Source organism: Tachyglossus aculeatus, chromosome 1, assembly GCF_015852505.1.
Source record: "Tachyglossus aculeatus isolate mTacAcu1 chromosome 1, mTacAcu1.pri, whole genome shotgun sequence".
NCBI lineage: Eukaryota > Metazoa > Chordata > Mammalia > Monotremata > Tachyglossidae > Tachyglossus > Tachyglossus aculeatus.
This window is the reverse complement of record NC_052066.1, coordinates 67651487-67773146: the sequence shown is the minus strand read 5'-3', so window position 1 is coordinate 67773146 and position 121660 is coordinate 67651487. Positions and strand designations below refer to the sequence as shown.

Genomic DNA, 121660 nt, shown 5'->3' with positions numbered 1-121660 from the left:
AACACATGCGTTCGGAACGCAGGGAACAGGAGGGCGCATGCGCGGAGAACGGGGAACGCAGGGAGCAGGAGAGCGCATGCGCGCAGACGGGCCCACGTGCTTGGCCCCCAGTCGACGGCAGGGACAGGAGCGACGGAGGGCTTCGCTCAGGGTCACAGCCGGACACCGTCTGCTGTTTACACGGAGAGCCCCATTCCCGATTAACACGGTGACCTCTGCAAGCGCCCGATAAACTCCATCCATTGAGGGTCAGAGGCCCGGTCTGATTCCCACCCGTGTATTTCCCACTGTTGGACAAGTCCCTGGAGGAACAGTGCCCGCCCGCTGACGGTCCTGGGGCCCGAGATAATAATAATAATAATAATAATAATAATAATGGCGTTTGTTAAGCACTTACTATGTGCGAAGCACTGTTCTAAGCGCTGAGGGGTGGACAAGGTGATCAGGTTGTCCCACGTGGGGCTCGCAGTCTTAATCCCCATTTTACAGTGGCCCAGAGAAGTTAAGTGACTTGCCCAAAGTCACACAGCTGACAATTGGCAGAGTCGGTATTAAAACCCACGACCTCTGAGTCCCAAGCCCAGGCTCTTGCCACTAAGCCATGAATAACAAAAATAACGATAATAATGTTAATAATGATGGCATTTATTAAGCACTTACTATGTGCAAAGCACTGTTCTAGGCGCTGGGGAGGTTACAAGGTGATCAGGTTGTCCCACGGGGGGCTCACAGTCTTCATCCCCATTTTACAGATGAGGTAACTGAGGCCCAGAGAAGTTGCTCCCTCTAGGCTGTGAGCCCACTGTTGGGAAGGGACCGTCTATGTTGCCAACTTGTACTTCCCAAGCGCTTAGTACAGTGCTCTGCACACAGTAAGTGCCCAATAAATACGATTGATTGATTGATTAAGTGACTTGCCCAAAGTCACACAGCTAAGTGGCGGAGCCAGGATTTGAACCCATGACCTCTGCCTCCAAGCCCGAGCTCTTTCCACTGAGCCATGCTGCTTCTCTATGGCATCAGAGAAGCAGAGTGGCTCAGTGGAAAGAGCCCGGGCTTGGGGGTCATAGGTCGTGGGTTCCAATCCTGACTCCGCCACTTGTCTGCTGATGTGACCTTGGGCAAGTCACTTAACTTCTCTATGCCTCAGTTACCTCATCTGTTAAGTGGGGATTAAAACTGTGAGCCCCATGTGGGACAACCTGATTACCCTGTGTCTCCCCCAGTGCTTAGAACAGTGCTTGGCATGTACTAAGCACTTAGCAAATACCACCATTATTATTAAATGCTTACTTTGTGCCAAGCACTGGGGGAGATACAAGTTAATCAGGTTGTCCCACATGGGGCTCACAGTCCTAAACCCCATTTTATAGACGAGGTAACTGAGCCCCAGAGTAGTGAATTGGCATGCCCAAGGTCCCACAGCAGATAATAATAATAATAATGATGGCATTTATTAAGCGCTATATGCCAAGCACTGTTCTAAGCACTGAGGTGGGTACAAGTAGAGAAGCAGCGTGGCTCAGTGAAAAGAGCGCAGGCTTGGGAGTCAGAGGTCATGGGTTTGAATCCCGGCCCCTCCACTTGTCAGATGTGTGGCTTTGGGCAAGTCACTTCTCTGGGCCTCAGTTCCCTCATCTATAAAATGGGGATTACGACCGTGAGCCCGTTGTTGGGTAGGGACCGTCTCAATATGTTGTCAACTTGTACTTCCCAAGCGCTTAGTACAGTGCTCTGCACACAGTAAGCGCTCAATAAATACGATTGAATGAATGAAAGACTGTGGGCCCACTCTACCCCAACGCTTAGAACAGTGCTTGGCACATAGTAAGCACTTAACAAATGCCATCATTATCATTACAAGGCCATCAAGTTGTCTCCCATGGGGCTCAGCGTCTTCATCCCCATTTTACAGATGAGGGAACTGAGACGTGAAGTCCCACAGCAGACGAGTGTCGGGGGTTGGGATTAGAACCCACGTCCTCTGAGTCCCAGGCCCGGGCTCTTGCCCCTTCCATTGCTACATCGTAGTCTCCCAAGCGTCCAGTACGGTGCTGGGCACCGGGGGGAATTGGAAGGGGGGCCTGGGTCCGGGGCGGAAGTTTCTGCGGGGGGCCTGGGTCCGGGGCGGAAGTTTCTGCGGGGGGCCTGGGCCCGGGGCGGAAGTTTCTGCGGGGGGCCTGGCTCCGGGTCGGAAGTTTCTGCGGGGGGCCTGGCTCCGGGTCGGAAGTTTCTGCGGGGGCGCCGGAGCGGGGCCGGAAGTTGCACGTGCTTGTGTTGCGCGCGCGCGCCGGCGGGAAAGCGGGAAGGAGCTGGGGTCGCGCCGGCCCCGCCCACGTGACTCACGCACGGCCCCGCTCGCGTGACGCCGGCTCAGCTCACGTGACACTCGCACGGCCCCGCCACGTGACCCCAGGCCACGCCCACTCGGCACCGCCCATACGACCCCGGCCCCGCCCCCAGGGCGGTGCTAATTATTCATTCATTCATTCAATCAATCAATCAATCGTATTTATTGAGCGCTTACTATGTGCAGAGCACTGTACTAAGCGCTTGGGAAGTACAAATTGGCATCACATAGAGACAGTCCCTACCCAACAGTGGGCTCACAGTCTCAAAGGGGGAGACAGAGAACAGAACCAAACATACCAACAAAATAAAATAAGTAGGATAGAAATGTACAAGTAAAATAAATAAATAAATAGATAAATAGAGTAATAGAGTAATAGAGTAATAGAGTAATAAATATGTACAACCATATATACATATATACAGGATATACATATATTCGTATTTATTGAGCGCTTACTGTGCGCAGAGCACTGTACTAAGCGCTTGGGAAGGACAAGTTGGCAACATCTAGAGACGGTCCCTACGCAACAGCGGGCTCTTAGTCTAGAAGGGGGAGACAGACAACAAAACAAAACATATTAACAAAATAAAATAAAATAAATATGTACAAATAAAATAAATTAATAAATAGAGTAATAAATACGTACAAACATATATTCATTCAATTATTCAATCGTATTTATTGAGCGCTTACTGTGTGCAGAGCACTGGACTAAGCGCTTGGGAAGTCCAAGTTGGCAACATATGGAAACAGTCCCTACCCAACAACGGGATCACAGTCTAGAAGGGGGAGACAGACAACAAAACAAAACATATTATCAAAACAGAATAAATATGTACAAATAAAATAGAGTAATAAATACATACAAACATATATTCATTCAATCATTCAGTCGTATTGAGCGCTTACTGTGTGAAGAGCACTGTACTAAGCACTTGGGAAGTACAAGTCGGCAACATCTAGAGACGGTCCCTACCCAACAACGGGATCACAGTCTAGAAGGGGGAGACAGACAACAAAACAAAACATATTAATAAAATAAAGAGAATAAATATGTACAAATAAAATAAATAAATAAATAGAGTAATAAATGCGTACAAATATATATACATATTCATTCATTCAGTCGCATTTATTAATAATAACAATAATAATGATGGCATTTATTAAGCGCTTACTATGTGCAAAGCACTGTTCTAAGCGCTGGGGAGGTTACAAGGAGATAATAATAATAATAATAATGGCATTTGTTAAGTGCTTACTATGTGCAAAGCACTGTTCTAAGCGCTGGGGGGGATACAAAGTGATCAGGTTGTCCCACGTGGGGCTCACAGTCTTAATCCCCATTTTACAGATGAGGTAACTGAGGCTCAGAGAAGTTAAGTGACTTGCCCAAGGTCACACAGCAAACATGTGGCAGAGCTAGGATTCGAACCCATGACCTCTGACTCCAAAGCCCTGCTCTTTCCACTGAGCCACGCTGATCAGGTTGTCCCACTGGGGGCTCACAGTTATCATCCCCATGTTACAGATGAGGTCACCGAGGCCCAGAGAAGTGAAGTGACTTGCCCAAAGTCACACAGCTGGCAATTGGCAGAGCTGGGATTCGAACCCATGATCTCTGACTCTACAGGCCAGGCTCTTTCCACTGGGCCACGTGAGCGCTCACCATGTGCAGAGCACTGTACTAAGCGCTTGGGAGAGTAGAATTCAGCAACAGAGAGAGACAGGCCCTACCCAACAACGGGCTCACAGTCTAGGTACTAATTGAGGTATTTGTTAAGCGCTTACTACGTGCTAGGTGCTGTACTAAGTGCTGGGGTAGATACAAGCAAATTGGGTTGGAAATCAATAATAATAATAATAACAATAATAATAATGATAATAATGGCATTTGTTAAGCACTTACTATGTGCCAAGCACTGTTCTAAGCACTGGGAGGATGCAAGGGGATCAAGTTGTCCCTCCTGGGGCTCACAGTCTTCATCCCCGTTTTATAATAATAGTAATAATGATGGCATTTATTAAGCGCTTGCTATGTGCAAAGCACTGTTCTAAGCGCTGGGGAGGTTACAAGGTGATCAAGTTGTCCCACGGGGGGCTCACAGTCTTCATCCCCATTTTACAGCTGAGGTCACTGAGGCACAGAGAAGTTAAGTGACTTGCCCAAAGTCACACAGCTGACGATTGGCGGAGCAAGGATTTAAACCCATGACCTCTGACTCCAAAGCCCGGGCTCTTTCCACTGAGCCACGCTGTTTTACAGATGAGGGAGCTGAGGCACAGAGAAGTTAAGTGATTTGCTCAAAGTCACACAGCTGACAAATGGCGGAGCGGGATTAGAACCCATGACTTCTGACTCCCAAGCCCGGGCTCTTTCCACTGAGCCACGCTGCTTCTCTATTCAGGTAATCAGTTTGTCCCACGTGGGGCTCACAGTCTTCACCCCCAATTTACAGATGAGGAAACTGAGGCCCAGAGAATAATAATAATAATCATAATAATAATGGCATTTATTAAGCGCTTACTATGTGCAAGGCACTGTTCTAAGTGCTGGGGGTATACAAGGTGATCAGGTTGTCCCACAGGGGGCTTGTAGTCTTCATCCCCATTTTCCAGATGAGGTAACTGAGGCCCAGGGAAGTTAAGCGACTTGCCCAAAGTCACACAGCTGACAAGTGGCAGAGCCAGGATTCGAACCCATGACCTCTGAGTGAAGTGACTCGTCCAAAGTCACCTAGCTGAAAATTGGCGGAGCCGAGATTTGAACCCATGACCTCTGACTCCAAACCCCAGGCTCTTTCCACTGAGCCACGCTGCTTCTCTAACGGTATAACAGACATTCACTTGCCCACCACGAGCTTACAGTCTCGAGGGGGAGACAGACATTAATCCAGATAAATAAATTACAGATGTGTACATAGTTGAGAAGCAGCATGGTGTAGTGGTTAGAGCCCTGCCTGGGAGTCAATCAATCAATCAATCGTATTTATTGAGCGCTTACTGTGTGCAGAGCACTGTACTAAGCGCTTGGGAAGTCCAAGTTGGCAACATATAGAAACGGTTCCTACCCAACAGTGGGCTCACAGTCTAAAAGGGGAAGACAGAGAACAAAACCAAACATACTAACAGAATAAAATAAATAGAATAGATAGGTACAGGTAAAATAAATAAATCAATAAATAGAATAATAAATATGTACGAACATATATACATATATACAGGTGCTGTGGGGAAGGGAAGGAGGTAAGATGGGGGGGACGGAGAGGGGGATGAGGGGGAGAGGAAGGAAGGGGCTCAGTCTGGGAAGGCCTCCTGGAGGAGGCAGAAAGTCATACGTTTAAATCCCGGCTCCGCCACGTGTCTGCTGTGTAGCCTTGGGCAACTCACTGTACTTCTCTGAGCCTCTGTTCCCTCATCTGTAAAATGGGGATGAAGACTGTGAGCCCCAAGTGGGACGGCCTGGTGACCTTGTATCTACCCCAGCGCTTAGAACAGTGCTTGGCACATAGTAAGTGCTTAACAAATACCAACACTATTATTATTATTATTATTATTCTCTGGGCCTCAGTTCCCTCATCTGTAAAATGGGGATTGAGACTTAGAACAGTGGTTGGCACATAGTAAGTGCTTAACCAATACCAACATTATTATTATTATTATTATTATTATTATTATTATTATTATTATTATTATTCTCTGGGCCTCAGTTCCCTCATTTGTCAAATGGGGATTGAGACTGTGAGCCCCACATAGATCTTGCTTGTATCCAACCCAGCGCTTAGTATAGTGTCTGGCACATAGTAAGCGCTTAACAAATACCAACATTATTATTATTATTATTCTCTGGGCCTCAGTTCCCTCATCTGTAAAATGGGGATTGAGACTGTGAGCCCCATGTAGATCAGGGACTGTGTCCAGCCTGATTTGCTTATATACAACCCAGTACTTAGTATAGTGTCTGGCACATAGTAAGCACTTAACAAATACCAACACTATTATTATTATTATTATTATTATTATTATTATTATTATTATTGTTGTTATTATTATCTGGGCCTCAGTTCCCTCATCTGTAAAATGGGGATTGAGACTATGAGCCCCACGTAGATCAGGGACTGTGTCCAGCTTGATTTGCTTGTATCCAACCCAGTGCTTAGTATAGTGTCTGGCACATAGTAAGCGCTTAACAAATACCATTATTATTATTAGGAGAAGCAGCATGGCTCAGTGGAAAGAGCACGGGCTTTGGAGTCAGAGGTCATGGGTTCAAATCCCGGCTCCTCCAATTGGCAGCTGTGTGACCTTGGGCAAGTCACTTCACTTCTCTGGGCTTCAGTTACCTGATCTGGAAAATGGGGAGTAAGACTGTGAGCCCCCCTGTGGTACAACCTGATCACCTTGTAACCTCTCCAGCGCTTAGAACAGTGCTTTGCACATAGTAAGTGCTCAATAAATGCCATTATTATTATTATTATTATTTGGAGTCACAGGTCATGGGTTCAAATCCCAGGTCTCCCAGTTGTAAACTGTGTGACTTTGGGCAAGTCACTTCACTTCTCTGGGCCTCAGTTACCTCAACTGTAAAATGAGGATTAAGACTGTGAGCCCCTGTGGGACAACCTGATCACCTTGTAACTGCCCCAGCGCTTAGAACAGTGCTTTGCACATAGTAAGCGCTTAATAAATGCCATTATTATTATTATTATTATCAGTGCAGTGGGACAGTGAGGGGGCATGAATTAAGGGAGCAAGTCAGGGAGGGTGTTCTAGACTGTGAGCCCGTTGTTGGGTAGGGACTGTCTCTATAATAATAATAATAATGATAATGGTATTTGTTAAGCACTTACTATGTGCAAAGCACTGTTCTAAGCGCGTGGGGGGGGGGGTTACAAGGTGACCAGGTTGTCCCACGGGGGGCTCACAGTCTTAATCCCCATTTTACAGATGAGGGAACTGAGGCCCAGAGAAGTGAAGTGACTTGCTCAAAGTCACACAGCTGACAATCGGCGGAGCTGGGATTCGAATCCATGACCTCTGACTCCCAAGCCCGGGCTCTTTCCACTAGGCCACACTGCTTCTGGAAGATCTAGGATATAGGAAGATCCTAGAACCTTGTTTCCAGGTAAGCTGGAGGAGGATTCAGGGAGGAAGGAACAGCAGTTGAGGGTATTTTGGGGATTCTTGCCCACCATCATCATCGTAATAATCATAATAATTATGTTGGTGTTTGTTAAGCGCTTACTATGTGCCAAGCACTGTTCTAAGCGCTGGGGGAGATACAAGGTAATCAGATTGTCCCACGTGGGCCTCACAGTCTTCATCCCCATTTTACAGATGAGGTAACTGAGGCCCAGAGAAGTGAAGCAGCGTGGCTCAGTGGAAAGAGCCCGGGCTTTGGAGTCAGAGATCATGGGTTCGAATCCCAACTCTGCCAACTGTCAGCTGTGTGACTTTGGGCAAGTCACTTAACTTCTCTGTGCCTCAGTTCCCTCATCTGTAAAATGGGGATTAAAACTGTGAGCCCCCCCCGGGACAACCTGATCACCTTGTAACCTCCCCAGCGCTTAGAACAGTGCTTTGCACATAGTAAACGCTGAACAAATACCATAAAAAAAATAAGTGAAGAGTCTTACCCAAAGTCACATGGCTGACAAGTGGCAGAGCTGGGATTAGAACCCACGACCTCTGACTATAATCACGGGCTTGGGAGTCAGAGGTCATGGGTTCTAATTCCGGCTCTGCCACCTGCCAGCTGTGTGACTTTGAACGAGTCACTTCACTTCTCCGTGTCTCAGTTCCCCCATCTGTAAAATAGGGATTAAGACTGTGAGCCCCACGGGGGACAACCTGATCACCTCTTATCTACCCCAGTGCTTAGAACAGTGCTTGGCACATAGTAAGCGCTTAACAAATACTGTTATTATTATTGTTGTGGTATTTGTTAAATGCTTACTATTCATTCATTCATTCAATCTTATTTATTGAGCGCTTACTGCGTGCAGAGCACTGTACTAAGCGCTTGGGAAGTTCAAGTTGGCAACTATGGCCCAAGCCCTGTGCTGGTTAGGTACAAGACAATCAGGTGAGACACGGTCCCTTTCCCACATGGGGCTCGTGGTCGAAGTAGGAGAAAGAACAGGTGTTGAATCGCATGGCTTAGTATTCGCCTCTCCCACCCACTCCAGATTCTTGTAGCCGTCATCTACACCCCCCCCCCCCCGGCCCCACCTCCAACTTCTTTAACGATTTTGACCCCTTCCTCACCTTCCTTCTCTCCTTCTCCATGCCCACTCTGATCCTTCAACATCCACATGGATATCCCTGATGACTCCTCTGCCGCCCACCTTCTATCTCTCCTCGTCGCTGCCAACCTCTTGATCCATCCCACCTCACCCACTCACCAACTTGGTCTTAGCCTCGACCTCATCATCTCCTACCGCTGCACTGTGTCCAACCTCACCAACTCTGAAATCCCTCTCTCTGATCACAATCTTCTCACCTGCCTCCTCACTCACACTCCTTTCCCCTGTAAATCCGTATTACTGCCTCACAGAGATCTCTGCTCTCTGGACCCCACCGATCTTTCGGAGCGCCTCACACCCCACCTCGCCGCCCTCTACTCTCTACCCAGTCCTGATGATCAGATTACTGCTCTCAACTCTACCCTTTCTACTCAGCTAGACTCATTCTCTCCCTTTTCCCTTCGCCGCTCTTGTACCACTAACCCACAGCCCTGGATCACTGCCACTGTCCGCCTCCTTCGCTCTTATGCTCGAGCTGCCGAACGCTGCTGGTGAAAGTCTAAACACCATGCCAATCTCATTCACTTCAAGTTTATCCTTTCCTGCCTTAACTCAGCCCTCTCCTCTGCCAGACAAAACTATTTCTCCTCCCTTACTGCCCATCATCCCCGCCAGCTCTTCCATACATTCAACTCCCTTCTCAGGCCCCCGGTTCCTCCCCCTCCTCCTTCCCTCACCCCCAAAGATCTGGCCTCCTACTTCATTAACAAAATTAAATCCATCAGGTCCGACCTCCCCAAAGTCACTCCCCTCCTTTCTCCAACCCCCCAGCTCTCAACACTCTCTGCTACTCTCCCATCCTTCCCGGCAGTATCCTCAGAGGAGCTCTCCTCCCTCCTCTCAAGTGCTACTCCGGCCACCTGTGCTTCTGACCCCATTCCCTCTCATCTTGTGAAATCTCTCGCTCCATCCCTTCTCCCCTCCTTAACTTCCATCTTCAACCGCTCACTCTCCACTGGTTCCTTCCCCTCTGCCTTCAAACATGCCCATGTCTCTCCCATCCTAAAAAAACCCTCTCTTGACCCCACCTCACCTTCTAGTTATCGCCCCATCTCCCTCCTACCATTCCTTTCCAAACTCCTTGAATCAGTCGTCTGCACGCACTGCCTCGAATTCCTCAACACCAACTCTCTCCTCAACCCCCTCCAGTCTGGCTTCCATCCCCTACATTCCACGGAAACTGCCCTCCCAAAGGTCACCGATGACCTCCTGCTTTCCAAATCCAACGGCTCCTACTCTATCCTAATCCTCCTCGACCTCTCAGCTGCCTTCGACACTGTGGACCACCCCCTTCACCTCAACACGCTATCCGACCTTGGCTTCACAGACGCCGTCCTCTCCTGGTTCTCCTCTTATCTCTTCGGTCGTTCATTCTCAGTTTCTTTTGCAGGCTTCTCCTCCCCCTCCCATCCCCTTACTGTGGGGGTTCCCCAAGGTTCAGTGCTTGGTCCCCTTCTGTTCTCGATCTACACTCACTCCCTTGGTGACCTCATTCGCTCCCACGGCTTCAACTCTCATCTCTACTCTGATGACACCCAGATCTACATCTCCGCCCCTGCTCTCTCCCGCTCTCTCCAGGCTCACACCTCCTCCTGCCTTCAGGACATCTCCATCTGGATGTCTGCCCGCAACCTCAAACTCAACATGTCCAAGACTGAACTCCTTGTCTTCCCTCCCCAAACCTGCCCTCTCCCTGACTTTCCCATCTCTGTTGACGGCACTACCATCCTTCCCATCTCACAAGCCCGCAACCTTGGTGTCATCCTCGACTCCGCTCTCTCATTCAGCCCTCACATCCAAGCCATCACCAAAACCTGCCAGTCTCAGCTCCGCAACATTGCCAAGATCCGCCCTTTCCTCTCCATCCCAACCGCTACCCTGCTCATTCAAGCTCTCATCCTATCCCGTCTGGACTACTGCACTAGCCTTCTCTCTGATCTCCCATCCTCGTGTCTCTCCCCACTTCAATCCATACTTCATGCTGCTGCCCGGATTGTCTTTGTCCAGAAACGCTCTGGGCATGTTACTCCCCTCCTCAAAAATCTCCAGCGGCTACCAATCAATCTGCGCATCAGGCAGAAACTCCTCACCCTGGGCTTCGAGGCTGTCCATCCCCTCGCCCCCTCCTACCTCACGTCCCTTCTCTCCTTCTCCAGCCCAGCCCACACCCTCCGCTCCTCTGCCACCACTAACCTCCTCACCGTACCTCGTTCTCGCCTGTCCTGCCGTCGACCCCCGGCCCACATCCTCCCCCTGGCCTGGAATACCCTCCCTCTGCCCATCCGCCCAGCTAGCTCTCTTCCTCCCTTCAAGGCCCTACTGAGAGCTTACCTCCTCCAGGAGGCCTTCCCAGATGGAGCCCCCTCCTTCCTCTCCCCCTCCCCCCCTCCACCCCCCCACTTTACCTCCTTCCCTTCCCCACAGCACCTGTATATATGTATATATGTTTGTACGTATTTATTATTCTATTTATTTATTTTACTTGTACATATCTATTCTATTTATTTTATTTTGTTAGTATGTTTGGTTTTGTTCTCTGTCTCCCCCTTTTAGACTGTGAGCCCACTGTTGGGTAGGGACTGTCTCTATATGTTGCCAACTTGTACTTCCCAAGCACTTAGTACAGTGCTCTGCACACAGGAAGTGCTCAATAAATATGATTGATTGATTGATTGGATAGATAATAACAATAATAATAATAATAATAATGGCACTTATTAAGCACTCACTATATACAAAGCACCGTTCTAAGCGCTGGGGAGGATACAAGGGGATCAGGTTGTCCCACGGGGGGAGCTCACAGTCTTCATCCCCATTTTACAGTTGAGGGAACTGAGGCCCAGAGAAGTTAAGTGAGTTGCCCAAAGTCACACAGTTGACAAGTGGAGAAGCCGGGATTTGAACCCATGACCTCGGACTCCAAAGCCCGGGCTCTTTCCACTGAGCCACGCTGCTTCTCGATCACAGGCCTGGGAGTCAGAAGGTCGTGGGTTCTCATCCTGACTCCACCACTTGTCTTTTGGTTGACCTTGGGCAAGTCACTTTTCTTCTCAGAGACCGGGCTTTGGAGTCAGAGGGCATGGGTTCGAATCTGAGCTCCACCAATTGTCGGCTGTGTGACTTTGAGCAAGTCACTTAACTTCTCTGTGCCTCAGTTACCTCGTCTGTAAAATGGGGATTAAGACTGTGAGCCCCCCATGGCACAACCTGATCACCTTGTAGCCTTCCCAGTGCTTAGAACAGTGCTTTGCACATAGTAAGCGCTTAATAAATGCCATCAGTATTATTATTATTATTATTATTATTCTCTTTGAGAAGTAGCGTGGCTCAGTGGAAAGAGCATGGGCTTGGAAATCAGAGGTCATGGGTTCTAATCCTGGCTCTGCCGTTTGTCAGCTGGGTGACCTTGGGCAAGTCACTTCACTTCTCTGTGCCTCAGTTCCCTCATCTGGAAAATGGGGATGAAGACTGTGAGCAGCACGGGGGATGACCTGATGACCTTGTATCTACCCCAGCGCCTAGAACAGTGCTTGGCACCTAGTAAGCGCATAACAAATACCAACATTTTTTTTTCCTCTGGGCCTCAGTGACCTCATCTGGAAAATGGGGAGTGAGACCGTGAGCCCCATACCGTGGCTCAGTGGAAAAGAGCCCGGGCTTTGGAGTCAGAGGTCATGGGTTCAAATCCCGGCTCTGCCAATTGTCAGCACTGTGACTTTGGGCAAATCACTTCACTTCTCTGGGCCTCAGTGACCTCATCTGTAAAATGGGGATGAAGACTGTGAGCCCCCCATGGGACAGCCTGATCACCTTGTAACGTCCCCAGCGCTTAGAACAGTGCTTTACACATAGTAAGCACTTAATAAATGCCATCATTATTATTATTATTATGAGGGACAGGGACTGTGTCCAACCCAATTTGCTTATATCCACCCCAGCGCTTAATACAGTGGCTGGCACAGAGTAAGTGTGTGACAAATGCTATCATTATTCATTCATTCATTCAATCATATTTATTGAGCGCTTACTGTGTGCAGAGCACTGTCCTAAGCGCTTGGGAAGTACAAGTTGATTATCACGGTGATTATTATTATTATCATCCCTGTTTTCCAGATGAGGACACCGAGGCACAGAGGAGTTAAGTGACTTGCCCAGCGTCACCCAGCAGGGAGAGGGAGCAGTTCCTCTGGCCTTGGAGCCCGTGGTCACTCTCTGCGCTCGGCCCTACGGCTCCATCGGACGGCTCCGGCTTCCCGGAGCCGAGCGTGGAGGGCTCAAGAGTATCAGACAGCTTTGGGAGGCCAATCAATCCCCTGATCCCCTTACCTCATCTGGAAAATGGGGATTGAGACCATGAGCCACTTAGCGTGGCTCAGTGGAAAAGAGCCCGGGCTTTGGAGTCAGAGGTCATGGGTTCCAATCCCTGCGGTGATTAAATGGAGCCTAAGCCTTCTGGCCTGGGAATAACCCTAAAAAGGCAAGTGCAGGAAGGAAAAAGGATTGGAAAAACTTAATGATAATAGGGCATTTATTAAGCACTCACTATGTGCAAAGCACTGTTCTAAGCGCTGGGGAGGTTACACGGTGATCAGGTTGTCATCATCATCATCATCAATCATATTTATTGAGTGCTTACTATGTGCAGAGCACTGTACTAAGCGCTTGGGAAGTACAAATTTGGCAACATATAGAGACAGTCCCTACCCAACAGTGGGCTCACAGTCTTCCCACGGGGGGCTCACAGTCTTCATCCCCATTCTACAGATGAGGCAACTGAGGCCCGGAGACGTGAAGTGACTTACCCAGAGTCACCCAGACGAAAATTACCTGTATATGTGTATTCATTCAATCGTATTTATTGAGCGCTTACTATGTGCAAAGCACTGTTCTAAGCGCAGGGGGGGATACAAGGGGATCAGGTTGTCCCACGTGGGGATCACAGTCTTAATCCCCATTTTACAGATGAGGTAACTGAGGCCCAGAGAAGTGAAGTGACTTGCCCAAAGTCACACGGCTGACTATTGGCAGAGCTGGGATTCGAACCCATGACCTCTGACTCCAAATCCCGTGCTTTTCCCACTGAGCCACGCCGCTTCTCTGTATATATGTTTGCATTTATTACTCTATTTATTTATTTCATTTGTACATATTTATTCTATTTATTTTATTTTGTTAATCTGTTTTGTTTTGTTCTCTGTCTCCCCCTTCTAGACTGTGAGCCCACTGTTGGGTAGGGACCATCTCTATATGTTGCCAACTTGTACTTCCCAAGCGCTTAGTCCAGTGCTCTGCACACAGTAAGCGCTCAATAAATACGATGGAATGAATGAATGAATGACAATTGGCAGAGCAGAGATTTGAACCCATGACCTCTGACTCCAAAGCCCGGGCTCTTTCCACTGAGCCACGCTGCTTCAGCATCTTCGCTGGATAAGGGGCCCAGGCTTGAAGCTGGGACTGTGGTGAAGCTTAAAATACTCAATCGTACTTTTTGAGCGCTTACTCTGTGTGGAGCACTGTACCGGAGGTGGGAGCAAGTGGCCCGTGATTAGGAGGTCCCTCTGGCTGAGTGGCAGGTGTCACTCCCCAACGAGGAATCAATCAATCAATCAATCAATCAATCAATCGTATTTATTGAGCACTTACTGTGTGCAGAGCACTGTACTAAGGGGAACTGGGCAAGGGGCTGGGGCCATCCCCTCCTTCCCCCTGACTGTTTTTTTTTGTGATGTTTGTTAATAATAATAATGATGGCATTTATTAAGCACTTACTATGTGCAGAGCACTGTTCTAAGCACTGGGGAGGTTACAAGGTGACCAGGTTGTCCCACGGGGGGCTCACGGCCTTCATCCCCATTTTCCAGGTGAGGTCACTGAGGCCCAGAGAAGTGAAGTGACTTGCCCAAAGTCACACAGCTGACAAGTGGCGGAGCCGGGATTTGAACCCATGACCTCGGACTCCAAAGCCCGGGCTCTTTCCACTGAGCCATGCTGCTTCAGCATCTTAGCTGGATAAGGGGCCCAGGCCTTTGGTCTTGAAGCTGGGACTGTGGGGAAGCTTATTCATTCAATCGTATTTATTGAGCGCTTACTCTGTGCAGAGCACTGTACTGGAGATGGGAGCAAGTGGCTCCGTCTAGACTGTGAGCCCGTTGTTGGGTAGGAACCGTCTGTATATGTTGCCAACTTGTACTTCCCAAGCGCTTAGTACAGTGCTCTGCACACAGTAAGCGCTCAATAAATATGATTGAATGAATGAATGAATGAATGAGTGGCTGAGTGGCAGGTGTCTCCTCCAGGAGGCCTTCCCAGAATGAGCCTTACCTTCCTCTTCCCATCTCCATCCCTCCCCACCTTACCTCCTTCCCCTCCCCACAGCACCTGTATATATGTATATATGTTTGTATGTATTTATTACTCTATTTATTTATTTATTTTATTTGTACATATTAATTCTATTTATTTTATTTTGTTAATATGGGTTTTTTTTGTTCTCTGTCTCCCCCTTCTAGACTGTGAGCCCACTGTTGGGTAGGGACCGTCTCTATACGTTGCCAACTTGTACCTCCGAAGAGCTTAGTCCAGTGCTCTGCAGACAGTAAGCGCTCAATAAATACGATTGAATGAATGAATGAAAGGTGTCACTCCCTGACGGGGAACTGGGCAAAAGGCTGGGGCCATTCCCCCCTTCCCCCTGACCTTTTATTTTGTGATGTTTGTTAAGTGCTTGTGCCATGTGCCAGGCACTGTACTAAGCGCCGGAGTAGATACAAGCTAATACAGTACTCCTTATCTTCCCACCCAAACCTTGGCCTCCTCCCTGACTTTCCCATCACTGTAGACGGCACCACCGTCCTTCCCGTCTCACACGCCCGTAACCTTGGCATTATCCTTGACTCCTCTCTCTCATTCCACCCCTTGGCATTATCCTTGACTCCTCTCTCTCATTCCACCCACACATTCGGTCCCACCTTCACAAATCACAAAAATCCACCCTTCCCTCTCCATCCGACCTTAATTGAAGCACTCATCCTATCCCCCTTTTAGACTGTGAGCCCACTGTTGGGTAGGGACTGTCTCTATATGTTGCCAATTTGTACTTCCCAAGCGCTTAGTACAGTGCTCTGCACATAGTAAGTGCTCAATAAATACGATTGATGATGATTGATGATCCCCCCTGGATTACTGCATCAGCCTCCTTGCTGACCTCCCAGCCTCCTGTCTCTCCCCACTCCAGTCCATATTTCACTCTGCTGCCCACATCATTTTTTTTACAAAAACATTCAGCACCTGTCACCCGGCTCCTCAAAAAACTCCAGTGGTTGCCCATCCACCTCCGCATCAAACAAAAACTCCTCACCATTGGCTTTAAAGCAGTCAACCACCTTGCCCCCTCCTAACTCACCTTGCTAAGCTGCTCCTTCCTCAACAGTAAAATGAAGATGCAATACATGTTCTCCTGCCTACTAAGAAGCAGCATGGCTCAGTGGAAAGAGCCCGGGCTTTGGAGTCAGAGGTCATGGGTTCAAATCCCGGCTCCTCCACTTAATAATAATAATAATGATAGCATTTATTAAGCGTTTGCTATGTGAAAAGCACTGTTCTAAGTGCTGGGGAGGTTACAAGGTGGTCAGGTTGTCCCACGGTGGGCTCACAGTCTTAATCCCCATTTTCCAGATGAGGTAATTGAGGCACAGAGAAGTTAAGTGACTTGCCAAAAGTCACACAGCTGACAAGCTTCGGAGTCGGGATTTGAACCCATGACCTCTGACTCCAAAGCCCGGGTTCTTTCCACTGAGCCATGCTGCTTCTCCATGCTGCTTGTCAGCTGTGTGACTTTGGGGAGGTCACTTCACTTCTCTGGGCCTCAGTTCCCTCATCTGTCAAATGGGGATTAAGACCGTGAGCCCCCCGTGGGACAACCTGATCACCTTGTAACCTCCCCAGTGCTTTGCACATAGTAAGTGCTTAATAAATGCCATCATCATTATTATTATTACTAAGACTGTAAGCCCCAAGTGTCACATGGACTGGGTCCGAACCGATGATCTTGTGTCTACCCCAGTGCTTAGAGCAGTGCTTTACACATAGTCAGCGCTTAACAAATACAGTAATTATAATAACAGTAGTAACCTCAACCAACTACTCAAGCGCTTAGTACAGTGCTCTGTTCTCATTAAGTGCTCAATAAATGCCATTGAATGAATTCCCCCATTCTCTCCCTCTCCCCCTCCTCACTCCTCCCTTCCAGAACTCCCATCCGTCAGTCAGTCAGTCAGCCGTATTTATTGGACACTTAGTATGAGCAGAGCACTGTACTAAGCGCTTGGGAGGGTACAGTGTATAACAGACACATTCCCTGCCCACAGCGAGCTTTCAGTCCAGAGAGGGAGACAGACATCAATGCAAATAAATAAATAAATTACCCATCTGGACATCAGTGTTGGGGCTGCCCCTGATTCCAACCCCATCTTTCAAGTTTGTTCATTCATTCATTCATTCATTCAATCGTATTTATTGAGCGCTTACTGTGTGCAGAGCACTGTATTAAGCGCTTGGGAAGTACAAGTCGACAACATATACAGATGGTCCCTACCCAACAACGGGCTCACAGTCTAGAAGGGGGAGATGGACAACAAAACAAAACATGTAGACAGGTGTCAAAACCGTCAGAATAAATAGAATTATAGGTACATGCACATCATTAACAAAATAGAGTAGTAAATATCTACGAGTAAAATAGAGTAATAAATCTGAACAAATATATATAAGTGCTGTGGGGTGGGGAGGGAGGTAGTGTGGGGGAGGATGGGGAGGGGGAGAGGAAGGAGGGGGCTGAGTGTGGGAAGGCCTCCTGGAGGAGGTGAGCTCTCAGTAGGGCTTTGAAGGGAGGAAAAGAGCTAGCTTGGCGACATGTGCAGAGGGAGGCCATTCCAGACCAGGGGGAGGACGTGGGCTGGGGATTGACGGTGGGACAGGTGAGAACGAGGTCCAGCGAGGAGGTTTGCGGCAGCAGAGGAGCGGAGGGTGCGGGTTGGGCTGGAGAAGGACAGAAGGGAGGGGAGGGAGGAGGGGGTGAGGGGATGGACAGCCTCGAAGCCCAGGGTGAGGAGTTTTTGCTTGATGTGAAGGTTGACAGGCAGCCACTGGAGATTTTTGAGGAGGGGAGTGACATGCCCAGAGCGTTTCTGCACAAAAACAGAGTGAAGTATAGACTGAAGCAGGGAGAAACAGGAGGATGGGAGATTAGAGAGGAGGCCGATGCAGTAATCCAGTCGGGATAGGATGAGAGATCGAACCAGCAACGTAGTGGTTTGGATGGAGAGGAAAGAGTGGATCTCGGACATGTTATGGAGGATGTTATGTTACGGCGATGTTCGTTCGGAAGAAAGCGATTGGACAGAGCAATTGCTTCCTCCCCTATTGACTAATATGACATTTATTACGTGCATACTATTTCATTCATTCAATCGTATTTATTGAGCGCTTACTGTGTGCAGAGCACTGTACTAAGCGCTTGGGAAGTACAAGTTGCAAGATGATCAGATTGGATACAGTGATGGCATTTATTAAGTGCTTACTATGTGCAAAGCACTGTTCTAAGCACTGGGGAGGTTCCTTCTATAGCCCAGCCCACACCCTCCGCTCCTCTGCCGCTAACCTCCTCACTGGGCCTCGTTCTCGCCTGTCCCACCATCGACCCCTGGCCCACGTCCTCCCCCGGGCCTGGAATGGCCTCCCTCTGCCCATCCGCCAAGCTAGCTCTCTTCCTCCCTTCAAGGACCTACTGAGAGCTCACCTCCTCCAGGAGGGCTTCCCACACTGAGCCCCCTCCTTCCTCTCCCACTCCTTCCCCTCTCCATCCCCCCCGCCTCACCTCCTTCCCTTCCCCACAGCACCTGTATATATGTATATATGTTTGTACGGATTTATTACTCTATTTATTTATTTATTTTACTTGTATATATCTATTCTATTTATTTTATTTTGTTAATATGTTTTGTTTTGTTCTCTGTCTCCCCCTTCTAGACTGTGAGCCCACTGTTGGTTAGGGTCCGTCTCTGTATGTTGCCAACTTGTACTTCCCAAGCGCTTAGTACAGTGCTCTGCACACAGTAAGTGCTCAATAAATACTATTGATTGATTGATTGATTGATTACAAGGTGATCAGGTTGTCCCACGTGGGGCTCACAATCTTAATCCCCATTTTACAGATGAGGTAATTGAGGCCCAGAGAAGTTAAGTGACTTGCCCCAAGTCACACAGCTAACAAGTGGCGGAGTGGAATTTGAACCCATGACCTCCTCTGACTCCAAAGCCTGTGCTCTTTCCACTGAGCCACGCTGCGCTGGACATAGTTCCTCTCCCCCCTTGGGATAATAATAATAATAATCGTGGTACTTGTTAAGTGTTTACTGTATGCTGGGGTAAATTCAAGATAATTGAGTTGGTTACAGTCTTTGTCCCATGTGGGGCTCACAGTCCTAATCCCCATTTTACAGATGAGGGAACTGAGGCCCAGAGAAGTGAAGTGACTTACCCAAGGTCACACAGCAGACAAGTGGCAAAGCGGGATTAGAACCCGTGATCTTCTGACTCACGCTCTATCCATTACACCATGCTGCTTCTCAGGAGCAGGGGAGGGGAGGAAATGGGCCCAGAGAGGTTAAGAGAACAGTCTGAGGTCACCCAGCAGGCCAGTGGCAGGGCTGAAATTAGAATCCAGGTTTCCTAACTCTGAGGTCCCGAGCCCTTGCGGTTCTTGTGTCTCCTCCTTGGCCTCCCCAAGTCCACAGTGGAGATGAAGCCAAGGGCTCATTAGGTACTCCTTTATCTGGGGTGATAATTGTAATCTTAGTGGCATTTGTTAAGCGCTTACTATGTGCCAATCAAGGTACTGTGCACTGGCGTGGAGACAAGATAATCGTCACATATTTACTATATTTTCATTCATTCATTCATTCAGTCGTATTTACTGAGTGCTTACCATGTGCAGAGCACTGGACAAAGCGCTTGGGAAGTACAAGTTGGCAACATATAGAGACGGTCCCTACCCAACAACGGGCTCACAGCCTAGAAGGGGGAGACAGACAACAAAACAAAACAGGTAGACAGGTGTCAAAGTCATCAGAACAAATAGAATTAGAACAATAGAATTTAGACTGTGAGCCCACTGTTGGGTAGGGACTGTCTCTATATGTTGCCAACTTGTACTTCCCAAGCGCTTAGTACAGTGCTCTGCACACAGTAAGCGCTCAATAAATGCGATTGATTGATTGATTGATTGATTGAATTATAGCTAGATGCACATCCTTAACAAAATAAATAGAATAGTAAATATGGACAAGTAAAATAGAGTAATAAATCTGTACAAACATATATACAGGTGCTGTGGGGAGGGGAAGGAGGTAGGGTGGGGGGGATGGGGAGGAGGAAAGGAAAAAGGGGGCTCAGCCTGGGAAAGCCTCCTGGAGGAGGTGAGCTCTCAGTAGGGCTTTGAAGGGAAGAAGGGAGCTAGCTTGGCGGATGTGTGGAGGGAGGGCATTCCAGGCTGGGGGAAGGACGTGGGCCGGGGGTCGACGGCGGGACGGGTGAGAAGGAGGTACAGTGACGAGGTTAGCGGTGGCAGGGGAGTGGAGGGTGTGGGCTGGGCTGGAGAAGGACAGAAGGGAGGTGAGGTAGGAGGGGGCGAGGGGATGGACAGCCTTGAAGCCCAGGGTGAGGAGTTTTTGCTTAATGCGTAGGTTGACAGGCAGCCACTGGAGATTTTTGAGGAGGGGAGTAACATGCCCAGAGCGTTTCTGCACAAAGATGATCCGGGCGGCAGCATGAAGTACAGACTGAAGTGGGGAGAGACAGAAGGATGGGAGATCAGAGAGGAGGCTGATGCAGTCATCCAGTCTGGATAGGATGAGAGATTGAACCAGCAAGGTAGCGGTTTGGATGGAGAGGAAAGGGCGGATCTCTGCAATGTTGTGGAGGTGAGACCGGCAGGTTTTAGTGACGGATTGGATGTGAGGAGTGAACGAGAGAGCGGAGTCGAGGATGACACCAAGGTTGTGGGCTGTGAGACGGGAAGGATGGTAGTGACATCTACAGTGACGGGAAAGTCAGGGAGAGGACAGGGTTTGGGAAGGAAGATCAGGAGTTCAGTCTTGGACATGTTGAGTTTTAGGTGGTGGGCAGACATCCAGATAGAGATATCCTGAAGGCAGGAGGAGACCCGAGCCTGGAGGGAGGGAGGGAGAGCAGGGGCAGAGATGTAGATTTGGGTGTCATCAGCGTAGAGATGATAGTTGAAGCCGTGGGAGCGAATGAGGTCACTGAGGGAGTGAGTGTAGATAGAGAACAGAAGGGGACCCAGAACTGACCCTTGAGTAAGGGGATGGGACAGGGAGGAGGAGCCCGCAAAGGAGACTGAGAATGAATAGCCGGAGAGATAAGAGGCGAACCGGGAGAGGACGGAGTCTGTGAAGCCAAGGTTGGATAGCGTGTTGAGGAGAAGGGGGTGGGCCACAGTGTCGAAGGCAGCTGAGAGGTCAAGGAGGATTAGGACAGAGTAGGAGCCCTTGGATTTGGCAAGGAGGGGGTCATCGGTGACATTTGAGAGGGCAGTTTCGGTGGAGTGTAGGGGACGGAAGCCAGATTGGAGGGGGTCGAGGAGAGAGTTGGCATTGAGGAATTCGAGGCAGTGGGTGTAGACGACTCGTTCAAGGAGTTTGGAAAGGAAGGGTAGGAGGGAGATGGGGCAATAACTAGAAGGGGAGGTGGGGTCAAGAGAGGGTTTTTTTTTTAGGATGGGGAGACATGGGCATGTTTAAAGGCAGAGGGGAAGGAAGCAGTGGAGAGTGAGCTGTTGAAGATGGAAGTTCAGGAGGGGAGGAGGGAAGGGGCAAGAGATAACCTGATAAGCTTGTTTCGATTCCAGCACTTTAGTACAGTACCTGGCACATAGTAAGCGCTTTACAGATATCCTAAAAGGGAATGACAAAAAAAAAATCAGTTTTTGAATCCCCATTTTACAGTTGAGGAAACTGACATACAGGGAAGTGAAAAAAACTGATAAGCTTGTTTCGATTCCAGTGCTTTACTACAGTACCTGGTACATAGTAAGCACTTGACAGATATCCTAAAAGGAAATGACAAAAAAAATCAGTTTTTGACTCCCCATTTTACAGTTGAGGAAACTGACGTACAGGGAAGTGAAAAAACCTGATAAGCTTGTTTCGATTCCAGCACTTTAGTACAGTACCTGGCACATAGTAAGCGCTTTACAGATATCCTAAAAGGAAATGACAAAAGAATCAGTTTTTGAATCCCCATTTTACAGTTGAGGAAACTGACGTACAGGGAAGTGAAAAAACCTGATAAGCTTGTTTCGATTCCAGCACTTTACTACAGTACCTGGCACATAGTAAGCACTTTACAGATATCCTAAAAGGAAATGACAAAAGAATCAGTTTTTGAATCCCCATTTTACAGTTGAGGAAACTGACGTACAGGGAAGTGAAAAAACCTGATAAGCTTGTTTCGATTCCAGCACTTTACTACAGTACCTGGCACATAGTAAGCACTCTACAGATATCCTAAAAGGAAATGACCAAAAAAAAATCAGTTTTTGAATCCCCATTTTACAGTTAAGGAAACTAACGCACAGGAAAGTGAAAAGACTTGCCCAGGTCCCACGGCAGTTAAGTGAGGAGGTGAACCCTCCCACTTCCAGCCTGGGAGCTCGTTGTTGGGCAGGAAATGTGTCTGTTCTATTGTATTCTCCCAAGTGCTTAGTACAGTGCTCTGCACACAGTAAGCGCTCGATAAATACGACTGGATGGATGGATGGATGAAGGAACCCAGATCCTCTGACTCCCAAGTTTGTGCTCTTTCCATAGAGCCATTGTGCTTCCCTTTAGGGTCAGGGAAGGAGGTGTGGGGCTCCAGATGAGATGAGTAACCCCGAGGGAGAGGGCTACTTGATTCTGATCAGATGCCTGTCCAGAGGGAGATAATTATCACCCAAAGGAAAAGAGACCAACCTGTCAGGAAGTAGTCCGGAGGACGAAGGACAGCAGTTGTTTGGATCGAAATTTTGACCCACAGAAGCCTGACAGCTCAATCAATCAGTACATCAACCAAAGGCATCGATTGAGCGCTTACTGTGTGCAGAACGCTGTGCCAAGCTCTTGGGAGAGTACAGTACGATAGAATGGGTAATAATAATCGTAATTATGGTACTTGTTAACACTTACTAGGTGCCAAGCACTGTTCTAAGCGCTGGTGTTGACACGAGTTCATCAGGTTGGATACAGTCCCTGCCCCATGGGCTCACACTCTTAAACCCCGTTTTACGGATGAGGTAACTGAGACCCAGAGAAGTGAGGTGACTTGCCCAAGGTCCACCCAGCAGACATACAGAATCGCTGCCCTCAAGGAGCTTACAAGATAATGGGGGAAACAGACATTAAAATAAATGAGATAAGGGAAGCGGCCCAGCATAATAATAGTAATAACGATGGTATTTGTTAAGCGCTTACTACGTGTCAAGCACTGTTCTAAGCGCTGGGGGGATACAAGGTGATCAGGTTGTCCCACTTGGGGCTCACAGTCTTAATCCCCATTTTACAGATGAGGGAACTGAGTCACAGAGAAGCACCCAAAGTCACACAGCTGACAAGTGGCGGTGTTGGGATTAGAACTCATGCCCTCTGATTCCCAAGCCCGGGCTCTTTCCACTGAGCCACGCTGCATCATCATCATCATCAATCGTATTTATTGAGCACTTACTATGTGCAGAGCACTGTACTAAGCGCTTGGGAAGTACAAATTGGCAACATATAGAGACAGTCCCTACCCAACAGTGGGCTCACAGTCTAAAAGGGGGAGACAGAGAACAAAACCAAACATACTAACAAAATAAAATAAATAGAATAGATATGTACAAGTAAAATAAATAAATAAATAGAGTAATAAATATGTACAAACATATATACATATATACAGGCGCTGTGGGGAAGGGAAGGAGGTAAGATGGGGGGGATGGAGAGGGGGACGAGGGGGAGAGGAAGGAAGGGGCTGAGTGTGGGAAGGCCTCCTGGAGGAGGTGAGCTCTCAGTAGGGTCTTGAAGGGAGGAAGAGAGCTAGCTTGGCGGATGGGCAGAGGGAGGGCATTCCAGGCCCGGGGGATGACGTGGGCCGGGGGTCGATGGAGGGACAGGCGAGAGCGAGGTACGGTGAGGAGGTTAGCGTTGGCAGAGGAGCGGAGGGTGCGGGCTGGGCTGGAGAAGGAGAGAAGGGAGGGGAGGTAGGAGGGGGCGAGGGGATGGACAGCCTTGAAGCTGAGAGTGAGGAGTTTTTGCTTCATGCGAAGGTTGATAGGCAATCACTGGAGATTTCTGAGGAGGGGAGTAACATGCCCAGAGTGTTTCTGGACAAAGACAATCCGGGCAGCAGCGTGAAGTATGGATTGAAGTGGAGAGAGAAACGAGGATGGGAGATCAGAGAGAAGGCTGATGCAGTAGTCCAGACGGGATAGGATGAGAGCTTGAATGAGCAGGGGAGCGGTTGGGATGGAGAGGAAAGGGCGGATCTTGGCAATGTTGCGGAGCTGAGACCGGCAGGTTTTGGTGACGGCTTGGATGTGAGGGGTGAGTGAGAGAGCGGAGTCGAGGATGACACCAAGGTTGCGGGCTTGTGAGACGGGAAGGATGGTAGTGCCGTCAACAGAGATGGGAAAGTCAGGGAGAGGGCAAGGTTTGGGAGGGAAGGCAAGGAGTTCAGTCTTCGACATGTTGAGCTTTAGGTGGCGGGCGGACATCCAGATGGAGATGTCCTGAAGGCAGGAGGAGATGCGAGCCTGGAGAAAGGGGGAGAGAGCAGGGGCAGAGATGGAGATCTGGGTGTCATCAGCGTAGAGATGATAGTTGAAGGATATGGACAGGAGATCTGTGGGGCTGAGGGTGGCACGGGCAACAGAGAGCTTATGGGGTTCAGACCGGAGGGCATAGACGCCGCCGAAGGGAGAGCGAAGGGGAAGAGAGAAGTTAGGCGGGGAAGGCTCCTTGTACGAGATAAATAATAATAAATAATGATAGCATTTATTCATTCATTCATTCAATCGTATTTATTGAGCGCTTACTGTGTGCAGAGCACTGTACTAAGCGCTTGGGAAGTCCAAGTTGGCAACATATAGAGACGGTCCCTACCCAACAGCAGGCTCACAGTCTAGAAGACTTTATTAAGCGCTTACTATGTACAAAGCACTGTTCTACGCGCTGGGGAGGTTCCAAGGTGATCCGGTTGTCCCACGGGGGGCTCACAGTCTTCACCCCCATTCTCCAGATGAGGGAACCGAGGCCCAGAGAAGCGAAGTGACTTGCCCGAAGTCACGCAGCTGACAATCGGCAGAGCCGGGTATTCGAGCCCATGACCCCTGACTCCCAAGCCCGGGCTCTCTCCACTGAGCCAGGCTGAGATGTGATTTTCGGAGGGCGTGGGCTGTGGACTGGGATTTCGCAGCCAGCGGATGAGTCACCGGCTTGTCAAAGTGTTGGGGCTGGCGGGGGTGTTTGGGTCTCACACACCACAACAAACACACACAGAGGCGCGCACACACACGGTGCTGCCACTCCCCTCCCTGCCAGAGCCGCAGGCCCCTGCGTTCCTCATTCCCCAGTCCCCCATCCCCTGGTGGCGAGGGATTGGCCCAGATGGTCCTCCGTCTGTTGCCATGGAAACCCATCCGAATTGCAGCGCGGTTGCCACGGTGATGGGAGATGCCCACAGGCCACTGTTCATTGGCCTAAAGGGGGAGGGGTGGGCCCTGGGGGGAAGCGGGGAAGAGAGGCCAGGGGCGGGCCGGGGGTGGATTTCTCTTCTGGAGGTGGGGGGTCCTGTCCGGGGGGGCCGCGACGGCGGACCTTTTCGGGAAGGCCGGCCCCGCGCCGCTGGCCCTCGTCTCTTGCCTCCCAATAATAATAATAATAATAATAATAATAATAATAATGATGATGATGGCACTTCTTAAGCGCTTACTATGTGCAAAGCACTGTTCTAAGCGCTGGGGAGGTTACAAGGTGATCAGGTTGCCCCGCGGCGGGGGGCTCACGGCCTTCATCCCCATTTGACAGACGAGGTCACTGAGGCCCAGAGAAATGAAGTGACTTGCCCAAAGTCAACCAGCTGACAAGTGGTGGAGCCGGGATTTGAACCCATGACCCCTGACTCCAAAGCCCGGGCTCTTTCCATTGAGCCACGTTGCTTCTCTACCAACTCCATTGGGTCTCCTGCCACCCCTTCTACTTTAGGGCCCACCCTGAGCCCCTCCTGAAACTTCTGAACTTCCAAGTTTCCCCAGCCGTCAGCTCAGGGCCCCCGTGTACCTGTCCCGTGTACCCGTCCCGGCCCTCGAGTTCCTCCGGCCGGCAACTCGGAGCCCCGTGTACCTGTCCTGACTCCCCAGTTCTTCCAGCTGTCAGCTCGGGGCCCCCATGTACCTATCCCGTGTACCCGTCCCAGCTCCCGAACTCTTTCAGCCAGCAGCTTGGAGCCCGTGTACCTGTTCTGACTCTCCAGTTCTTCCAGCCGGCAGCTCGGAGCTCCGTGTACCTGTCCCACGTACCCGTCCCAGCCCCCAGGCTCCTCCAGCCGTCAGCTCGGAGCCCCGTGTACCTGTCCCGGCCCTCGAGTTCCTCCGGCCGGCAGCTCAGAGGCCCGTGTACCTGTCCTGACTCCCCAGTTCTTCCAGCTGTCAGCTCGGGCCCCCCGTGTACCTATCCCGTGTACCCGTCCTGGCCCCCGAACTCTTCCAGCCGGCAGCTTGGAGGCCTGTGTACCTGTTCTGACTCTCCAGTTCTTCCAACCAGCAGCTCGGAGCCCCGTGTACCTGTCCCACGTACCCGTCCTGGCCCCCAGACTCCTCCAGCCGACTGCTCGGCTCCCCATGTACCTGTCCCGTGTACCTGTCCCGGCCCTCGAGTACCTCCAGCCAGCAGCTCAGAGGCCCGTGTACCTGTCCTGACTCTCCAGTTCTTCCAGCTGTCAGCTCGGGGCCCCCGTGTACCTTTCCCGTGTACCCGTCCCAGCCCCTGAACTCTTCCAGCCAGCAGCTCGGAGGCCCGTGTACCTGTCCCACGTACCCGTCCCGGCCCCCAGGCTCCTCCAGCCGACAGCTCAGAGCCCCGTGTACCCATCCCGTGTACCTGTCCCGGCCCTCGAGCTCCTCCGGCCGGCAGCTCAGAGGCCCGTGTACCTGTCCTGACTCCCCAGTTCTTCCAGCTATCAGCTCGGGGCCCCCGTGTACCTATCCCGTGTACCCGTCCCAGCCCCCGAACTCTTCCAGCCGGCAGCTCGGAGGCCCGTGTACCTGTTCTGACTCTCCAGTTCTTCCAGCCGGCAGCTCAGAGCTCCGTGTACCTGTCCCACGTACCCATCCCGGCCCCCAGGCTCCTCCAGCCGACAGCTCGGAGCCCCATGTACAAGTCCCGTGTACCTGTCCCGGCCTTCGAGCTCCTCCGGCCGGCAGCTCAGAGGCCCGTGTACCCATCCCGGCCCCCAAGCTCCTCCCAGCCGGCAGCTCGGAGCCCTGTGTACCCATCCCATGTACCTGTCCCGGCCCTCCAGCTCCCACGGCCGGCAGCTCGGAGCCCCGTGTACCCATCCCGGCACTTCCTTCACCCTGCCGGTCTCTTGAGTTGATTTGGCAAAAACAGAGACCACAGGCTGAAAGGTCCAAACACTGCCTGGGAGCCAGGGCTCCTGGGTTCTAGTCCCTCACTGGGCCTCTGTTCTCCCTTTTCCACCCTTGAGTACACGACTTCTGGATGTCCCAAGGAGGGGGAACCCTTCTTCCAAGCAGCGAGGATGCCAAAGAAGACTTGTCGGCACCCCTCTACACTGCAAGCTCACTATGGACAGGGAACGTGCCTGCTAATTTTGGTTTTTTTTTTAATGGCATTTATTAAGCGCTTACTACTACTACTACTACTACTACTACTACTACTACTAATGATGGCATTTATTAAGCTCTTACTATGTGCAAAGCACTGTTCTAAGCACTGGGGAGAGTACAAGGTGATCAGGTTGTCCCACGGGGGGCTGACAGTCTTCATTCCCATTTTACAGATGAGGGAACTGAGGCCTAGAGAAGTGAAGTGACTTGCCCAAAGTCACACAGCTGACAGTTGGCAGACCCGGGATTTGAACCCATGACCTCTGACTCCAAAGCCCAGACTCTTTCCACTGAGCCATGCTGCTTCTCTCAGCGCTTACTATGTGCAAAGCACTGTTCTAAGCGCTGGGGAGGTTCCAAGGTGATCAGGTTGTCCCACGGGGGGCTCACGGTCTTAATCCCCATTTTACAGATGAGGGAACTGAGGCCCAGAGAAGTGAAGTGACTTGCCCCAAGTCACACAGCTGACAGTTGGCGGAGCCAGGATTTGAACCCGTGACCTCTGACTCCAGAGCCTGGGCTCTTTTCATTGAGTCACGCTGCCTCTCTGTTGGATTGGACTCCACCGAGCGCTCAGTACAGTGCTCTGCGCATATTTAGCACTCGATAAATGCCACTGATCGATTGACTCTTCATAGTCCTGCATCGTAGGGAATGTGTCTGCTATCGAATTGGACTCTTCCAAGCGGTCAGTATAGTGCTCTGCACATAATAAGCGCTCAATAAATACAACTGAATGAATGAATAATAAGCACTCAATAAATACTACTGATTGATTGACTGGCAGTGGTCCCACGTAATAGGGACCGTGCCTGCTATTGAATTGTACTCTCCCAAGCGCTCAGTACAGTGCTCTGTGCATAATCAGTGCTCATTAAATACCACTGATTGGCTGGCTGTGGTTCCACGTCTTAGGGAATGTGCCTGCTGTTGGATTGGACTCTCCCAAGGGCTCAGTACAGTGCTCTGCACATAGTAAGCGCTCAATAAATGCTACTGATTGACTGGCTGTGGTCCCACATTTTAGGGAACATGCCTGTTACTGGATTGGACTCTCTCAAGGGCTCAGTACAGTGCTCTGCATATAATCAACGCTCAATAAATACCACTGGTTGACTGGCAGTGGTTCCACATTGTAGGGAACGTGCCTGCTATTGGATTGGATTTTCCCAAGGGTTCAGTACAGTGCTCTGCTCATAATCAGCACTCAATAAATACCACTGATTGACTGGCAGTGGTCCCATGTTGTAGGGAACGTGCCTGCTATTGGATCGGACTCTCCCAAGCGCTCAGTACAGTGCTCTGCACATAAGTGCTCCATAAATACCACCGACAGATTGACTGGCAGTGGTCCCATGTCTTAGGGAACGTGCCTGCTATTGGATTGGACTCTCCCAAGCGCTCAGTACAGTGCTCTGCACATAATAAGTGCTCAATAAATACCACCAGTAGATTTACTGGTGGGTGGTCCCACACTGTAGGGAACGTGCCTGCTACTGGATTGCACTATCCCACGTGCTCGGTACAGTGCTCTGCACCTAAGTGCTCAATAAATACCACCCATAGATTGACCAGCCATGGTCCCACATTGTAGGGAATGTGGCTGCTATTGGATCGGACTCTCCCAAGCGCTCAGTACAGTGCTCTGCACCTAATCAGCGCTCAATAAATACCACCGATAGATTGACCGGCAGTGGTCCCACGTTGTAGTGAACGTGCCTGCTATTGGATTGGACTATCCCATGTGCTCAGTACAGCGCTCTGCACCTAATAAGTGCTCAATAAATACCACCGATAGATGGACCAGCACTGTTCCCACATTGTAGGGAATGTGCCTGCTATTGGATTGGACTCTCCCAAGTGCTCAGTACAGTGCTCTGCACCTAATCAGCGCTCAGTAAGTACCACCGATAGATTGACGGCAGTGGTCCCATGTTGTGGGGAACGTGCTGCTATGGGATCGGACTCTCCCAAATGCTCGGTACAGTGCTCTGCACCTAATCAGCACTCAGTATGTACCACCGACTGTTTGACCAGCAGTGGTCTCACGTTGTAGGGAACGTGCCTGCTATTGGATCGGACTCTCCCAAGCGCTCAGTACAGTGCTCTGCACCTAATCAGCGCTCAATAAATACCACCGATAGATTGACCGGCAGTGGTCCCATGTTGTGGGGAACGTGCTGCTATGGGATCGGACTCTCCCAAGCGCTCGGTACAGTGCTCTGCACCTAATCAGCACTCAGTAAGTACCACCGACAGTTTGACCGGCAGTGGTCTCACGTTATAGGGAACGTGCCTGCTATTGGATCGGACTCTCCCAAGCGCTCAGTACAGTGCTCTGCACCTAATCAGCGCTCAACAGATACCACTGATCGATCGATCGACTGGTCGTGGCGGCATGTGTCATCCAATGGATCAGTCACGTGATCCCTTACCGCCCCCGACCCCTTCCCCCCGGTGACCCCGGCGACCTCTGAGCGTCTCGGAGGCAGTGGCACAGTCTACTTGTACATATCCTATTTATTTTATTTTGTGAATATGTTTTGTTTTGTTGTCTGTCTCCCCCTTCTAGACGGTGAGCCCGCTGCCGGGTAGGGACCGTCTCTTTGTATTGCAAACTTGTTCTTCCCAGGCGCTTAGTACAGTGCTCTGCACACAGTGAGCGCTCCGTAAATACGATTTGATTGATGGATCGATTGCCTTTATTGGCGCGCTCCTGCTACAGTGCGGACGGGCGTCGCGGACGGACCCGCGCTTTGGCAACAACATCCCGGGGGTGGGGGGTGAGGTTGGAGGGGAGAGGGCGGCCCAGGGGTCCGTCCGAAGCCCCCCGGGACCCCGGGGCCAGTGGCCCGGTCCCGCGCGGGTAGGCCTCAAGGGTCGGCCCACCGGGCGCGGACTCTCCGCGACGACGTTGCGGGGGTCGGGGGAGCCCCGAGGGGTGGGGGCCGGCGTTAACAAAGGGGGGGCGGCTATAAAAATACAAATGTGACGTGGAAGTCCCTTAGAAAGAGGCGGAAGATGGGTCTCCCCGGGTGATGGGGAAGGGGATGAGGGGAGGCCGGGCCAGAAGCTCATGCAGGGGGGCGGCCCAGAGACCCCAGCTGTGGGACCCCCGGTGGGGGGGCTGGCCGGGGGAGCCCAGATGGGGGGTGGGGAGGGGGGCTTCGTGCAGGGGGGGCCGGGGGGGGGGACCCGGGGGGCAGTCTGGGGCTCCCGGGGAGGCCTAGGCCCTGGCCTTCCCGTGTCCGTGTGCGAGGCCGCGGCCTAAAGTGCGTGAGTCGGGGGGCTTTTTGGGTGGGGGGCTTTGGGAGAGGGGAGAGGGGGGAGAGGGGGTGAAAGGGGGGGGGGTCCCCCAGCCTCCACGGTGCTGAAGCGGACAGCTCCAGGCCGGACACCAGGAAGGCGGGAAACCGACGAAGGGGACGCCGGCGGCCTCGACGCCGTCCAGCGGTCCGGGCCGGGGCTCGGGGGGGGGGCGTCCCCTACACTCCAGGCGGCGGCTTCTCCCCCATCCCCTTCAGGACGTCGTCTATCCGGTCATCCTCGATCACCACTGCGAGAGACGGGAGCGTCAGGGCCCGGCGTCGAGGCCTGGTGCCCGGGAGGCCCCGTCCCCCTCGGGGCTGGGACCTTAGTGGACGCCCCCCCCCCCCCCCCCCGCCCGGGCCTCGTACCTCTCTTGGCCCGTCCGATCTGGCCCAGCTTGGGCGGCCTCTTGGCCTGGTTGGCCGCGAAGAAGGCGTTGGGGTCCTGCAGGCGGCAACCGAAGGAGAGGTCGGGCCCTTCGGGGTCGGGCCCGAAGCGGCCCATCTTGTCCTCGCCGTAGGGCAGGATCTCGGACATGGTGAAGGGCCGGGGGGCTCCCCGGAGGAGGAGGAAGAGGAGGAGGAGGAGGAGGAGGAAGGGGAGGAGGAAGGGGAGGGAGGAGGGGGAAGAGGGGGTGCGAGGCCCAGGAGCTGGGGGACCCCTACGGCAGGAGGGGACCCGGCGGAAGGATGAAGTCATGCGGCATCCGGGACTGTGGAGATGCTCCCAGGCTGGGCCCTCCCCTCCAGCCCCCTCCCCTCCCGGACCGCCGCCGGAGGAGGAGGAGGAGGAGGAGGAGGAGGAGGAGGAGGGGACGGGGGGCGAGAGAGGAATGCCAATGAGAGGGAGACACTGCGGCACAGCCCCGAGGGGGGCACCGGGAGGGAGAGGGGCGCCGGGGGGCTGGGGAGAGGGAGGGAGGGGAGAGGGGAGAGGGCAGAGGACAGGAGGCCAAAGAGAGAAGAGGAGAGAGAAGGAGAGGGAGAGGAGTGGGACAGGAGGGGAGAGGGGAGGGGAGAGAAGGAGAGGGAGAGGTGAGAAAGATCAAAGGAGAGGGGAGGAGAGGGAGAGGAGAGAAGAGAAAGAGCAAAGAAGAGAGGAGAGGGAGAGGAGAGAGGGGAGGGGAGAGGAGAGAGAGGAGGAGGGGAGAGGAGAGGAGAGAGGGGAGGAGAGGAGAGAGGAGAGAGGGGAGGAGAGGAGAGGGAGGAAAGAGGAGAGAGAAGGAGAGGAAGAGAAGAGAAAGATCAAAGAAGAGGGGAGGAGAGGGAGAGAAGAGGAGAGAAGAGAAAGAGCAAAGAGAGGAGGGGGAGAAGAGGGAGAGGAGAGGAGAGAAGAGGGGGGAGGGGAGAGGAGAGGGAGAGGGGAGGAGAGGAGAGGAGAGAGGAAAGAGGAGAGAGAAGGAGAGGGAGAGAAGAGAAAGATCAAAGATGAGGGGAGAGAAGAGGAGAGAAGAGAAAGAGGAAAGAAGAGAGGAGAGAGAGAGGAGAGGGAAAGGAGAGGAGCGAGGGGAGGGGGAGGAGAGAGAAGGAGAGGGAGAGGAAAGGGACAGGAGAGGAGGGGGAGAGGAGAGGGAGAGGAGAGGAGAGGAAAGGAGAGAGGGGAGGAGAGGACAGGAGAGAGGAAAGAGGAGAGAGGGAGAGGGAGAGGAGAGAAAGATCAAAGAAGAGGGGAGGAGAGGGAGAGAAGAGGAGAGAAGAGAAAGAGCAAAGAAGAGAGGAGAGGGAGAGGAAAGGGAGAGGAGAGGAGAGAAAGGAAAGAGGAGAGAGAGAAGGAGAGGAGAGGGAGAGAAGAGGAGAGAAGAGAGAGAGGAGAGGGAGAGGAGAGAAAGATCAAAGAAGAGGGGAGGAGAGGGAGAGAAGAGGAGAGAAGAGAAAGAGCAAAGAAGAGAGGAGAGGGAGAGGAAAGGGAGAGGAGAGGAGAGAAAGGAAAGAGGAGAGAGAAGGAGAGGAGAGGGAGAGAAGAGGAGAGAAGAGAGAGGGGAGAGGGAGAGGAGAGGGAGAGGAGAGGAGAGAGGGGAGGAGAGGAGAGAGTGGAGGAGAGGAGAGAGTGGAGGAGAGGAGAGAGGAGGAGAGGAGAGAGAAGGAGAGGAGAGAGGGGAGGAGAGAAGAGAGCAGAGGAGAGGAGAGAGAGGAGGAGAGGAGAGAGAAGGAGAGGAGAGGGGGAGGAGAGGAGAGAGAAGGAGAGGAGAGAGGGGAGGAGAGAAGAGAGCAGAGGAGAGGAGAGAGGGGAGGAGAGGAGAGAGAAGGAGAGGAGAGAGGGGAGGAGAGGAGAGGAGAGGAGAAAGAGGAAAGAGGAGAGAGAAGGAGAGGGAGAGGAGAGGGAGAGAAGAGAAAGATCAAAGAAGGGGGAGGAGAGGGAGAGAAGAGTAGAGAACAGAAAGAGCAAAGAAGAGAGGAGAGAGGGGAGGAGAAGAGAGGAGAGAGGGGAGGGGAGAGGAGAGAGAACGAGAGGGGAGAGGAAAGAGGAGAGGAGAAGGGAGAGGAGAGGAAAGAGGAGAGAAGGAGAGGGAGAGAAGAGAAAGATCAAAGAAGAGGGGAGGAGAGGGAGAGAAGAGGAGAGAAGAGAAAGAGCAAAGAAGAGAGGAGGGGGGAGAGGAAAGGGAGAGGAGAGGAGAGGAGAGAGAGGAAAGAGGATAGAGAGAAGGAGAAGAGAGGGAGGGGAGAGAAGAGGAGAGAAGAGAAAGATCAAAGAAGGGGGAGGAGAGGGAGAGAAGAGGAGAGAAGAGAAAGAGCAAAGAAGAGAGGAGGGGGGAGAAGAGGGAGAGGAGAGGAGAGAGGGGAGGGGAGAGGAGAGAGAAGGAGAGAGAGGGGAAAGGGACAGGAGAGGAGAGGGGAGAGGGAGAGAAGAGGAGTGGGGGAGGAGAAGAGAGGAGTGGGGGAGGAGAAGAGAGGAGAGAGGAAAGAGAAGAGAAGGAGAGGGAGAGAAGAGAAAGATCAAAGAAGAGGGGAGGAGAGGGAGAAGGAGAAGAGAGGGAGAGGCGGGGAGAGGGAGAAGAGATGAGAAGGAGAGATGAGGAGAGGAAAGCAGAGAAGAGGAGAAGGGAGAGGAGAGGACAGGAGAGGGAGAAGAGGGAGAGGACAGAAGAAGGAGAGAGGGAGAGGACAGAAGAGGGGAGGAGGAGGAGAGGACAGGAGAGGGAGAAGAGAGGGAGAGGACAGGAGAGGGAGAAGAGAGGGAGAGGACAGGAGGGGGAGGACGAGGAGGGAGAAGAGAAGGAGAGAGAGGGGAAAGGGACAGGAGAGGAGAGGGGAGAGGGAGAGGAGAGGAGCGGGGGAGGAGAAGAGAGGAGAGAGGAAAGAGATGAGAAGGAGAGGGAGAGAAGAGAAAGATCAAAGAAGAGGGGAGGAGAAGGAGAAGGAGAAGAGAGGGAGAGGCGGGGAGAGGGAGAAGAGATGAGAGGGAGAGATGAGGAGAGGAAAGCAGAGAAGAGGAGAAGGGAGAGGAGAGGACAGGAGAGGGAGAAGAGGGAGAGGACAGAAGAAGAAAAGAGGGAGAGGACAGAAGAGGGGAGGAGGAGGAGAGGACAGGAGAGGGAGAAGAGAGGGAGAGGACAGGAGAGGGAGAAGAGAGGGAGAGGACAGGAGAGGGGAGGAGGAGGAGGGAGAAGAGAGGGAGAAGAGGGAGAGGAGAAGGAGAGGGAGAGGAGAAGGAGAGGGAGAGGAGAAGGAGAGGGAGAGGAGAAGGAGAGGGAGAGGAGAAGGAGAGGGAGAGGAGAAGGAGAGGGAGAGGAGAAGGAGAGGGAGAGGAGAGCGCCTGTGGGAAGCGGGGCCGTCCGGAGCAGGGGCCCCGGCAATTCGGGAGAGGGCAAGTCTAGGGAGAGCCGAGGCCCCGAAGGAGAAAGGGGAGGCGGCCGGGAGCCTGGGACCGGGCGGACAATTGGGGAAAGGATTTGTCCTCTCCCAAGCGCTTAGTACAGTGCTGTGCCTACAGTAAGCGCTCAAGAAATACTACTGACAATGACTGACTGACTGACTGAAAGCCAAGCCAGTTGGGAGGGGTGGGTGTGTTTGTGGGGGGAGAGGAGGGCTGTAGAGGTGGGGGCGTAGGGACCCCCTCCCTCCCCAGGGGCGGCCACACGGTGCTGAGGTGGGAGGAGACGGGCAGGGATCCGGGCCCAGCCGGCCCCGGCAGTCCTGATAATAATAATAATAGTAATAATGATGGCATTTATTAAGCGCTTACTACGTGCAAAGCACCGTTCTAAGCGCTGGGGAGGTTACAAGGTGATCAGGTTGTCTCACGGGGGGGCTCACCGTCTTCATCCCCATTTTCCAGATAAGGTGACTGAGGCCCAGAGAAGTGAAGTGAGCCCGTTGTTGGCTAGGAACCGTCTCTATATGTTGCCGACTTGTACTTCCCAAGCGCTTAGTCCAGTGCTCTGCACACAGTAAGCGCTCAATAAATACGATTGAGTGAATGAATGAAGTGAGTTGCCCGAAGTCACCCAGCTGACAAGTGGCGGAGGCGGGATTTGAACCCATGACCTTTGACTCCAAAGCCCGGGCTCTTTCCACTGAGCCACGCTGCTTCTCTAATGTGATCGGTAAGTGATCGATGGGCCGGGCCCCACCATCCATCGTCCAGCCCGCGGCCCCCCAGCCCCACAAACACATCATCACCCCCGGCTTCACTCTACCCACGGATGCCAGAGACAGAGACCCAACCACTCACACACACACACACACACACACACACACACACACACTGGTGTCTTCTAATAATAACAATGATGGCATTTATTAAGCGCTTACTATGTGCAAAGCACTGCTCTAAGCGCTGGGGAGCCACAGACCCAACCAGTGACACACGCGCACGCACACACACACACACACACACACACACACACACGTGTCTTCTAATAATAATAATGATGGCATTTATTAAGCACCTACTATGTGCAAAGCACTGCTCTAAGCGCTGGGGAGCCACAGACCCAACCAGTGACACACACACACACACACACACACACACGCACGCACACACACACTTGTGTCTTCTAATAATAATAATGATGGCATTTATTAAGCACCTACTATGTGCAAAGCACTGCTCTAAGCGCTGGGGAGCCACAGACCCAACCAGTGACACACACACACACACACACACACACACACACACGCACGCACACACACACGTGTGTCTTCTAATAATAATAATGATGGCATTTATTAAGCACCTACTATGTGCAAAGCACTGCTCTAAGCGCTGGGGAGCCACAGACCCAACCAGTCACACACACACACACACACACACACACACACTGGTGTCTTCTAATAATAAGAATGATGGCATTTATTAAGCACTTACTATGTACAAAGCACTGCTCTAAGCGCTGGGGAGGCACAGACCCAACCAGTGACACACACACACACACACACACACACACTGGTGTCTTCTAATAATAATGATAATGGCACTTACTTATTAAGCACTTACTATGTTCTAAGCGCTGGGAGGTTACAAGGTGATCAGGTTGTCCCACGGGGGGCTCCCAGTCTTCATCCCCATTTTCCAGATGAGGGAACTGAGGCCCAGAGAAATGAAACGACTTGCCCAGAGTCATCCAGCTGACAAGTGGCGGAGTCGGGATTTGAACCCATGATCTCTGACTCCAAAGCCCGGGCTCTTTCCACTGGGCCACGCTGCTTCTCTAGACTGTAAGCCCGCTGTTGGGTAGGGACCGTCTCTATCTGTTGCCAACTTGTACTTCCCAAGCGCTTAGTCCAGTGCTCTGCACACAGTAAGCGCTCAATAAATACGATTGAATGAACACACACAGTGTCGCGGGGACACGGGCTCACACTCTCCGGCCTCATAGCTTAGTGGGAAGAGCACAGGCTTGGGAGTCAAAAACCGTGATTCCAATCTTGGCTCTGCTACTTAATAATAATAGTGATGGCATTTGTTAAGCGCTTACTAAGTGCGAAGCACTGTTCTAAGCACTGGGGGGATACAAGGTGATGAGGTTGTCCCACTTGGGGCTCACAGTCTTCATCTCCATTTTACAGATGAGGGAACTGAGGCACAGAAGAGTTAAATGACTCGCCCAAGGTCACACAACAGACACGCAGCGGAGCCGGGATTCGAACCCACGACCTCTGACTCCCAACCCCGGGCTCTTTCCACTGAGCTGCACCGCTTCTGTCCGCTTTGGGCAAGTCGCTTCGCTTCTCTGGGCCTCAGTGACCTCATCTGGAAAATGGGGATGAAGACCATGAGCCCCACTGGGACAGCCTGAAAATCTTGTATCTGCCCCAGCGCTTAGAACAGTGCTTGGCACGTAGTAAGTGCTTAACAGATGCCATCATCATTATTATTATCAGAGAAGGGGAATCGTGGTGGGCGGCGCGGGACCGAACCCCACCGCCCACGAAGACGGGTACTCTCCCAGCCTCAAACACTCAGGGGAAAAGAGCCCGGCCAGGGAGAAGGAGGAAAGGACAAGGGCTAGAGGTAATGATAATAATAACAATAATTACTGCATGTTAAGCGCTCACTATGTGTCGAGCACTGTTTAAAGCGCTGGGGTAGATACAAGGTAATCAGGTTGTCCCACTTGGAGCTCACAGTCTTAATCCCCATTTTACAGATGAGGTGACTGAGGCCTGGGGAAGTGAAGTGGCTTGCCCCAGGTCACACAGCTGACAAGTGGAGGAGCCGGGATTAGCACCCGTGTCCTCTGACGTCCAAGCGCGTGCTCTTGCCAGTAGGCCATGCTGCAGTCTGGGGGTGGAGGGGGGTCTTGAATAATAATAATAATAATAATAATTGTGGTATTTTTAAGCACTTATTATATACCATTCATTCATTCATTCATTCATTCAATCGTATTTATTGAGCACTTACTGTGTGCAGAGCACTGTACTAAGCGCTTGGGAAGTACAAGTTGGCAACATATAGAGACGGTCCCTATCCAACAGCAGGCTCACAGTCTAGAAGGGGAAGACAGAGAACAAAACAAAACATATTAACAAAATAAAATAAATAGAATAGTAAATATGTACAAGTAAAATAAATAGAGTAATAAATATGTACCAGTCTCTTGTACCAAGCGCTGGGGTGGATTCATTCATTCATTCAATCGTATTTATTGAGCACTTACTATGTGCAGAGCACTGTGCTAAGCGCTTGGGAAGTACCAGCAAATTGCGTTGGACACAGTCCCTGTCCCATGTGGGGCTCACAGTCTCAATCCCCATTTTACAGGTGAGGTAACTGAGGCCCAGAGGAGTGACGTGACTTGCCCAAAGTTACACAACAGACAAGTGGCGGAGATGAGATTAGAACCCACAACACCCTCTGACACCCAAGCCTGGGCTCTTTTCACTAAACCACACTGCTTCTCTGCAAAGAATCAATCAATTAGTGGTCTTTATTGAGCACTTATTACGTGCAGAGCACTGTACCGAGGGCTTGGGAGAGTACAATCCAACAGAATTAGCAGGCATGTTCCTTGCCCACGTCTTTCCCTACACTCCCTTTTCTTGAGTCTACACGGAGCGCTTACCGTGTGCAGAGCGCTGTACTAAGCGCTTGGAAAGTGCAATTCGGCAACAGATAGAGACGGTCCCTACCCAGCAACGGGCTCACAGTCTAGAAGGGGGAGACAGACAACAAAACAAAACAAGTAGACAGGTGTCAATACCACCAACATAGATAAATAGAATTATAGATTATATACACATCATTAATAAAATAGAGTAATAAATATGTACAAATATACACAAGTGCTGTGGGGAGGGGAAGGGCAGAGGGAGGGAGTGGGGGCGGAGGGGAGGGGAGGAGGAGCAGAGGAAAAGGGGGCTGAGCCTGGGAAGGCCTCCTGGAGGAGGTGAGCTCTCAGTAGGGCTTTGAAGGGAGGAAGGGAACCAGATTGGCAGATGTGTGGAGGGAGGGCATTCCAGGCCAGGGGAAGGACGTGGGCCGGGGGTCGACAGCGGGACAGGCGAGAACGAGGCCCGGTGAGGAGGTAAGCGGCGGCAGAGGAGCGGAGGGTGCGAAGGGAGGGGAGGGAGGAGGGGGCGAGGGGATGGATGGAGAGCCTGGAAGCCCAGGGTGAGGTTGATAGGCAACCACTGGAGATTTCTGAGGAGGAGAGTGTCATACCCAGAGTGCTTCTGTAGAAAGATAATCCAGGCAGCAGAGTAAAGCGGGGAAAGGCAGGAGGATGGGAGATCAGAGAGGAGGCCGATGCAGTAATCCAGTCGGGATAGGATGAGAGATTGAACCAGCAAGGTGGCGGTTTGGATGGAGAGGAAAGGGCGGATCTCGGCGATATTGTGGAGTTGAGACCGGCAGGTTTTGGTGATGGATTGGATGTGTGGGGTGAACGAGAGAGCGGAGTCGAGGATGACACCAAGGTTGCGGGCTTGTGAGACGGGAAGGATGGTAGTGCCGTCAACGGTGATGGGAAAGTCAGGGAGAGGGCAGGGTTTGGGAGGGAGGATGAGGAGTTCAGTCTTAGACATATTGAGTTTTAGGTGGCGGGCAGACATCCAGATGGAGATGTCCTGAAGGTAGGAGGAGATAAGAGCCTCGAGGGAGGGAGAGAGAAGAGGGGCGGAGATGTAGATTGGGTGTCATCAGCATAGAGGTGATAGTCGAAGCCGTGGGACCGAATGAGTTCACCAAGGGAGTGAGTGTAGATATAGAACAGAAGAACTGACTCTTGAGGAACCCCTACAGTAAGGGGTTGGGAGGAGGAGGCGGAGCCCGCAAAGGAGACTGAGAATGATCGGCAGGAGAGATAAGAGGAGAACCAGGAGAGGACGGAGTCTGGGAAGCCAAGGTTGGAGAGCGTGTTGAGGAGAAGGGGGTGGTCCACAGTGTCGAAGGCAGCCGAGAGGTCGAGGAGGATTAGGATAGAGTAGGCCCACGTCATCCCCCGGGGCCTGGAATGCCCTCCCTCTGCCCCTCCGCCAAGCTAGCTCTCTTCCTCCCTTCAAGGCCCTGCTGAGAGCTCACCTCCTCCAGGAGGCCTTCCCAGACTGAGCCCCTTCCTTCCTCTCCCCCTCGTCCCCTTCTCCGTCCCCCCATCTTACCTCCTTCCCTTCCCCACAGCACCTGTATATATGTATATATGGTTGTACATATTTATTACTCTATTTATTTATTTATTTATCTTACTTGTACATTTCTATCCTATTTACTTTATTTTTTTGGTATGTTTGGTTCTGTTCTCTGTCTCCCCCTTTTAGACTGTGAGCCCACTGTTCGGTAGGGACTGTCTCTATGTGTTGCCAATTTGTACTTCCCAAGCGCTTAGTACAGTGCTCTGCACATAGTAAGCGCTCAATAAATACGATTGATTGATTGATTGATTGATTGATAGGAGCCATTCCCCTTCCCATCCCCGGAATCACCTCGGACCCAAAGGAGCAAAACTACAGCTCCCGGGATGTTGGCGATGCCCCCTATATCTCTTCTTGAATTAAGAATCCCAGATAGTCCTCTGGCCTGGTGGTCTGTATAGCCGTTGGAGTGACAACTAGGGGAGCCGTGGGGATCAGGGGAGAGTCATGGGAGGAATTGAGGGGCTTAGATGGGGGCTCGAGGTGGAAGAACCCACCAGAACCGAACTATCACATTTCTCAGGAAACAATCGCTCCCACAAGAGGACTCACAGTCTGAACCTGAATTTACTGGTGTTTTGTTTTAACCCTACTGAGAGCTCACCTCCTCCAGGAGGCCTTCCCAGACTGAGCCCCCTTTTTCCTCTCCTCCTCCCCATTCCCCCGCCCTACCTCCTTCCCCTCCCCACAGCACTTGTATATATTTGTACAGATTTATTCCTCTATTTAACTTGTACATATTTACTACTCTATTTATTTTATTAATGATGTGCGTATAGCTATAATTCTACTTATTTTGACGGTTTTGACACCCGTCTACATGTTTTGTTTTGTTGTCTGCCTCCCCCTTCTAGACTATGAGCCCGCTGTTGGGTAGGGACCGTCTCCAGATGTTGCCGACTTGTACTTAGCGTGGCTCAACGGAAAGAGCCTGGGCTTTGGAGTCAGAGGTCATGGGTTCAAACCCCAGCTCCCCCAATTGTCTGCTGTGTGACTTTGGGCAAGTCACTTCACTTCTCTGGGCCTCAGTCACCTCATCTGCAAAATGGGGATTAAGACTGTGAGCCCCCTGGGGGACAACCTGATAATAATAATAATAATAATGATGGCATTTATTAAGCGCTTACTATGTGCAAAGCACTGTACTAAGCGCTGGGGAGATTACAAGGAGATCAGGTTGTCCCACAGGGGGCTCACAGTTTTAATCCCCTTTTTACAGATGAGGGAACTGAGGCCCAGAGAAGTTAAGTGACTTGCCCAAAGTCACATACCTGACAATTGGCAGAGCTGGGATTAGAACCCATGACCCCTGACTCCAAAGCCCGGGCTCTTTCCACTGAGCCACGCTGCTTCTTCACGCTGCTTCACCTGATCACCTTGTAACATCCCCAGACCTTAGAACAGTGCTTTGCACATAGTAAGCGCTTAATAAATGCCATCATTATTATTATTATTGCTTCTCAAGTGCATAGTCCAGTGCTCTGCACACAGAAAATGCTCAATAAATACGATTGAATGAATGAATGTTTTATTTATTTGTTTTTAAAACCCTTCAAAACTTAGATTTTTGTCACCAATCGCTGCACAGATTCTCCTTGTGTGGAGTAGAACTTATGCTGTACGTGCACCTCCCAGATACCACCAGGATTTTGGTGGGATTCCCTTGCGTTGTCTCAGCGTGAGCGAGATCAGGGAGGTGAAAGGAAACTCAGTTTATGATCATCGTCATCCTCAATGCCTCCACTTACTGAGCACCTGCTGGATGCAGTACTTGGAGGATACAAAATAGAAAACACAATCTTCTAGGGCGAATATCTAGGGCGAGAAGCAGCGTGGCTCAGTGGAAAGAGCATGGGCTGGGGAGCCGGAGGTCATCAATCGTATTTATCAATCGTATTTATTGAGCGCTTACTGTGTGCAGAGCACTGTACTAAGCGCTTGGGAAGTACAAGTTGGCAACATATAGAGACGGCCCCTCCCCAACAGTGGGCTCACAGTCTAAAAGGGGGAGACAGAGAACAAAACCAAACATACTAACAAAATAAAATAAATAGAATAGATATGTACAAGTAAAATAAATAAATAAATAAATAGGGTAACAAATATGTAAAAACATATATACATATATACAGGTGCTGTGGGGAAGGGAAGGAGGTAAGATGGGGGGATGGAGAGAGGGGCGAGGGGGAGAGGAAGGAAGGGGCTCAGTCTGGGAAGGCCTCCTGGAGTAGGTGAGCTCTCACTAGGGCCTTGAAGGTCATGGGTTCTAATCCCGGCTCTGCCGCTTGTCAGCTGTGTGACCTTGGGCAAGTCACTTAACTTCTCTGGGCCTCAGTTCCTTCATCTGTAAAATGGGGATGAAGACTGTGAGTCCCATGTGGGACTACCTAGTTACCTTGCATCTACTCCAGTGCTTAGAACAGTGCTTCGCACATCATCATCATCATCATCGTCATCAATCGTATTTATTGAGCGCTTACTATGTGCAGAGCACTGTACTAAGCGCTTGGGAAGTACAAATTGGCAACATATAGAGACAGTCCCTACCCAACAGTGGGCTCACAGTCTAAAAGGGGGAGACAGAGATCAAACATACTAACAAAATAAAATAAATAGAATAGATATGTACAAATAAATTAAATAAATAAATAGAGTAAAAAAATATGTACAAACATATATACATATATACAGGTGCTGTGGGGAAGGGAGGGAGGTAAGATGGGGGGATGGAGAGGGGGACGAGGGGGAGAGGAAGGAAGGGGCTCAGTCTGGGAAGGCCTCCTGGAGGAGGTGAGCTCTCAGTAGGGCCTTGAAGGGAGGAAGAGAGCTAGCTTGGCGGATGGGCAGAGGGAGGCCATTCCAGGCCCGGGGGAGGACGTGGGCCGGGGGTCGATGGCGGGACAGGCGAGCGGCGGAGGAGCGGAGGGTGCGGGCTGGGCTGGAGAAGGAGAGAAGGGAGGGAAGGTAGGAGGGGGCGAGGGGATGGACAGCCTCGAAGCCCAGGGTGAGGAGTTTCTGCCTGATGTGCAGATTGATCGGTAGCCATTGGAGGTTTTTGAGGAGGGGAGTAATATGCCCAGAGCGTTTCTGGACAAAGATAATCCGGGCAGCAGCATGAAGTATGGATTGAAGTGGAGAGAGAAACGAGGATGGGAGATCAGAGAGAAGGCTGGTGCAGTAGTCCAGACGGGATAGGATGAGAGCTTGAATGAGCAGGGGAGCGGTTGGGATGGAGAGGAAAGGGTGGAGCTTGGCAATGTTGTGGAGCTGAGACCGGCAGGTTTTGGTGACGGCTTGGATGTGAGGGGTGAATGAGAGAGCGGAGTCGAGGATGACACCAAGGTTGCGGGCTTGTGAGACGGGAAGGACGGTAGTGCCATCAACAGAGATGGGAAAGTCAGGGAGAGGGCAAGGTTTGGGAGGGAAGACAAGGAGTTCAGTCTTCGACATGTTGAGCTTTAGGTGGTGGGCGGACATCCAGATGGAGAGGTCCTGAAGGCAGGAGGAGATGCGAGCCTGGAGAGAGGGGGAGAGAGCAGGGGCAGAGATGGAGATCTGGGTGTCATCAGCGTAGAGATGATAGTTGAAGCTGTGGGAGCGAATGAGGTCACCAAGGGAGTGCGTGTAGATCGAGCATAGTACGTGCTTAACAAATACCACCATTATTATTATTATATCAAGTTAGAAGACACACTGAGAAGCAGAGTGCGGGCCTCCCTCGGAGTTAGAAGGACTTGGGTTCGAATTCCATCTCTGCTGCTTGTCTACTGGGTGACTCTGGGCAAGTCCCTTCACTTCTTTGTGCCTCAGCTCCTCTTCGTAAAATGGGGATTAAGACTGTGAGCTCCATGTAGGACGTAGACTGTGTCTAATCTGATTAATTTGTATCTACTCCAGCACTTGGTATAGTGCCTGGTACATAGTAAGTGTTTAACAATACCATAAAAAAATTCTTGCCCTCAAGGAGTTTACAATCTAATGGGGAAGACAGTTATTTGAATGTTTCAGATAAATGCCCTCCCTCCTCACATCTGCCAAACAAGCACAGTTCCCCCCTTCAAAGCCCTACTGAAAGCTCACCTCCTCCAGGAGGCCTTCCCAAACTGATCCCCCTTTTCCTCTGCTCCTCCTCTCCTCCCCATCGTCCCTGCTTCTTCCCTCTGCTCTACCCCTCCCCCCGCCCCACAGCACATTATTTTATTATTTTATTTATTTTATTAATGATGTGTATATATATCTATAATTCTATTTATTTATATTGACACTATTGATACCTAATACCAAAGCATATTAATATGTTTTTTTTTTGTTCTCTGTCTCCCCCTTCTAGACTGTGAGCCCACTGTTGGGTAGGGACCATCTCTATATGTTGCCAACTTGTACTTCCCAAGCGCTTAGTACAGTGCTCTGCATACAGTAAGCACTCAATAAATATGATTGAATGAATGAATGAACACCTCTCTACTTGTTTTGGTTTGTTGTCTGTCTCCCCTCTTCTAGACTGTGAGCCCGTTGTTGGGTAGGGATTGTCTCTATCTGTGGCCAAATTGTCCTCTCCCAAGCGCTTAGTCCAGTGCTCCGCACACAGTAAGCACTCAATAAATATGATTGAATGAATGAATAATTTGCCCATAGGAGAATTCATAGAGTAATAGAGTATACAGAGTGGGACAGGGACTGTGTCCAACCCAGTTTGCTTGTATCCACCTCAGCGCTTAGTACAGTTCCAGGCACATAGTAAGCCCTTAACAATTTCCACAATTGTTATTTTTATTATGGTCTGATATTTTAGCTTTTCTTCCGACTATCTGAAAATTATATGTCAGTCTCTCCGTTAGCTTGTCCACGCCTTGTGGGCGGAGATCAGGTCTCCCATTGTATTCTACCGAGTGCGTAATAAATGCTCAAAAATTAATTAATTAATTAATTAAATCGTATTTACTGCATGCTTCATTCATTCAATCGTATTTATTGAGCACTTACTGTGTGCAGAGCATGCTTACTGTGTGCAGAGCGCTGTACTAAGCAATTGAAAAGTACAATTCAGCAACAAGTAGAGACAGTCTCTGCCCACAACGGGCTCAAAGTCTAGAAGGAGGGAGACAGACATCAAAACAAGTAAACAGGCATCAGTAGCATCAATGTAAATGAATAGGATTATAGATATAGACACGCCATTAATATAAATAAATAGAATTAAAGATATGTTCATATATACACAAGCGCTGGGGGGGGAATAGAGCAAAGGAAGTGAGTCGGGGTGATGGGGAGGGAAGGGGGAGCAGAGGAAAAGGGGGGCTTCATCTGGGAAGGCCTCCTGGAGGAGGTGAGCCTTCAGTAGGGCTTGGAAGAGGGGGAGGTATGGTTGTTTGGTTATATGAATGATCGTTTAAAAGAAAATAATTGAGAAAGTAAAAAGGAAGGGAAAGCGCAGGATTGGGAGGGCCAAAGTAGGGGAAGGATTGGAAGAGGAAAGGAGGATTTGATTGGGGAAGGGAAAAGCAAAGAACAAAGAGGACATAAAAAGGGGAGAAGGGAAAAGAACACGCAAGGAAAAGAAAAAGAGACAGAGGCGATATGGGGAAATGGGGAGAAGGATATGGGAAAGACATTTGAGGGAGAGATGAAAAAAGCAGCGTAGCCAGGAGGGAAGAGCATAGGGGTGGGAGTCGAGAGCTTCTAGACTGTGAGCCCACTGTTGGGTAGGGACTGTCTCTATATGCTGCTAATTTATACTTCCCAAGCGCTTAGTACAGTGCTCTGCACACAGTAAGCGCTCAATAAATACGATTGATTGATTGAGAGACGTGGTTTCTAATTTTAGCTCTGCAACCTGCCTGCTGTGTGACTTTGACAAGTCACTTAACCTCCCTGCCCGTTTCCTCATCTGTATAATGGAGATGAGTTGCCTCCCCCCTGGACTATGAGCCTCAGGTTCATTGTATCGATCTGATTGTATCGTATATCCACCCTAGTGCTTAGCACAGTCCTTGGCACCTAGTAACCGTTTCACAAATACCAATCACAGTTATTAACAAAGGGATGAAGTTGGGAAGTAGGGAAAGAGGGGCATAGAAAGGCATGATGGAGAAAGGTGAAGGTAAAGATGGGGAGGGGAAAAGGAGGTGATGGGGAATGAGAAAGGGTTGCAAAGGGAAAGGAGGAGAAAGAAAAAAATGGGAAAGAGGAAAAAATCAGAGATAAAGGAAAAGGTAAAGATGGGTGGCGAGAAGAGAGAAGATGGAGAGAGTAAAAGAGACAAAATAAGAGAATAGAAAGGAAGAGGGAAGAAGAGGAAACAGTTGAGAACAAATCAAAGAACCTTAGGAAGAAAAGAGGAAGGCGAGAATTAGATTTGACTTTTTTTTTTTTAGCTATGTAGCACATCGTCAAGTGCCGATGGGTGTCTTTAGATGATGAGGCAGGAGAGAAATGACCATGACCCTGAGAAACAGATTGTAAATGGCAGAAGATTAGCAAGTATTGAGGATTTATGTTTTCCCGAGAATGCTAAATTGTAAGCATTGAACTACTGCTTCAGTTCAGTGGGGGTCAAATTAGTCTGCTCTAACTTTTTTTAGCTTTGTGAGCCCACCACGGTGTGGGGGCCATGATTAAATCCCACCTGTTATTCTTTCCCAGAGTTTTCTACAGTGGTCTGCCCACAATAAGCGCTTAAGTGCAATCACTACTCTGTATTCAACAGTCTGCTCTCCTTCTGGATTATTACTATGCTTATTTGTTTTCAGGTGATGCACGGTTTCTTATATTTATAATTCTATTTTACAGATTTATGACATATTTTACATACATTACATATTTCACACATTTATTAATGTGCAAATAATAAATAAATATCAATTTTATTAATGATGTGCATCTATCAATCAATATCAATCGTATTTATTGAGCACTTACTGTGTGCAGAGCACTGTACTAAGCGCTTGGGAAGTACAAGTTGGCAACATATAGAGACAGTCCCTACCCAACAGTGGGCTCACAGTCTATAATTCTCTTTATATTGATGCTATGAATGCCTGTTGGCTCAGTGGAAAGAACACGAGCATGGGAGTCAGAGGTCATGGGTTCTAATCCCGGCTCCGCCACTTATCAGCTGTGTGACTTTGGGCAAGTCATTTAACTTCTCTGTGCCTCAGTTCCCTCATCTGGAAAATGGGGATTAAGACTGTGAGCCCCATGTGGGACAACCTGATTGCCTTGTATCTCCTTCAGCGCTTAGAACAGTGCTTGGCACATAGTAAGTGCTTGACAAATACCAAAATAATAATAATTATTATTTTGATGTCTGTCTCCTTTCTTCTAGACTGTGAACCTGTTGTGGACGGGGATTGTCTCTCTTTGTTGCTGAATTATATTTTCCAAGCACTTAGTCCAGTGCTCTGCACGCAGTAAGCACTCAATAAATGAGAGTGAATAAGTGAATGAATGAATATTTGGAGTTTGTACAGATTTATTAATCTATTTATTACTCTATTTTACCTGTACATATTTACTATTCTATTTATTTTGTTAATGATGTGCATCTAGCTTTATTTGTATTTATTCTGATGACTTGACACCTGTCCACATGTTTTGTTTTGTTGTCTGTCTCCCCCTTCTAGACTGTGAGCCCGCTGTTGGGTAGGGACCATCTCTATATGTTGCCAACTTGTACTTCCCAAGCGCTTAGTACAGTGCTCTGCACACAGTAAGTGCTCAATAAATACAATTGAATGAATGAATGAATGAGTTGCCACTCACTTTGGGTGCCCATTGTTCTCTTAAGGAAATTCATTACATGTGGGTACCTCTCGGTTCCTTTCCCATCTTCTGCCCTGAATTAGATTCAGCCTTTCAGTGGTTTGAGTATTTTCCCTAAGCCTCAGTCTCCTCATCTGCAAAATCAATCAATCAATCAGTGGTATTTATTGAGCTCTTACTGTATGCAGAGCACTGAACTGAGCGCTTGGGAAAATACAATAGAGCTGGTGGGCATGATCGCTGCCCACGAGGAGCTTACAATCTACAGCAGGAGACAGGCAGGAAAATAAATTACTGAAGGGGGAACTAGTAGAATATAAAGATGTATCCCTAAGTGCTGTGTATCCGCTAAGTGCTTTTAGACTGTGAGCCCACTGTTGGGTAGGGACTGTCTCTATATGTTGCCAATTTGTACTTCCCAAGCGCTTAGTACAGTGCTCTGCACACAGTAAGTGCTCAATAAATGCGATTGATGATGATGATGATGTGTGGCTGGGGTGGGTAGTAGAGTGCATATGAGATCTTGGGGATTTATTACATAGCCTCACTTCCTACTTAGACTGTGAGCCCAATGGGGGACTGGGACTGTGTCTAACCTGATTATCTTGGATTTACCTCAGTGATTAGCGCAGTGCTTGATGCACAGTAAGCCCGCTGTTGGGTAGGGACCGTCTCTATATGTTGCCAACTTGTACTTCCCAAGCGCTTAGTCCAGTGCTCTGCACACAGTAAGTGCTCAATAAATACGATTGAATGAATGAATGAATGCTTAACAAATATAATAATAATAATGATGGCAAGCCCGTTGTTGGGTAGGGACCCTTGTACTTCCCAAGTGCTTAGTACAGTGCTCTGCGCACAGTAAGCGCTCAATAAATACGATTGAATGAATGAATTTATTAAGCACTTACTATGTGCAAAGCACTGTTCTAAGCGCTGGGGAGGTGACAAGGTGATCAGGTTGTCCCATGGGGAGCTCACAGTCTTAATCCCCATTTTAATAATAATAATAATAACAATAATAACAATGACATTTATTAAGTGCTTACTATGTGCAAAGCACTGTTCTAAGCACTGACAGGTGAGGTAACTGAGGCCCAAAGAAGGGAAGTGACTTGCCCAAAGTCACCCAGTTGACAAGTTCTATTTATTTTATTTTGTTCATATGTTTGGTTTTGTTCTCTGTCTCCCCCTTCTAGACTGTGAACCCACTGTTGGGTGGGGACCGTCTTTATATGTTGCCAACTTGTACTTCCCAAGCGATTAGTACAGTGCTCTGCACACAGTAAGCACTCAATAAATACGATTGAATGAATGAATGAATGAATGAAAGAAAAGTGGCGGAGCCGGGATTAGAACCCATGACCTCTGACTCCAAAGCCCGGGCTCTTTCCACTGAGCCACGCTCGGACCTGGAAGGTCTTTCTTCTTCATGTCCAACAGACCATCACTCTACCCACCTTCCATACCTGATTATTAAAAATGCAGCAGCGTGGCTCAGTGGAGAAGAGCACAGGCTTTGAGTCAGAGGTCATGGGTTCGAATTCCGGCTCCGGCACATGTCTGCTGTGTGACCTTGGGCAAGTCACTTAACTTCTCTGAGCCTCAGTTACCTCATCTGTAAAATGGGGATTAAGACTGTGAGCCCCATGTGGGGCAACTTGATCACCTTGTATCCACCCCCAACGCTTAGAACAGTGCTTTGCACATAGTAAGCACTTAACAAATGCCATTATTATTATTATTATTATTATTATTATTATTATCTCCTCCGAGAGGCCTTCCCCAACTAAGCCCTCATTTCCTCTTCTCCCACTCCCTTCTGCGTCGCCCTTGCACTTGGATTTGCACACCTTTATTCACCCTTCCCTCAGCCCCACAGCACTTATGACTGGATCTCTAATTTATTTATTTCTATTAATGTCTGTCTCCCCCTCTAGACAGTGAGCTCATTGTGAGCAGGGAACTTGTCTAGCAACTTTGCCACCCTGTACTCCTTCAAGTGCTTAGGGGAGGGTTTAGCAGCGCTCTGCATACGGTCAGCGCTCAATAAAAATGACCGATTGACCATTATTGTTATTAATTGATATTAATAAACAATAATAATGAGAAGAACCTGAGCAAAATTGATACCTCAGAGAACTGTCAAGTAGATGAAACTTTCTGAAATACTATTAATACTATTTCTACCACTGCTATTATTACTGGCCTGGAATGCCCTCCCTCCGCACATCCACCAGGCTAGCTCTCTTCCTCCCTTCAAAGCCTTACTGAGCGCTCACCTCCTCCAAGAAGCCTTCCCAGACTGAGCCCCCTTTTTCCGCTCCTCCTCCCCATCCCCCCGCCCTACCTCCTTCTCCTCCCCACAGCACTTGTATATATATATTTGTACAGATTTATTACTCTATTTATTTTACTTGTACATATTTACTATCCTATTAATTTTGTTAATTTATTCATTCATTCATTCAATCGCATTTATTGAGAGCTGACTGTGTGCAGAGCACTGTACTAAGCACTTGATGAGTGCATAGCCATAATTCTATTTGTTCGGACTATTTTGACACCTGTCTACATGTTTTGTTTTGTTGTCTGTCTCCCCCTTCTAGACTGTGAGCCCGTTGTTGGGTAGGGACCGTCTCTATCTGTTGCCAACTTGTACTTCCCCAGCGCTTAGTCCGGTGCTCTGCACACAGTAAGCGCTCAATAAATACGATTGAATGAATGAATGAATTACTGCTGCTGTTACTGCAGTGCCCGGCACATAGTAAGCGCTTAACAAATACCATAATTGTTGTTGTCATTGATACTTCTGCTACTGCTTCTACTACTCTTTCTACTACAGATTTAAAAAAAAACAGTACACTTTCAGTACCCGTCTGGTCCCGAAAGTATTCCCTGACCCTTCCCTCCGGCTCACCTGGCTCTGAGAAAGCTTTCAATCAATCAATCAATCAATTTATTGAGCGCTTACTGTGTGCAGAGCACTGTACTAAGCGCTTGGGAAGTACAAGTTGGCAACATATAGAGACGGTCCCTACCCAACAGTGGGCTCACAGTCTAGAAGACTGCTTTCAGTCTGCTTTCAGGAGCAGGGGAAGCTGGCTGAACGGTTCAGGGCTCAGTTAGATGACTGAGAAAGCGGCCCAAGACGGAGGCGGTTGGGAAGGTGAGTAGAAGTGGGTGGGAGCAAGAAGTGGCCCAGGAGGAGAAGGGTCCTGTTGGGTGGGGATTTAAGAGAAATCACCTCTTCTTAATCATCTGTGCCCCCACTTCCTTTGGCAGAGGTGTTAGAGTCAAGGAGATTTGGGAGACTTTGGTTTACTAGAATGGACTTCGGTTTGCCCAAGAGATTTGAGAAACACATAAAATAATAATAATGATAGCATTTATTAAGCGCTTACTATGTGCAAAGCACTATTCTAAGAGCTGGGGGAGGTTTCAAGGTGATCAGGTTGTCCCACATGGGGGCTCACAGTCTTCATCCCCGTTTTCCAGCTGAGGGAACTGAGGCCCAGAGAAGTGACATGACTTGCCCAAAGTCACACACCTCCTTCCCTTCCCCACAGCACCTGTATATTTGTATATATGTTTGCACATATTTATTACTCTATTTATTTATTTATTTATTTTACTTGTACATATCTATTCTATTTATTTTATTTCGTTAGTAGGTTTGGTTTTGTTCTCTGTCTCCCCCTTTTAGACTGTGAGCCCACTGTTGGGTAGGGACTGTCTCTATATGTTGCCAATTTGTACTTCCCAAGTGCTTAGTACAGTGCTCTGCACACAGTAAGCTCTCAATAAATACGATGGATTGATTGATTGAATTGGTGGAGTCAGGATTAGAACCCATGACCTCTGACTCCAAAGCCCGGGTTCTTTCCACTGAGCCACGCTGCTTCTCTGACCCTGTCTTGCCAGGGGCTCGGGAGGTGAACCTCTAGCCCCGTTGAGGAATGCCGAAGGTTGGTCAAGAAAAATGTCTATTTGTTTGCAAGGGAAGCAACGCGTTGGCTTTTTCGGGTGTCCCAGTTTGGGAGGAATCTGTGAGCAGATGCATGCGGCAGAATGAGAGTTGATGTACAAGGGTGGAAGGCGGGGAGTGAAGCGAATTGTGTATTGCCCACAATTCGAAGCATTGTTGGGTCAATTCTCGTGTCTTGGCAAGGAAGGCTCTCAGGACTATTTAGGACAGCGGAATTCAGCCATAACAGCTCCATCAAGATAACAAAGACTCATCCAGAGTTAAATGCTTGTATGCTACTCTTCTGCCTTTAAATGAATTATTTTAAAAATAAAACCCCCTGGACCACCCCCCACTCCAAAAAAAAGTGTTTTTCCTTCTCTGTCTTCTCCAAAGTAGAAGTCTTTGTGCAGACATTTCTAAATCTCTGGACCCTTGCTTTATCAATCAATCAATCATATTTATTGAGCACTTACTGTGTGCAGAGCACTGTACTAAGCGCTTGGGAAGTACAAGTTGGCAACATATAGAGACGGTCCCTACCCAACAGTGGGCTCACAGTCTAGAAGGGGGAGACAGAGAACAAAACCAAACATACTAACAAAATAAAATAAATAGAATAGATATGTACAAGTAAAATAAATAAATAGAGTAACAAATATGTACAAACATATATACATATATACAGGTGCTGTGGGGAAGGGAAGGAGGTAAGATGGGGGGATGGAGAGGGGGACGAGGGGGAGAGGAAGGAAGGGGCTTGTATGCTACTCTTCTGCCTTTAAATGAATTATTTTAAAAATAAAACCCCCTGGACCCCCCCCCTCCAAAAAAAAGTGTTTTTCCTTCTCTGTCTTCTCCAAAGTAGAAGTCTTTGTGTAGACATTTCTAAATCTCTGGACCCTTGCTTTATCAATCAATCAATCAGTCAATCGTATTTATTGAGCACTTACTGTGTGCAGAACACTGTACTAAGTGCTTGGGAAGTACAAGTTGGCAACCTATAGAGACAGTCCCTACCCAACAGTGGGCTCACAGTCTAAAAGGGGGAGACAGAGAACAAAACCAAACATACTAACAAAATAAAATAAATAGAATAGATATGTACAAGTAAAATAAATAAATAGGGTAACAAATATGTACAAACATATATACATATATACAGGTGCTGTGGGGAAGGGAAGGAGGTAAGATGGGGGGATGGAGAGGGGGACGAGGGGGAGAGGAAGGAAGGGGCTTGTATGCTACTCTTCTGCCTTTAAATGAATTATTTTAAAAATAAAACCCCCTGGACCCCCCCCCAAAAACGTGTTTTTCCTTCTCTGTCTTCTCCAAAGTAGAAGTCTTTGTGCAGACATTTCTAAATCTCTGGACCCTTGCTTTATCAATCAATCAATCAATCGTATTTATTAAGCGCTTACTGTGTGCAGAGCACTGTACTAAGTGCTTGGGAAGTACAAGTTGGCAACATATAGAGACAGTCCCTACCCGACAGTGGGCTCACAGTCTAGAAGAGGGAGACAGAGAACAAAACCAAAACATACTAACAAAATAAAATAAATAGAATCGATATGGACAAGTAAAATAAATAAATAAATGGAGTAATAAATATGTACAAACATATATACATGTATATATATGTTTGTATGTATATGTATATACATGTATATGTATATATGTATTTATGAGAGAATGAGGACAGCTGGAAGGGGTTCTTTTTTCTTCCCCCCTCTTTCTTTTGCAAAGATGGAAAGCTTAGGTATATTTGGGTAGAGAAGCAGCGTGGCTAAGTGGAAAGAGCCCGGGCTTGGGAGTCGGAGGGCATGGGTTCAAATCCCAGCTCCGCCACTTTCATTCATTCAATCGTATTTATTGAGCGCTTACTGTGTGCAGAGCACTGTACTGCGCGCTTGGGAAGTTCAAGTTGGCAACATATAGAGACGGTCCCTACCCAGCAGTGGGCTCACAGTCTGTCAGCTGTGTGACTTTGGGCAAGTCACTTCACTTCTCTGCGCCTCAGTTCCCTCATCTGTAAAATGGGGATGAAGACTGTGAGGCCCCGTGGGACCACCTGATCACCCTTGCATCCTCCCCAGCGCTTAGAACAGTGCTTTGCACATAGTAAGCGCTTAACACATGCCATCATCATCATCATTATTATTATTATTAGAGAAATGCAGCAGGGTATTCGTGAGGGCATCCACCGGGTGTCTGGGTGTATTTGTGTGCCTGTCTGTGTGAGGGCATCCACCGGGTGTGTTTGTGTGTCTGTGTGAGCGTGTGTTTCAATCAATCAATCAATCAATAGTATTTATGGAGCAGAGAAGCAGCAGTTTACCTCATCTGTAAAATGGGGATGAAGACTGTGAGCCCAATGTGGGACAACCTGATCACCTTGTAACCTCCCCAGCGCTTAGAACAGTGCTTTGCACATAGTAAGCGCTTAATAAATGCCATCATCATCATCATTGAGCGCTTACTGTGTGCAGAGCACTGTACTAAGCGCTTGGGAAGTACAAGTTGGCAACATATAGAGACAGTCCCTACGCTCGGACAATGCTTGAGGTCTGAGTGCTGCAGGCGGTGTGAGTCCCGGGGCTTTATTTGTGGCTCTGTGGGGGGAGGTTTAGAGGGGGTGGGGGCGTCGATTTGGGTGGCAGGGTTGGTCAATCAATCAATCATATTTATTGAGCGCTTACTAGGTGCAGAGCACTGTACTAAGCGCTTGGGAAGTACAAATTGGCAACATATAGAGACAGTGGATGGGGCTGGGGGAGGGGCTCTTTAGGGGTAGGGTTCAGGGGGCTGGAGGAGGGGGCTTCCAGGGGGGCGGGATTTGTTTCTGGGAGAGCTGCAGGACGGGGATGGGGGCTCGAGGCCCGGAGGGGCCGGGGGGCGGTGGAGGCCTGGCGACCCCCCAGCTGCTGGTGCGTGGATTTTTTTTGGGGGGGGGGGAAGGAGGAGGATGCTGACAAGGGAGGGGGGGCTGCGCCTGCGGCCACTGGAGCCTTAGGGCGTCGCCCGCCCCAATTTCCACCATGAGCGTAGCGCTGCGGGAGCTGGGCAGAGGAGGAGGAGGAGGAGGAGGAGGAGGAGGAAGAGGAGGCGTGAGTGTCCGGATTGCGGTGCTGGGGGATGGACAGCTCAACAGGCAACGCCTGATCAATCCATCAATCAATTAATCGATCAATCCTCCAGTTGGGGGGGACTAAAGGGGGGAGTCGGGGCCTACATCACGTCTGGGGCAGAAGGAGGAAGGACAAGGAGGGTGGGCAGAAATAATAATAATAATAATAATAATAATAATAATAATAATGATGGCATTAATTAAGCGCTTGCTGTGGGCAAAGCACTGTTTTAAGCGCTGGGATGAGGGGGAGGACCAGGCAGGGGGTGGGCTGGGGAAGATGGGGCGGAGGGAGGGTCCCCAGGCGGTCAGTCCTGATGCCCTGCCCTAGCCTGTGTCTCTGCAGATGGCTGAGTACAAGAGGGCGACCCTGCAGGACGAGGAGAATCCAGAGCCCCCCGGGGATGGGAACGCCTCTCCGGATAGTGTGGAGGTAGGGGAGGGTCCCTGGGGGGGCTGCCCCCCATCCCTTAGTTTCCCCAGTGCCGCCCTGCGCCTCCGTCCAGGCTCCGGCCCACCCCTACATGCAGCCCCATGGCTCAGGCCAATGGTCCCCCAGCCCCGCTGCAGCCCGGAGGGGGAAGGGGAGGCAGGGGGACACCCAACCGAAGTCCCCCCATCACCCCCATCATCAGCTTTGCATCCAAAGTCAAGCCCTCTCCATCCCCGTGACCTTGAGGGCCGCCTCTCCGGCCAGCCGCAAGTCCTAACCGTCTCCTTGCCCTTCCCCAGGTGGGTTTCCGGAAGGGAGCGGGCCCTGTCCTCGGCCCCCGCACCCAGCTGGAACTGGCCCTGGGGGGGATCTCGCTGCTGCTGGCTGGGTTGCTGCTGGGGTGCCTCGTGGCGTTGGGCGTCCAGTACAGCCGTGGTAAGTGGGCCCGGCCTCCCCACACTGTCCCCCTTTGAGGGCGTTGGACTGGAGGAGTGATGTCGGCGGATGACCTCCCTCCTCCCTCGGAGACCGCTCTCCAGGTCTGGGAGGTGGGCAGGGGACCTGTCGACGCTGTTTTGTCATCCTCTCCCAAGTGCTTAGTGAATGATCAATGAATCCCAAGCGCTTAGTAATGATAATAATAATGATGGCATTTATTAAGCGCTTACTATGTGTAAATCAATCAATCAATTGTATTTATTGAGCGCTTACTGTGTGCAGAGCACTGTACTAAGCGCTTGGGAAGTACAAGTTGGCAACATCTAGAGACGGTCCCTACCCAACAGTGGGCTCACAGTCTAGAAGGGGGAGACAGAGAACAAAACCAAGCATACTAACAAAATAAAATAAATAGAATAGATATGTACAAGTAAAGTAAATAAATAAATAGAGTAATAAATATGTACAAACATATATACAGGTGCTGTGGGGGAAGGGAAGGAGGTAAGATGGGGGCATGGAGAGGGAGACGAGGGGGAGAGGAAGGAAGCACCGTTCTAAGCGCTGGGGAGGTTACAAGGTGATCGGGTTGTCCCACGGAAGGCTCACAGTCTTCATCCCCATTTTCCAGATGAGGGAACTGAGGCCCAGAGAAGCGAGGTGACTTGCCCAAAGTCACACAGCCGACAATTGGCGGAGCCGGGATTTGAACCCACGACCTCTGACTCCAAAGCCTGGGCTCTTTCCACTGAGCCACGTACGGTGCTTGAATGAGTGAATCCAAGTTCCTCCACCCCTAGCGGGGCCTCTCTCCCTCCCTGGCCACTCCTGACTGCCAAATCAGTCAATCAGCCAGTTAATCAATTGTACTTATTGAGCGTTTAGTGTACGGAGAGCACTGAACTAAGCACTTGGGAGAGTACGATACAACAGTAAACATGTTTTGTTTTGTTGTCTGTCTCCCCCCTCTAGACTGTGAGCCCGTTGTTGGGGAGGGACCGCCTCTATATGTTGCCGACTTGTACTTCCCAAGCTCTTAGTACAGTGCTGTGCACACAGTAAGCGCTCAATAAATACGATTGAATCAATGAATGAATGAATAAACAGACACATTCCCTGGCCACAGTGAGCATACAGTCTAGAGGGAGAGACAGGCATTAAAATAAATAAATACATTACAAGATACGTCCATAAGTGTTGTGGGGTTGGGAGAGGGGGATGAATAAAGGGAGCAAGTCAGGGGGATGCAGAAGGGTGTGGGAGAGGAGGAAGGGAGGGCTCAGTCAGGGAAGGCCTCTTGGAGGAGATGGGCCTTCGATAAAGTTTGAAGTGGGGGAGATTCAGTGTCTTTTAGATACGAAGAGGGAGGGCAATCCAGGCCAGAGGCAGGATGCGGCTGAGAAGTTGGGTGGGTGATAGATTCATTCATTCATTCATTCAATCGTATTTATTGAGCGCTTACTGCGTGCAGAGCACTGTACCAAGCACTTGGGAAGTCCAAGTCGGCAACACATAGAGACGGTCCCTGCCCAACAACGGGCTCACAGTCTAGAAGGGGGAGACAGACAACAAAACAAAACATGTACAACAAAACAAAACGTGTCTCATTTCACCCACGTAGTCAATCAAATTCAATCACATATTCACCAAAACCTGTCAGTTCCACCTTCATGACATTACTCAAATCTGCCCTTTCCTCTCCATCCCAAACTTTTACTGCCCTGAGACTGTGAGCCCACTGTTGGGTAGGGACTGTCTCTATATGTTGCCAACTTGGACTTGACAAGCGCTTTTAGTACAGTGCTCTGCACACAGTAAGCGCTCAATAAATACGATTGATTGATTGATTGATTGAAGCGCTTAACCTGTAGATCAATTGCTAGTATCAGGAGAAGCAGCGTGGCTCTGGGTGAGGGGCGGGGGGCTGGGGGCTGGGGGCCACGCTCTGCCCCGTGACCTCGGACAAGTCACTTCACTTCTCCCTGCCTCAGTTCCCTCATCTGGAAAGCGGGGATGAAAAGGGACCGTCTCTCTATGTTTCCAACTTGTACTTCCCAAGCGCTTAGTACAGTGCCCTGCACACAGTGAGCGCTCAGTAAATACGATTGAATGAATGACTCCCCACAGCACCTGTGTATCAATCTGTAATTTATTGTTTCATCTATTTGTATTAATGTCTGTCTCCCCCTCTAGACCGTGAGCTAGTTGTTGGGTAGGGACCGTCTCTATATGTTTCCAACTTGTACTTCCCAAGCGCTTAGTACAGTGCCCTGCACACAGTAAGTGCTCAATAAATACGATTGAATGAATGACTCCCCACAGCACCTAAGTATCAATCTGTAATTTATTGTTTTATCTATTTGTATTAATGTCTGTCTCCCCCTCTAGACCGTGAGCTCGTTGTTGGGTAGGGACCGTCTCTATATGTTTCCAACTTGTACTTCCCAAGCGCTTAGTACAGTGCCCAGCACACTGTAAGCGCTCAATAAATACGATTGAATGAATGAACACGGGCTCTGGAGTCAGAGGTCATGGGTTCAAATCTCGGCTCTGCTGATTGTCAGCTGTGTGACTTTGGGCAAGTCACTTCTCTGTGCCTCAGTTACCTCATCTGTAAAATGGGGATTAAGACTGTGAGCCTCCTGTGGGACAACCCGATCACCCTGTAACCTCCCAATAATAATAATAATAATGGTATTTCACCCTGTAAGCTCCCCAGTGCTTAGAACAGTGCTTGCACATAGTAATAATAATAATAATGATAATGGTATTTGTTACGCACTTACTATGTGCGAAGCACTGTTCTAAGCGCTGGGGGGTTACAAGGTGATCAGGTTGTCCCACGTGGGGCTTACAGTCTTCATCCCCGTTTTACAGATGAGGGAACTGAGGCACAGAGAAGTTAAATGACTTACCCAAAGTCACACAAAAATGCCATCATTATTGTAGTCTCAACAGAGCATCACATGAAGCGCTTGGGAACGTAGGCAGCAGCGGACGGGATCCGGGCCCTCAGGGAGCTTCCAGCTTAGCCCTTCTCATTCATTTATTCATTCAGTCGTATTTATTGAGCGCTTACTGTGTGCAGAGCACTGCACTAAGCGCTTGGGAAGTACAAGTTTGCAACATATAGAGACGGCCCCTACCCAACAGCGGGCTCACAGTCTAGAAGGGGGAGACAGACAACAAAACAAAACGTATAAACCAAATAAAATAAATAGAATAAATATGTACAAGTAAAATAGAGTAATAAATCTGTACAAACATATATACAGGTGCTGTGGGGAGGGGAAGGAGGTAAGGCGGGGGGGAGGGGGAGAGGAAGGAGGAATTATTATTCTCTGGGCCTCAGCGAGGGGGTTGAGACGTGGGACAGGGGACTGTGTCCAACCCAACTGGCTGGCACATAGTAAGCGCTTAATACCCTAATTATTAAGATTATTATTATCACCCTTGACTCCTTCTACCCTTCCCCCGGCCTTTGTCGTTGGCTCGAGTGGCCAAGAGCCGCTCCGGGCCTCGGGTCGCTCCCTACCTGAGGAGACGGGTGAACCAGCGGGCGGGCACGGCCCACAGGAGGTAGGGCAGCGTGTGGACGTGCCACATGTGGAACCGGTAACGCAGGGATCGGCTGAAGCAGCCGCCGATGAAGTTGGAGGTGAAGAGGACGGAGAGGGGCTTCTCCCAGGCCTTACCTCCCCACCTCCGTCCACTTCACTGACGAAGCCTCCCTTTTCCCCCCACAGACCCGGCTCACACGATCTGTCTGACGGAGGCCTGCGTCCGGGTGGCGGGGAAGATCCTGGAGTCCCTCGACCCCGGGGTGAGCCCCTGCGAGGACTTCTACCAGTTTTCCTGCGGGGGCTGGGTGCAGCGGAATCCGCTGCCGGACGGGCGATCCCGCTGGAATACCTTCAACAGCCTCTGGGACCAGAACCAGGCGGTGCTCAAGCATCTGCTAGGTGGGTTGGAGCCCTGACCACCCTAACCCTAACGCTCTCCGGCTCCGACGGACAGGGAAGGGCGGCTCTCGTTCGTTCAGTCGTTCAATCGGATTTATTGAGCACTTAAATAGAATAGTAAATACGTGCAAGTAAAATAAATAGAGTAATAAATAATAATAATAATAATAATGGCATTTATTAAGCGCTTACTATGTGCAAAGCACTGTTCTAAGCGCTGGGGAGGTTACAAGGTGATGAGGTTGTCCCACAGAGGGCTCACAGTCTTAATCCCCAGTTTACAGTTGAGGTAACTGAGGCCCAGAGAAGTTAAGTGACTTGCCCAAAGTCACACAGCTGACAGTTGGCACAGCCGGGATTTGAACCCAAGACCTCTGACTCCAAAGCCCGGGCTCTTTCCAGTGAGCCACGCTGCTTCCCAATCAATCAATCAATCAATCATATTTATTGAGCGCTTATCTGTACAAACATATATACAGGTACTGTGGGGAGGGGAAGGAGATTCATTCATTCATTCATTCATTCAGTCGTATTTATTGAGCGCTTACTGGGTACAGAGCTCTGGACTAGGGGCTTGGGAAGTACAAATCGGCAACATATTCACTAATTCATTCGTTCAATCGTATTTACTGAGCGCTTACTGGGTGCAGAGCACTGGACTAAGCGCTTGGGAAGTACAAGTCGGCAACATATAGAGATGGTCCCTACCCAACAGCGGGCTCACAGTCTAGAAGGGGGAAACAGACAACAAAACAAAACATGTAGACAGGTGTCAAAATCGTCAGAACAAACAGAATTAAAGCCATATGCACATCATTAACACAATAAATAGAATAGTAAATATGTACAAATAAATAGCGTAATAAATCTGTACAAATATATACAAGTGCTGTGGGGAGGGGAAGGAGGGAGGGTGGAGGGGGATGGGGAGGAGGGAACTGAGGCCCATTCATTCATTCATTCATTCATTCAATCATATTTATTGAGCCTACTGGGTGCAGAGCACTGGACTAAGCACTTGGGAAGTACAAGTCGGCAACATATAGAGACGGTCCCTACCCACCAGCGGGCTCACAGTCTAGAATGGGGAGACGGACAACAAAACAAAACATGTGGACAGGTGTCAAGTCGTCACAATAAATAGAAATAAAGCTAGATGCACATCATGAACAAAATAAATAGAATAGTAAATATGGACCAGTAAAATAAATAGGGTAATAAATCTGTACAAACATATATACAGGTGCTGTGGGGAGGGGAAGGGGGGTCGTTCATTCATTCATTCATTCAATCGTATTTATTGAGTGCTTACTGGGTGCAGAGCACTGGACTAAGCGCTTGGGAAGTACAAGTTGGCAACAGATAGAGATGGTCCCTACCCAACAATGGGCTCACAGTCTAAAAGGGGGAGACAGGCAACAAAACAAAACATGTGGACAGGTGTCAAGTCGTCACAATAAATAGAAATAAATCTAGTTGCATATCATGAACAAAAGAAGTAGAATAGTAAATATGGACAAGTAAAATAAATAGAGTAATAAATCTGTACAAACATATATACAGGTGCTGTGTGGAGGGGAAGGAGGTAGGGCGGGGGGATGGGGAGGAGGGAATTGTGGCCCATTCATTCATTCATACAATCGTATTTATTGAGCGCTTACAGTGTGCAGAGCACTGGACTAAGCGCTTGGGAAGTACAAGTCGGCAACATATAGAGACGGTCCCTACCCAACAATGGGCTCACAGTCTAAAAGGGGGAGACAGGCAACAAAACAAAACATGTGGACAGGTGTCAAGTCGTCACAATAAATAGAAATAAATCTAGTTGCATATCATGAACAAAAGAAGTAGAATAGTAAATATGGACAAGTAAAATAAATAGAGTAATAAATCTGTACAAACATATATACAGGTGCTGTGTGGAGGGGAAGGAGGTAGGGCGGGGGGATGGGGAGGAGGGAATTGTGGCCCATTCATTCATTCATACAATCGTATTTATTGAGCGCTTACAGTGTGCAGAGCACTGGACTAAGCGCTTGGGAAGTACAAGTCGGCAACATATAGAGACGGTCCCTACCCAACAACGGGCTCACAGTCTAGGAGGGGGAGACAGGACAACAAAACAAAACATGTGGACAGGTGTCAAGTCGTCACAATAAATAGAAATAAAGCTAGATGCACATCATTAACAAAATAAATAGAATAGTAAATATGTACAAGTAAAATAAATAGAGTAATAAATCCGTACAAATATATATACAGGTGCTGTGGGGAGGGGAAGGCGGTAGGGCGGAGCGGATGGGGAGCAATCAGTTATGTTTCCTGAGAGCTTACTGGGTGCAGAGCACTGCACTAAGTGCTTGGGACAGTGGGAAAAGCCCGGGCTTTGGAGTCAGAGGTCATGGGTTCAAATCCTGGCTCCGCCATTTGTCAGCTGTGTGACTTTGGGCAAGTCACGTCACTTCTCTGGGCCTCAGTTACCTCATCTGTAAAATGGGGATGAAAACTGTGAGCCCCACGTGGGACAACGTGATCACCTTGTAAACTACCCAGCGCTTAGAACAGTGCTTTGCACATAGTAAGTGCTTAATAAATGCCATTACTATTATCATCCAATCATTCAGTAAGCATTTGGGATTTATTCATTCATTCAAGTGCTGTATGGAGCGGTTGGGCGTGGCTCAGTGGAAAGAGCACGGGCTTTGGAGTTAGAGGTCATGGGTTCTAATCCCTGCTCCCCCACGTATCTGCTGTGTAACCTTAAGCAAGTCATTTCATTTCTCTGGGCCTCAGTTCCCTCATCTGGAAAATGGGGATGAAGACTGTGAGCCCCACGTGGGACAACCTGATCACCTTGTATCCCCCCGCAGCACTTAGCACAGTGCTTGGCACATAGTAAGCGCTTAACAAATGCCCTCATCATCATTATTATTATTATTCATTCACTAAGCGCTTGGGTTTCATTCATTCAGTCAGTTAGTCATTCAAGCACTGTATGGAGCTGTTGTGTTTCATTCATTCATTCACTAGGCACTTGGGATTCATTCATTCAGTCAGTCTTTCAAGCACTGTATGGAGCACTTGGGTTTCATTCATTCATTCACTAACCACTTGGGATTCATTGACTCATTCATTCAATCATTGTACTGAGTGCTTGGGCTTCATTCATTCATTCACTAACCACTTTGGATTCATTCACTAATTCATTCAATCATTGTACTAAGTGCTTGGGTTTCATTCATTCATTCACTAACCACTTGGGATTCATTGACTCATTCATTCAAGCACTGTACTGCGCGCTTGGGTTACATTCATTCATTCACTAAGCCCTTGAGATTCATTCACTCATTCATTCAATCATCGTACTAAGTGCTTGGGTTTCATTCATTCATTCACTAACCACTTGGGATTCATTGACTCATTCATTCAAGCACTGTACTGAGCGCTTGGGTTTCATTCATTCATTCACTAACCACTTGGGATTCATTGACTCATTCATTCAATCATTGTACTAAGTGCTTGGGTTTCATTCATTCATACACTAAGCACTTGGGATTCATTCAATCATTGTACTAGGTGCTTGGGTTTCATTCATTCATTCACTGACCACTTGGGATTCATTGACTCATTCATTCAAGCACTGTACTGAGCTCTTGTTTCATTCGTTCATACACTAAGCACTTGGGATTCAGTCACTCATTCATTCAATCATTGTACTAAGGGCTTGGGTTTCATTCATTCATTCACTAAGCACTTGGGATTCATTGACTCATTCATTCAAGCATTGTACTAAGTGCTTGGGTTTCATTCATTCATTCACTAACCACTTGGGATTCATTGACTCATTCATTCAAGCACTGTACTGAGCGCTTGGGTTTCATTCATTCATTCACTAAGCCCTTGGGATTCATTCAATCATTGTACTAGGTGCTTGGGTTTCATTCATTCATTCACTGACCACTTGGGATTTATTGACTCATTCATTCAAGCACTGTACTGAGCGCTTGGGTTTCATTCATTCATACACTAAGCACTTGGGATTCAGTCACTCATTCATTCAATCATTGTACTAAGCGCCTGGGTTTCATTCATTCATTCACTAAGCACCTGGGATTCATTGACATTCATTCAAGCACTGTATTGAGCGCTTGGGTTTCATTCATTCACTAAGTGCTTGGGAGAGGAGACATAACAATATTCATTCATTCATTCATTCATTCAATTGTATTTATTGAGCACTTACTGTGTGCAGAATACTGTACTAAGCGCTTGTGATAAACACCTTCCCTTGCCCATAATGAGCTTCATGCCAACAGAAGCAGCGTGGCCAAGGGGAAAGAGAGCAGGCCTGAGAGTCAGAGGATCTGGGTTCGAATGCCAGTTGTCCCACGGGTCGGCTGCGTGACCTTGGGTAAGTCACTTCTCTCTGCCCCAGTTGCCTCATCCTTAAAATGGGGACTAAATCCTCCTTCCTCTGACTTGGACTGTGAGCCTCATTTGGAATCGGGACTGAGTCCAACCTGATGATAATAATAATAATAATAACAATAATAATAATAATAGTGGCATTTATTAAGTGCTTACTATGTGCAAAGCACTGTTCTAAGCGCTGGGGAGGTTACAAGGCAATCAGGTTGTCCCACAGGGGGCTCACAGTCTTCATCCCCATTTTACAGATGAGGGAACTGAGGCACAGAGAAGTGAAGTGACTTGCCCAAAGTCACACAGCTGACAAGTGGCGGAGCCGGTATTTGAACCCACAACCTCTGACTCCAAAGCCTGCGCTCTTTCCACTGAGCCATGCTGCTTCTCTAATCTCGAATCCTGAATCTACCCCAGTGCTTGGGACATAGTAAGTGCTTAATAAGTAACAATTCCCAGAAGGAAGAGGTAAGGGAGTTCTAAAAAGGAACCAGAAGAAGAGAGGGGAAGGGGGAAAGTTTGGAATTTTTAAGGAAGGAAGCTGAACCCCCTACAAATACATCAGGCAGCCTGAGGTCCTGCACCACGGGCACAACCCTAGGATAAATTTTTCATTTTTTTATGGTAATAATAATAATGGTATTTGTTAAGTAACATTACCATTAATAATAATAATAATAATTGGCATTTGTTAAGCGCTTACTATGTGCAAAGCACAGTTCTAAGTGCTGGGGAGGATACAGGGTGATCAGGTTGTCCCACGTGGGGCTCACAGTCTTAATGCCCACTTTACAGATGAGGTAACTGAGGCCCAGAGAAGTGAAGTGACTTGCCCAAGATCACACAGCAGACATGTGGCGGAGTCGGAATTTGAACCCATGACCTCTGACTCCAAAGCCCGGGCTCTTTCAACTGAGCCACGGTACATTACCAGTACCACGTTTGGTACTTGGTACTCTGTGCCAAGCACTCGTCTAAGTGGTAGAGAAACAGCGTGGCTCAGTGGAAAGAGCCCGGGCTTTGGAGTCAGAGGTCATGGGTTCAAATTCCGGCTCCGCCAATTGTCAGCTGTGTGACTTTGGGCAAGTCGCTTCACTTCTCTGGGCCTCAGTTCCCTCATCTGGAAAATGGGGATTAAGACTGTGAGCCCCCAGTGGGACAACCTGATTGCCTTGTAACCTCTCCAGCGCTTAGAACAGTGCTTTGCACATAGTAAGCACTTAATAAATGCCATCATTATTATTATTATTATTATTATTCTAATTACTGGACTAGATACAAGGTATTCAGGTTGGACACAGTCCCCGTCTCACTTGGGCCTCACAGGCTAAGTAGGAGGAGGGAGTAGGATTTAATCCCCGTTTTACAGATGCGGTAACTGAGGCACAGAGAAGTGAAATGACTTTCCCGACGTCACACAGCGGATGAGTGGAGGAGCTGGGATTAGAGCCCAGGTCCTCTGATAACCAGGCCTCTTTCCAGAAGGCCCCACCGGCTCCCGAAATTCGGAACCAACTAGGGAAGGAGGGCTGGAAGAGAGGTGGGACTTGTGACCGTCAGTGGGGTTTTCCAAAGAGGATGAAGCAGGGATGCCAAAGCAGTCCGTAATTTCCATTTCCATCTATTTATTTTATTCTGTTAGTAAGTTTGGTTTCGTTCTCTGTCTCCCCCTTTTAGACTGTGAGCCCACTGTTGGGTAGGGACTGTCTCTATATGTTGCCAACTTGGACTTCCCAAGCGCTTAGTACAGTGCTGTGCACACAGTAAGCGCTCAATAAGTATGATTGATTGATTGATGATTGATTGATTGATTTCCACTCTTGCTGGGGCCTGAGACCCCAGAGCTTGGACTAAAGGACTCATCACTTTCTGGGATTCCCAAGCGCTTAGTACAGTGCTTTGCACACAGTAAGCGCTCAATAAATACGATTGATTGATTGATTGATTGGGAGAGGGCTGAGTGAGGCAAGCACTGGGGTGGAGGACAGAAAAGTACTGGGAGCCCACTGTTGGGTAGGGACCGTCTCTATATGTTGCCAACTTGGACTTCCCAAGCGCTTAGTCCAGTGCTCCGCACACAGTAAGCGCTCAATATCTATTCTATTTATTTTATTTTGTTAGTATGTTTGGTTTTGTTCTCTGTCTCCCCCTTTTAGACTGTGAGCCCACTGTTGGGTAGGGACTGTCTCTATATGCTGCCAACTTGGACTTCCCAAGCGCTTAGTACAGTGCTCTGCACATAGTAAGCGCTCAATAAATACGATTGATGATGAATAAATACGATCAAATGAATGAATGAAAAGTACGCAGGTACTTCCCCGCACGTGGGCTGTGTTTCTGACGGTTCTGACACCTGTCTCCGTGTTTTGTTGTGTTGTCCGCCTCCCCCTTCTAGACTGTGAGCCCGCTGTTGGGTAGGGACCGTCCCGATCTGTCCTTCCCAAGCGCTTAGTCCAGTGCTCTGCCCACCGTAAGCGCCCAATAAATACGATCGAACGGACGCGTGTGTGCGTAGAGGGTTCTGTGTCCATATTGACGCGGCGTCCTTGTCCTGCACACAGAGAACGCCACTTTCAACTCCAGCAGCGAGGCAGAGCGTAAAACCCGGCGCTTCTATCTCTCCTGCTTGGGGGAGCAGCGGATAGAGGAGCTGGGGGCTCAACCACTGAGGGATCTCATCGACAAGGTAAGAGCTATTTGGAGAACGCCCCTGGGGGGTGCGGATGTCCGCGGTAATATTAATATTATTCACGACAATAATCAACAATAATATAAATAGCACTCTCACCTCAGGAATCAGCACCCCCCCGGTCATTCTCCAGATAGTATTGATTATTATTATTAATAATAGTAACAATAATAAGAAGTGTGATATTTGTTGAGCGCTTACTATGTGCCAAGTACGTGACACCTGTCCACGTGTTTTGTTTTGTAGTCTGTCTCCCCCTCCTAGACAGTAAGCCAGTTGTTGGGTAGGGGCCGTCTCTATATGTTGCCGACTTGGACTTCCCAAGTGCTTAGTACAGTGCTCTGCACGCAGTAAGCGCTCAATAAATACGATTGATTGAATGAATGAATGAATAGACTGTGAGCCCGCTGTCGGGTAGGGACCGTCTCTATATGTTGCCGACTTGGACTTCCCAAGCGCTTAGTACAGTGCTCTGCACGCAGTAAGCGCTCAATAAATACGATTGATTGAATGAATGAATGAATAGACTGTGAGCCCGCTGTCGGGTAGGGACCGTCTCTATATGTTGCCGACTTGGACTTCCCAAGCGCTTAGTACAGTGCTCTGCACGCAGTAAGCGCTCAATAAACACGATTGATTGAATGAATGAATAGACTGTGAGCCCGCTGTCGGGTAGGGACTGTCTCTATATGTTGCCAACTTGGACTTCCCAAGCGCTTAGTACAGTGCACTGCACACAGTAAGCGCTCAATAAATACAATTGATTGAATGAATGAATAGACTGTGAGCCCGCTGTCGGGTAGGGATTGTCTCTATATGTTGCCGACTTGGACTTCCCAAGCGCTTAGTACAGTGCTCTGCACGCAATAAGTGCTCAATAAATATGATTGATTGAATGAATGAATAGTAGGCCCTGGGGTAGATAGAAGATAATCAGGTCCAGAGAAGCAGCATGGTCTAGTGGATAGAGCATGGGCTTGGGAGTCAGAGGGACCTGGGTTCGAATCCCGGCTCCACCACATGTCTGCTGCGTGACCTTGGGCAAGTCACTTCACTTCTCTGGGCCTCAGTTCCCTCCTCGGTAAAATGGGGATTATGACCGGGAGCCCTACGTGGGACAGGGACTCTGTCCAACCTGATCAATTTGGATCGCCTCTGAATGTGTCTGGTACATAGTAAGCACTTAATAAATACCTTAAAAAAAATGGTCCCACATGGACTCACAGTCTGTGTAGGAGGGGGAACAGGTATTGAATCACCATTTTGCAGATGAAGGAATTGAGGCACAGAGAAGTTAAGTGACGTGCCCAAGGTCACACTACAGGTATAATAATAATGATGGCATTTATTAAGCGCTTACTATGTGCAAAGCACTGTTCTAAGCGCTGGGGAGGTTACAAGGTGATTAGGTTGTCCCACGGGGGGCTCACAGTCTTCATCCCCATTTTGCAGATGAGGTCACTGAGGCACAGAGAAGTAAAGCAACTTGCCCAAAGTCACACAGTCGACAATTGACAGAGCCGGGATTTGAACCCATGACCTCTGACTCCAAAGCCCGGGCTCTTTCCACTGAGCCACGCTGCTTCTCAGCTGCGGGAGCCGGGATTAGAACCCAGGTCTTCAGACTCCCAGGCCAGTAGAGAAGTCACAAGGGAGCTGTGGAATAATAATGGTGGTATTTGTTAAGCGCTTACTATGTGCAAAGCACTGTTCTAAGTGCTGGGGGATACAAGGTGATCAGGTTGTCCCACGGGGGGCTCACAGTCTTCATCCCCATTTTACAGATGAGGTCACTGAGGCACAGAGAAGTAAAGCGACTTGCCCAAAGTCACACAGTCGGCAATTGACGGAGCCGGAATTTGAACCCATGACCTCTGACTCCAAAGCCCGGGCTCTTTCCACTGAGCCCCGCTGCTTCTCAACTGGGGGAGCTGGGATTAGAACCCAGGTCCTCGGACTCCCAGGCCAGTAGAGAAGTCACAAGGGAGCTGTGGAATAATAATGATGGTATTTGTTAAGCGCTTACTATGTGCAAAGCACTGTTCTAAGCGCTGGGGGATACAAGGCGATCAGGTTGTCCCACGGGGGGCTCACAGTCTTAATCCCCATTTTACAGATGAGGTAACTGAGGCACACAGAAGTTAAGCGACTTGCCCAAAGTCACACAGCCGACAATTGGCGGAGCCGGGATTTGAACCCACGACCTCTGACTCTTTCCACTGAGCCACGCTGCTTCTCAGCTGGGGGAGCTGGGATTAGAACCCAAGTCCTCAGACTCCCAGGCCTGTAGAGAAGTCACAGGGGAGCTGTGGAAGTAGGGCAAACCCTAATCTGGAAAAGGAGGTGCTTCAAAAAGAGGCCTCAAAAGGGCAGCTGTGGTCCCTAATTTCAATCAATCAATCAATCGTATTTATTGAGTGCTTACTGTGTGCAGAGCACTGTAATAAGCGCTTGGGAAGTACAAGTTGACAACATATAGAGACAGTCCCTACCCAACAGTGGGCTCACAGTCTAAAATTTGTCCCCCGCCCCCCCAGATTGGTGGCTGGAACATCACAGGGCCCTGGGGCCAGGAGAACTTCCTGGAAGTGCTGAAGACGGTGTCGGGAACTTACCGAGCCAGCCCCTTCTTCACCGTCTACGTCAGCGCCGACTCCAAGAGCTCCAACAGCAATGTCGTCCAGGTGAGAGGGATAAGAAAGGACAACGGTGTGGGGAGGACACAGTCAGGGCCTTCAGGGAATATATCTACCAACTCTTGTGTATTGTCTTCTCCTAAGCGCTTAGTACAGTGCTCTGCCCTCAGTAAGCACTCAGTAAGCTTACTCAATAAGCTCAGAAAGCACTATTAATGGGTGGATTGATTCAGGGACTCCAAGAGCCCCAACAGCAATGTCGTCCAGGTGAGAGGGCTGAGGAAGGACAAGGGTGTGGGGAGGACACAGTCAGGGCCTTCAGGGAATATATCTACCAACTCTTTTGTATTGTCCTCTCCTAAGTGCTTAGTACAGTGCTCTGCCCTCAGTAAGCACTCAATAAGCTTACTCAAGAAGCTCAGAAAGCACTATTAATGGATGGATTGATTCAGGGACTCCAAGAGCCCCAACAGCAATGTCGTCCAGGTGAGAGGGCTGAGAAAGGACAAGGGTGTGGGAAGGACACAGTCAGGGCCTTCAGGGAATATGTCTACAAACTCTTTTGTATTGTCCTCTCCTAAGCGCTTAGTACAGTGCTCTGCCCTCAGGAAGCACTCAATAAGCTTACTCAATAAGCTCAGAAAGCACTATAAATGGATGGATTGATTCAGGGACTCCAAGAGCTCCAACAGTAATGTCGTCCAGGTAAGAGGGCTGAGAAAGGACAAGGGTGTGGGGAGGACACAGTAAGGGACTTCAGGGAATATGTCTACCAACTCTTTTGTATTGTCCTCTCCCAAGCGCTTAGTACAGTGCTCTGCCCTCAGTAAGCACTCAGTAAGCTTACTCAATAAGCTCAGAAAGCACTGTTAATGGATGGATTGATTCAGGGACTCCAAGAGCCCCAACAGCAATGTCGTCCAGGTGAGAGGGATAGGAAAGGACAGCGGTGTGGGGAGGACACAGTAAAGGCCTTCAGGGAATATGTCTACCAACTCTTGTATTGTCCTCTCCCAAGCGCTTAGTAGAGTACTCTGCCCTCAGTAAGCACTCAGTAAGCTTACTCAATAAGCTCAGAAAGCACTATTAATGGATGGATCGATTCAGGGACTCCAAGAGCCCCAACAGCAATGTCGTCCAGGTGAGAGGGCTGAGGAAGGACAAGGGTGTGGGGAGGACACAGTAAGGGACTTCAGGGAATATGTCTACCAACTCTGTTGTATTGTCCTCTCCTAAGCACTTAGTACAGTTCTCTGCCCTCAGTAAGCACTCAAAAAGCTTACTCAATAAGCTCAGAAAGCGCTATTAATGGATGGATTGATTCAGGGACTCCAAGAGCCCCAACAGCAATGTCGTCCAGGTGAGAGGGCTGAGGAAGGACAAGGGTGTGGGGAGGACAGAGTAAGGGCCTTCAGGGAATATGTCTGCCCACTCTTTTGTATTGTTCTCTCCCAAGCGCTTAGTACAGTGCTCTGCCCTCAGTAAGCACTCAGTAAGCTTACTCAATAAGCTCAGAAAGCACTATTAATGGATGGATTGATTCAGGGACTCCAAGAGCCCCAACAGCAATGTCGTCCAGGTGAAAAGGCTGAGAAAGGACAAGGGTGTGGGGAGGACAGAGTCAGGGCCTTCAGGGAATATGTCTACCAACTCTTTTGTATTGTCCTCTCCTAAGCACTTAGTACAGTGCTCTGCCCTCAGTAAGCACTCAATAAGCTTACTCAAGAAGCTCAGAAAGCACTATTAATGGATGGATTGATTCAGGGACTTCAAGAGCTCCAACAGCAATGTCGTCTAGGTGAGAGGCCTGAGAAAGGACAAGGGTGTGGGGAGGACACAGTAAGGGACTTCAGGGAATATGTCTACCAACTCTGTTGTATTGTCCTCTCCTAAGCACTTAGTACAGTTCTCTGCCCTCAGTAAGCACTCAGTAAGCTTACTCAATAAGCTCAGAAAGCACTATTAATGGATGGATTGATTCAGGGACTCCAAGAGCCCGAACAGCAATGTCGTCCAGGTGAGAGGGCTGAGAAAGGACAAGGGTGTGGGGAGGACAGAGTCAGGGCCTTCAGGGAATATGTCTACCAACTCTTTTGTATTGTCCTCTCCCAAGCGCTTAGTACAGTGCTTTGCCCTCAGTAAGCACTCAATAAGCTTACTCAATAAGCTCAGAAAGCACTATTAGTGGATGGATTGATTCAGGGACTCCAAGAGCCCCAACAGCAATGTCGTCCAGGTGAGAGGGATAAGAAAGGACAGCAGTGTGGGGAGGACACAGTAAAGGCCTTCAGGGAATATGTCTACCAACTCTTGTGTATTGTCCTCTCCCAAGCGCTTGGTACAGTGCTCTGCCCTCAGTAAGCACTCAGTAAGCTTACTCAATAAGCTCAGAAAGCACTATTAATGGATGGATTGATTCAGGGACTCCAAGAGCCCCAACAGCAATGTCGTCCAGATGAGAGGGCTGAGAAAGGACAAGGGTTTGGGGAGGACACAGTCAGGGCCTTCAGGGAATATGTCTACCAACTCTTTTGTATTGTCCTCTCCCAAGCGCTTAGTACAGTGCTCTGCCCTCAGTAAGCACTCAGTAAGCTTACTCAATAAGCTCAGAAAGCACTAGTAATGGTTGGATTGATTCAGGGACTCCAAGAGCCCCAACAGCAATGTCGTCCAGGTGAGAGGGCTGAGAAAGGACAAGGGTGTGGGGAGGACAGAGTCAGGGCCTTCAGGGAATATGTCTACCAACTCTTTTGTATTGTCCTCTCCCAAGCGCTTAGTACAGTGCTCTGCCCTCAGTAATCACTCTATAAGCTTACTCAATAAGCTCAGAAAGCACTATTAATGGATGGATTTATTCAGGGACTCCAAGAGCCCCAACAGCAATGTCGTCCAGGTGAGAGGGCTGAGAAAGGACAAGGATGTGGGGAGGACACAGTCAGGGCCTTCAGGGAATATGTCTACCATCTCTTTTGTATTGTCCTCTCCCAAGCGCTTAGTACAGTGCTCTGCCCTCAGTAAGCACTCAGCTTACTCAATAAGCTCAGAAATCACTTTTAATTGATGGATTGATTCAGGGACAGCTCTCCTCCAACCACCGTACTGGAACATAGACCTCCTCCTGTAGACTGTAAGCTTGCTGTAGGCAGGGAATGTGTCTGTATTGTTGTATTGCACTCTCCCAAGCGCTTAGTACAGTGTTCTGCACACAGTAAGCGCTCAATCAATGCGATTGACTGAGAGACCCCGGTTGTCCCTCCAAGAAATGATGTCCCTCTCCGTCCACCTCAAGTGTGTGATTTACCTTGCCTTTTCTTCCCGCTGTAGGTGGACCAGTCAGGCCTCTTCCTGCCCTCCCGTGACTATTACTTGAACAGAACTGCCAATGAGAAAGTAAGGAACTCTGAATTTAACCCTCATCCCCGGCACGGGCTCTCACTCTTCAAGGTCTCGGTCCCTATTGGAGATGCCGTAGCGGACGAAGTTCCAATTTGTCCTCTTTATACCAGAGAGATTGTCCGTTTCCTGTCCCGTGAGCCGGGGGTGTCCAACAACCCTAGGGCAAATTTTTCATTTTTTTATGGTACTTGGTAGTCTATGCCAAGCACTGTTCTAAGCACTGTACTGCACTGCACAAGATAATCAGGTTGGACAGAGTCCCTGTCCCACTTGGGGCTCGCTATCTAAGTAAAAGGGAATAGGATTTTGTCTCATTTGCTATGGAGGCTCCTGGGGATAAATAAATGAACGAATGAAGGAATGAATTAGGCACAAGGGGTTTCACTCCCACCATCTTGCGAGTGATCCTTCTGCAGGATAATTTTTTTTTAATGGCGTTTGTTAAGTGCTTACTAGGTGCTCGGCACTGTTCTAAGCACTGGGGTAGATGATAATAATAATAATAATGGCATTTATTAAGCACTTACTATGTGCAAAACACTGTTTTAAGTGCTGGGGAGGTTACAAGGTGATCAGGTTGTCCCTCGGGGGGCTCAGAGTCTTAATTAGAGAAGTAGCGTGGCTCAGTGGAAAGAGCCCGGGCTTTGGAGTCAGAGGTCATGGGTTCAAATCCTGGCTCCACCAATTGTCCGCAGTGTGACTTTGGGCAAGTCATTTCACTTCTCTGTGCCTCAGTGACCTCACCTGTAAAGTGGGGATTCAGACTGCCCCTGTGGGACAACCTGATCACCTTGTAACCTCCCTAGTGCTTAGAACAGTGCTTTGCACATAGTCAGCACTTAATAAATGCCCTCATCATTATTATTACAAATCCCCATTTTACAGACGAGGTCACTGAGGCCCAGAGAAGTGAAGTGACTTGCCCAAAGTCACACAGCTGACAGTTGGCAGAGCCAGTTGACTCCAAAGCCCGTGCTCTTTCCCCTGAGCCACGCTGCTGCTGTACTAGAGACAAGATAATCTTGTCCTAGAGAAGTCAGAGGAGTCAGAGGTCATGGGTTCAAATCCCGACTCCGCCACATGTCTGCTGTGTGACCTTGGGCAAGTCACTTAACTTCTCTGAGCCTCAGTCACCTCATCTGTAAAATGGGGATTAAGGCTGTGAACCCCACGTGGGACAACTTGATCACCCTGTATTCCCCCCAGCGCTTAGTACAGTGCTCTGCACATAGTAAACGCTTAACAAATGCCATTATTTATTTTTTTATAATCTTCTCTAGATACAAGGTAACCAGGTTAGACCCAGTCCCTGTCCCCCATGGGGCTCACCCTCTTCGTCCCCATTTTACAGAAGAGGGAAATGAGGCCCGGAGACGTGGTCACACGGCAGCCCAGTGGCAGACTCCCGGGCTTCCTGGCTCCAGGGCCCGGGCTCAATCCGCTAGGCCCCGCTGCCAGATGGGGAACTCGGACGGGGCGGCGGGGAGCCCGGGGGTGGGTCGTAAGCGGTGGCCCTGGGGTCGGGCCAGGTGCTGGCTGCTTATTTGGACTACATGGTGGAGTTGGGCACCCTGTTGGGTGGAAGTCCGGCTGCCACCCGGGACCAGATGCAGCGGGTGCTGGAGCTGGAGATCCAGCTGGCCAACATCACCGTGCCCCAGGACCAGCGGCGGGACGAGGAGAAGATCTACCGCAAGATGAACATCGCCCAGCTCCAGGTGAGCCGGGGCAGGGTATCCGCAGGGGGCCGGGCTTCGAATGCCCTCCCTCTGCCCATCCACCAAGCTAGCTCTCTTCCTCCCTTCAAGGCCCTGCTGAGAGCTCACCTCCTCCAGGAGGCCTTCCCACACTGAGCCCCTTCCTTCCTCTCCCCCTCGTCCCCCTCTCCATCCCCCCATCTTACCTCCTTCCCTTCCCCACAGCACCTGGATATGTTTGTACATATTTATTACCCTATTTATTTATTTTACTTGTACATATCTATTCTATTTATTTTATTTTGTTAGTATGTTTGGTTTTGTTCTCTGTCTCCCCCTTTTAGACTGTGAGCCCACTGTTGGGTAGGGACTGTCTCTATACGTTGCCAATTTGTACTTCCCTAGCGCTTAGTACAGTGCTCTGCACATAGTAAGTGCTCAATAAATACGATTGATGATGATGATGATGAGGGTCCTCGGGGCCCGGTGGGACGGGGGTTTCCTTCCCAGGGTCCGCCACCGTTCACCACGCCCGCCCTCTTCCCAGCATGAAGAACCCCCACGGCCCTGACGATGTATGTATGTTTCTACATGTTTATTGCTCCATTTATTTATTTCTTTTATTGGTACATATGTATTCTATTTTGTTAATATGTTTGGTTGTCTGTCTCCCCCTTCTAGACTGTGAGCCCGCTGTTGGGTAGGTACCATCTCTATATGTTGCCGACTTGTACTTCAATCAATCAATCGTATTTATTGAGCGCTTACTGTGTGCAGAGCACTGGACTAAGCACTTGGGAAGTACAAGTTGGCAACATAGAGAGACAGTCCCTACCCAACAGCGGGCTCACAGTCTAAAAGGGGGAGACAGAGAACAAAACCAAACATACTAACAAAATAAAATTAATAGAATAGATATGTACAAGTAAAATAAATAAATGGAGTAATACTTCCCAAGCGCTTAGTACAGTGCACTGCACACAGGAAGCGCTCAATAAATACGATTGAATGAATGAATGAATGAATGGGAGAGTGGGAGGGGAGCAGCCCCACAGGTGCAGAATCCACACGGCTGGGGAGCCCTGACTCCTTGCCGCTCTTCTGGAAAAGACGCTGCCGGGATGGATTCGATTCAGGCCCGTCCTGATCCAACTCCCTGCTCTGGTATCCCCTCTCTTTTTTTTTTTTTTTTAATAGTATTTGTTAAGCATTTACTATGTGCCAGGCACCAAGCGCTGGGGTAGATACAAGCTAATCAGGTTGGACCCAGTCCCTATAATAATAATAACGGTATTTGTTAAGCGCTTACTATGTGCAAAGCACTGTTCTAAGCACTGGGGAGATACAAGGTGATCAGGTTGTCCCACGTGGGGTTCACAGTCTTCATCCCCATTTTACAGACGAGGTAACTGGGGCACAGAGAAGTTAAGTGCCTTGCCCAAGGTCACACAGCTGACAAGTGGTGGAGGCAGGATTCGAACCCATGACCTGTGACTCCCAAGCCTGTGCCCTTTCCACTGAGCCACGCTGCTTCTCCTTTTCATTCATTCATTCATTCATTCAATCGTATTTATTGAGCGCTTACTGTGTGCAGAGCACTGGACTAAGCGCTTGGGAAGTCCAAGTTGGCAACATATAGAGACGGTCCCTACCCAACAGCGGGCTCACAGTCTAGAAGGGGGAGACAGAGAACAAAACAAAACATATTAACAAAATAAAATAAATAGAATTAATATGTACAAATAAAATAAATAAACAAATAGAGTAATAAATACGTACAAACATATATACATATATACAGGTGCTGTGGGAAAGGGAAGGAGGTAAGGCAGGGGGGCTCACGGTCTTAATCCCCATTTTCCAGAGGAGGTAACTGAGGCCCAGAGAAGTGAAGTGACTTGCCCTGGGTCACACAGCAAGCAAGAGAAGCAGCGTGGCTCAGTGGAAAAGGGCACGGGCTTTAGAGTCAGAGGTCATGGGTTCAAATCCCGGCTCCTCCAATTGTCAGCTGTGTGACTTTGGGCAAGTTACTTAACTTCTCTGTGCCTCAGTTACCTCATCTGTAAAATGGGGATTAAGATTGTGAGCCCCCCTTGGGACAACCTGATCACCTTGTAATCTCCCCAGTGCTTAGAACAGTGCTTTGCACAGAGTAAGCGCTTAATAAATGCCACCATTATTATTATTATTCAAATCCCAGCTCCGCCAATTGTCAGCTGTGTGACTTTGGGCAAGTCACTTAACTTCTCTGTGCCTCAGTGACCTCATCTGTAAAATGGGGATTAAGACTGTGAGCCCCGCATGGGACAACCTGATCACCTTGCAACCTCCCCAGCGCTTAGAACAGTGTGTTGCACGCAGTAAGCGCTTAATAAATGCCATCATTATTATTAAGTGTTGGAACCGGGATTAGAACCCAGGTCCTTCCGACTCCAGGCCTGTGCTGTTTCCACTGGGCTGCTTTTCAGCTCTGCCTCCGCCGGCCAAGCCGTTTTCATTCACTCATTCATTCAGTCGTATTTATTGAGCGCTTTCTGTGTGCAGAGCACTGGACTAAGCGCTTGGGAAGTACAGTTTGGCAACAGGTGCTTTGAGATCTGCCCCGAGTTGTTCAGCGTGGCACGTAGCGAAGCAGCCGTTGTAATGGCAAGCCTCGGAGTTACTTTTAGCTGATGAGGTGAGGTGGAGTCCTGAAAGCTCTACTTGCTAAGCGACAGTTTCCGAGCACCCAGTTGCAGTTGCTATGGCAACAGGAAGAGGCTTCTGAGTCTTCATGGGAGGTGAAAGGGGACCAGGGTAGGTGGTCCTGCAGGACCGTCTCTAGATGTTGCCAACTTGTACTTCCCAAGCGCTTAGTACAGTGTTCTGCACACAGTAAGCGCTCAATAAATACGATTGAATGAATAAACATGAGGCCAGTCAGTCAGTAGTTATTTAATAATAATAATAATACTGGCATTTATTAAGCACTTACTATGTGCAAAGCACTGTTCTAAGTGCTGGGGAGGTTACAAGGTGATCAGGTTGTCCCACGGGGGCTCACGGTCTTCATCCCCATTTTACAGATGAGGGAACTGAGGCCCAGAGAAGTTCATTCATTCATTCAATTGTATTTATTGAGCGCTCACTGTGTGCAGAGCACTGTATTAAGTGCTTGGGAAGTACAAGTTGGCAACATACAGAGACGGTCCCTACCCAACAGTGGGCTCACAGGCTCGAAGGGGGAGACAGACAACAAAACACAACATTCATTCATTCATTCAGTCGTATTTATTGAGCGCTTACTGTGTGCAGAGCACTGGACTAAGCGCTTGGGAAGTCCAAGTTGGCAACATATAGAGACGGTCCCTACCCAACAATGGGCTCACAGGCTAGAAGAGGGAGACAGACAACAACACACAACATTCATTCATTCTTTCAGTCGTATTTATTGAGTGCTTACTGTGTGCAGAGCACTGTACTAAGCGCTTGGGAAGTACAAGTTGGCAACGTTTAGAGACAGTCCCTACCCAACAACGGGCTCACAGGCTAGAAGGGGGAGACAGACAAAAAAACACAACATTCATTCATTCATTCAGTCGTATTTATTGAGCGCTTACTGTGTGCAGAGCACTGGACTAAGCACTTGGGAAGTACAAGTTGGCAACATATAGAGACAGTCCCTACCCAACAACGGGCTCACAGGCTAGAAGGGGGAGACAGACAAAAAAACACAACATTCATTCATTCATTCCATCGTATTTATTGAGCGCTTACTATGTGCAGAGCACTGGACTAAGCGCTTGGGAAGTACAAGTTGGCAACATTTAGAGACAGTCCCTACCCAACAATGGGCTCACAGGCTAGAAGGGGGAGACAGACAAAAAAACACAACATTCATTCATTCATTCCATCGTATTTATTGAGCGCTTACTATGTGCAGAGCACTGTACTAAGTGCTTGGGAAGTACAAGTTGGCAACAATCAATCAATCATCAATCAATCGTATTTATTGAGCACTTACTGTGTGCAGAGCACTGGACTAAGCGCTTGGGAAGTACAAGTTGGCAACATATAGAGACAGTCCCTACCCAACAGCGGGCTCACAGTCTAGAAGGGGAAGACAGACAACAAAACACAACATTCATTCATTCAATCGTATTTACTGAGCGCTTACTGTGTGCAGAGCACTGGACTAAGCGCTTGGGAAGTACAAGTCGGCAACATATAGAGACGGTCCCTACCCAACAACGGGCTCACAGTCTAGAAGGGGGAGACAGACGACAAAACAAGCAGCTTCTGGGGGGTCAGAGTTCAAGGGTGTGGGCCGGCCGGTGAGCGCCAGGAAGTGACTTGCCCAAAGTCACACAGCTGACAATTGGTGGAGCCGGGATTTGAACCCATGACCTCTGCCTCCAAAGCCCGGGCTCTTTCCTGAGCACTCACCGTGTATGCAGAGCACCTTACTAAGCCCTTGGGAGAATACAATTTAACAATAAACGGACACATTCCCTGCCCACAGTGAGCTAACAGTCTAGAGGCGGAGAGAGACATTCATATGAATGTCTCGGTGACCTCATCTGTAAAATGGGGATAAGGCATGTGAGCCCCATGTGGGTCAGGGACTGTTTCCAGCCTGATTAACCCCTGTGCTTAGAACAGTGCTTGGCACATAGTAAGTGCTTAACAAGTACTATTATTATTAATATGATTATATTATTATTAATAATAATTGTTCTTGACCTGTGCCTGGGAAATGGGCAACCAGCAGGACGCAGCATGGCGTAGTGGAAAGACCACTGGCTTGGGAGTCAGAGGACACGGATTCTAATCCCGGCTCCGCCACTTGTCAGCTGTGTGACTCTGGGCAAGTCGCTTCTCTTCTCTGTGCCTCAGTGACCTCATCTGGAAAATGGGGATTAAGACTGTGAGCCCAAGTGGGACAACCTGATTACCTTGTATCTAACCCAGCGCTTAGAGTAGTGCTTGGCACTTAGTAAAGAAACAGCAGAGTTCAGTGGAAAGAGCACGGGCTTGGGAGTCAGAGGTCATGGGTTCAAATCCCGGCTCCACCACTTGTCAGCTGTGTGACTTCGGGCAAGTCACTTCACTTTGAGAAGCAGCGTGGCTCAGTGGAAAGAGCCCGGGCTTTGGAGTCAGAGGTCATGGGTTCAAATCCCAAGTCTGCCAATTGTCAACAACTCAAAGTAGTACTTCCTGTCGGGCTCCTCGCTGAAACTGGGCAATTGGGCAAGTCACTTCACTTCTCTGTGCCTCAGTTGCCTCATCTGTAAAATGGGAATTAAGACTGTGAGCCCCCTGTGGGACAACCTGATCACCTTGTTACCTCCCCAGCGCTTAGAACAGTGCTTTGCACATAGTAAGCACTTAACAAATGCCATTATTATTATTATTATTCTCTGGGCCTCAGTTACCTCATCTGGAAAATGGGGATTAAGACTGTGAGCCCCACGTGGGACAACCTGGTCACCTTGTATCCCCCCCCACAGTGCTTAGAACAGTTCTTCGCACATAGTAAGCGCTTAACAAATGCCATCATTATTATTATTATTATTATAAATAAATGTTACAAATTTGGAATAAGTGCTTTTAGACTGTGAGCCCACTGTTGGGTAGGGACTGTCTCTATATGTTGCCAATTTGTACTTCCCAAGCGCTTAGTACAGTGCTCTGCACATAGTAAGCGCTCAATAAATACGATTGATGATGATGATGATGCTGTGGGACTGGGAGGGGGCTGAACAAAGGGAGCAAGTCAGGGCGACACAGGAGGGAGTGGGAGAAGGAGAAGGGGGCAAGGTCCACTGGGCCGAACGCAGCTCTCCCTTCCTCCAGGTCGTGGCACCTGCCGTGGATTGGCTGGAGTTTCTGTCCTTCGCCTTCTCACCGGTGGAAATGTCGGAGACGGAGCCGGTGGTGGTTTATGGAACCGACTACCTGGAGCAGGTGTCAGAGCTCATCAACCGCACGGAGAGCAGGTGGGAGGCTTGGCCCCCTGGGTCCCGGGCAGACCCAGGGGGCACCCATGGGGGCAGGGGGATCCCAGCCCGTGAGTCGGAATCTGGATGCCACCCCGGGAGACGGAATCTCTAATCGCAATGCCGGGCCCCCTATTCATTTATTCATTCGATCATATTTATTGAGCGCTTACTGTGTGCAGAGCACGGATACATCAGCTCGTCTGAAGCCCGGGGGGCTGGCACCATGAGAACCACCCCAAGACACATTTAGTTATCTTTCTTTCCACTGGCTTCCTGTGACGTGCTTTCAGGTCCCTGCCTCTGCCCCTGATTCCAAACCCCGTTACGCCATTCATTCATTCAGTCGTATTTATTGAGCGCTTACTGTGTGCAGAGCACTGGACTAAGCACTTGGGAATCAATCAATCAGTCATATTTATTGAGCACTTACTATGTGCAGAGCACTGGACTAAGTGCTTGGGAAGTACAAGTTGGCGACATATAGAGACAGTCCTTACCCAACAGTGGGCTCACAGTCTGAAAGGGGGAGACAGAGAACAAAACCAAACATATTAACAAAATAAAATAGAATAGATATGTACAAGTAAAATAAATAAATAAATAAATAGAATAATAAATATGTACAAGCGTATATACATATACACAGGTGCTGTGGGGAAGGGAAGGAGGTAAGATGGGGGGAAGTACAAGTTGGCAACATATAGAGACGGTCCCTACCCAACAACGGGCTCACAGTCTAGAAGGGGGAGACGGACAACAAAACAAAACACGTGGACAGGTGTCAAGTCGTCAGAGCACACAGAATTAAAGCTCTATGCACATCATTCTGAAAATAAATAGAATAGTAAATATGTACAAGTAAAATAAATAGAGTAATAAATCTGGACAAACATATTTACAGGTGCTGTGGGAGGGGAAGGAGGGAGGCCCGGGGGGATGAAGAGGGGGAGAGGAAAGAGGGGGCTCAGTCTGGGAAGGCCTCCTGGAAGAGGTGAGCTCTCAGTAGGGCCTTGAAGGGAGGAAGGGAGCTAGCTTGGCGGATGTGTGGAGGGAGGGCATTCCGGGCCAGGGGGAGGACGTGGGCCAGGGGTCGACGGCGGGACAGGCGAGGACGAGGCCCAGTGAGGAGAGTAGCGGCAGAGGAGCGGAGGGTGCGGGCTGGGCTGTGGAAGGAGAGAAGGGAGGGGAGGTAGGAGGGGACGAGGGGATGGACAGCCTTGAAGTCCAGGGTGAGGAGTTTCTGCCTGATGCGCAGATTGACTGGCAGCCACTGGAGATTCATTTAATCTATTGAGCCCTTACCCTGCGCAGACCACTGTCCTAGGTGGTTGGGACAGTACAACAGTACTGTCAACAGTTGGCAACAGTATATGTTGCCAACTTGTACTTCCCAAGCGCTTAGCACAGTGCTCTGCAGACAGTAAGCACTCAATAAATACGATTGATTGATTGATTGGTTGATTGATTGATTGATTACGACACAACAATAAACAGACACATTCCCTGCCCACACCTGAAGGTATATGGTGATGCAAAGATGCTCACCCCCAGATTGGACACGTCACCGCCAACACTGTCTCGGGTCAGTCACTGCTCTGTACCCACAAATCAAGTACTTCTGCCCAGAGGTGAGGTGTCGGAGAGAGGAGGGTGTGTTATCTTCCTGATCTTCCCTCCTCTTCCCTCCCTTGAGCCTACCTGCTAGCATCATCATCATCATCAATCGTATTTATTGATCTAGCAATTATTGATTATTATTGATTTATTGATTTATTGATAAATTATTGATTTATTGATTTATTGATAAATTATTGATTTATTGATTGTTCTAGCATCCTGAACAATTACATGATATGGAATCTGGTGCAGAAGACAGCCTCCAACCTGGACCAGCGCTTTGAGAATGCTCAGGAGAAACTGCTGGAGACGCTTTACGGCAGCAAGAAGGTAACAACAACAACAACAACAATAATAATAATAATAATAATAATAATAATGATAATAATAATAATAATAATTAGGGTACTTGTAAACCTGGACCAGCGATTTGAGAATGCTCAGGAGAAATTTCTGGAGATGCTTTACAGCAGCAAGGTAACAACAACAACAATAATAATAATAATAATAATAATAATTAGGGTACTTGTAAACCTGGACCAGCGATTTGAGAATGCTCAGGAGAAATTGCTGGAGAAGCTTTACGGCAGCAAGAAGGTAATAATAATAATAATAATAATAATAATAATAATAATAATAATAATAATTAGGGTACTTGTTAAGCTCTTACTATAAGCCAAGCACTATTCTTCATGCTGCAGGGGGGATACAAGTTAATCAGGTTGGACACGGTCCCCGTCCCACTTGGGGCTCACGCTCTTCATCCCCATTTTACAGAGGAGAAAACTGAGGCCCGGAGAAATGAAGTGACTTGCCCAAGGTCACACAGCAGACATGTGGCAGAGCCGGGTTTAGAACCTATGTCCTCCTCCCCCTCCCCACCGCCTTACCTCCTTCTCTTCCCCACAGCACCTGTATTTATGAATATATGTTTGTGCATATTTATTACTCTATTTATTTATTTTACTTGTACATATCTATTCTATTTATTTTATTTTGTTAATATGCTTTGATTTGTTCTCTGTCGCCCCCTTCTAGACTGTGAGCCCACTGTTGGGTAGGGACCGTCTGTATATGTTGCCAACTTGTACTTCCCAAGCACTTAGTACAGTGCTCTGCACACAGTAAGTGCTCAATAAATATGATTGATTGATTGATTCTGACTCTCAGGCATTCATTCATTCATTCAATCATATTTATTGAGCGCTTACTGTGTGCAGAGCACTGTACTAAGCTCTTGGGAAGTACAAGTTGGTAACATATAGAGACGGTCCCTACCCAACAGCGGGCTCACAGTCTAGAAGGGGGAGACACAAAACAGAACAAAACATATTAACAAAATAAAAGAAATAGAATAGTAAATATGTACAAGTAAAATAAATAGAGTAATAAATATGTACAAACATATATAGTAAGCGCTTAACAAATAATAATAATAATAATGATGGCATTTGTAGTGCTTAACAAATATAATAATAATAATAATAATAATAATAATAATGGCATTTGTTACAATGTGCGAAGCCCAGGCCCATGCTGTATCTACTAGACCACGCTGCTTCTCTGTTAATAATAATAATAATAATAATAATACTATTGATTTCATTTATTAAGCGTTTACTGTGTGCAAAGCACTGTTCTAAGCGCTGGGGAGGTTACTAGGTGATCAGGTTGTCCCACGGGGGGCTCACAGTTTTCATCCCCGTTTTCCAGATGAGGTAACTGAGGCCCAGAGAAGTGAAGTGACTTGCCCAAAGTCACACAGCTGACAGTTGGCGGAGCCAGGGTTTGAACCCATGACCTCTGACTCCAAAGCCCAGGCTCTTTCCACTGAGCCACACTGCTTCTCTAATAATAATAATTATATGGTATTATTATGAATGGTATTATTATTATTATTATTATTATTATTATGGTATTTGTTAAGCACTTACTATGTGCCAAGCGTTGTTCTAGATACAAGGTGATCAGGTTGTCCCACTTGGGCTCACAGTCTTCATCCCCATTTTACAGATGAGATCACTAAGGCACAGAGAAGTGAAGTGGCTTGCCCAAGGTCAAGCAATTAATTGGTATTATTATTATTATTATTATGGTATTTGTTAAGCACTTACTATGTGCCAAGCATTGTTCTAGATACAAGGTGATCAGGTTGTCCCACTTGGGTTCACAGTCTTCATCCCCATTTTACAGATGAGGTCACTGAGGCACAGAGAAGTGAAGTGGCTTGCCCAAGGTCAAGCAACTAATTGGTATCATTATTATTATTATTATTATGGTATTTGTTAAGCACTTACTATGTGCCAAACATTGTTCTAGATACAAGGTGATCAGGTTGTCCCACTTGGGCTCACAGTCTTCATCCCCATTTTCCAGATGAGGTCACTGAGGCACAGAGAAGTGAAGTGGCTTGCCCAAGGTCAGGTGTTTAATATGTGACAGGCAGCGTATTGAGCACTGGGGTAGCTACAAGCTAATGAGGTTGGACTCAGTTCATGTCCCACACAGGGCTCATGGTCTTCATCCCCATTTTCAGCGTGGCTCAGTGGAAATAATAATAATAATAATAATAATGGTATTTGTTAAGCGCTTACTATGTGCAAAGCACTGTTCTAAGCGCTGGGGAAGATACAAGGTGATCAGGTTGTCCCACGGGGGGCTCACAGTCTTAGTCCCCATTTTACAGATGAGGGAACTGAGGCCCAGAGAAGTGAAGTGACTTGCCCCAAGTCACCCAGCTGACAAGTGGCAGAGCTGGGATTCGAACCCATGACCTCTGACTCTAAAGCCCATGATCTTTCCACTAAGCCACAGCTGCTTCTCCAAAGCCTGGGAAAGAGCCCGGGCTTTGGAGTCAGAGGTCATGGGTTCAAACCCCGGCCCCGCCACTTGTCAGCTGGGTGACTTGGGGCAAGTCACTTCAATCAATCAATCAATCAATCAATCGTATTTATTGAGCGCTTACTGTGTGCAGAGCACTGTACTAAGCGCTTGGGAAGTACAAATTGGCAACATATAGAGACGGTCCCTACCCAACATTGGGCTCACAGTCTAAAAGACTTCACTTCCCTGGGCCTCAGTGACCTCATCTGGAAAATGGGGATGAAGACTGTGAGCCCCCCGTGGGAAAACCTGATCACTTTGTAACCTCTCCAGCGCTTAGAACGGTGCTTTGCACGTAGTAAGCGCTTAATAAATGCCATCGTTATTATTATAGAGGAGGGAACGAACTGAGCACTGTAGGTTGGGGAACAGGGTTAGGCCTTGGGGGGAACTGACCCCATTTTCCCTCGCCGCAGTCCTGTACCCCACGCTGGCAGACCTGCATCTCCAACACGGACGACGCCCTCGGCTTCGCTCTGGGCTCCCTGTTTGTGAAGGCCACCTTTGATCGGGAAAGCAAGGACGTTGTGAGTCCCTTTGAGTCTAGCCCCTTGTTCGGTTGCCCGAAGCCCACCTCTCCCAGCCCTGAGCTTTTAGGTGATTTGGAAAATCGAAGAAATTGCCAAACTCCTTGTGGCTCCAGAGCCGTTGGGAGAGGGGCAAGCCCCCTCTCTGTGTCTTTGTGTGGGTTTTGTGTGGGATGTGAGTCTGGATTGTGTAGGATGTTTGTGTTGTGTGGGATATTTAGAGCCACAGATTATTTATTTATATTAATGTGTGTCTTCCCCCTCTAGACTGCAGGCTCGTAGGCAGGGAATGTGCCTGTTTATTCTATCAATCGTATTTATTGAGCACTTACTGTGTGCAGGGCACTGTACTAAGCGCTTGGGAAATACAGGTTGGCAACATAAGTTTATTGCTTACACAAGTTAACACAAGTTAACACAAGTTTATTGTTATATCGTACTCTCCCAGCCCTGAGCTTTTAGGTGATTTGGAAAATCGAAGAAATTGCCAAACTCCCTGTGGCTCCAGAGCCGCTGGGAGAGGGGCAAGCCCCCCATTCTGTGTCTTTGTGTGGGTTTTGTGTGGGATGTGAGTCTGGGTTGTGTGGGATGTGCGTGTTGTGTGGGATATTTAGAGCCACAGATTATTTATTTATATTAATGTGTGTCTTCCCCCTCTAGACTGCAGGCTCGTAGGCAGGGAATGTGCCTGTTTATTCAATCAATCAATCAATCGTATTTATTGAGCGCTTACTGTGTGCAGAGCGCTGTACTAAGCGCTTGGGAAATACCAGTTGGCAACATAAGTTTATTGCTTACACAAAACACAAGTTAACACAAGTTTATTGTTATATCGTACAATTTAACACAAGTTTATTGTTATATCGTACTCTCCCAGCCCTTAGATTTTAGGTGATTTGGAAAATCGAAGAAATTGCCAAACTCCCTGTGGCTCCAGAGCCTCTGGGAGAGGGGCAAGCCCCCTCTCTGTGTGCTTGTGTGTGTTTTGTGTGGGATGTGAGTCTGGGTTGTGTGGGATGTGTGGGCTATTTAGAGCCACAAATTATTTATTTATATTAATGTCTGTCTTCCCCCTCTAGACTGCAGGCTCGTAGGCAGGGAATGTGCCCGTTTATTGTTATATCGTACTCTCCCAGCCCTGAGCTTTTAGGTGATTTGGAAAATCGAAGAAATTGCCAAACTACTTGTGGCTCCAGAGCCTCTGGGAGAGGGGCAAACCCCCTTTCTGTGTGCTTGTGTGTGTTCTATGTGGGATGTGAGTCTGGGTTGTGTGGGATGTGTGGGATATTCAGAGCCACAAATTATTTATTTATATTAATGTCTGTCTTCCCCCTCTAGACTGCAGGCTCGTAGGCAGGGAATGTGCCCGTTTATTGTTATATCGTACTCTCCCAGCCCTGAGCTTTTAGGTGATTTGGAAAATCGAAGAAATTGCCAAAGTCCCTGTGGCTCCAGAGCCGTTGGGAGAGGGGCAAGCCCCCTCTCTGTGTGCTTGTGTGTGTTGTGTGTGGGATGTGAGTCTGGGTTGTGTGGGATGTGTGGGATATTTAGAGCCACAAATTATTTATTTATATTAATGTCTGTCTTCCCCCTCTAGACTGCAAGCTCATAGGCAGGGAATGTGCCTGTTTATTGTTATAATGATAATCATAATAACAATAATGGCATTTATTAAGCACTTACTATGTGCAAAGCATTGTTCTAAGTGCTGGGGAGGTTACAAGGTGATCAGGTTGTCCCACGGGGGGCTCACAGTTTTAAATCCCCATTTTACGGATGAGGTCACTGAAACCCAGAGAAGTTGAGTGACTTGCCCAAAGTCACACAGCTGACAAGTGGCGGAGCCGGAATTGTTATATAGTACTCTCCCGGCCCTGAGCTTTTAGGTGATTTGGAAAATCGAAGAAATTGCCAAACTCCTTGTGGCTACAGAGCCGCTGGGAGAGGGGCAAGCCCCCCACTCTGTGTCTTTGTGTGTGTTTTGTGTGGGATGTGAGTCTGGGTTGTGTGGGATTTGCGTGTTGTGCGGGATATTTAGAGCAACAGATTATTTATTTATATTAATATCTGTCTTCCCCCTCTAGACTGCAAGCTCGTAGGCAGGGAATGTGCCTGTTTATTCAATCAATCAATCGTATTTATTGAGCGCTTACTGTGTGCAGAGCGCTGTACTAAGCGCTTGGGAAATACAGGTTGGCAACATAAGTTTATTGCTTACACAAGTTAACACAAGTTAACACAAGTTTATTGTTATGTCGTACAAGTTGACACAAGTTTATTGTTATATCGTACTCTCCCAGCCCTGAGCTTTTAGGTGATTTGGAAAATCGAAGAAATTGCCAAACTCCTTGTGGCTCCAGAGCTGCTGGGAGAGGGGCAAGTCCCCTCTCTGTGTGTTTGTGTGTGTTTTTTGTGGGATGTGAGTGTGTGTTATGTGGGATGTGTGTGTTGTGTGAGATATTTAGAGCCACAAATTATTCATTTATATTTATGTCTGTCTTCCCCCTCTAGACTGCAAGCTCGTAGGCAGGGAATGTGCCCGTTTATTGTTATATCATACTGTCCCAGCCCTGAGCTTTTAGGTGATTTGGAAAATCGAAGAAATTGCCAAACTCCCTGTGGCTCCAGAGCCGCTGGGAGAGGGGCAAGCCCCCTCTCTGTGTGCTTGTGTGTGTTCTGTGTGGGATGTGAGTCTGGGTTGTGTGGGATGTGTGGGATATTTAGAGCCACAAATTATTTATTTATATTAATGTCTGTCTTCCCCCTCTAGACTGCAAGCTCGTAGGGAGGGAATGTGCCCGTTTAATGTTATAATAATAATCATAATAACAATAATGGCATTTATTAAGCACTTACTATGTGCAAAGCATTGTTCTAAGCACTGGGGAGGTTGCAAGGTGATCAGGTTGTCCCACGGGTGGCTCACAGTTTTAAATCCCCATTTTACAGATGAGGTCACTGAAGCCCAGAGAAGTTGAGTGACTTGCCCAAAGTCATGCAGCTGACAAGTGGCGGAGCCGGGATTGTTATATCGTACTCTCCCGGCCCTGAGCTTTTAGGTGATTTGGAAAATCGAAGAAATTGCCAAACTCCTTGTGGCTCCAGAGCCGCTGGGAGAGGGGCAAGCCCCCTCTCTGTGTGCTTGTGTGTGTTCTATGTGGGATGTGAGTCTGGGTTGTGTGGGATGAGCGTGTTGTGCGGGATATTTAGAGCCACAGATTATTTATTTATATTAATGTCTGTCTTCCCCCTCTAGAATGCAGGCTTGTAGGCAGGGAATGTGCCTGTTTATTGTTATATCGTACTCTCCCAGCCCTTAGCTTTTAGGTGATTTGGAAAATGGAAGAAATTGCCAAACTCCTTGTGTCTCCAGAGCCGCTGGGAGAGGGGCAAGCCCCCTCTCTGTGTGTTTGTGTGTGTTTTGTGTGGGATGTGAGTCTGGGTTGTGTGGGATGTGTGTGTTGTGCGGGATATTTAGAGCCACAGATTATTTATTTATATTAATGTGTGTCTTCCCCCTCTAGACTGCAAGCTTGTAGGCAGGGAATGTGCCCGTTTATTGTTATATCGTACTCTCCCAGCCCTGAGCTTTTAGGTGATTTGGAAAATCGAAGAAATTGCCAAACTCCCTGTGGCTCCAGAGCCGCTGGGAGAGGGGCAAGCCCCCTCTCTGTGTGCTTGTGTGTGTTTTGTGTGGGATGTGAGTCTGGGTTGTGTGGGATGTGTGGGATATTTAGAGCCACAAATTATTTATTTATATTAATGTCTGTCTTCCCCCTCTAGACTGCAACCTCGTAGGCAGGGAATGTGCCCGATTATTGTTATATCGTACTCTCCCAGCCCTGAGCTTTTAGGTGATTTGGAAAATCGAAGAAATTGCCAAACTCCCTGTGGCTCCAGAGCTGCTGGGAGAGGGGCAAGCCCCCTCTCTGTGTGCTTGTGTGTGTTGTGTGTGGGATGTGAGTCTGGGTTGCGTGGGATGTGTGGGATATTTAGAGCCACAAATTATGTATTTATATTAATGTCTGTCTTCCCCCTCTAGACTGCAAGCTCATAGGCAGGGAATGTGCCTGTTTATTGTTATAATAATAATCATAATAACAATAATGGCATTTATTAAGCACTTACTATGTGCAAAGCATTGTTCTAAGTGCTGGGGAGGTTACAAGGTGATCAGGTTGTCCCACAGGGGGCTCACAGTCTTAAATCCCCATTTTGCAGATGAGGGAACTGAAGCCCAGAGAAGTTGAGTGACTTGCCCAAAGTCACACAGCTGACAAGTGGCGGAGCCGGGATTGTTATATCGTACTCTCCCGGCCCTGAGCTTTTAGGTGATTTGGAAAATCGAAGAAACTGCCAAACTCCTTGTGGCTCCAGAGCCGCTGGGAGAGGGGCAAGCCCCCTCTCTGTCTGTTTATGTGTGTTTTGTGTGGGATGTGAGTGTGTGTTTTGTGGGATGTGTGTGTTGTGTGAGATATTTAGAGCCACAAATTATTCATTTATATTAATGTCTGTCTTCCCGCTCTAGACTGCAAGCTCGTAGGCAGGGAATGTGCCTGTTTATTGTTATATCGTACTCTCCCAGCCCTTAGCTTTTAGGTGATTTGGAAAATCGAAGAAATTGCCAAACTCCTTGTGTCTCCAGAGCCGCTGGGAGAGGGGCAAGCCCCCTCTCTGTGTGTTTGTGTGTGTTTTGTGTGGGATGTGAGTCTGGGTTGTGTGGGATGTGTGTGTTGTGCGGATATTTATAGCCACAAATAATTTATTTATATTAATGTCTGTCTTCCCCCTCTACACTGCAAGCTCGTAGGCAGGGAATGTGCCTGTTTATTGTTAAATTGTACTCTCCCAAGCGCTTAGCAGAGTGCTTTGCACACATTAAGCGCTCAACTGAATGACTATAATAATGATAACAGTAACAGTATTTGTTAAGTGCTTACTATGTGTCAAACACTGCTCTAAGCACTGGGGTAGAAACAAGCTAATGGGTGGGACACAGTCCCTGTCCCTCATGGGGTTCCTTGTTTTAACCCCCATTTTACAGATGAGGAACCTGAGGCCTAGAGAAGTGGAGTGACTTGCCCACGGTCACAGAGCAGACAAGTGGCGGAGCCAGGATTAGAACCCATGCCTTCTGAGTCAATCAATCAATCATATTTATTGAGCGCTTACTGTGTGCAGAGCACTGTACTAAGTGCTTGGGGAGTACAAGTTGGCAACATATAGAGACGGTCCCTACCCAACAGTGGGCTCACAGTCTAGAAGGGGGAGAGTCCCAGGCCTGTGCTCTCTCGGCTAATAATGATGGCATTTATTAAGCGCTTACTATGTGCAAAGCACTGTACTAAGCGCTGGGGAGATTACAAGGAGATCAGGTTGTCCCACGGGGGGCTCACAGTCTTCATCCCCATTTTCCAGATGAGGGAACTGAGGCCCAGAGAAGTGAAGTCACACAGCTGACAATTGGCAGAGCTGGGATTCGAACCCATGACCCCTGACTCCAAGGCCCGGGCTCTTTCATCAATCATATTTATTGAGCGCTTACTATGTGCAGAGCACTGTACTAAGCGCTTGGGAAGTACAAATTGACAACATATAGAGACAGTCCCTACCCAACAGTGGGCTCACAGTCTAAAAGTCTTTCCACTGAGCCACGCTGCTTCTCTAGGCACGGCTAGGCCGTGCTACTCTCCCGAGCGCTTAGTAGAGTGCTTTGCACGCAGTAAGCACTCAATAAATGCAAGTGAACGGATGAGTGAGAGTGTGTGTGTGTGTGTGTTAAGGGCTGACAGTGGGAAGAGGACCCTTGGTCTCTTGATTAAGCGCTTAATAAATGCCATCATCATCATCATCATCATCATCATCGGTGGTCTGGCCTGATTCATCTTCCCCCGCCCCAGGCCGAAGGGATGATCAGTGAGATCCGCACGGCTTTTGAGGAGGCGCTGGGGCAGCTTGAGTGGATGGATGAAAAGACCCGGCAGGCCGCCAAGGAAAAGGTGAGGGATGGCCGGGACGGGCCGGAGACCGATTCCCGGAAAAGCGTCCGGGTTGCGGGGAAGGGATGGACGTGCATCCTCGGGAGAGCTGAAAGACGACTGTCTCCTCCCCCAATTTCTCAGGCAGAGGCCATCTACGACATGATTGGATTCCCTGATTTCATTCTGGAGCCCAAGGAGCTGGACGACGTGTACGATGGGGTGAGTGTCTCCCTGTTAATCAATCAATCAATCAATCAACTGTATTTATTGAGCACTTACTGTGTGCAGAGCACTGCACTAAGTGCTTGGGAAGTCCAAGTTGGGAACATATAGGGAACATATATGTCCCTTCTCTCCTTCCCTGGAATCGGGCCGGGCCTCCCCACCCTTCCCGTTCCCTCATGACTATTCTGTCTTCCCCGCTAGATTGTCAGCTCCTTGGGGTAGGGCTTGTGTCTTCTAACTTTATTGTACTCTTTCAAGCCCCTTAGTTCAGTGCTCTGTACACAGTATGGGCTCCATAAATCCCACTGATTTATGTATTTATTGAGCGCTTACTGTGTGCAGAGCACTGTACTAAGCGCTTGGGAAGTACAAGTTGGCAACATATAGAGACGGTCCCTACCCAACAGTGAGTGGGCTCACAGTCTAGAAGGGGGAGACAGAGAACAAAGCCAAACATACTAACAAAATAAAATAAATAGAATAGATATGTACAAGTAAAATAAATAAATAAATAAACAGAGTAATAAATATGTGCAAACATCTATACATATATACAGGTGCTGTGGGAAAGGGAAGGAGGTAAAACGGGGGGGGATGGATTTGGGGGACGAGGGGGAGAGGAAGGAGGGGGCTGAGTGTGGGAAGGCCTCCTGGAGGAGGTGAGCTCTCAGTAGGGCCTTGAAGGGAGGAAGAGAGCTAGCTTGGCGCATGGGCAGAGGGAGGGCATTCCAGGCCCGGGGGAGGACGTGGGCCGGGGGGCGATGGCGGGACAGGCGAGAGCGAGGTACGGGGAGGAGGTTAGCGGCAGAGGAGCGGAGGGTGTGGGCTGGGCTGGAGAAGGACAGAAGGGAGGAGAGGAAGGAGGGGGCAAGGTAATGGACAGCCTTGAAGCCGAGGGTGAGGAGTTTCTGCCTGATGCGCAGATTGATTGGTAGCCACTGGAGATTTTTGAGGAGGGGAGTAACATGCCCAGAGCGTTTCTGGACAAAGACAATCTGGGCAGCGGCATAAAGTATGGATTGAAGTGGGGAGAGACACGAGGATGGGAGATCAGAGAGAAGGCTGACGCAGTAGTCCAGACGGGATAGGATGAGAGCTTGAACGAGCAGGGTAGCGGTATGGATGGAGAGGAAAGGGCGGAGCTTGGCAATGTTGCGGAGCTGAGACCGGCAGGTTTTGGTGACGGCTTGGATGTGAGGGGTGAATGAGAGAATGGAGTTGAGGTTGCGGGCTTAAGAGAAGCCATGTGTCTTAGTGGCAACAGCATGGGCTTGGGAGTCAGGGGATGTGGCTTCTAATCATCATCAATCATATTTATTAAGCGCTTACTATGTGCAGAGCACTGTACTAAGCGCTTGGCACTGTACTAAATCCCGCCTCTGCCACTTGTCTGCTGTGTGAACTTGGGCAAGCCCCTTAACTGTCTCCCCCTTCTAGACTGTGAGCCCACTGTTGGGTAGGGACCGTCTCTATATGTTGCCAACTTGTACTTCCCAAGCGCTTAGTACAGTGCTCTGCACACAGTAAGCACTCAATAAATACGATTGATTGATTGAGTGTGCCTCAGTGACCTCATCTGTAAAATGGGGATTAAGACTGTGAGCCCCCCCGTGGGACAACCTGATTACCTCATATCTACCCCAGCTCTTAGAATAGTGCTTGGCACTTAGTAAAGAAGCAGCACGGCTCAGTGGAAAGAGCCTGGGCTTGGGAGTCAGAGGTCATGGGTTCAAATCCCAGCTCCGCCACTTGTCAGTTGTGTGACTTTGGGCAAGTCACTTCACTTCTCTGGGCCTCAGTTACCTCATCTGTAAAATGGGGATTAAGATTGTGAGGCTCACATGGGACCTCCTGATCACCTTGTATCCTCCCCAGCACTTAGAACAGCACTTTGCACACAGTAAGCACTTAACAAATACCAAAATTATTATTAGTAGTAAGCGCTTAACAAATACCATCATTACCAAGTGCTTAGTACAGTGCTCTGCACACAGTAAGCGCTCAATGAATACGATTGAATGAATTATTATTATTATTATTATTTATGGTATTTGTTCAGTGCTTACTGTTCTAAGCTCTGGGATAGATACAAGTTATTTAGATTGGACACAGTCCCTGTCCCACTTGGGGCTCACAGTCTAAGTAAGAGGGCGAACAGAACTGAGGCCCAGAGAATAATAATAATAATAATGGCATTCATTAAGCGCTTATTATGTGCAAAGCACTGTTCTAAGCACTGGGGAGGTTACAAGGTGATCAGGTTGTCCCACGTGGGGCTCACAGTCTTAATCCCCATTTTACAGATGAGATAACTGAGGCCCAGAGAAGTTAAGCGACTTGCCCAAAGTCACCCAGCTGACAATTGGCAGAGCTGGGATTTGAACCCCTGACCTCTGACTCCAAAGCCCGGGCTCTTTCCACTGAACCACGCTTGCCCAAGGTCACATAGGAAGCTATTGGCAGAGCTGGGATTAGAACCCAGGTCCTGTGACGCCCAGGCCCGTGATCTTTTCGCCAGGCCATGCTGCTTCTCACGATCGATCCATCACAGACTCACCCCTGGCCAGGGGCCTTAAGAGTAGGGGGGAGGTGTTGTCTTCAAGTTCACTCATTCATTCATTCAATTGTATTTATTGAGCGCTCACTGTGTGCAGAGCACTGGACTAAGCGCTTGGGAAGTCCAAGTCGGCAACATATAGAGACGGTCCCTACCCAACAGCGGGCTCACAGTCTAGAAGGGGGAGACAGAGAACAAAACAAAACATATTAACAGAATAAAATAAATAGAATAAATATGTACAAGTAAAATAAATAAATAAATAGGGTAATAAATACCTACAAACATATAGACATATATACAGGTGCTGTGGGGAAGGGAAGGGGGTAAGATGAGGGGGATGGAGAGGGGGTGGAAGGAGGGGGCTGAGTGTGGGAAGGCCTCCTGGAGGAGGTGAGCTCTCAGTAGGGCCTTGAAGGGAGGAAGAGAGCGAGCTTGGCGGAGGGGCAGAGGGAGGCCATTCCAGGCCCGGGGGATGACGTGTTCAAGTGTTTTAGTTGGAGTCATGGGGTTGGGGAGAAGGTGGTGGGACACCCATCCTCCCCTTTGGGTGGTCCCAGGAATTCTCCTTGTTCTCTTTCTCTCTCCTGGATTTCCCTCATCACCCCCCCGGCCACCCCGCAGTACGAAGTTTCAGAAGATTCCTTCTTCCAGAACATGCTGAATTTGTACAACTTCTCTGCCAAAGTGATGGCCGACCAGCTGCGCAAGCCTCCTAACCGGGACCAGTGAGAGGAGCGGGGCCACGGGAGGGACCCCTGGGCTTGGGCCAGGGGGTGGAGAACGGGAGGTGGGGCGGTCCAGGCCTGGGATGGGTGGGGAGTCCGCTTTGCCGTGAGCCCACTTCTAGACTGTGAGCCCACTGTTGGGTAGGGACCGTCTCTAGATGTTGCCAACTTCTACTTCCCAAGCGCTTAGTACAGTGCTCTGCACACAGTAAGCGCACAATAAATACTATTGATGATGATGGTGATCCCTGGGGTGGGCAGCCGACGGTCCGAAGCCTCGGCGAGGACAGTTTGAGCCGTGCCCCCTCCCTTTTTCCGCAGATGGAGCATGACTCCCCAGACGGTTAACGCCTATTACCTCCCAACCAAGAACGAGATCGTCTTCCCTGCCGGCATCCTGCAGGCCCCGTTCTATGCCCGGAACCATCCCAAGTGAGCTTGGGCCTGGCTGGGCTGGGAATGGGGTGGAGAGGAGCGGGAGACGGTACAGTGCTCTGCACGCTGTAGGCGCTCAATAAATACTTCTAGACTGTGAGCCCGCTGTTGGGTAGGGACCGTCTCTATATGTTGCCAACTTGGACTTCCCAAGCGCTTAGTCCAGTGCTCTGCACACAGTCAGCGCTCAGTAAATACGATTGAATGAATGAATGAGTAAATACGATTGAATGAATGAATGAATGAAATACGAGTGAATGAATGAATGAAATACGATTGAATGAATGAATGAATGAATGAATGAATGAATGAATGAAATACGATTGAATGAATGAAGAGACAGTAGGACAAGGGGGCCAAGGACCCAAGGGACAGCGCGAGCCGGAGACTTGAAGACTGGAAACTCCCTGTGGGCGGGGAATGTGTCTCGTACTCCCCCAAGCGCTTTGTGTAGCACTTTGGATGCAATAAGCGCGCAATAAATCCCCACATCCACCAAACTAGCTCTCTTCCTCCCTTCAAAGCCCTCCTGAGGGCCCACCTCCTCCAGGAGGCCTTCCCAGGCTGAGCCCCCTTTTTCCTCTCCTGCTCCCCATCCCCCCCCAGCGCTACCTCCTTCCCCTTCCCACAGCACTTGTATAGATTTGTACAGATTCATTACTCTATTTATTTCCCTTGTACTTATTTACTATTCTACTTATTATATTAATGATGTGCATATAGACATAATTGTATTTGTTCTGACGATTTTGACCCCCGTCTACATGTTTTGTTTTGCTGTCCGTCTCCCCCTTCTAGACTGTGAGCCCGTTGTGGGGTAGGGACGGTCTCTAGATGTTGCCGACTTGTACTTCCCAAGCGCTTAGTCCGGTGCTCTGCACACAGTAGGCGCTCAATAAATACGATTGAATGAATGAATGAATGAATAAATAGGATTGAATGAATGAATAGAAGTATGTGAGAAAGAAGCCCAGAAGACACAAGGAGAATGGGAAGGACAGACTCCGTTTCCAGATTGTCTACGGAGGGAGACAATTGGGGTAGGGACCGTCTCTAGATGTTGCCGACTTGTACTTCCCAAACGCTTAGTATGGTGCTCTGCACACAGTAGGTGCTCAATAAATACGATTGAATGAATGAATGAATGAATGAATAGGATTGGATGAATGAATAGAAGTATGCGAGAAAGAAGCCCGGGAGACACAAGGAGAGTGGGAAGGACAGACTCCGTTTCCAGATTGTCTCCGGAGGGAGGCTGTGGGCCGGGGCAGAGGGATTCTGTGGGAGATCATCATCATCATCATCAATCGTATTTATTGAGCGCTTATTGTGTGCAGAGCACTGTACTAAGTGCTTGGGAAGTACAAGTTGGCAACATATAGAGACAGTCCCTACCCAACAGTGGGCTCACAGTCTAAAAGATCTCTGAATAGGACAACCTCGAACTTTGAACGACAACGACTTTGAACTCTGGCCAACCTTTGAACAGGGCTTTGAACTTCGGGGGCATCGGAGTGGTTATGGGCCATGAGCTGACCCACGCCTTTGATGACCAAGGTAAGGGCTCTAAGGGATCCTTCGGCCTCCTCCTCTCTCGCTTCCTTTACTGTTGTTGCCTAAAGCCTCTCAATTCCTCCTCCCTTATTTCTTGCATCAGCTCAGCTTGGAGTTGCCCTTGTTTTCCCCCTGCTTGTCCCAGCCCGCTCAGTCCATGCAACTTGGCTTCTTCGCCCACTACTCTGGAGCTTTTGGCTAGAAGTTCAGTCATTCAATGGTATTTCCTGGTTCCTTGGTTCCCTGGGGCCAGGACCGTGCTGACGCCCCTCTATTTTTTATGGTATGGTATTTGATAAGTCCTTACTATGAGCCAGGCATGGTATTTGGTAAGTGCTTACTATGTGCCAAGCACTGTTCTAAGCGCTGGGGTGGATACCCCTTCAAGGCCCTACTGAGAGCTCACCTCCTCCAGGAGGCCTTCCCAGACTGAGCCCCTTCCTTCCTCTCCCCCTCGTCCCCCTCTCCATCCCCCGATCTTACCTCCTTCCCTTCCCCACAGCACCTGTATATATGTATAGATGTTTGTACATATTTATTACTCTATTTATTTATTTATTTTACTTGTACATATCTATTCTATTTATTTTATTTTGTTAGTATGTTTGGTTTTGTTCTCTGTCTCCCCCTTTTAGACTGTGAGCCCACTGTTGGGTAGGGACTGTCTCTATATGTTGCCAATTTGTACTTCCCAAGCGCTTAGTACAGTGCTCTGCACACAGTAAGCGCTCAATAAATACGATTGATGATGATGATGATGATGATGATGATACCAGTAAATCAGGCTGGACACAGTCCCTGCCCCATATTGGGCTCACTGTCTTAATCCCCATACAGATAGAGAAGCAGCGTGGCTCAGCGGAAAGAGCCCGGGCTTTGGAGTCAGAGTTCATGGGTTCGAATCCCGGCTCTGCCACTTGTCAGCTGTGTGACTTTGGAAAAGTCACTTCACTTCTCTGTGCCTCTGTTACCTCATCTGTAAAATGGGGATGAAGACTGTGAGCCCCATGTGGGACAACCTGATCACCTTGTAAACTCCCCAGCGCTTAGAACAGTGCTTTGCACATAGTAAGCGCTTAACAAATGCCATCATTATTATACAGACGAGGTAACTGAGCAGAGAGAAGTGAAGTGACTTGCCCAAGCTCACACAGCAGACATGGCAGAGCCGGGATTCATAAATAGTAATAATGATGGCATTTATTAAGCACTTACTATGTGCAAAGCACTGTTCTAAGATTAGAACCCATGACCTCGAGAAGCAGCGTGGCTCAGTGGAAAGAGCATGAGCTTTGGAGTCAGAGGTCAAGGGTTCATATCCCGGCTCTGCCGCTTGTCAGCTGGGTGACTTTGGGCAAGTCACTTCACTTCTCTGGGCCTCAGTTACCTCATCTGTAAAATGGGGATAAAGACTGTGCACCCACCCGTGGGACAACCTGATCACCTTGTAACCTCCCCAGCGCTTAGAACAGTGCTTTGCACATAGTAAGCGCTTAACAAATGCCATTATTATTATTATTCTGACTCCCAGCCCTGGGCTCTATCAATTAAATAATTCATTCATTCATTCAATTGTATTTATTGAGCACTTACTTTGTGCAGAGCACTGTACTAAGCGGCTCTATCCACTATGCCACGCTGCTTCTACCCTGCAGGATGATTGATCTTTTGGGTTTTTATTGAGGGATGGCTGGGACTCCTTTCCAGGTGAAGGGTGATATGTTGCCAACTTGTACTTCGCAAGCTCTTACAGTGCACACAGTAAGCGCTCAATAAATACGAGTGAATGAAGGAATGAATGAATATTCATATATGTATATGTATATATGTATATATGTTTGTACATATTTATTACTCTATTTATTAATTTATTTTATAGGGACTGTCTCTATAGGTTGCCAACTTGTACTTCCCAAGCGCTTAGTACAGTGCTCTGCACACAGTAAGCGCTCAATAAATACAATTGATTGATTGATTGATTTTACCTGTACATATTTATTTTATTTTGTTAGTATGTTTGGTTTTGTTCTCTGTCTCCCCCTTCTAGACTGTGAGCCCACTGTTGGGTGGGAACTGTCTCTATATGTTGCCAACTTGTACTTCCCAAGCGCTTAGTACAGTGATCTGCACACAGTAAGTGCTCAATAAATACGATTGATTGATTGATTGATTGATTGATTGATTGATATTATGATGATGATGATGATGATGATGATGATGATGATGATGGTGATGATTCCAGGGCGCGAATACGACAAGGAAGGGAATCTGCGGCCTTGGTGGCAGAACGCCTCTTTGGCAGCATTCCGGAACCACACGGCCTGCATGGAAGAGCAGTACGGGCAGTACCACGTCAATGGCGAGCGGCTCAACGGGCGCCAGACTTTAGGCGAAAACATTGCCGACAACGGGGGGCTCAAGGCCGCCTATAACGTGAGTCCCCCCACCCTTTTTTTTATGGCATTTGTTAAGCGCTTACTCTGCGCCAAGCACTGTTCTGAGCGCTGGGGAGGCTACAAGGTGATCAGGTTGTCCCCTGGGGGGCTCGCAGTCTTACTCCCCATTTTCCAGATGAGGGAACTGAGGCACAGAGAAGTGAAGTGACTTGCCCAGAGTCACACAGCTGACAAGTGGCGGAGCCAGGATTAGAACCCATGACCTCTGACTCCAAAGCCCGGGCTCTTTCCACCCTTGCCTGTGGTAAAATGAAACTGGCCCATCCCCACCCACTAAACTCTGGGCGGTGTGGTGATCCTCTCCTTCACATCAGCTTTGACAGGGATTACACTAAAGGTGTCCATCATGGCTTAGTGGATGGGGCACGGGTTCTAATGTCTGCTGTATTCATTCATTCACTCGTATTTATTGAGCGCTTACTGTGTGCAGAGCACTGGACTAAGCGCTTGGGAAGTACAAGTCGGCAACATCTAGAGACGGTCCCTTTCCAACAGCGGGCTCACAGTCTAGAAGGGGGAGACAGACAACAAAACAAAACATGTAGACAGTCTGCTGTATTCATTCATTCAATCGTATTTATTGAGCGCTTACTGTGTGCAGAGCACTGGACTAAGCGCTTGGGAAGTACAAGTCGGCAACATATAGAGACGGTCCCCTTCCAACAGCGGGCTCACAATCTAGAAGGGGGAGACAGAGAACAAAACAAAACATGTAGACAGGTGTCAAAACCGTTTTGGGCAAGTCACGTAGCGTCAGAGAAGCAGCGTGGCTCAGTGGAAAGAGCCCGGACTTGGGAGTCAGAGGTCATGGGTTCTAATCCCGGCTCCGCCACTTGTCAGCTGTGTGACTTTGCGCAGGTCACTTCACTTCTCTGGGCCTCAGTTACCTCATCTGGAAAATGGGGATTAATAATAATAATGATGGCATTTATTAAGCGCTTACTATGTGCAAAGCGCTGTTCTAAGCACTGGGGAGGTTACAAGGTGATCAGGTTGTCCCATGGGGGGCTCACAGTCTTAATCCCCATTTTCCAGATGAGGTAACTGAGGCACAGAGAAGTGAAGTAACTCACCCAAAGTCACACAGCTGACAAGTGGTGGAGCCGGGATTTGAACTCATGACTTCTGACTCCAAATCCCGAGCCCACTGTTGGGTAGGGACTGTCTCTGTATGTTGCCATCTTGTACTTCCCAAGCGCTCAGTACAGTGCTCTGCACACAGTAAGCACTCAATAAATACTATTGATTGATTTCCACTGAGCCACGGTTGTTCAGCTTGGAGTGCTAAGGCTCAAGACTAAGACTGTGAGCCCCACGTGGGCCAACCTGATCACCTTGTATCCCCCCCAGTGCTTAGTCCAGTGCTCTGCACACAATAAGGCTAAACAAATACCATTATTATTATTATTATTATTACTATCTCTGGGCCTCAGTTACCTCATCTCTAAAATGGGGTTTAAGACTGTGAGCCCCATGTGAGACAGGGACTGTGCCCATCTTGATTAACTTGTATCTACCCCAGCACTTTGAACCGTGCTTGGCACAAAATAAGCACTTAACAAGTACCATAATTATCATTATTATCCCCAGAGGAGGGTGTCCTTTGGTCCCCTGAGGCCTCTCACAGTGGGGAAGGTTCATTCATTCATTCAGTCGTATTTATTGAGCGCTTGCTGTGTGCAGAGCACTGTACTAAGCGCTTGGGAAGTTGCCCCCAGGCCCGCCGAGGCCGCTCACAGATCCCTCCGCTCCGCACTACTTCCCCAGGGTGAGGAGGTGGTCCTAAGCGCTTAGTACAGTGCTCTGCACACAGTAAGCGCTCAATAAATACGATTGAATGAATGAATGGTCAGAGCCTTGGCGGTCAGTGTCTGATCAGTCTGTCAGTGAGAAAAGAGAGTGTATCTATAGCATGGCCTAGTGGATGGAGCACAGGCCTCGGAGTCAGAAGGACCTGGGTTCTAATCTCGCTCCTCTACTTTCATTCATTCATTCAATTGTATTTATTGAGCACTTACTGTTTGCAGAGCACTGGACTAAGCGCTTGGGAAGTACAAAACGGTCCCTACCCAACAACGGGCTCACAGTCTAGAAGGGGGAGACAGGCAACAAAACAGCACATGTAGACAGGTGTCAAAATGTGCAGAACAAATAGAATTATAGCTATATGCACAATGTTAACAAAATAAATAGAATAGTAAGTATGTACAAGTAAAACAAAGTAATAACTGTATGTATATATATTATATATACACAACTATATATATGTTTATATATATACAACTGTGTACAAGGGCTGTGGGGAGGAGAAGGAGGTAGGGCGGGGGGATGGGGAGGAGGAGAGGAAAAAGGGGACTCAGTCTGGGAAGGCCTCCTGGAGAAGGTGAGCTCTCATTCATTCATTCATTCAATTGTATTTATTGAGCGCTTACTGTGTGCAGAGCACTGTACTTGTCTGCTGTGTGATCTTGGGCAAGTTCCTTCACTTCTCTGGGCCTCAGTTACCTCATCTGTAAAATAAGAATTAATCAATCAATCAATCGTATTTATTGAGTGCTTACTGTGTGCAGAGCACTGTACTAAGCGCTTGGGAAGTCCAAGTTGGCAACATATAGAGGCAGTCCCTACCCAACAGTGGGCTCACAGTCTAGAAGGGGGAGACAGAGAACAAAACCAAACATATTAACAAAATAAAATAAATAGAATGGATATGTACAAGTAAAATAAATAAATAAATAAATAGAGTAATAAATATGTACAAACATATATACATATATACAGGTGCTATGGGGAAGGGTCAAACATATATGCATCTATACATATATACAGGTGCTGTGGGGAAGGGAAGGAGGTAAGACGGGGGAATGGAGAGGGGGACGAGGGGGAGAGGAAGGAGGGGGCTCAGTCTGGGAAGGCCTCCTGGAGGAGTTGAGCTCTGGGAGGAAGAGAGCTAGCTTGGCGGATGGGCAGAGGGAGGGTATTCCAGGTCTGGGGGATGACGTGGGCCGGGGGTCGATGGCGGGACAGGCGAGAACGAGGCCTAACGGTGAGGAGAGTAGCGGCGGAGGAGCGGAGGGTGCAGGCTGGGCTGGAGAAGGAGAGAAAGGAGGAGGGGGCGAGGGGATGGACAGCCTCGAAGCCCAGGGTGAGGAGTTTCTGCCTGATGCGCAGATTGATTGGTAGCCACTGGAGATTTTTGAGGAGGGGAGTAACATGCCCAGAGCGTTTCTGGACAAAGACAGTCCGGGCAGCAGCGTGAAGTATGGATTGAAGTGGGGAGAGACACGAGGATGGGAGATTAGAGAGAAGGCTGATGCGGTAGTCCAGATGGGATAGGATGAGAGCTTGAACAAGCAGGGTAGTGGTTTGGATGGAGAGGAAAGGGCGGATCTTGGCAATGTTGCGGAGCTGAGACCGGCAGGTTTTGGTGACGGCTTGGATGTGAGGGGTGAATGAGAGAGCAGAGTCAAGGACGACACCAAGGTTGTGGGCTTGTGAGATGGGAAGGATGGTAGTGCCGTCAACAGAGATGGGAAAGTCAGGGAGAAGGCAGAGTTTGGGAGGGAAGACGAGGAGTTCAGTCTTGGATGTGTTGAGCTTTAGGTGGCGGGCAAACATCCAGATGGAGATGTCCTGAAGGCAGGAGGAGATGCGAGCCTGCAGAGAGGGGGAGAGAGCAGGGGCGGAGATGTAGATCTGGGTGTCATCAGCGTAGAGATGCTAGTTGAAGCTGTCTGAGCAAATGAGGTCACCAAGGGAGCGAGTGTAGGTCGAGAACAGAAGGGGACCAAGCAGTGAAACTTGGGGAACCCCCACAGTAAGGGGATGGGAGTCCCTGTGGGGGACAGGGACTGTGCCCAACCCAATTGTCTTGTATCCACCCCAGCGCTTAGTACTGTGCCTGGCACATAGTAAGCGCTTAACAAATACCACAATTATTGTTATAACTATTTAGTCACCTAGAATGTGAACCTCATATGGGACAGGGACTGTATCCACCCTGACAATCTTGCCTCTACTCCTGCACCTAGAACAGTGCTTGATACCTAGTAAGTGCTTAACAAGCACCATAATGATCGTTATTATTATTTATCGTCGGTCCACAGGTGCTTAGCTCTCTGATGGGCTCGAGGGGTTCTATACGTACAAAGCAGACCCATCCCTTGCTCACAGAGAGATTGCAATCTACCAGGGAAGACAAGACAAAACCACGCCCCGCAGAAATATGGCACACAATAATGGCGAGAACACACTGAGGGAAATCATTCATTCATTCATTCATTCAATCGTATTTATTGAGCGCTTACTGTGTGCAGAGCACTGTACTAAGAGCTTGGGAAGTACAAGTTGGCAACATATAGAGACGGTCCCTACCCAACAACGGGCTCGCAGTCTAGAAGGGGGAGACAGACAACAAAACAAAGCATATTAACAAGATAAAATAAATAGAATAAATATGTACCAATAAAATAAATAAATAGAGTAATAAATGCGTACAAACATCTACACAGGTGCTGTGGGGAGGGGAAGGAGGTAGGGCGGGGGGCATGGGGAGGGAGAGAAGGGGGAGAGGAAGGAGGGGGCTCAGTCAGTGTACCGGTCACGGTCCGGATGGCTTGGGGAATGGCCAGGATTCATCATCATCATCATCATCAATCGTATTTATTGAGCGCTTACTGTGTGCAGAGCACTGTACTAAGCGCTTGGGAAGTCCAAGTTGGCAACATATAGAGACAGTCCCTACCCAACAGTGGGCTCACAGTCTAAAAGGGGGAGACAGAGAACAAAACCAAACACATTAACAAAATAAAATAAATAGAATAGATATGAACAAGATAAATAAATAAATACATAAATAGAGTAATAAATCTGTACAAACATATATACATATATACAGGTGCTGTGGGGAAGGGAAGGAGGTAAGATGAGGGGGATGGAGAGGGGGACGAGGGGAAGAGGAAGGAAGTGGCTCAGTGTGGGAAGGCCTCCTGGAGGAGGTGAGCTCTCAGTAGGGCCTTGAAGGGAGGAAGAGAGCTAGCTTGGCGGGTGGGCAGAGGGAGGGCATTCCAGGCCCGGGGGATGACGTGATTCATTCATGCCGGGGATTCATTCATTCATTCAGACGTATTTATCGAGCGCTTACTGAGTGCAGAGCACTGTACTAGGCTCTTGGGAGAGTACAATATTGAGAAAACTTTGGAGAAGGAGAATTTGGCAGAGGGGAGCTGTTCCACATTCAAGGGCCAACGTGGTCGGGTAGAGGCGGCAGGGCTCGGGTGACGGCGGCATCGCCTCGGGTTGTCGCCGGGCTCGGTTGGCGGCAGCGGCATCTTCTCCGGTTGTTGCCAGGCGTACAAAGTGTGGCTGCGAAAACACGGCGAAGAGCAGCGCTTGCCAGCGGTGGGACTCACCAACCATCAGCTCTTCTTTGTGGGATTCGCCCAGGTACCTCACCGGGGGGGCCGCAACTCCCGGGTGACCCTTCGGCTTCTTGCCGCTCCTTACTCTCACCCTGACCCCATCCTCCTCCTTCCCCGCATGGCCTCTTCCCTGACTCTTCGCAGGCCCTGCCCCGCCTACATTTTCCCCTCTCTAAACCCTTCTCTCATAATAATAATAATAATGATGGTATTTGTTAAGCACTTACTACGTGCAAAGCACTGTTCTAAGCGCTGGGGAGGTTCCAAGGTGATCAGGTTGTAGTCACTTCTCCAGGCCTCAGTTCGCTCATCTGTAAAATGGGGATTAAGACCCGTCAGCCCCCCGTGGGACAACCTGATCACCTTGTATCCGCCCCCCCCACCGCTTAGAACATAGTAAGCGCTTAACAAATGCCATCTTTATTATTATTATTAACAAGTAATTGAGAAGCAGCTCAGTGGAAAGAGCCCGGGCTGGGGAGCCGGAGGCCGTGGGTTCTAATCCCTGCTCCGCCACATGTCAGCTGGATGACCTTGGGCAAGTCACTTCACTTCTCTGGGCCTCAGCGACCTCAGCTGGAAAATGGGGACGAAGACTGTGAGCCCCCCGTAGGACAACCTGATCACCTTGTAACCTCCCCAGCGCTTAGAACAGTGCTTTGCACATAGTAAGCGCTTAACCAATGCCGTCATCATCATCATCATCATCATCATCAGGTTGGCCCACGGGGGGCTCACAGTTCTCCTCCCCATTTTACAGATGAGGGAACTGAGGCCCAGAGAAGTGAGGTGACTTGCCCAGAGTCACACAGCTGACAGTTGGCAGAGCCGGCATTTGAACCCATGACCTCTGACTCCAAAGCCCAGGCTCTTTCCACTGAGCCACGCTGCTTCTCATTCAGTCAGCCCATCCATCTGTCACATTTGTTGAGCGCTTCCTAATAATGGCATTTATTAAGCGCTTACTACGTGCAAAGCACTGTTCTAAGCACTGGGGAGGTTACAAGGTGATCAGGTTGTCCCACGGGGGGCTCACAGTCTTCATCCCCATTTTCCAGATGAGGTCACTGAGGCCCAGAGAAGTGAAGTGACTTGCCCAAAGTCACACAGCTGACAATTGGCAGGGTCGGGATTTGAACCCATGACCTCTGACTCCAAAGCCCGGGCTCTTTTCCACTGAGCCACGCTGCTTCTCTATAATAATGGCATTTATTAAGCGCTTACTATGTGCAAAGCACTGTTCTAAGCGCTGGGGAGGTTACAAGGTGATTAGTTCGTCCCACGGGGGGCTCACAGTCTTCATCCCCATTTTACAGACGAGGTAACTGAGGCCCAGAGAAGTGAAGTGACTTACCCAAGGTCACACAGCTGACAATTGGCTTCCTGTGGGCAGAGCCTTTGGGAGCGTACAATAATGACAGTAATAATAATGGCATTTATTAAGCGCTTACTATGTGCAAAGCACTGTTCTAAGCGCTGAAGTACAAGAGAGTTAGGACACGATCCGTGCCTGCGGCCTAGCCCACTTGCGGTCTACTTTACTCCTTCTTCCCATCTCCTCCAGTTCTTCCCTGCTGCGCCCTGCTCGCCCCAGCAATCAATCAATCAATCAATCAATCAATCGTACTTATTGAGCGCTTACTGTGCGCAGAGCACTGTACTAAGCGCTTGGGAAGTACAAGTTGGCAACATATAGAGACGGTCCCTACCCAACAGTGGGCTCACACCCTGCAGACTCCCAACCTGACTCCCTGCCCTGGTCCACCCTCTAAGCAGTGTGGCCTAGTAGGTAGAGCCCAGGCCTGGGAATCAGGAGGACCTGGGTTCTAATCCCGGCCCTGCCACGTGTCTTCTGTGTGACCTTGGGCAAATCACGTCACGTCTCTGGGCCTCAGTTACCTCACCCGTAAAATGGGGATTACGGCTGTGAGCCCCATGTGGGGACAACCTGATTACCTTGGATCTACCCCAGCGCTTCGAACGGTGTTTGACATATAGTAAGCGCCCAACAACTACGATCATCAATATTATTATTATTCTCTGGGCCTCATCTGTAAAATGGGGACCCCATGTCGAACAAGGACTGTATCCAACCTAATTAACTTGTAGCTATCCCAGCCCTTGACACATAGGTGCTTAACAAGTACTATCGTCATTATTTTTATTAGTAGTAGTAATAATGTTACTATTATTACTATATTATTATTAGTAATAATAACAACAATAATAAAAATAATGATAATAATAATAATAATAATGGTATTTATTAAGTGCTTACTATGTGCCTTTGCACTGTTCTAAGCGCTGGGGAGGTTACAAGGTGATCAGGTTGTCCCACGTGGGGCTCACAGTCTTAATCCCCATTTTACAGATGAGGTAACTGAGGCTCAGAGAAGTTAAGTGACTTGCCCAAGTTCACACAGCAGATGTGGAGGAGTCAGGATTCGAACCCATGACCTCTGACTCCAAAGCCCGGGCTCTTTCCACTGAGCCACACTGCTTCTCTAGTAATAGTGATATAGTTACTAATATAGTTACTAATCATAACAATAATAATTTAAAAAATAAAATTACGGCATTTGTTAAGCGCTTCCTATGTGCCAAGCACTGTTCTGAGCACTGGGATAATAAATCATGGCCCTACTGGACGTGAGGGCTAAGTGGCGGTTGCCAAGACGTACGCACGATGCCTTCCACCCCAGGCATTGTCATCCTCCTGAGTTTGGGAGAGTGCTTGTACGCACCTTGTATCTACCACAGCGCTTACATATAGTAAGCGCTCAACAAATACGATCATTATTATTATTATTATTATTATTATTATTATTATTCTCTGGGCCTCAGTTACCTCATCTGTAAAATGGGGACCCCACGTCGAACAAGGACTGTATCCCGCCTAATTAACTTGTAGCCATCCCAGCCCTTGATACATAAGCGCTTAACAAGTACTATCATCATTATTTTTATTATTAGTAGTAGTAATAATGTTACTATTATTACTATATTATTAGTAGTAATAATAACAACAATAATAAAAAATAATGATAATAGTGATAGTGGTATTAGTAATCCCAACAATAATAATTAAAAAAAATAAAATTACGGCATTTGTTAAGCGCTTCCTATGTGCCAGGCACTGTTCTGAGCACTGGGATAATAAATCATGGCCCTACTGGACCTGAGGGCGAAGTGGTGGTTGCCAAGACGTACGCACGGTGCCTTCCACCCCTGGCATTGTCATCCTCCTGAGTTTGGGAGAGGGCTTGTACGCACCTGATTACTTTGTATTTACCACAGCGCTTACATATAGTAAGTGCTCAACAAATACGATTACTATTATTATTATTATTATTATTATTATTATTATTATTATTATTATTATTATTCTCTGGGCCTCAGTTACCTCATCTGTAAAATGGGGACCCCATGTCGCACAAGGACTGCATCCCACCTAATTAACTTGTAGCTATCCCAGCCCTTGACGCATAAGCGCTTAACAAGTACTATCATCATTATTTTTATTAGTAGTAGTAGTAGTAGTAATAATGTTACTATTATTACTATATTATTAGTAGTAATAATAACAACAATAATAAAAAATAATGATAATAGTGTTAGTGATATTAGTAATCATAACAATAATAATTAAAAAAATAAAATTACGACATTTGTTAAGCACTTACTATGTGCCAAGCACTGTTCTGAGCACTGGGATAATAAATCATGGCCCTACTGGACCTAAGGGCGAAGTGGCGGTTGCCAAGACGTACGCACGATGCTTTCCACCCCAGGCATGGGCATCCTCCTGAGTTTGGGAGAGGGCTTGTACGCACCTGATTACCTAGTATCTACCACAGCGCTTACATATAGTAAGCGCTCAACAAATACGATCATTATTATTATTATTATTATTATTATTATTATTCTCTGGGCCTCAGTTACCTCATCTGTAAAATGGGGACCCCACGTCGAACAAGGACTGTATCCAACCTAATTAACTTGTAGCTATCCCAGCCCTTGACGTATAAGCGCTTAACAAGTACTATCATCATTATTTTTATTAGTAGTAGTAATAATGTTACTATTGTTACTATACTATTAGTAGTAATAATAACAATAATAAAAAATAATGATAATAATGTTAGTGATATTAGTAATCATAACAATAATAATTAAAAAAATAAAATTACGGCATTTGTTAAGCACTTACTATGTGCCAAGCACTGTTCCGAGCACTGGGATAATAAATCATGGCCCTACTGGACCTGAGGGCGAAGTGGCGGTTGCCAAGACGTACGCACGGTGCTTTCCACCCCAGGCATGGGCATCCTCCTGAGTTTGGGAGAGGGCTTGTACGCACCTGATTACCTTGTATCTACCGCAGCGCTTAGAACAATGTTTGACATATAGTAAGCGCTCAACAGATACGATCATTATTATTATTGTTATTCTCTGGGCCTCCGTTACCTCATCTGTAAAATGGGGACCCCATGTCAAACAAGGACTGTATCCAACCTAATTAACTTGTAGCTATCCCAGCCCTTGACACAGTCAGCGCTTAGAACAGTGCTTTGCACATAGTAAGCGCTTAACAAATACCACTATTATTATTATAAGCGCTTAACAAGTACTATTATCATTATTTGCATTATTATTGTTCTTATTAGTAACAATAACAATAATAACAAAAATGATGATATTAGTAATCATAACAATTTTATTTTATTTGTGGCATTTGTTAAGCGCTTACTATGTGCCAAGCACTGTTCTGAGCACTGGGATAATAAATCATGGCCCTACTGGACCTGAGGGCGAAGTGGCGGTTGCCAAGACGTACGCACGGTGCCTTCCACCCCAGGCCTGGGCATCCTCCTGAGTTTGGGAGAGGGCTTGTACGCACCGGATTACCTTGTATCTACCACAGCGCTTAGAACGGTGTTTGACATATAGTAAGCGCTCAACAGCTACGATCATTATTATTATTGTTATTCTCTGGGCCTCCGTTACCTCATCTGTAAAATGGGGACCCCATGTCGAACAAGGACTGTATCCCGCCTAATTAACTTGTAGCTATCCCAGCCCTTGACACATTCAGCGCTTAGAACAGTGCTTTGCACATAGTAAGTGCTTAACAAATACCATTATTATTATTATAAGTGCTTAACGTACTATCATTATTTTTATTGTTATTGTTCTTATTAGTAACAATAACAATAATAACAAAATTGATTATATTAGTAATCATAACAATAACAATTTTATTTTATTTATGGCATTTGTTAAGCGCTACTATGTGCCAAGCACCATTCCGAGCACTGGGATAATAAATCACGGCCCTACTGGACCTGAGGGCGAAGTGGCGGTTGCCAAGACGTACGCATCATCATCATCATCATCAATCGTATTTATTGAGCGCTTACTGTGTGCAGAGCACTGTCCTAAGCGCTTGGGAAGTACAAATTGGCAACATGTAGAGACAGTCCCTACCCAACAGTGGGCTCACAGTCTAAAAGGGGGAGACAAAACCAAACATACTAACAAAGTAAAATGAATAGAATAGATATGTACAAGTAAAATAAATAAATAAATAAATAAATAGAGTAATAAATATGTACAAACATATACGCATATAATATATGCATATATACTATATATGTGCATATAGTATATGCATATACTATATGTAGTATATATATAGTATATAGTATAGTATATATAGTATAGTATACTATAGTATAGTATAGTATATAGTATATATGTATATATACAGTACATATAGTACATATATAGTACTATAGTACTATATGTAGTACTATACTACATACTACACTGTACTGTAGTACAGTACACTGTACTACACTGTGTACACTGTACTACATAGTACTGTACTATCCTACATGCTGTAGTATGTAGTACTATATGTAGTATAGTATGTACTATAGTACTATAGTACTATAGTACATATATAGTACATATATAGTATAGTATATATATATGTGTACTGTATATATATACTATATATAGTATATAGTATATACTATAGTATATACTATGCTATATAGTATAGTATATAGTATATGGTATATGGTATATAGTATAGTATATAGTATAGTATATATGGTATATAGTATATGTATATATAGTATATGTATAGTATATATGTACGCATGATGCCTTCCACCCCAGGCATGGGCGTCCTTCTGAGTTTGGGAGAGGGCTTGTACGCAGACGAGGGCAGTGTCCCGAGAATAGGTCGATGGCCATCTTGTTGCCACCCTCCCATGTTTTCCCACCTTGTATTGGACCGTTGGTTTGGGTGGTCTGAGGGGTTCTCGCTCCCTTCTCCCCTTCCCCCTCCTCCCCCCGCTCTCCGCGTCTCCCTGGGGCGAGAGAGTAGGTGGCTGATCCTCAACGAAGCGTGTGTTCCCCACCCTCCCGCAGCCCAGGTTTAGAGGCAGAATTTGAGGGAAGAGCCCGGTTCATCCCCAACCGGAGCCTGGTCTGTGGTGGTCACGGTGTGGGGCTGGGCCCGGCGTCCAGGCAAGAGCCCTGGGCCGGACAAATGGGTTGCTTTGGGGTTGGAGCCAGACGGGGTTAGGATTTAATAATAATCAATCAATCAATCAATCAATCAATCGTATTTATTGAGCGCTTACTGTGTGCAGAGCGCTGTACTACTACTAATAATAATGTTAGTATTTGTTAAGCGCTTACTATGCGCAAAGCACTGTTCTAAGCGCTGGGGTAGATACAAGGTGATCAGGTTGTCCCCCGTGGGGCTCACAGTCTTCATCCCCATTTTCCAGATGAGGGAACTGAGGCCCAGAGAAGTGACGTGACTTGCCCAGAGTCACACAGCTGACAAGTGGTGGAGCTGGGACTTGAACCCGCGACCTCTTGACTCCAAAGCCCGTGCTCTTTCCATTGATGGCATTTGTTAAGTGCTTACTATGTGCAAAGCACTGTTCTAAGTACTGGGAAGATATAAGGTGATTAGGTTGTCCCACGTGGAGCTCACATTCTAAACCCCCATTTTCCAGATGAGGGAACTGAGGCTCAGAGAAGTGAAGTGACTTGCCCAGAGTCACACAGCTGACAAGTGGCGTAGCCAGGATTTGAACCCACGACCTCTTGACTCCAAAGCCCGGGCTCTTTCCACTGAGCCACGCTGCTTCTGTAATAATAATGGCATCTGTTAAGTGCTTACTATGTGCAAAGAACTGTTCTTAGCACTGGGAAGACATAAGGTGATTAGGTTGTCCCACGTGGAGCTCACATTCTAAATCCCCATTTTCCAGATGAGGGAACTGAGGCCCAGAGAAGTGAAGTGACTTGCCCAGAGTCCCACAGCTGACAAGGCGCAGAGCCGGGATTTGAACCCACGACCTCTTGACTCCAAAGCCCGTGCTCTTTCCACTGATGGCATTTGTTAAGTGCTTACTATGGGCAAAGCACTGTTCTAAGCACTGGGAAGATATAAGGTGATTAGGTTGTCCCACGTGGAGCTCACATTCTAAACCCCCATTTTCCAGATGAGGGAACTGAGGCCCAGAGAAGTGAAGTGACTTTCCCAGAGTCACACAGCTGACAAGTGGCGGAGCCGGGATTTGAACCCACGACCTCTTGACTCCAAAGCCCGGGCTCTTTCCACTGAGCCACGCTGCTTCTGTAATAATAATGGTGTCTGTTAAGTGCTTACTGTGTGCAAAGCACTGTTCTAAGCACTGGGAAGATATAAGGTGATTACGTTGTCCCACGTGGAGCTCACATTCTAAATCCCCATTTTCCAGATGAGGGAACTGAGGCCCAGAGAAGTGAAGTGACTTGCCCAGAGTCACCCAGCTGACAAGGGGCGGAGCTGGGATTTGAACCCACGACCTCTTGACTCCAAAGCCCGGGATCTTTCCACTGAGCCACGCTGCTTCTGTAATAATAATGGCATCCGTTAAGTGCTTACTATGTGCAAAGCACTGTTCTAAGCACTGGGAAGATAATAAGGTGATTAGGTTGTCCCACGTGGAGCTCACATTCTAAACCCCCATTTTCCAGATGAGGGAACTGAGGCCCAGACAAGTGAAGTGACTTGCCCAGAGTCACACAGCTGACAAGTGGCGGAGCCGGGATTTGAGCCCATGACCTCTTGACTCCAAAGCCCGGGCTCTTTCCACTGATGGCATTTGTTAAGTGCTTACTATGGGCAAAGCACTGTTCTAAGCACTGGGAAGATATAAGGTGATTAGGTTGTCCCACGTGGAGCTCACATTCTAAACCCCCATTTTCCAGATGAGGAAACTGAGGCCCAGAGAAGTGAAGTGACTTGCCCAGAGTCACCCAGCTGACGAGTGGCGGAGCCGGGATTTGAACCCACGACCTCTTGACTCCAAAGCCTGGGATCTTTCCACTGAGCCACGCTGCTTCTGTAATAATAATGGCATCCGTTAAGTGCTAAGTGCAAAGCACTGCTCTAAGCACTGGGAAGATATAAGGTGATTAGGTTGTCCCACGTGGAGCTCACATTCTAAATCCCCATTTTCCAGATGAGGGAACTGAGGCCCAGAGAAGTGACGTGACTTGCCCAGAGTCACCCAGCTGACGAGTGGCGGAGCTGGGATTTGAACCCGCGACCTCTTGACTCCAAAGCCCGGGATCTTTCCACTGAGCCACGCTGCTTCTGTAATAATAATGGCATCCGTTAAGTGCTTACTATGTGCAAAGCACTGTTCTAAGCACTGGGAAGATATAAGGTGATTAGGTTGTCCCACGTGGAGCTCACATTCTAAACCCCCATTTTCCAGATGAGGGAACTGAGGCCCAGAGAAGTGAAGTGACTTGCCCAAGGTCACACAGCAGACAGAACCCATGACCTCTGCCTCCCAAGCCCGTGCTCTTTCCACTGAGCCGCGCCGCTTTGATTTGAAAGAGGATTTGCTTTGCTTTGGATTTGAAAGGGGGAAGGCCGGAGGCGTGGGCCTAGAGTTGTAGGAGGAAGGATCTCGGACGCCTGTCTCCCATCTCTCTCCCTGTCTCTCTCTCGGCCCACAGGTGTGGTGTTCGGTGCGCACGCCCGAGAGCTCGCACGAGGGCCTGGTCACGGACCCGCACAGTCCCGCCCGCTTCCGTGTGCTGGGCACGCTGTCCAACTCCCGGGACTTCCTCCAGCACTTCGGCTGCCCGGTGGGCTCGCCCATGAACCCCGGGCAGCTCTGCGAGGTGTGGTAGGGGCAGACAGCCTCCTCGGACAGCCCTTCCCCTGCCCCTCCATCCTCCAGGACCCCGGAGCCGCTCTTCCTCTCCCTCCTCCGCAGGGGTCCGCGGCAACGGGGTGGCGGAGAGGGGCCTCGGGGTTGCTAGGCCAGTTGCGTCCCCTCCCTGGGAAAGCGGGACGCGGCTTTCCCAAAACCCTTTCTTCTCCCTTGCCGCGGAGCGCGCCTCTTCCGTCAATCTCCCCCGACCACCGTGTTGTGCCACTGCTGGGGGGGGCTCTGTTTCTGCCACAGTCCTCCCCTCCTTCACTGTGACGGCCCTAGCTGAGACGGGCTCCCCGCTTCCACTCACCCGCGCCCGCCAGGTACCGTAGGGTAGAGAGGAAGTCGGGCTCCCTGGGCCGGGAGAAGGACAGAGGGATGGGGACGGGGGTCGGGGAGAGGACGGGGCGGCTCGGCCTCTTGCTCAAAGCAGCGTAGGGCCGGGGGTGGGAACTTCAAGGGCTCTGGCAGAAACAGAAGCAAGCCCCATCCCCTTCATTCCAGATGAGCCACTTCAGTAGAGAGAGGGAGAGGGAAAGGAAGAGGGAGAGAGACGGAGAGAGAACCAATGGACTCCCAGTCTCCTTCAAAATGGTGCCTGTGTCAGAGGAAGAGCCTTCTGGCTAACGATCCCTTGGCCCTCCTATCCCAATCCCGCACTTGGGTCCTGGGGAGATCGTGAAAATTCATTGAGGACCCACGTAAAAGCCCTGGAATTTCATTGAGGACCCCTATAAAAGCCCTTTGCTTCAGTCAATCTACCCCCTCCGCCCCACCTGCTGTTCCTAAGCCCCCAGCCCGGTGAGACCCCCCGGATCCGCTCCCAGCAGCTGCTCCTCGGATCCCCCGCAACCCCCCGTGGGTAGAACCTCATCCTGCTGCTCTCAATTGCTGCCCGGCGCCCCTACCTTGGGGCAGAAGCCTCCGTACCTTGCCTCCTGCCCGGGCAATGATTTGGGGGGCGTGGGGGTGCCAGCAACCGCAGTGTCTTAGGAGAAATGACTGAGGGTGTGGGCCGGTTCTCCCAGAGGCCTGTGCAGAGTGAAGATGGGAGAGATGGGGAGGGATGAGGGGAGGGGGAGAGGGAGGGAGGGGCAGAGTTTATTTTTACATGGACGATGGGGGTGGGGAGGGCCAGGCCCTGCAAGGATGCTCTGTGCCAATAAACAGACACACACATCAACTAGCCTCTGCCTCCTTCCTCCGAGCTGCTCCTCCACCGTCCAATTTGCTCCCCCTCCCTGCGTTGGCGACTTCCTTCCTCCCCGTCTGTCTCTCCTTGGGCTGCCGTGCCTCAGTCTCCCGCTTTTGAAGTCAGGTAAGCCGGATTTGGCCCTGGTGTTTGCTAAATTCGTTCCTTCATCCGTTCAATCGTGTTGATCGAGCGCCTGCCGTGTGCAGAGCGCCGGACTAAGCGCTTGGGAAGTCCAAGTTGGCAACATATAGAGACGGTCCCTACCCGACAGTGGGCTCACAGTCTAGAAGAGGCTTACTGTGTACAAGCACTGTGCTAAGTGATGGGGTAAAGCCAAGATAATCAGATTGGACCCAGTCCCCGTCCCACGTGGGGCTCACACAGTCTAAGAGGGAGACAGAAAACGGAAATTGTATCCCCATTTAGTAGATGAGGAAGCTGAGGCCCAGAGAGGCTAAGTGACTTGCCCAAGGTCACCCGGAAGGCAAGTGGCAGAGATGGGATTAGAACCCGGAATTCCCAACTACGAGCCCGATTTTCCCTTTCCACGAGGACGCTCTGCCTCCTCTTTTCAAGAATCACCCGGCCCGGGCCTTGACTCCGTATTCGGGGCTGAAAATTGGACCCAGGCCCAGGTGAGATGGAAGTCTCTGTGGTGATACCCTTCATGGTTTGGGGAACTTCAGCCATGGCCTTATCTGTCTCTGTCTTTCCAGACTAGAGTCCTAATCTTTTTGGATTCCCTGGAATTCATTCATTCAATCATATTTATTGAGCACTTACTGTGTGCAGAGCACTGTACTAAGCGCTTGGGAAGTACAAGTTGGCAACATCTAGAGACGATCCCTACCCAACAGTGGGCTCACACTCTAGAAAGGGGAGACGGAAAACAAAACAAAACATATTAACAAAATAAAATAAATAGAATAAATATGTACTCGGGGGGGTCGCGTAACTAGTTTCCCTCTCCCTTCACATCTAACAGACCAATACTCTCTCCACCTTCAAAGCCCTATTAAAATCACGCCTCCTCCGAGAGGTCTTCCCTGACTAAGGCTCCCCCCTATCATCATCATCAATCGTATTTATTGAGCGCTTACTGTGTGCAGAGCACTGTACTAAGCGCTTGGGAAGTCCAAGTTGGCAACATATAGAGACGGTCCCTACCCAACAGTGGGCTCACAGTCTAGAAAGGGGAGACAGAAAACAAAACAAAACATATTAACAAAATAAAATAAATAGAATAAATATGTACTCGGGGGGGTCGCATAACTAGTTTCCCTCTCATTTCACATCTAACAGACCAATACTCTCTCCACCTTCAAAGCCCTATTAAAATCACGCCTCCTCCAAGAGGTCTTCCCTGACTAAGGCTCCCCCTCTATCATCATCAACAATCGTATTTATTGAGCGTTTACTGTGTGCAGAGCACTGTACTAAGCGCTTGGGAAGTCCAAGTTGGCAACATATAGAGACGGTCCCTACCCAACAGTGGGCTCACAGTTTAAAGGGGGAGACAGAGAACAAAACAAGACATACTAAGAAAATAAAATAAATAGTATAGATTTGTACAAGTAAAATAAATAAATAAATAAATAGAGTAACAAATATGTACAAACGTATCGAGACTGTAAGCTCGTTGTGGACAGCGAGTGTGTCAGTTTGGTGTGACATTGGACTCTCCCAAGCACTTAGTACAGTACCCTGCACACAGTAAGCACTTAATAAATACCACCGACTGACTGATTCCGGTCCTCAAAGGGAGTGCTCTGGGCCTGGGTACTGAAAGCTTTGACCCTTGCTGGAGGCTGAGAGGTTGGCACCAGCCTCAATCAATCAGTCAATCAATCAATCAAGCGTATTTATTAAGCTCTTATTGTGTGCAGAGCACTGTACTAAGCATTTGGGAGAGTACGCTATAACAATAGACAGACACGTTCCCTGTTCACGACGAGCTTACAGTCTAGAGGGAGAGACGGATGTTAATCTAAATAAATAAATTACGGCTACGGACATAAGTTTCAGGGGGGCTGAGTCGGAGGGATTTTTCATTTTTCGAGGGAGCAGATCCAACTACAAGGGCGATGCAGCAGGGACTGGGAGAAGAGGAAATGAGGACTTAGTCAGTGACGGCCTCTTAATAATAATGACAGTATTTGTTAAGCGCTTACTATTCATCCATTCATTCAATCGTATTTATTGAGTGCTTACTGTGTGCAGAGCACTGTACGAAGCGCTTGGGAAGTCCAAGTTGGCAACACATGGAGACGGTCGCTACCCAGCAGCGGGTTACTATGTGCCAAGCACTGTTCTAAGCACTGGGGGTGGGGATGCAAGGGGATCAGGTTGTCCCACGTGGGGCTCACAGTCAATCAATCAATCAATCAATCGTATTTATTGAGCGCTTACTGTGTGCAGAGCACTGGACTAAGCGCTTGGTAAGTACAAGTTGGCAACATATAGAGACAGTCCCTACCCAACAGTGGGCTCACAGTCTAATCCCCATTGGACAGATGAGGGAACTGAGGCACAGAGACGTGAAGCGGCATGCCCAAAGTCACACAGCTGACGTGGCGGAGTCAAGATTAGAACCCATGACCTCTCCCAAGCCCGTGCTCTTTCCACTGAGCCGCGCCACTTCTCCAAGTATTTGCGCCCAACGTGGGGCACGAACCCACGACCCTGAGATTAAGAGTCTCCCGCTCTACCGACGGAGCCAGCCAGAAGAGATGTGCCTTCAGTAAGGCTTTGAAGGTGGGGAGAGGGATCGTCTTTTGGCTGTGAAGAGGGAAGGCATTCCAGGCCAGAGGCAGGACGTGGGCGAGATGAAGATACAGCGAGTAGGTTGCCGTTAGAGGAGCGCAGTGCGTGGGCTGGATTGTTGGGGTTGCTGTGGGTCACTCCCTTCCCGGGAGGGCAGGGCAGGGGGATTCAAGTCAGAAACAGGCAGAAAAATAATAATAATAATAATAATGATAATTTAGACTGTGAGCCCACTGTCTTTTAGACTGTGAGCCCACTGTTGGGTAGGGACTGTCTCTATATGTTGCCAACTTGGACTTCCCAAGCGCTTAGTACAGTGCCCTGCACACAGTAAGCACTCAGTAAATACGATTGAAAATTGTAAATACTGGGCTTCAAGGCTGTCCATCACCTCGCCCCCTCCTACCTCACCTCCCTTCTGTCCTTCTCCAGCCCAGCCCGCACCCTCCGCTCCTCTGCTGCTAATCTCCTCACCATACCTCGTTCTCACCTGTCCCGCTTTCGACCCCCGGCCCACGTCATCCCCCGGGCCTGGAATGCCCTCCCTTCCGACATCCGCCAAGCTAGCTCTCTTCCTCCCTTCAAGGCCCTACTGAGAGCTCACCTCCTCCAGGAGGCCTTCCCAGACTGAGCCCCTTCCTTCCTCTCCCCCTCATCCCCCTCTCCATCCCCCCCATCTTACCTCCTTCCCTACCCCAAAGCACCTGTTTATATGTATATATGTTTGTACATATTTATTACTCTATTTATTTATCTATTTATTTTATTTGTACATATCTATTCTATTTATTTTATTTTGTTAGTATGTTTGGTTTTGTTCTCTGTCTCCCCCTTTTAGACTGTAAGCCCACTGTTGGGTAGGGACTGTCTCTATATGTTGCCAACTTGTACTTCCCAAGCACTTAGTACAGTGCTCTGCACACAGTAAGTGCTCAATAAATACGATTGATGATGATGATGATGATGATAATAACGGCATTACTATGTGCAAAGCACTGTTCTAAGCACTCGGGGGGTTACAAGGTGATCAGGTTGTCCCACGGGGGGCTCACAGTCTTCATCCTCATTTGACAGATGAGGGAACTGAGGCCCGGAGAAGTGAAGTGACCTGCCCCAAAGTCACCCAGCTGACAACTGGCAGGGCCGGGGTTTGAACCCATGACCTCTGACTCCAAAGCCCGGGCTCTTTCCACTGAGCCACGCTGCTTCTCTGAATCAATCAATCAATCAATCAATAAATAAATCAATCAATAAATCTGAATCAATCAAATCCCGGGCTTTGGAGTCAGAGGTCAGGTTCGCTAAAGAAGCGGCTCACGGGATAATCCCTGTAACAAACTTGCTGCCAGACCCTCTCTAGCCCCTATCCGACAAGGGTGACAAAACAAGACTTTGGCCCCCTTCTAAAGGCAAAGATTCCTGAATCTGGAAGACCATGTGCAACTCTCATGGACACGTGTTAGGAAGTTCAGAACAGAACTTTTATACATTTTACTGATTTTGTAATTTGATTTATTTGTATTGATGTCTGCCCCCCCCCCCCCCCGCCCCCCAGTGTAGACTGTGAGCCCATTGTGGGCAGGGAGTGTGACTGTTTACTGCTGAATTGCACTCTCCCAAGCGCTTAGTACAGTGTTCTGCATGCAGTAAGTGCTCAATAAATATGATTGAATGAATGAATGAACTTGATAGGCAATGGGGAAAAGTAATTAAAAGGGACTGGGTTACAGTACAAATGCCCCACAAACTTTGACCGGATTGATCAAACGGTGGTATTTACTGGGCACTTACTGGGTGCCCAGTATTACTCTATTTATTTATTATCACTCTATTTTACTTGTACATATCCATTCTATTTATTTTATTTTGTTAATATGTTTTGTTTTGTTCTCTGTCTCCCCCTTCTAGACTGTAAGCCCACTGTTGGGTAGGGACCGTCTCTATATGTTGCCAACTTGGACTTCCCAAGCGCTTAGTACAGTGCTGCGCACGCAGTAAGCGCTCAATAAATACGATTGATTGATTGATTGCAGAGCACTGTACTAAGTGCTTGGGAGGGTACAATAATTGTGGTGGCATTTGTCAAGTGCTTACTATGTGCCAGGCACTGTACAAAGTGCGGAGTGGGTACAGACAAATGGGGTTTGTTACAGTCCCTGTCCCACTTGGAGCTCACGGCCTTAATCCCCATTTTACAGATGAGGTAACTGAGGCATAGAGAAGTGAAGTGACTAGCCCAAGGTATCACAGCAGACAAGTGGATGTGCTGGGATTAGAACTCAAGTGCTCTATCCACGAGGCCATGCTGTGTAACACAGTTGGTAAACCTACAAGAAGCAGCGTGGCTCAGTGGAAAGAGCCCGGGCTTGGGAGTCAGAGGTCATGGGTTCTAATCCCGGCTCCGCCACTTGTCAGCTGTGTGACTTTGGGTGAGTCACTTGACTTCTCTGGGCCTCGGTTACCTCATCTGTAAAATGGGGATGAAGACTGTGAACCCCACGTGGGACAACCTGATTACCTTGTATCCCCCCCAGTGCTTAGAACAGTGCTTGGCACATAGTAAGCACTTAACAAATGCCATTATTATTATTATTATATTAAACATGCCTCCCCCCTTCTAGACTTTGAGCCTGCTGTGGGCAGGAATCGTCTGTCTTTATTGCTGAATTGTACTTTCCAAGCATTTAGTATTCATTCCTTCATTCAATTGCATTTATTGAGCACTTACTGTGTGCAGAGCAGTGTACTAAGCGCTTGGGAAGTCCAAGTTGGCAACATATAGAGACAGTCCCTACCCAACAGCGGGTTCACAGTCTAGAAGGGGAAGACAGACAACAAAACAAAACATATGAACTAAATAGAATATGTACAAGTAAAATAGAATAATAAATATGTACAAGCATATATGACCTTCTGACCCCCGGGCCTGTGCTATATCCACTATATATATAGTGCTCTGCACATAGTAAGCACTCAGTTGTACGTATTTATTACTGTTTATTTACTTATTTTATTTGTACATATTTATTCTATTTATTTTATTTTGTTAATATGTTTTGTTCCCTGTCTCCCCCTTCTAGACTGTGAGCCCACTGTTGGGTAGGGACCGTCTCTAGATGTTGCCAGCTTGTACTTCCCAAGTGCTTAGTACAGTGCTCTGCACACAGTAAGCGCTCAATAAATACGATTGACTGAATGAATGAATGAATGAATTCCCTCCCCAGAAGGAGCTTACAGTCTAGGAGGGGGGAGACGTATTAAAATAAATCACGGATATGTACGTAAGTGCTGCGGGGCTGAGGGCAGGGTGAACAGCGAGCGCTTAAAGTGTTCAGATATCCAGGTGCTGAGGTGACACCGAAGGGAGAGGGAGTGGGGGAAATGAGGGCTCATCCCGGGAAGGCCTCTTGGAGGAGGTGTGATTTTAATAGGGCTTTGAAGGGGGAGAGAGTGGCGGTCTGTCGGATATGAAACGGGAGGGAGTTCCAGGGAAACTGAAAAGATGAAGACTCCAGTCCGGAAAGACAGAGACAGGTAGGGCCGTGACTGAAGTCCCCAAATCCACGAAGGGGGAGTGGACAGGG

The 121660-nt window shown here is 48.6% G+C and overlaps 2 protein-coding genes across 4 annotated transcripts; one reads left to right on the top strand and one right to left on the bottom strand.

Moving 5' to 3' along the window:
• Positions 1-30782: 30782 nt before the first annotated feature.
• Positions 30783-31789, bottom strand: CAMK2N2 (calcium/calmodulin dependent protein kinase II inhibitor 2). Its single transcript, XM_038750776.1, has 2 exons — positions 31279-31789; positions 30783-31157 (listed from the first exon to the last, which is right to left on the bottom strand). The coding sequence occupies exons 1-2, from the start codon at positions 31607-31609 to the stop codon at positions 31087-31089; spliced, it is 402 nt and encodes a 133-aa protein (XP_038606704.1). The 5' UTR covers positions 31610-31789; the 3' UTR covers positions 30783-31086.
• Positions 31790-54275: 22486 nt separating this feature from the next.
• On the top strand, positions 54276-115177 carry LOC119947824 (endothelin-converting enzyme 2). Of its 3 annotated transcripts, none has more exons than XM_038769550.1 (19): positions 54276-54294; positions 55168-55269; positions 55569-55704; positions 59454-59669; positions 66653-66777; positions 69318-69464; positions 72741-72806; positions 74342-74530; positions 80345-80487; positions 82323-82437; positions 85407-85517; positions 91418-91516; positions 91640-91717; positions 94905-95008; positions 95330-95440; positions 96933-97000; positions 99240-99430; positions 104803-104898; positions 113916-115177. In XM_038769550.1, exons 2-19 carry the CDS (start codon positions 55183-55185, stop codon positions 114090-114092), a joined length of 2259 nt encoding a protein of 752 aa, XP_038625478.1. In that variant the 5' UTR covers positions 54276-54294; positions 55168-55182; the 3' UTR covers positions 114093-115177. The 3 variants fall into 3 exon arrangements, with proteins under 3 accessions (XP_038625478.1, XP_038625412.1, XP_038625561.1); XM_038769484.1 differs by lacking the exon at positions 54276-54294 and adding an exon at positions 54594-54636; XM_038769633.1 differs by lacking the exon at positions 54276-54294 and adding an exon at positions 54788-54816 and having other exon boundaries at positions 55183-55269.
• The last annotated feature ends 6483 nt before the right edge of the window (positions 115178-121660 follow it).

Bases quoted from the DNA above. Each gene is read 5' to 3' on its own strand.
- CAMK2N2 (XM_038750776.1), bottom strand. From the start codon at position 31,609: ATGACTTCATCCTTCCGCCGGGTCCCCTCCTGCCGTAGGGGTCCCCCA. The intron at 31,158-31,278 runs GTACGAGGCCCG...CGTCTCTCGCAG, and splicing joins GATCGGACGGGCCAAGAGAG to TGGTGATCGAGGATGACCGG.
- LOC119947824 (XM_038769550.1), top strand. From the start codon at position 55,183: ATGGCTGAGTACAAGAGGGCGACCCTGCAGGACGAGGAGAATCCAGAG. The intron at 66,778-69,317 runs GTAAGAGCTATT...CCGCCCCCCCAG, and splicing joins TGAGGGATCTCATCGACAAG to ATTGGTGGCTGGAACATCAC. The intron at 72,807-74,341 runs GTAAGGAACTCT...GGGTCGGGCCAG, and splicing joins ACAGAACTGCCAATGAGAAA to GTGCTGGCTGCTTATTTGGA.